This window comes from Dama dama, chromosome X (assembly GCF_033118175.1).
Source record: "Dama dama isolate Ldn47 chromosome X, ASM3311817v1, whole genome shotgun sequence".
NCBI lineage: Eukaryota > Metazoa > Chordata > Mammalia > Artiodactyla > Cervidae > Dama > Dama dama.
This window is the reverse complement of record NC_083714.1, coordinates 104,208,677-104,352,855: the sequence shown is the minus strand read 5'-3', so window position 1 is coordinate 104,352,855 and position 144,179 is coordinate 104,208,677.

Below are 144,179 nucleotides of genomic sequence, written 5' to 3'. Positions count from 1 at the left end.
TTACTCAGCCATAAAAAGTAGCAAATTTGAGACAGTTGTACTGAGGTGCATGAACCCATAGCCTGTTATACAGGGTGAAGTAAGCCAGAGAGAGAAAAGCAAGTATCATATATTAATGCATATATATGAAATCTAGAAACATTGTACTGATGAACCTACTTAGAAGAAATGGAGACCCAAACATGGAGAAGGTGCTTGTGGACACAGTGGAGGAACAGAAAGCTAGGACAAATTGAGAAAGCAGCATTGACATATATACATTCTCAAGTGTAAAATACATGATTGTGGGGAGCTGCTGCGTAACGCAAGGATCCTAGCCTGGTACTCTGTGACGACCTATAGGGGTAGAATGGGGGTGGGCCAGGGAGGCTCAAGATACAGGAGATTTTTTATATATATAAAATTATATATATATATATATATATACATATATATATATAATTATGACTTATTCACTTTGGTATTCAGCAGAGACCAACACAACTTTGTAAAGGAATTATCCTTATCCTTTAATTTTAAAACATATGTCTCCCTTGTTGCACATGCTCACACAACAATCTGGAGAGAGAGAGGACTTTTTCTTATTAATTGATTTTTTATTGAAGGATAATTTCTTTACAGAATTTTTCTGTTTTCTGTCAAACCTCAGCATGAATCAGCAATAGGTATACATATATCCCCTCCCTTTTGAAACTCCTTCCTATCTCCCTCCACATCCCACCCCTCTAGGTTGATACAGAGCCCCTCTTTGAGTTCCCTGAGATATACAGCAAATTCCCATTGGCTATCTATTTTACATATGGTAATGTAAGTTTCCGTGTTACTCTTTCCATATATCTCACCCTCTCCTCCCCTCTCCCCATGTCCATAAGTCTATCCTTTATGTCTGTTTTTCCACTGTTTCTCTGTAAATAAATTATTCAGTACCATTTTTCTAGATTTCATATATGTGTGTGTATGTATATATATATATATGTTAGAATACGGAATTTATCTATCTTTCTCTTTCTGACTCACTTCACTCTGTATAATAGGTTCTAGGTTCATCCACCTCATTAGAACTGACTCAAATGCACTGTTTTTTATGGCTGAGCAATTTTCCTCTTAAATGCAAGAAACTCCCCTACAAAATTTTGCATCTCGTAGAAGTGGTCCAAAAACCAAAAATAGATAGCAGTCCTCCATTGCCACAGGCACCGAGAGGGGACTTTTTAAATCTCCTGAGGAAATGACAAGGCTGATCAGGAAGAAAGAAAGCAGCCCTGATGCCCATGACTGAGTGGCTTTAATTCCATCCCTACCCCTTCTAACATTATACCCGTGTACTCAACTTCTGATGAAAACTGGACACAAGACAGAGAGGGAGCTAAGGGAACAGATGGCTGGTGGCACACAGATCAGAAATCGCTCCTCCATCTTTCTGACCAATGGAAAATTATTAAAGGGCTACATGATACTCTCCATCATGGGAGAGATGCAATGTATGTGATTGTTTTCCAACGATTTGCAAGGAAGTGGCTCCTGGAGACAATTTAAAGATACACTCAACGCCAGGCCCTTTGCAGCACCCGTAGTGCAGGAGGCAATGTCAAACATCCCTCTCTTGTTAGCCCAGTCCAACTACACTGAACTTACCCAGGAGAGGACTGGCAAAAAGATTTCACTCTGATGCCCTCTTTCCAGGATTTCAAATACTCGTCTTTATAGACACCTTTGCTTGATACAGGCCTTCCCTAACAGAAAAGTGAAAGCAACTGAAGCAGCTAAGGCACTCTTAAAGGAAATTATTTCTGGATGTGGATTGCCTCCTCACCTCCAGAGTGACAAACAATGGACTGCCATTTGTAGCAAAGGTCACCCAACAAATTTCTCAGGATTTGGGAGTTAAATACAACCTTCATTCATCCTGGCGATCTCATTCCTCATGGAAAATCAGAACAGGCTAATAATACTCTAAAGAAAACCTTGGACAAACTGTGTCAGGAAATGTCAAGAATTGAGTTATGGCCTGTGGCCAAACCTCTTTAGAGGTCAGTTGTTGTTGTTCAGTCCCTAAGTCATGTCCAACTCTTTGCGACCCCATGGACTGCAGCACACCAGGCTTCTGTGTACTTCACTGTCTCCTGGAGTTTGCTCAGACTCATGTCCAATGCGTCAGTGATGACAGCCAACCATCTCATCCTCTGTTGCCCCTTCTCATCTTGCCCTCAGTCTTTCCCAGAATCAGGGTCTTTTCCAATGAGTCGACTCTTCACACCAGCTGGCCAAAGTATTGGAGCTTCACCTTTAGCACCGGTCCTTCCAATGAATACTCAGGGTTGATTTATTTCAGGATTGACTGCTTTGAGCTCCTTGCTATCCAAGGAACTCTCAAGAGTCTTCTCCAGCACCACAGTTAGAAAGCATCAATTCTTCAGCACTCAGCCTTCTTTATGGTCCAACTCTCACATCCATACATGACTCCTGGCAAAACCATAGGTTTGACTATATGGACATTTGCCAGCAAAGTGATGTCTCTGCTTTTTAATACATTGTCTAGGCTTGTCATATCGTTTCTTCAAAGGAGCGAGCACCTTAATTTCATGGCTGCAGTCACTCTCTGCAGTGATTTTTGGAGCCCAAGGAAAGAAAATCTGTCACTGTTTCAATTTTTCCCCCATCTATTTGCCATGAAGTGATGGGACCGGGTGCAATGATCGTAGTTTTGTGTTTTTGTTTGTTTGTTTGTTTTTAATATATTCATTTTAATTGGAGGCTAATTACCTTAGAATTTTGTGGTGGCTTTTGCCATACATCGGCATGAATCAGCCATAAATGTACATGTGTCCCCTCATCCCAAACCCCCCTCCCAGCTCCCTCCACATCCCATCCCTCTGGGTTGTCCCAGAGCACCATCTTGAGTGCCCTGTTTCATGTACCAAACTTAGACTGGTCATCTATTTCACATATGGTAATATACACGTTTCAATGCTATTCTCTCAAATTATCCCACCCTCGCCTTCTCCAAAAGAGCCCAAAAGTCTATTCTTTGCATCTGTGTCTCTTTTGCTGTCTTCCATATAGGGTCGTTACCATCTTTATAAATTCCATATATATATATATATATATATATATATGTGTGTGTGTGTGTGTGTGTGTGTGTGTTAATACACTGTATTGGTGCTTTTCTTTCTGACTTACTTCACCCTGTGCAATAGGCTCCAGTTTTGTCCACCACATTAGAACCGACTCAAATGCGTTCTTTGTAATAGCTGAGTAATATTCCACTGTGTATATGTACCACAGCCTTCTTATCTATTCGACTGCTGTTGGATACCTAGGTTGCTTCCATGTCCTAGCTATTGTAAATAGTGCTGCAGTGAAGATTGGGGTGCACGTGTCTCTTTCAGTTCTGGTTTCCATGGTGTGTATGCCCATTGGTGGGATTGCTGAGTCATATGGCAGTTCTATTTCCAGTTTTTTTTTAACGAATATTCACACTTTTCTCCATAGTGGCTGTACTAGTTTGCATTCCCACCAACAGTGTAAGAGGGTTCCCTTTCCTCCACACCCTCTCCAGCATTTATTGTGTGCAGACTTTCTGACGACAGTCATTCTGACCAGTGTGAGATGGTACCTCATTGTGGTTTTGATTTGCATTTCTGCAATAATGAGTGATGTTGAGCATCTTTTCATGTGTTTGTTAGTCATCTGTATGTCTTCTTTGGAGAAATGTCTGTTTAGATCTTTGGCCCATTTTTTGATTGGGTTGTTTATTGTTCTGGTTTATTTTCAATAGAGCTGCATGAGCTGCTTGTATACTTTGGAGATTAATTCTTTGTCAGTTGTTTCATTTGCTATTATTTCCTCCCATTCTGAAGGCTGCCTTCTCACCTTGCTTATAGTTACTTTCATTGTCCAAAAGCCTTCAAGTTTAACAAGGTCCCATTTGTTTATTTTTGTTTTTGTATCCATTACTCTGGGAGGTGTGTCATAGAGGATCTTGCTGTGATTTATGTCACAGAGTGTTCTGCCTATGTTTTCCTCTAAGAGTTTTATAGTTTCTGGTCTTACATTTAGATCTTTAATTCATTTTAGTTTATTTTTGTGTATGGTGTTAGAAAGTATTGGAGTTTCATTCTTTTCCAGGTGGTTGACCATTTTTCCCAGCCCCACTTGCTAAAGAGATTGTCTTTTCTCTACTGTGTATTTTTGCCTCCTTTGTCAAAGATAAGGTGCCCATAGGTGTGTGGATTCATTTCTGAGCTTTCTAGTTTGTTCCATTGATCTGTATATCTGTATTTGTGGTAGTGCCACAGTGTCTTCATGACTGCAACTTTTTAGTATAGTCTGAAGTCAGGCATGTTGATTCATCCAGTTCTGTTCTTTCTCAAGATCACTTTGGCTCTTCAAGGTTTTCCTGTGTTTCTGTAGAAATTGTGAAATTACTTGTTCTAAGTCTATGAAAAATACTGTTTGTTGCTTAATAGGGATTGCATTGAATCTATAGATTGCTTTCAGTGGTATACTAATTTTCACTATGTTGATTCTTCTGATACATGAACATGGCATGCTTCTCCATCTACTTGCATCATCTTTTGATTTCTTTCAGCAGTGTTTTATAGTTTTCTATATATAGGTCTTTGTTTCTTTAGGTATATTTATTCCTAAGTATTTTCTTCTTTTTGTTGAAATGGTGAATGTGATTGTTTCCTTAATTTCTCTTTCTGTTTCCTCATTGTTAGTGTATAGTAATGCAAGGGATTTCTGTGTACTGACTTTATTAAAGTATGCAACTTTACTATATCTATTAATTAGCTCTAGCAGTTTTCTGGTGGTGTCTTTAGGGTTTTCTATGTAGAGGATCATGTTATCTGCAAACAAGGAGAGTTTTGCTTCTTCTTTTCCAATCTGGATTCCATTTATTTCTTTTTCTTCTCTGATTGCTGTGGCTAAAACTTTCAAAACTATGTTGAATATTAGTGGTGAAAGTGGGCACACTTGTCTTGTTCCTGACTTTAGAGGAAATGCTTTCAAGTTTTCGCCATTGAGGAAGGATAATGTTAGCTGTGGGTTTGTTTTAGGTGGCTTTTATTATGTTGAGGCCTGTTCCTTCCATGCCTGCTTTCTGGAGAGTTTCTATCATAAATGGGTGTTGAATTTTGTCAAAGGCTTTCTCTGCATCTATTGAGGTCATCATATGGTTTTTATCTTTCAATTTGTTAATGTGGTGTATCACATTGATTGATTTGTGAATATTAAGGAATCCTTGCATCCCTGGGATAAATCCCACTTAGTCATGATGTATGATCTTTTTAGTATGTTGTTGGATTTTAAGCATTAATCTGTCAGCATGTGAAATGAATGCAGTTGTATGACAATTTGAACATTCTTTGGCCTTTCCTTTCTTTGGAATTGGAAAGAAAATGAATCTTTTCCAGTCCTGTGGTCCCTTCTGGGTTTTCCAAATTTGCAGCACTTTAACAACATTGACTTTTAGGATTTGAAATAGCTCAGCTGGAATTCCATCATCTGCACCAGATTTATTCATAGAAATGCTTCCTAAGGCCCACTTGACTTCACTCTCTTGGATGTCTGGCCCTAGGTGAGTGACCACACCGTCATGGTTATCTAGGTCATTAAGACCTTTTTGGTATAGTTCTTCTGTGTATTCTTGTACTTCTTCTTAATCTCTTCTGCTGCTGATAGTTCCTTGCTCTTTCTGTACTTTATTGTGCTCATTTTTGCATGAGATATTCCCTTGGTGTCTCTAGTTTTCTTAAAGAGATCTCTAGTCTTTCCCTTTTTATTGTTTTATTCTATTTCTTTGCATTGTTCACTTAAGAAGAATTTATTGTTTCTCCTTGCTATTCTCTGGAACTCTGCATTCAGTTGGGTATGTCTTTTCCTTTGTCCTTTGTCTTTCATGTCTCTTCTTTTCTCAGCTATTTGTAAGGCCTCCTCAGACAAGCACTTTGTCTTCTTAGATTTCTTTTTCTTGGGGATGGTTTTGGTCATCATCTCTTATACAATGTTATGAAACTCCATCTGAAGGACAGCAGGGTTTCATTATAGAACTTCCAGAGACCTGGGCGAAGCAGACACCCTTGGAGGACACAAACAGTATCTTGTGTGCACCAGAACCCAGGGAAAGGAGAAGTGACCCTACTAGAGACTGAGCCAGACCTACCTGTGAGTGTTTGAGGGTCTCATGCAAAGGCGTGAACTGGAAGTGGCCTGCCGTGTGGACGCGGCACTGGCAACACCAGTCCTGGTAGGCACATGCTGGCACAAGTCCTTTTTGAAGGTCACCAATAGCCCTATCATAGAGCCTGTAGACTCCTGTACTGAGGTGCCTCAGAACAAACAACTAAGAGGGAGAGAGCACTCCAGCAGAAAATTGGATTAAAGAGTTACTGAGCATGGCCCTGCCCACCAGAGCAAGACCTAGTTTTCCCCACAACCGGTCCCTTCCATAAGGAAACTTGCATGAGCCTCTTATCCTCACCCATCAAAGGACAGCCAGAAGAAGGGAGAATCTTGCAGTCTCCAGAACACAAACCAGGATCACGGAAAGCAAACCAAAGTGAGCCCATGAATCACAGCCTTGTGTAACTCACTGAAGCTATGAGCCATGCCATGCAGGGTCATCCAAGATGGATGGGTCATGGTGGAGAGTTCTGACAAAATGTGAACCAATGGGGAAGGAGATGGCAAACCACTTCAGCATTCTTGCCTCAAGAGTCCCATAAACAGCATGAAAAGGCAAAAAGATATGACACTGGAAGATGAGGCCCCAGGTCGGTAGGTGTCTAATATGATACTGGAGAAGAGTGGGAAAATAGCTCCAGAAATAATGAAGAGGCTGGGCCAAAGTGGAAACTACACTCAGTTGTGGATGTGTCTGGTAGTGAAAATAAAGTCCAGTGCTGTAAAGAACTCTACATGGAATCCTGGAATGTTAGATCCATGAGTCAAGGTAAGTTGGATGTGGTCAAGCAGGAGATGTGTGAACACTGACATCTTTGGAATCAGTGAACTAAAGTGAACAGAAGTGGGCTAATTTAATTCAGATGACCATTATAACTACTATTGTGGGCAAGAATCCATTAGAAGAAAGAAGAGTCCAAAGTGCAGTGCTTGGGTGCAATCTCAAATGCAACAGAATGATCTCAGCTTGTTTCCAAGGTAAACCTTTCAACATCACAGTAATCAAAATATGCCCCAATCACTAAATTTGAAGAAACTGAAACTTAATGTTCCTATGAAGACGTCTTTTCAACTGTTGTGTTGAACAAAACTCTTGAGAGTCCTTTGGACTGCAAGGAGATCAAACCAGTCTATCCCAAAAGAAATCAGTCCTGAAGATTCATTGGAAGGACTGATGCTGAAGCTGAACCTCTAAAACTTTGGCCACCTGGTGTGAAGAACTGACTCATTGGAACAGACCCTGCTTCTGGGAAAGATTGAAGGCAGGAGGAGAAGGGGACGGCAGAGGATGAGATGGTTGGATGGCATCACTGACTCAATGGACATGAGTCTGAGCAAGCTCCATGAGTTGATGATGGACAGGGAAGCTTGGTGGGCTGTAATCCATGGGGCCGCAAAGAGTCAGACACGACTGAGCAACTGTACTGATGAAGACATACAAGATCTTTGAGAACTAACATAAAAAAAAAATGTAATTTTCATCATATCAGAGTGGAATACAAATGTAGGAAGTCAAGAGATACCTGGAGTAACAGGCAAGTTTGGCCTTGGAGTACAAAATGAAGCAGGGCAAAGGCTAACAGAGTTTTCACAAGAGAACACACTGGTCATAGCCAACACTCTCCTCCAATAATACAAGGGACGATGCTACACATGGACATCACCAGATGGTCAGTACCAAAGTCAGATTAATTGTATTCTGAGAGGGTAACAGGCAGGAAGGCTAGGGGTCTCCAAACGGAGGAAATAGGCTGCAAGTGTCAGACATTTTTTATGCCTCTCTTAAGCGGCAGGAGGAAACAAACAAGTGTTCGATTTTTATCCCCCTTCTCTATACAAATGTAAAGGAGGTTTCTCTTAAAATTATGTGTTGCCATGACAACACCTGGCTCCACGTGAACTTGACTTTTCTCAAACCTTGAGCTAACCAATGCATTTTTCCTATGGAAATGTTTGTCTTAAGCTATGCTAATCAACTATGTATTTACCCTAGATTCTGTCTTTCTTCAAGGCAGTCCTGCCTAAGATTCAGAACCGACTTGACAAGCCTGTATGTTTTACTCATACATTGTTCTCCTAATCTATGTTAATGAAACTGTATATTTACTTGGAAACCTGCCTTTCTTCAAGATTCATGTCAATCGTTTTATTTTATGGCCTGGGATGACTCACCTTGTGCCAGTGTTATCTAAAAATGCATGTTGTGGGTGAGGGGCCTGGTGCCACTCTGAGTTTTGAGACATCTCTTTTCTATAATTAGCAGACTGCTAGTAGCTATATAACATCTGACTAAAGACTGGTAGAGGGGCACTCTTTCTGCCCCCTTCTGATGTCTATGTCAGAAGCTTTCTCTATCTGTTTTATACTTTAGTAAAATTTTATTACACAAAAGCTCTGAGCGATCAAGCATGTCTCTGGCCCCAGATTTAATTCTTCTCCTCTGGGGGCCAAGAATCCTGGCATCTTTCATGATTTAGCAACAACCTTTCATCTTGGGGGCTCATCCAGAATTCTTCAGGACAAGATAAGGATGCTTGGAGCTCTAGTTCTTTGTTCTCTTAGCAAACACATTTTCTGTTGTACTTTACTAACTCTACGATGTTCTTGTGTGAATGAGTGGAACGCCCTGTGCAAAGCAAGTGAGGAGCCCTGCTCTGCAATTTCGAGGGGCATTGTAATGACTGAAGGCAGCCTCCAAAAGGAAAGCCTTGTTGGGGGTTTATACCAACCTGCCAATGCCAAGAGATACCCAACATGCCTGTGACGGGAGTAGCCAGAAATGGGCAAAGTGTGTGGACCAAACTCTCCTTTCTCAGTCAAGCTTCCTGGTATCTTTGACCATTTCATAACTTCTTGGGAATTAGAGCTACTGACCTAATCTGTTGGATCATAGACTTTCAAGGGACTTGTGATCTATGTTGTTACTATGTACTGTTACTTAGGTCCCAAACTTAGATTGGTAGTCAGCAAGTGCCTAGCCTCGCTAGGAGCTGAAAGTCCAGAAGCTAGATGGACCTCTAGCTCCAAGAGCATCTCTCAGGTTAAAGGTTACTCAGATAGGAAGTACAGTGGGCTTCTTCCTTGGTAATGCTAGCTCTTGATGGACAAGAAGAGGCTCTCCAGTGGCTTTTATCCCAACTCCTTACATAGTCTTTCTGTGGAATCTGTGGGAATGAACTGGAAGGACTGGCCCTAATAACTCGAGGACAAAAATCATTTTTTCGTCACTGGCCAGCCCTTCACCATCTCTTTTGCTATTGCTTATACTGGTGTGGTGAAGCTCGGAAGGAACATATCAGTTTTATGTTTGTACCAGTCTTATTGTTGTCAGGAACATACTCAGGGTTGTGCACAGGCACTCAGGTGATGAATGCTTCCCCTGGTGGTCTTAGCTTGGGAGGCATTCCAGAAGGTTACTCTGATTGCACCCTGGGTGGCATCAGAGGCAAGCAAGGTTTTCATGGTGAGGAACTGGACACTAGTCTGGGATGCCATCAGGTCTATCCTTGGTACATCTCCACCGCACCTCTGTGGTAGAGCTGGGAGGGAGAAATACGGTGCCTGTGTTGGTAAGAGACAGACTAAATCTGACCAGGGAAAGAAAACTTCAGTGGAAAGTCTGTCTACACCCCCATCTAGAGCAGGGAGGGACGCCTCTGGTAGAAAGATGTCTCTGGTCACTTTTTTTTTTCTCTCTTACAGAGGAGAGCTAACAATTCCAGCCTCATTCCTTTGAACAGTATCCTGAAAAACTAGGGTAGATTTGATCCCCAGAGCTTAAAGAAGACACTCCTGATCTTCCTGTGTGATACTGCATAGCCATGATATTCATTGGAGGATGGAGAATGGTGGCCAGTTGGAAGGTCATTTAATTATACTACCATTTTACAATTAGACAAGTTCTGTAGAAAACAAGGGGAATGGGTAGAAGTAGCATATGTGTTGCCCTTTTTGTCTCTGTGATATATGCCAAACTTATGTCCTAAGAGTATAGATTTGGGTATGAAACCTTCATCTCCCCCCATCCTCTGACTTTGCCCCCATACTCGGGGCTCCAAATTGAGCAAACTGAAAGTCAGAGAACCCCCCCCCCCTCAGCCAACCAGGAAGGGTTGCCTTGGTCTCAATAAAAACCCAAACTGAGCTTCAAACTGCCCAAGTGGAGGTCCAAACAACCCTTGTCTCAGTATGACCTCAGACTACTCTGGTTTCAATAGAAACTCAGGCAATAGAAGTCAGAGAAGCTCAGACAGTAAAAACTAAGGGTGACATACAGCATGAGATGGAGGACAGGAGACAAAGAGATAAAGAAAAGCAGGTTTCTCCAATCTATCCCTGGGATCATACGTGCCAAGCAGCCAGAGAGACTGAGGAATAGCTGCACAAGTTGTTGCGTTTTCATGAAGCACCCACCGGGAGAAATAATCAGTCTTTGAGAGTTAATAAGCCCCTTTCTTATCAAGAAATACAAAGAATCAAGGAGGATCTGGGAGACTATTTAGAGGACCCAAAAAAATATATTAGAGCTTTTAAGGGTGTTACTTTGCTTTAGGACCTTACTTGGAAGGATGTGATGTATATTCTTGGGACAAACACTGACTCCTGACTCAAAAACTCAAGTTTTTGGGAAAGTGGTTGCCTATGGAGATGAATGGCTTGGTAATAAATCAGTAGGGAACAGGGAGGACGAGATAACTGCCCTCCCCACTGGGAATCGGGTGGTCCAAATTACAGAACCAGACTGGGACTACAACACAACTAAAGGAAGATGGGATCAGAGACATTTTTTCAGATGTATTCTTGAAGGACTCAGACAAGTGCATGCTAAGACTTTAAACCATGCCAAACTGGCAAACATAGAACAGGAAGAGAAGGAAGGTCCTGGTAAATTCCTAGATAGACTGAAGGAAGCCCTTCGCAGATTCACTGAGATTGATCCCAAAAGTGAAGAAGGAAGAGTGATCTTAAAATATAGATTTCTCATTCAGTCGGCTCCAGATATTCGCCGTAAGCTATTGAAACAGGTGTATCGACCAAATCAGTCTTTAAATAATCTGTTGCAACTGGTTCAGTCTATTATGGCAGGAAATATGAGGAAAAGAAAGAAAGGCAGAGAAAGACAAAGGAACAGGCAGAAGCCCTTCTAATGGCTGTCAGAGCCGTTCTTACATAGCCTGAGAAAAATGCCCAGTGAGACCCAGGTGAAAAGGGATGGGCTTACTGTTACTGTGGAAAGGAGGGGAACCTCAAGCAAAATAGCCCTCAGGCATCTAAGCTGCCCGGGCTCCATATCCTGTCTGCAGGGGACCACACTGGAAGAGACATTGCCCCCAGAGGTGTAGGTTTCAGGGCCCAGACTCTCAAGACAATCAGGACTGAAGATGCCCAGGAGTCCCCACACAAACTCTCGTCCAAATTACACCTGAGGCACCCCAACTATCAATAACTGTGGGGAGTCAATCTGTCGATTTCCTTTTAGACACTGGGACAACTTTCTCTATGCTTACTAAAGTCCCTGACCCACTTTCTTCCCAGTCTGCTTCCATAATGGGACTATCTGGATGAGCCAAACGGTATTACTTCAGTTGTTCTTTAAGCCACAACTGGGACTCTGTGCTATTTTTCACATGAGTTTCTAATTGTGCCAGAGCCTCCCTTATGCCTTTTGGGAAAGGATATACTGAGCAAGGCCCATGCCTCCGTTTCCATGAGTATGGAGCCCTCCCTTTCTCTCCCTTTAATTGAAAAAAAAAAAAATGTAAATCCTAGAGTGTGGACTGATGGAAAATCTGTGGGTCGAGCACAAAATGCTATTCCTGTAGTTGTCAAGCTCAAAGGCTAGCACTTATTTACACATAAGAAGCAGTATCCACTGAAACTTGAGGTTAAGAAAGGGTTAAAACCCATCATTGAGAATTTAAAGGAGCAGGGGCTGTTAATTCCCTGTAACAGTGCATGCAGCACTCCTATTTTGGATATAAAGAAATCAAATGGTAAGTGGAGGCTAGTTCAAGATTTACATATAATAAATGAGGCTGTAGTTCCTTTATACCACATGGTGCCTAATCCTTGTACTCTATTGTCTGAAATTCCTGAATGAGCCAGATATTTTTCAGTTTGCTTTCTAGAATTAAACCTATATTAAATCATCCTCTACCTATGACTTTAAGACAATTGAGAGTTTTTTTTTTTTTGTTTTGTTTTTTTTTTGTATCACAGGCTGCTGCTGCATTTGGATTCTGGGTTATGGGGAACTTGCCTTTATATAAACTTAAAACTGAAACTCAGCAGGCGCAAACCGACAAATTTCTTTGGTCTCCAGATACTCAAAAGGCTTTTAAGGCTCTTCAGACTGCTCTCCTGCATGCTCCCACTTTGATCTTGCCCACAAGGGTCATAATTTAATTTGTTTGTCACTGAAAGAAAAGGTATGGCCTTGGGAGTTTTGACACAACCCCGAGGGCCTCGCCAACAACCTATTGCTTATCTAAGCAGAGAATTAGATGTAATTTCAGATGGGTGGTCACACTGTCTAAGAGTGATTGGGGCAATGGCTTTATTAACACCTGAAGCCCTCAAAAAAATTAATGTACGAAATTTTACTGTACTGACTTCTCATGATGTGAGTGGAATCTAAAATTTTAAGGTTAATACTTGGGTGACAGACAATAGGCTTCTTAAATGTCGGTCATTGTTGTTAGAAAGACCAATAACTAAACTTAAAGTTTGTGGAAATTGAAATCCTGCCACTTTCCTTCCTGAGAAGGAAAATGACGTGCCTGATCATGATTGTTCCCAATTTCTAACTTTAAACCATGCATCTGGGTAATATCTGATGGATACTCCATTAGACAATCCTGACATGGAAATATTTACAGATGGCAGGTCTTTTGTTCGGGATGGGAAGCATAAAGAAGGTTACTCCATGGTGACAGCTGAACAGGTTTTAGAAGCAAAATCTCTCCCCCAGGGAACAAGTGCTCAGCTAGTGGAGCTTGTGGCTCTGACCTGAGCTCTAGAGTTAAGCAAAGGACAGCGAGTAAATATCTATATTTATTCTAAGTATGCTTCTTTGAGTTTACATGCTCATGCTGCAATATGGAAAGAAAGACAGTTTAAAACGGCGAAAGGGGAACCTATTAGGCATTTCAGAGAGATCGAGAGACTTTTAACTGCTGTATATTGTCCTAAAGAAGTAGCTGTTATGCATTGCAAAGGGCACAGCAGGGACAGGAGTAAAGTAGCCGAAGGTAATCAGCTGGCTGGCTGTCAAGCCAGAAAAGCGGCACTTTAGAAAACCCCTTCACTGCAGATGCTTTTGATCTGGACAGGTCCTGTGGAACAGGAAAAACCACAATATACTGAGGAAGAATTAGAAAGATATGAGAAAAAAGGAGCAAAGATAAAGGATGGTTACAGTCCGAGGATGGACAATAATTCCTGAAAACGCTCAATGGAAAAATTTTCCTAAATCCTTGGAATTAACTAATTATGTAACTCAGCTCTCAGCTTCTCAACAGGCATTAACAGATCTCCAGGAGGTGACTCCTGACCCAGTCTCTGAGTCAAGCAAGCCCCTATTTGAGCCAGGAACCGAAGTCCTGATAAAAACATTGGGATCTGTGGGCCAATCACTTGAGCCCATCTGGAAGGTCCCTTACCAGGTTATTCTTTCTTCTCCCACAACTTTCAAAGTGCCAGAAATTGATTCGTGGGTGCATCACACTCGAGTTAAGAGGTGGCACCCTGACCAGAACTAAGTGATGTCATTTTATCCCTTTACTTTCTATGCTCTTACTTTATACTTTTCAGATGGGCCTGATAATCTACATGAGCCTGCTTCTGCTGACTCCAAAAATCCTGAGTCTGCGATTTGATCCTCAAGACAATGCCCTTCTGTCCTGAGTTCACTCCTACTGCATTCCACAATCAGTCTAACTGCTGGGTCTGCAGAGTGCTCCCCTGTGTATCAGTGGAAGGTGTCCCTTGGTGGACATCTCCACTTCAAGGAAAGGATTTTCTCCAAGTCTGTGCATACCTTCAATAACAACAATCATATGTGGTGCCTTTTACTAAACTTCTAACAATCCTAAAATGGACTGGTGCAAAAATTTTTATCTTAACTATGGGCATAATGTGACTTTTAACTTTGCTGATTGTTCTGTTTCTGCTGTTTGCTCCCTGCGTCTGTAACTGTGTAGCTGGATTTGTTTCTAGACACATGAAGGCTTTTAAGTTACAAATGGTTGTAACTGCCTGCAACTGCCACAGCTTCCTCCAACTGCTACTTGGGGCCCCTGGATCAGAGACCCTCAGTATGAGGGTTAGGAGAATATATTGTCTCACTAATTTAGGGATGTCCCTTATCAGCTTGGAAGCAGTTACAGAATGAGAACGATGCCCCTTTCCCTAGGCAACATAATTCTCCTAACAGAAAAAGTGTGTGTGTGTGTGGGGGGGAGAGATTATAGGGTAACAGGCAGGAAGAACAGGGTTCTCCAAACAAAAGAAATAGGCTGCAAGTGTCAGACATTTTTATCTCTCTCTTAAGCAGCAGGAGGAAACGAATGTTAGATTTTTCCCCTTCTCTATACAAATTTAAAAAGAGGTTTCTCTTCAAACTCTTTGTTGCCATACTGACTGTGTTTTTTCTTATGGAAATGTTTGTCTTAAGCTATGTTAATGAACTATGTATTTACCCTAGACTCTCTCTTTCTTAGTCTCTGCCTAAGACTCAGAGCTGACTTGACAAGCCATATGCTTTACTCATGCAAATGTTCTCTTAAGCTATGTTAATGAGACTGTGTTTGCTTGGAATCCTGCCTTTCTTCAAGATTCATGTCAATCATTTTATGGCCTGGGACAGCTCACCTTGTGCCAATGTTATCTCAAAATGCATGTTGTGGGTGAGGGGCCTGGTGCCAGTCTCTGCATTTTGAGACATTTCCTTTCTCTAATTAGCAGACTGCTAGTAGCTATATAACATCTGGCTAAAGACTGGTAAGGGAGCACTCTTTCTGCCCCCTTCTGATGTCTATGTCAGAAGCTTTCTCTATGTCCTTTATATTTTAATAAAAACTTTATTACACAAAAACTCTGAGAGATCAAGCCACATCACTGGCCTCAGATTGAATTCTCCAGAGGCTAAGAATCCCAGCATCTTTTGTGGTTCAGCAACAAGCTTTCAATTCTTTGCAGCCAAAGATGGAGAAGCTGTATACAGTTAGCAAAAACAAGACATGCACTTAATTGTGGCTCAGGACATGAGCTCCTTATTGAAAAGTTCAGGCTTAAATAGAAAAATTTACGGAAACCCACTAGACCACTCCAGTATGATATAAATCAAGTTGCTTATGATTAAAGGTCAGGACACCTTCTAAAGCAACCATTATGTTAATCCCTTTCAAAATTACATGAGGAAGACCATTCCTCACACTAGAAATGCTAACTGACCCGGAAACCCAGGCTCATCTTAAATACATTATAAACCTTGGTCAGGTCCAGAAGACTATGCAAGGCTATGGGAACAGAGTACAGCCCTCTCCAGTTGACAGTCCAAGTTGCCCAGTTGTAAACCTGGAGACTGAGTACTTTTCAAGATTCTGGAAAAATGAGTCTCCTGGCAGCCAGCAACTCCCCAAATGGAGGGGACCTTACCAAGATGCTTTTTCTGAGCACCCCTACAACAGTCAAAATCCAGTGTGTCACCAGCTGGGTTCATCTGTCCAGGATAAAACTAGTCAACCTTGATACACTACAGGAACTTGAAGACCCACATTACAGCCATACCTATGAATCTACTCCTTCTTCAAAATCTCCACAGGATCCAGAGTGTCCAGGACAGTCTGAAAATTCCAGGTGGATGAGTGAGCCACTAAAAGACCTGCAGCTGCTATTTCAAAAGGACAAAACAAAAACAAGGAAAACAAAACAAAAAAAAAAAAAAAAAAAAAAAAACACCTTCTTAGACCCTAGGTTAAGTATCCATGACTACTATCTTTTGCCTCCCAATATTCCAACCCACTTACAGGGTAATTCATACGCTCCGGTAAATTTAGATAGCTATTTTCTTCTTTGCTCTCACCCTTGCTCTTGGAATTCATGAATTTCTGTACCCATGCGGGGTGATTTAAATATGACCCTGACTGGTGGCACTATGAAGCTAATAATTCCCTTAGCTTTTCTATTCCCTCAGCTACACGATGGACAAACAACTCTCTGGTTTGCATTGCACAAACTCTTGCTTTCTCCACTCGATTGACAGAATGCTGAATTTGTTTACCCCAAGATAAGTCCATCATAGGCCATTGTGATGTGAGATTTCCATTTTCTTATAACCTTCCTTTTCTTAGTCATACTAATTTATGTTATGTTTTTCCTAGTGCTTTGTTGTCTTCCATACTGTTGCAATCTTCAACTAAGATCTTTCTGTCTAAGAAGGGTGACTGAGGCCAACAGATTCAGATCCTCCATTTTAGAAATAGTTTGTTTTCTCTAGGGCATCACAGAACAATGGTGATGGAGGGACTCCAGCCACTCCTTACAGCCAAAAGAACAACAGAATCCACTCTGGGGCCCCTTTAATGAGACAGGGTGAGAGCTCTGTGACCCCAGCTATAGGTAGGGTCTATGAACCTTTTATCAGGCTGAAGAAGCTACAGAAGACAGACCTTCACCTTTCATCTTCCAAATAAGGATATTTTTCGGTTTATGTCTTGGGGGATTTGATGCAGGAGGTAGATGCCCCCCTCCAGGGTAAAGAGATTGAAGATCCACTCCCTGTGGACGAAAACTCCAAGATGAGACCAGAAAGACAATTAAGACAGGAGGCTGGGCTGTGCCCAGACCTCATATTTCTCATTCTCAAAATCAGGAGGCCTCTCTAACCATACATGCACAGAAAGGCTCTTTGGAGGTTAATGGGGAGTGATGGCAAAGAGTTGGACACAACTCAGTGACTGAACAAGTCCTGTTTCTCAAATCTGCCATATTGGTTGATAATGCAGAGTTTGATTTGTTAGTGCAGGAGGTTACCCGCCCCCTCCCAGTTGAAAGAGACTGGGAGGGAGCAGTTGAAAGATTTGGGGGCATACCCACTCAGTGGGGCTCAGTTGAAAGATACTGAGCAATACCTGCCCGGCTGGAAGATACTGGAGAGGGCCTGGTTGAAACATACTAGAGGATTACCCACTCAGTGTAAAGGTACTGGATGGGGCTCAGTTGAAAGATACCTAGGAATACCCACCCAGTGGAAAGATACTGGGGTGCAGAGTTTGTTTGAAAGACACCAAGGCAACCCAGGTCTCTGTTGAAAGATACCAAGTTTGTTCAGTTGTAAGAAACTGAGTGGTCTGTGCTGAGTAAGGTAAAAGGCTAATCTGATGATTTCCCTCAATTCAACTGCCTTAATATAATTTGTTGGGATAAAAGTGAAGATATTACATGAGAGTTTTTCTCCAAAGAAAAGGGACAAGGCTCCTCTTGGCCGGTTATGGTTTTCTCAGATCTTCACCCTGATAAATTTACAGACATGGTGGAGGCTGAGACTTCTAACCATGCAGTGGTCCCATAGGGAAACCCACTCATGAATTAAAACACTTGTTTGCCCAAGGGTCACAAATAAGAATTGGCCATTCAGTGATCTGAGCACCCACGGTGGTCTTAGACTGCTGGTGGGAGAAACTGAGATGTGTAAGACCAGCTGAAATGACACTGGGGTGACTCCTGGAGAAGTGAAGCTCACAAGCAACACACTGGCCCACTGCACAATTCCACTTGTGATTTTTACCCAAAATAAATTCAACTTAAAATGGTGAATTTTATCCACAATAAATTCACTTAAAATGGGAAATAGGGCCTCTTAAACACAGAAACAAGAGGCATCATAAAGCAGTCTCTAACACTCCAGTCAGGGTTATGTATATACAAAATTTATACTTGCAAGTACCTACTTAATTGGGGAAATTATACTAAAGGAGATCTCAATGTAAAATGGTTAAATTGGGATTCTTTTCACATTCCAAAATTGATATTTTTGAGCGCACCATTAGAAAAAGCTTGTTGCAGTATCGAACAGACTGAATGGGATGGTTACTTAGATATCTAGAAGCTTCTAAAAAAGGGGAAAAAATAGACCAATTTCTTTGCTAAAAATCAGCAAGAAATTGCTTGAAATCATTTATATCATAACTAAAAAAGGCCACTAGCACTGACTCTGCCTCTCCCTTTGCTCTTCCCATGTATCCTCTCCTATCTGAACTGCCTGATCCAGGCACTTTTTGTCTTCTAACTCTTCCACCTCCTGCTACTCCCCTTTCTCCAGAAAAGGAGGATAAAAAATGAGAAGTAATTATAGCTCCCTTAAGGAGAAACATACTACAGGTAGAAATGAATCATCATCTGTGGTTACCTATACACCCTGGAGCCAAACAGAACTTAGGGCCTTAGCTAAGGAATTTCTCAGTCCAAGCCAGAATACACTGGGATTTTCTAAGGAATTTGAATTAGCCACCCACACCTAGAAACCAAGGTTTACAGATCTATATGAACTAATACAACTGTTATTTTCTGAAAGCAAAGCAAGGGGATGTATAGGGAATGCAAGATGGAAATGCCCCTTAATGGACCTTGAATCACATAGTACAGAGGCTTGCACTGAATGCAAAGAATTATCTCAGAAATTACTCGAACTTATCCCAGAGTTTTCTCCAAAAACTTTAAGTTGGACAATGATTCAACAATGCAAACAAGGACTGGATAAATCAATCTGGACTATTATGTGAGATTGGGGAAAAAAATCTCTTAAGCAATATTCTGGATTAACATCCAATTCATTCTCTAACCACCAAAATGATCCTTTGCTGACTCTGCCTTTAAAGAAAGTTTAGATGGGGATTTAACTACCCTAGTCAGAAAGACAATATAGGTTGGTCCAAGTAACATGTAAAACACCCCTATTATACTGGATGACCATCTTTTCAAAAGCATTCAGAAAAAAGAAAAAGGGGTATCTATGAAAATCATGAACCTTCAATTGCACCTATTAAGTACACAAAGCCAGTAGAATGTTAACTAGAACCCAACCAGTTTACTTCCCAAACAGTAGAGAAAGAGTGAAGGGAAAAAAAAATCTTCAGAATTATTGCCCTGAGAGAATAATTCCTACAAGGAGAACTTGGTTTTCACTCTCTGCGCCTTGAGACCAGATCTCTGTGGATCACTTATCCTATCTAGACCATCTTTAATTCCTGAAACTGAGGCAAAAAAGGGAATGAAGCCTTTTTAAAGTGTTCTTATTCCAACTGTAGTTACAATTAGTGAGTGTGTATGTGTGTGTGATATCTAATTCAAGACTGTATAGAAAATAAAGCTAGCTCTTTCATTATTTCTGTCTGGATATACATTTGTCTCACTATGTGTCTTTGTCTTTGACCTAAAGAAAGGTTGTTGTTCAGTCACTCAGGTGTGTCTGACTCTTTGAGACTAAATGGAGCCCAGCACGCCAGGCTCCCTGTCTTTCACTATCTCCAGGAGTTTGTTTAAACTCATGCCCATTGAGTTGATGATTCCATCCAAATATCTCTTCCTCTGTCGCCCCCTTCTCCTCCTGCCCTCAATCTCTCCCAGCATCAGGGTCTTTTCCAATGAGTCAGGACTTTGCAACAAGTGCCCAAAGTATTGGAACTTCAGTTTCAGCATCAGTCCTTCCAATGAATATTCAGGGTTGATTTCCTTTAGGATTAACTGGTTTGATCTCCTTGCAAACCAAGGGACTCTCAAGAATCTTCTCCAGCTCCACAGTTCAAAAACATCAGTTCTTCAGTGCTCAGCCTATTGTATGGTCCGCCTCTCACATCCATACATGATTACTGGAAAAACCAAAGGTTTGACTATACAGACCTTTGTCAGCAAAGTGTTGCCTCCACTTTTTAATAAACTGTCTAGATTTGTCGTTGCTTTTCTTCCAAGCGGGTATCAAGATGGCGGAGTAGAAAGATGTGCGTTCAACTTCTCCTGTGAAAACTCCAAAACTGCAACTCTCTGCTGATCAGCCATCAACAAGAGAATGTTGGATCCCACCAAAAAAGATACCCCACATCCATGGGCAAAAGAAAAGCCCCATAAAGATGGTAGGAGGGGAAAAGTCACATTTAGAATCAAGACTGAGCCAGACCTGACTTTGAGTATTTTAGTGTCTCCCATGTAGGCACAGGTCAGCAGTGGCCTGCCTCAGGGACAGGGGCTCTGGCTGCAGCAGATCTGGGTCACACAGCGTGTGGAATAAGCTCTCTTGGAGGAGGTCACCCTTGGCCTCACCACAGAGCTGCTGAGCAGATGAATCACAAACAGCAGAACAATTATACCAAAGAAATTATTGCACTATTAAGAAAGTTCTAGGACCTACAACAGATTTCCCAACCTAGGGATCCAGCAAAGGGACTGAGAACCCCCAGGGAATTTGACTTTCATGACCAATGGGATTTGATTACAGAACTTCAGCAGCACAGGGAAAACACTCTTGGAGGGCACAAACAAAACCCTGTGTGTAGAAGGAGCCAGGATAATGGAGCAGTTTCCCCACAAGAGACTGAGCCAGACTTGCCTGTGAGTGTCCAGGAGTCTCCAGCAGAGGCGTGGGTCGACAGTGGTCTGCGGCGGGGTCAGGGTCACTGAATACAACAGTGCCTGCACAAGTCCTTTTGAAGGGGGTCACCAACACCATTATTACACCTGCTATTGGCCTAAGGCCAAACAACAGGGAAGGGAACACAGCCCCGCCCATCCACAGAAAATTGGACTAAAGATGTACTGAGCATGGCCCCACCCATCAGAACAAGACCCAGTTTCCCCCATGGTCACTCTCTCCCATAAGAAGCTTCCATATGCCTCTTAACCTTATCCATCAGAGGGCAGACAGAATGAAAACCACAATCACAGAAAACTAACCAAACTGATCACATGGCTCATGGCCTTGTCCAAGTCAATGAAACTGAGTCATTCCTGGTAGGGCCACCCAGGTTGGACAGGTCATGGTGGAGAGTTCTGACAAAAACGTGGTCCACTGGAGAAGGCAATGGCAAGCCACCTCAGTCTTCTTGCCTTGAGAACCCCATGAACAGTATGAAAAGACAAAAAGATATGACCCTGAAAGATGAACTCCCCAGGTCAGTAGGTGCCGAATATGCTACTGGAGAAGAGTGGAGAAATAACTCCAGAAAGAATGAAGAGATGGAGCCAAACAAATACAGCACCCACTTGTGGATGTGACCGGTGATAGAAGTAAAGTCTGATGTTGTAAAGAACAATATTGCATAGGAACCTGGAATGTTAGGTCCATGAATCAAGGTAAATTGGAAGTGTTCAAACAGGAGATGGCAAGAGTGAATTTTAGGAATTTTAGGAATCACTGAACTAAAGAGGACCGGAATGGGTGAATTTAATCCAGATGACCATTATAGCTACTACTGTGGACAAGAATCCCTTAGAACAAATGGAGTAGCCCACATAGTCAACAACAGAGTCTGAAATGCAGTACTTGGTTGCAATCTCAAAAATGACAGAATGATCTCTGTTTGTTTCCAAGGCAAACCACTCAGTATCACAGTAATCCAAGTCGATGCCCCAACCACTGATGCCAAAGGAGCTGAAGTCAAAAGGTTCTATGATGACCTACGAGAACTTCCAGAACTAACATCATAAAAGATGTCCTTTTCATCATAGCAGACTGGATGCAAGAGGTACCTTGTGGAATGGGCAAGTTTGGTAATGGAGTACAAAACGAGGCAGGACAAAGGATAACAAAATTTTGCCAAGAGAACGAACTGGTCATACCAAATACCCTCTTCCAACAAGACAAGAGACGACTCAACATATGGATATCCCCAGGTGGTCAGTATCAAAATCAGATTGATTATATTCTTTTTAACAGAAGATGCATAAGTTCTATACAGTCAGCAAAAACAAGACTTGGAGCTGACTGTGGCTCAGATCATGAAGGCTTTAAGGCCAAATTCAGACTTACATTAAAGAAAATAGGGAAAACCACCAGGCCATTCAGGTATGACCTAAATCAAATTCCTTACGATTATACAGTGAAAGTGACAAGCAGATTCGAGGGATTAATTCTGATATAGAGACTGCCTGAAGAACTATGGATGGAGGTTCATGACATTGTACAGGAGGTGGGGACCAAGATCATCCCCAAGAAAAAGAAATGCAAAAGGCAAAATGGTTGTCTGAGGAGGCCTTACAAATAGCTGAGAAAATAAGAGAAGCTAAAGGCAAAGGAGAAAAAGAAAAATATACCCATCTGAATGCAGAGTTCCAAAGAATAGCAAGGATAGATAAGAAAGCCTTCCTCAGGGATCAATGCAAAGTAATAGAGGAAAATAATAGAACGAGAAAGACTAGAGATCTCTTCAATAAAATTAGAGATATCAAGGGAACATTTCATGCAGAGATGGGCTCAGTAAAGGACAGAAACAACATGGACCTAACAGCAGCAGAAGAGATTAAGAGGAGGTAGCAAGAATACACAGAAGAACTACACAAAAAAGATCATAATGACCGAGATAACCACGATGGTGTGATCACTCATCTAGAGCCAGACATCCTGGAATGTGAAGTCAAGTGGGTGTTAGAAAGCATCACTACAAACAAAGCTAGTGGAAGTGATGGAATTCCAGCTGAGATATTTCAAATCTTAAAACATGATGCTGTAAAAGTGCTGCACTCAATATGCCAGCAAATTTGGAAAACTCAGCAGTGGTCACAGGACTGGAAAAGGTCAGTTTTCATTCCAATCTCAAAGAAAGGGAAAGCCAAAGAATGTTCAGACTACCACACAATCACACTCGTCTCACACACTTGCAAAGTAATGCTCAAAATTCTCCAAGCGAGGCTTCAACAGTTCGTGAATGGAAAATTTACAGATGGTCAAGATGGCTTTAGAAAAGGCAGAAGAACAAGAGATCAACTTGCCAACATCTGTTGGATCATAGAAAAAGCAAGTGAGTAACAGAAAATCATCTACTTCTGCTTTATTGACTATGCTAAAGCTTTCAACTCTGTGGATCACAACAAATTGGGGAAAATTCTTAAAGAGAGGGGAATAGCAGACCACTTTACCTGTCTCCTGTCTGTATGCAGGTCAAGAAACAACAATTAGAACTGGACATGAAACAACGGACTGGTTCCAAATTGGGAAATGAGTGTATAAAGGTTGTATACTGTCATCCTGCTCATTTAACTTCCATGCAAAGTACATCATGCAAAATGCCAGGCTGGATGAAGCACAAGCTGGAATCAAGATAGCTGGAAGAAATATCAATAACCTCAGATATGCAGATGACACCACCCTTATGGCAGAAAGCAAAGAGGCAATAAAGAGCCTCTTGATGAACGTGAAAGAGGAGAGTGAAAAATCTGGCTTAAAGCTCAACATTCAGAAAACGAAGATCATGGCATTGGGTCCCCTCACTTCATGGCAAATAGATGGGGAAACAGTGGAAACAGTGACAGACTTTATTTTCTTGGGCTCCAAAATCACTGCAGGCAGAGATTGCAGCCATGAAATTGAAAGACACTTGTTCTTTGGAAGAAAAGCTATGACTAACTTAGAGCAGCATATTAAATAGCAGAGACATTACTTGGTTGACAAAGGTCTGTCTAGTCAAAGCTATGGTTTTTCCAGTAGTCATGTATGGATGTGAGAGTTGGCCCATAAAGGAAGTTGAACACTGAAGAATTGATACTTTTGCACCATGGTGCTGGAGAAGACTCTTGAGAGTCCCTTGGACTTCAAGGAGATCAAACCATTCCATCCTAAAGGAAACCAGTCCTGAATATTCTTTGGAAGGATTGATACTGAAGCTGAAGCTCTGATACTTTGGCCACCTGATGTGAAGACTGGACTTATTGGAAAAGACCCTGATGCTGGGAAAGATTGAAGGCAGGAGTATAAGTGAATGACAGAGGATGAAATGGTTGGATGACATCACCAACCTGATGGACATGAGTTTGAGCAAGCTTCAGGAGTTTGTGATGGACAGGGATGTCTGGCATTCTGCTGTCCATGGGGTCACAAAGATTCAGAGACAACTGAGCAACTGAAATGAATTGAACTGAACTTCTTCCAAGGGGAAAGCATCTGTTAATTCCATGGCTGCAGTCACCATCTGCCGTGATTTTGGGGCCCAAGAAAATAAAATCTGTCACTTTTTCCATTATTTCCCCATCTATTTGCCATGAAGCGATGGGACTGGATGCCATGATCTTAGTTTTTTGAATGTAGAATTTTTTAATTAATTTATTTTAATTGGAGTATAATTACTTTACAATATTGTGAATTTTTTTGGCATACATCAAAGTAAGTCAGACATAGGTGTACATATGTCCTTCCCATCCTGAACCCCCCTCCCACCTCCATTTTCCCAGAGCACTGGCCATAGGTGCCCTGCTTTATGCATCAAACTCACACTGCTAATCTATTTTACATATAGTAAAGTATATGTTTCAAAGCTATTCTCTCAAATCATCCCACCCTCGGCTTCTCTCACTGAGTTCAAAGTCTGTTCTTCGTGTCTTTGTATCATTTGCTGCCCTGAATGTAGAATTGAGAGTGTCATCTTTCTAAATTCCTTATATATATGTGTGTGTGTGTGTGTTAATATACAGTACTTGTCTTTCTCTTTCTGACTTACTTCACTCTGTATAATAAGCTCCAGGTTCATCCAACTCATTAGAATTGACTCCAATGCATTCCTTTTTATAGTAGAGTAACATTCCATTGTGTATGACTTCCTTACCCATTCTTCTGCCCATGGACATCTATGCTGTTCCCATGTCCTAACCATTGTAAATAGTGCTGCAGTGAACACTGAGGTACATGTGTCTCTTTCAGTTCTGGTTTCCTCAGGTTATATGCCCAGCAGTAGGATTGCTGGGTCGTATGGCAGTTTTATTCCCAGTTATTTTAGGAATCTCTGCACTGTTTTCCATTGTGGCTGTACCAGCTGGCATTCCCACCAACAGCATAAGATGGTTCGCTTTTCTCCACAGCCCCTCTAACACCCAATGTTTGTAGACTTTTGATGGCATCCATTCTGACTGGTGTGAGATGATACCTCAACACGGTTTTGATTTGCATTTCTCTAATAATGAGTAGTGTTGAGCATCTTTCATGTCCTTGTTAGCCATCTGTGTGTCTTATGTTGAGAAATGTTTGCTTAAGTTTTTGGCTTACATTTTGTTGGGTTGTTCGTTTTTGTTTTTGTTTTTTTCTGGCATTGAACTGCATGAGCTGCTAGTATATTTTGGAGGTGAATTCTTTGTCACTTGTTTAATTTGGCATTATTTACTCCCATTCTGTGGGCTATCTTTACACCTTGCTTATAGTTTCCTTCATTGTGCAAAAGCTTTTAAGCTTTATTAGGTCACATTTGCTTCTTTTTGTTTTTATTTCCATTACTCTTAGAGGTGGGTCATAGAGGATCTTGCTGTGATTTATGTCAGAGTGTTCTGCCTAAGTTTTCCTCTAAGAGTTTTATAGTTTCTGGTCTTACATCTAGATTTTTAATCCATTTTGAGCTTACTTTTGTGTGTGGTGTCAGAAAGTGTTCTGGTTTCATTTTTTTACATGTGGTTGGCCATTTTTCCCAGCCCCACTTGTTAAAGAGATTGTCTTTTCTCTATTGTGTATTTTTTGCCTCCTTTGTCAAAGATAAGGTGCCCATAAGTGTGTGGATTTATCTCTGGGCTTCCTATTTTGTTCCCTTGATCTATGGTTTTGTCTTTATGCCAGTACCACACTGTCTTGATGACTGTAGCTTTGTAGTATAGACTGAAATAAGGAAGGTTGAGTCCTGCAGTTCCATTCTTCTTTCTCAAGATTTGTCTATTCTGGGTCTTTTGTTTGAGTAAACTACCCAAAGCAAACTATAGATTCAACACAATCACTATCAAGCTACCAATGGCATTTTTCACAGAATTAGAAGAAATAATTTCACAAGTTTCATGGAAACACACACACAAAAAACTTGAATAGCCAAAGCAATCATGAGAAAGAAGAAAGAAACTGGAGCAATAAGGTGCCTGACTTCAAACTTCACTACAAAGCTACAGTCATCAAGACAATATGGTACTAGTACAAAGACAGAAATATAGATCAATGGAACTAGATAGGAAGCCCAGAGATAAATCCACACATCTATGGACACCTTAACTTTGATAAAGGAGGCAAAAATACACAGTAGAGAAAAGACAATCTCTTTAACAAGTGGGGCTGGGAAAATGGTCAACCACTTATAAAAGAATGAAACCAGGACACTTTCTAAAACCACACACAAAAATAAATTCAAAATGAATTAAAGATCTAAATGTAAGACCAGAAACTATAAAACTCTTAGAGGAAAACATAGGCAGAACACTCTGTGACATAAATCACAGCAAGATCCTCTATGACACACCTCCCAGAGTAATGGATACAAAAACAAAAATAAACAAATGGGACCTTGTTAAACTTGAAGGCTTTTGGACAATGAAAGTAACTATAAGCAAGGTGAGAAGGCAGCCTTCAGAATGGGAGGAAATAATAGCAAATGAAACAACTGACAAAGAATTAATCTCCAAAGTATACAAGCAGCTCATGCAGCTCTATTGAAAATAAACCAGAACAATAAACAACCCAATCAAAAAATGGGCCAAAGATCTAAACAGACATTTCTCCAAAGAAGACATACAGATGACTAACAAACACATGAAAAGATGCTCAACATCACTCATTATTGCAGAAATGCAAATCAAAACCACAATGAGGTACCATCTCACACTGGTCAGAATGACTGTCGTCAGAAAGTCTGCACACAATAAATGCTGGAGAGGGTGTGGAGGAAAGGGAACCCTCTTACACTGTTGGTGGGAATGCAAACTAGTACAGCCACTATGGAGAAAAGTGTGAATATTCGTTAAAAAAAACTGGAAATAGAACTGCCATATGACTCAGCAATCCCACCAATGGGCATACACACCATGGAAACCAGAACTGAAAGAGACGCGTGCACCCCAATCTTCACTGCAGCACTATTTACAATAGCTAGGACATGGAAGCAACCTAGGTATCCAACAGCAGTCGAATAGATAAGAAGGCTGTGGTACATATACACAGTGGAATATTACTCAGCTATTACAAAGAACGCATTTGAGTCGGTTCTAATGTGGTGGACAAAATTGGAGCCTATTGCACAGGGTGAAGTAAGTCAGAAAGAAAAGCACCAATACAGTGTATTAACACACACACACACACACACACACACACATATATATATATATATATATATATATATGGAATTTATAAAGATGGTAACGACCCTATATGGAAGACAGCAAAAGAGACACAGATGCAAAGAATAGACTTTTGGGCTCTTTTGGAGAAGGCGAGGGTGGGATAATTTGAGAGAATAGCATTGAAACGTGTATATTACCATATGTGAAATAGATGACCAGTCTAAGTTTGGTACATGAAACAGGGCACTCAAGATGGTGCTCTGGGACAACCCAGAGGGATGGGATGTGGAGGGAGCTGGGAGGGGGGTTTGGGATGAGGGGACACATGTACATTTATGGCTGATTCATGCCGATGTATGGCAAAAGCCACCACAAAATTCTAAGGTAATTAGCCTCCAATTAAAATGAATATATTAAAAACAAACAAACAAACAAAAACACAAAACTACGATCATTGCACCCGGTCCCATCACTTCATGGCAAATAGATGGGGGAAAAATTGAAACAGTGACAGATTTTCTTTCCTTGGGCTCCAAAAATCACTGCAGAGAGTGACTGCAGCCATGAAATTAAGGTGCTCGCTCCTTTGAAGAAACGATATGACAAGCCTAGACAATGTATTAAAAAGCAGAGACATCACTTTGCTGGCAAATGTCCATATAGTCAAACCTATGGTTTTGCCAGGAGTCATGTATGGATGTGAGAGTTGGACCATAAAGAAGGCTGAGTGCTGAAGAATTGATGCTTTCTAACTGTGGTGCTGGAGAAGACTCTTGAGAGTTCCTTGGATAGCAAGGAGCTCAAAGCAGTCAATCCTGAAATAAATCAACCCTGAGTATTCATTGGAAGGACCGGTGCTAAAGGTGAAGCTCCAATACTTTGGCCAGCTGGTGTGAAGAGTCGACTCATTGGAAAAGACCCTGATTCTGGGAAAGACTGAGGGCAAGATGAGAAGGGGCAACAGAGGATGAGATGGTTGGCTGTCATCACTGACGCATTGGACATGAGTCTGAGCAAACTCCAGGAGACAGTGAAGTACACAGAAGCCTGGTGTGCTGCAGTCCATGGGGTCGCAAAGAGTTGGACATGACTTAGGGACTGAACAACAACAACTGACCTCTAAAGAGGTTTGGCCACAGGCCATAACTCAATTCTTGACATTTCCTGACACAGTTTGTCCAAGGTTTTCTTTAGAGTATTATTAGCCTGTTCTGATTTTCCATGAGGAATGAGATCGCCAGGATGAATGAAGGTTGTATTTAACTCCCAAATCCTGAGAAATTTGTTGGGTGACCTTTGCTACAAATGGCAGTCCATTGTTTGTCACTCTGGAGGTGAGGAGGCAATCCACATCCAGAAATAATTTCCTTTAAGAGTGCCTTAGCTGCTTCAGTTGCTTTCACTTTTCTGTTAGGGAAGGCCTGTATCAAGCAAAGGTGTCTATAAAGACGAGTATTTGAAATCCTGGAAAGAGGGCATCAGAGTGAAATCTTTTTGCCAGTCCTCTCCTGGGTAAGTTCAGTGTAGTTGGACTGGGCTAACAAGAGAGGGATGTTTGACATTGCCTCCTGCACTACGGGTGCTGCAAAGGGCCTGGCGTTGAGTGTATCTTTAAATTGTCTCCAGGAGCCACTTCCTTGCAAATCGTTGGAAAACAATCACATACATTGCATCTCTCCCATGATGGAGAGTATCATGTAGCCCTTTAATAATTTTCCATTGGTCAGAAAGATGGAGGAGCGATTTCTGATCTGTGTGCCACCAGCCATCTGTTCCCTTAGCTCCCTCTCTGTCTTGTGTCCAGTTTTCATCAGAAGTTGAGTACACGGGTATAATGTTAGAAGGGGTAGGGATGGAATTAAAGCCACTCAGTCATGGGCATCAGGGCTGCTTTCTTTCTTCCTGATCAGCCTTGTCATTTCCTCAGGAGATTTAAAAAGTCCCCTCTCGGTGCCTGTGGCAATGGAGGACTGCTATCTATTTTTGGTTTTTGGACCACTTCTACGAGATGCAAAATTTTGTAGGGGAGTTTCTTGCATTTAAGAGGAAAATTGCTCAGCCATAAAAAACAGTGCATTTGAGTCAGTTCTAATGAGGTGGATGAACCTAGAACCTATTATACAGAGTGAAGTGAGTCAGAAAGAGAAAGATAGATAAATTCCGTATTCTAACATATATATATATATACATACACACACATATATGAAATCTAGAAAAATGGTACTGAATAATTTATTTACAGAGAAACAGTGGAAAAACAGACATAAAGGATAGACTTATGGACATGGGGAGAGGGGAGGAGAGGGTGAGATATATGGAAAGAGTAACACGGAAACTTACATTACCATATGTAAAATAGATAGCCAATGGGAATTTGCTGTATATCTCAGGGAACTCAAAGAGGGGCTCTGTATCAACCTAGAGGGGTGGGATGTGGAGGGAGATAGGAAGGAGTTTCAAAAGGGAGGGGATATATGTATACCTATTGCTGATTCATGCTGAGGTTTGACAGAAAACAGAAAAATTCTGTAAAGAAATTATCCTTCAATAAAAAATCAATTAATAAGAAAAAGTCCTCTCTCTCTCCAGATTGTTGTGTGAGCATGTGCAACAAGGGAGACATATGTTTTAAAATTAAAGGATAAGGATAATTCCTTTACAAAGTTGTGTTGGTCTCTGCTGAATACCAAAGTGAATAAGTCATAATTATATATATATATGTATATATATATATATATATATAATTTTATATATATAAAAAATCTCCTGTATCTTGAGCCTCCCTGGCCCACCCCCATTCTACCCCTATAGGTCGTCACAGAGTACCAGGCTAGGATCCTTGCGTTACGCAGCAGCTCCCCACAATCATGTATTTTACACTTGAGAATGTATATATGTCAATGCTGCTTTCTCAATTTGTCCTAGCTTTCTGTTCCTCCACTGTGTCCACAAGCACCTTCTCCATGTTTGGGTCTCCATTTCTTCTAAGTAGGTTCATCAGTACAATGTTTCTAGATTTCATATATATGCATTAATATATGATACTTGCTTTTCTCTCTCTGGCTTACTTCACCCTGTATAACAGGCTATGGGTTCATGCACCTCAGTACAACTGTCTCAAATTTGCTACTTTTTATGGCTGAGTAATATTTCATTGTATATGTACCACAGCTCTTTTTCCATTCATCTGTCAGTGGACATCTAGATAGCTTTCATGTCCTATCTGTTATACATAATGCTGCAATGAACTTTGGGGTACATGTGTCTTTTTGAATTTGGTTTTTCTCAGGGTATATACCCAGTACTGGGATTGCTGGGTCGTATGGGCTTCCCTGGTGGCTCAGATGGTAAAGAATCCACCTGCAATGTGGGAGACCTGAGTCCGATCCCTGGGTTGGGAAGATCTCCTGGAGGAGGTCATGGCAACCCACTCCAGTATTCTTGCCTGGAGAGTCCCCATTGACAGAGGAGCCTGGCAGGCTACAGTGCATGGGGTCACAAAGAGACAGACGTGACTGGGCGACTAAGCACATGGTAATTTTATTTCTAGTTTGTTAAGGTATCTCCATAATGCTCTGCTTCCATTATGTAAAAATGAACAGTAAAAACATTATGTAAAAACAGTAAAAGTTTGTTACTGTTTTCACTGTATCCCCATCCATTTGCCATGAAGTGATGGGAAGCCAGTTTTTTCACTCTCCTCTTTCACCTTCATCAAGAGGTTCTTTAGTTCCTCTTTGCTTTCTGCCATTAGGGTGGTGTCATCTGCATATCTGAGGTTATTGATATTTTTCCCGCCAATGTTGATTCCAGCTTGTGATTAGCCTGGTCTTCTAAGTTAGACCTGCATACATAGACCTGGTTAAGGGTTTTGAGGCAAGAATGTATTAGCTTTGGGCTTTCAGTGGCATTAAGATACTGGGGTTAAGAGTGTGGTAAGTTTGGAGGGTTAGATCTGGGAAGTCAAGGTGGAAAGCCTGGTCCTTGATTAGGCAGCCTTCGCCTGTTCCCCATTCCAAAGTAATGGTTTTATATCTGGGCCTTTAGTGGTTTTGTATAGGGGCTTTCCAGTAGTTATGTATGGATGCTAGATTTGGACTGTAAAGAAAGCTGAGCACCAAAGAATTAATGCTTTTGAACTGTGGGGTTGGAGAAGACTCTTGCAAGTCCCTTGGACTGCAAGGAGATCAAACCAGTCAATCCAAACGGAAATCAGTCCTGAATATTCATTGGAAAAACTGATACTGAAGCTGAAGCTCCAAAACTTTGGCCATCGGATGAGAAGAACTGACTCATTATAAAAGACCCTGCTGCTGGGAAAGATTGAAGGCAGGAGGAGAATGGGACGACAGAGGTTAAGATGGTTGGATGGCATCACTGACTCGATGGACACGAGTTTGAGCAAGCTCCAGGAGTTGGTGATGGACAGGGAAGCCTGGCGTGCTGCAGTCCATGGGGTAGCAAAGAGTCGGACACGACTGAGTGACTGAACCGAACTGATAGGGGCTTAGCCATAAGCCTGAATCCTGGAATCCAAATTCTACAAAACCTGCCATGCCCAAAAAGGCACAGAGATGTTTGTCTCTGGAGTGCTTAGGTCTAATATAGCTTGTTTTCTATCTGGAGATAACTCTCCTTCCAGGGTTTATACTATGTCCCGGGTACCTAACTTGTTGCTTTGAGGTTTGTGCCTTTTCCTGAGAGACTCTGTAATCATGGGCCCCAGGAAAATTAAGGACTTCAATGGTATTTTTATCTGAAGCCTCCATGGAGGGACTACATATTAAAATATCATCTTCGTAGCACCTGTAGAATAGCACCTTCTTTTAGATGTATGTCCCTTAATTTCTTTCCTAGGTCCTAGGTGAACAGGTGTGGGCAGCCCCCAAACCCCTGAGGCAATACTGTCCAGGTATGTTGTTGCATTTGGCCTGAGTCAGGATTATTTCACTCAAAAGCAAACAGATATTGTGATGAGGAATGAACTGGGATACAAAAGAAGGCATCCTTTGGATCGAGTACAGTAAACCATTCAGCGTCCTCAGGAATTTGGGTTAATGTATTATAAGGGTTGGCCACAAGGAGATGTATAGGCACTACTGCAACTTTTACTGCTCTAAGGTCTTTGTACTATCCTATATTACGCATTTGGCTTAACAACTGGCAGGAGTGTTGCATGGAGACTGGCAGGGCACCAAGGGGCCACAGCTTAAGAATTTACAAGGGGTTGTAAACCCTTCTTCATGTCCAACTTTATTGGATACTGTCTCTTGTTAGGGAAGACAATTTCTGGCCTAAGGGTAATTCTTACAGGTTGAACATTTACAGCCCTTCCAGGGATTCTTTTGCCCCATACTGAATGGTCTACTGCTTATAGGATATGGCTGGGTATAGAATCTTGTTCTACCTGCTGGTCTGTCTCAGTCAGAGTCAAAATAGGAGGCTGCTTGGGGTCTCCTAACTGGAGTATGGCCCTGAGGGAGCTCAGAAGTTCCCTCCCAAGGAGAGGCATAGGACACTGAGGCACAGCTGGAAAGGTATGTGAAATCAACTGCTGGTCATATTGGCAAATGAGAGGTCCAGTAAAATAATGGGCGAGAGGCTTTCCATTGACAGTAGTCACAGTATAGCATTTGGAGGAGAGAGGTCCAACATGAGAAATAAAGACAGAGTAAATGGTTCCCCTATCAATTAAAAAAAATAAAAATCAACTTTCTCTCTTGCCAAGTTAAGGACTACCAGGAACTCCTTGATGAAGATAGACATCTCATTTTGGGGAGCTGCCAGAATCCCCAGGCTGCCTCGGTCATCCAGCATGGCCATCTCAGGAGCAGGAGCCCCCCTTGCTCTTCAGGACTGAGGGCAGTTTCTCATCCGATGATCTGTTTGTCTGAAGGCTGGGCATGGCATGTGGGGGCTCTTGCTGGCAATCTTGGGTCCAGTGGTCATTTGACTTGCATTTCTAGCATCACCTCCAGATGAGTAGTTGGACTTTCTTGGCCCTGTCCCATCTTTCTTCACATTGGGTTCTTTCTTCCTCCTGAGCTTGGTGCCAATTACTAAATATCCCAAAGGCCACATCTAGGAGTTGGGGTGTGGGTGTTTGTGGGCCAAATTGTAACTTTTGGGGCTTTCGCATAATACATGGGGCAGACTGGATGAATGGGAATACTGTCAGGATCAGGAAGAACTAGGTTTTCCCTCTGAGAGATGGGAGAGCTTAGAGGGGGAATCATCTAAAATGTCGGGAGGGTTTTCTGGTTCACCAGGCTTTGAATTACAAAAGCTGTAATTCAAAGGATTTTGGTAAAGGACCATGAGTTCCTGAACATGGGGAACCTCACTCTGCTTTCCCGTCCTGTGGCAATAAAGATGCAATTGCAGACTGGTATTATAATTTAGATACCCATTTTCAGGCACCCCCCCCCCCTCCATCCCCAAACCTATACAAAGGCCAGACACTGCTACAGTAGAATTTAAGTTGCTCCTTTTTTAACCCTTTGGTTTCATCACAATATTGGAAAGTAATTATTCTCCAATTAAAATAAATACTTTTTTTTTATAAAAGAATTTCTAATTCTTATGGATATACTCCAGACTTGACTCTTCTTGCTTGCAAGGAGATCCTCCCATGTTGAGTAACCTGCAAGCAAGAACAAGAGAGCCACTACTATAACGGAATCCAGCATCCCAGAAACATTTACTAGAAGGCTTTAACCTGAAGGGGCTCAGTGTGTGCCCCAAATTCCCTTTTTAACCTGATGGGGTTTCAAGCATCCTCTACTCTCCCATTGATTTCTGACCAGACATCCCTGCCCGTTGTGATGCCCTATGCAGGGCACCCAACTCAGCACAGCCCAAGAAGGACTTTCAACCCAGTGTAGACTGTTTCCTGGGGCTTTCCTTAGGAGGGATTCCTTATCTATAGAGCACACGTCCCATGATAAGTCTTCCTATGCTGGGATGTATTACTTGAGAATGAGCATCTACAAAGTTTGTACTTTGGCTTCTGGGGAGCAGCCAGCCTGGCAGGCTGTCTGTAGCAGTACGTAGGCTGCCAAGTCTTGGAGTGAAGGGGGTCCAATATATGTGAAGAGGAACCTGTGGAGAAATTGAAATTGGGCACTGTGGAAGATGGCACAGGCTTCAAGGCTTCAGGGCTGGCAGACAGAGCAATTCTCATAGTAGATTTCTGGGCATAGAGTGAGGTGAGAGACTAGAGAGCAGAAGAACACAAGATCCTTTGCCCTGTCTTCCTGGCAGCTAAGATAGATTGGGAATCATCTAATGATTTTTTTCTGAAACAGACAGCAGCGAGTTTGACAGTGGCAGGGACAAAGTTTAGGAATGATACCTAGGAAAGCTTTTCCTAGAAGGGCACAGAGATAAAAAGTGAGAGACCTTACTATGTGAGTAAAGCAGGAAAGAAAAGCATAGTGGAGGGTTCCATATGGGAAAGTGAGCAAAGGAGAGTGAGAGCGAGAAAGACAGAGGGAGAGAGACCCCTTGGGCTTCTGCACGGCTGGAAATTGCATTTCCATCATGTCTCAGAGTCGGCTGTCACACAAGCAATATTTGAATCTGCATGGCCCGGGGAATTCCCTTGCCATCCCAAATGTTGGGGGAAACAATACTTCTGTAAGTGGACAGAGGTCATGCCCTGGGTCTTGAAAAGAAAGCAAAGGGTATCTCTTTGCCCAGAGATCGGGCCTGAGATTTCTCACAGATTTCCCACTCTATGCCCAGAAATCTACTATGAGAATTTATCTGTCTGCCAGCCCTCAGGCCTTGAAGCCCATACCCTCTTGTGGAAGAGGGCACTGTGGAGTGCCCAATTCCAATTTCTCCAAGGGTTCCTCTTCACATGTATCAGACCCCCTTCACTCCAAGACTTGGCAGCCTACATACTGCTCCAAGAAAGCAAGGGGAAAAAGACAGGAGTGACAGTCAGGGAACTCAAGCCACAGCTGGGTGAAGCCTGACTTTCCAAATTCCTGGGTTTCTGCACCAGATGTGATCTCAGGTGGCCTCTGTCTGCAGTGGTTTTAAGTGGGGCTTCAGATCCCCGGCCAGAGATTGAGGTGGGGTCATGGCAGTGAGAGCACAAAATCAACACAAAAAGTTACACAACGTGAGAGTTGTGAGTTTTTGTTTGTTTTTTGTTTTTATTGGGAGGAGGGGATGAGGACTGCAGCCCGGGAGACAGCACCCCAGATAGCTCTGAGAAGCTGCTCCAAAGAGGTAGGAAGGGAAGGTGATTTTGGTGAAGGAGGAGTTCACACAATCAAGCACTTATCTTACAAAAGGTGTTCTGCTAGTCGCAAGGAGCTGACGTCACCATGAAGGGATTTAGTGCTTTTCTAGATATGAGGAGATGCAAGAATTGGAATCAGTTCCTGAAAATATCTAAACTATCCAAAGGCCTGTTCTGCCAGTTTCCCTGCTGCACAAAGCGCTTCATTCTCCAATGTGAACTTCCTTCAGGGCATGTCGGAGGTTAACAGCTGCAGCAGCACAAGACTCAATCCCTGCAGAGGCAGATGGCAAATGCCCTTGGCCAGTGCCAATTTGTAGCTGATGGCTGCCTATTTCCTCTTCTTTTATTTGGTCTTGAAGGTTTTTATTATGAGTGGAACTGTGTTCTTCTTTTACTAGTTGTTCAGCCTGAAGTTTCCAGCAATGAAGTTTGCAGGCAGTTGGGTAAAGCTGAGTCTTGGTTTTGAGATATGGACTTCTGGGATACTGCACTCTGATTAATATTCCCTGGGGCCTGATGTTCTCTGTTAGTCCAGCTCTCTGGCCCCTGAACCAGGGTCCCAAAACCCACAGGATAGTGCCAAAAAAAAAAAAAAAAAGAAAAGAAAAAAGAAAGAAAGAAAGGAAAGAAAAAAGAAAGAAAGAAAATAAAACAGTAAAATAACAAAGAATAACAATAAATTCAGAAAACTAACAGATATATTTGAAAACAAGAATGTATATGGAATAACAACTGGAGCGTAAAATCAAACTCCAATAGCAATGAATAATGGCAACAATAAAGGCAGAACAATCATTGAATGTGGGTGTGGGACTTAGGTGTGGAAGGGTTTAGGTAGGGCTATGGTCCTGCTTCAGGACCTCTGACCAAAAGGCCCTGTGTGATGATGAGGGACAGGGCCTGTGTTCAGCCTCAGGCATCGGGGGTACAGAGGGTCAAGCTCAGGGTCCCAAGAGGCTCCCTGGGGCCCAGTGGGCAGGGAAACACTATATATGGGTTCCTTGATCCTCTGAACCCTGAGGGAACCTCCCCCAATCTGCTTAATTCTTCCTCCTTCCCCTACCCTGTCACAACTGCAGGACCTATGTGGGCAAAGGGGTCCTTTAGGGTGGAGGTGGCCTCAGAGGGTGGAACAGTGTGGGGGTGGAGGTCATGGCCTGGGGCCTCAGGAGAATCCCCAGGGCTGAGTGTGCAGAACACCAGGAGCTTCCCCACATTGATCCTCCAACGTGGACACGACTTAGCGACTGAACAACCACCACCACCACCACCACCACCACCTGGCCTGGTCTGAATACTCCTCCTACCGGCTCCATCATGCTTCCAGTACCCACGTGAGTGGAGGGGGCCCTGGACTGTGGAAGACCAGGTCCTGAGCCTCAGCAGGCTCCCTGGGAATGATGGGTAGGTGGGAATACCAATTATGTTCCCCTCAGTCCTCTGACATCCAAGAGTCCTTCTTCTTCTCCGCCAATCTCCTGGAGACAAGCGGCGTACCTCTCCATGTGCCTAAACTGCTACCCTTCCCTCCCCCAGCCACCCCTTAATTGTGCTGGTCCTGTCCAACCTCCACTTCTCCTCCTCCCCCGTGCTCCCTCCCATGTCCTGCCTGGTTGTTGGAAGTCCCCCACCAGTGTCTGGTGAGTTTCCTAGGTGTTGGGAGATTCAGACTTCGTGTTTTGCCTCTCTGCCATCTTAGCTCCACCCCAGTGAGTTTTTCAATACCCCCAAATTTGTAAGTGCATTCCCTTACGCCATAATTTTTGGGGTCACATTTGATTGTTTCAGACCCAGGCAAGTAGGAAGTACATGTGAGAATTTTGTAGGTTAAAACTTTAAAAGAAATGTATTGGGGAGGAAGAAGTTAACATTGTGCTCCCGATTAATTATGTGAATTCTGTTCTCCTCAGTCTCTCCTTTCACAATGTTGACTGACCTCTCCCTCAAAACAAACAAACAAAAAACCAGAATGTAACCAATGCCCATCAGGGCCCTGTGGGGTTTCAAGGCACAGAGGCCTCTTTGTCCCCCACTTATTGTAGGTAAGACTCCAACCTCCATGGTCTTCCCAGAGTTCCAATTAACAGATTTGAACAGTTGCTAATCCAGTGAGGAGCAGCCAGCACCGGAGGCAAGATCAAAGGTACCAGAGAAGTTCATCAGATTAGGAGAGTGGACCACCTAATCCCTGCACACATCCTAATCTTGTCAATAATCCTGCCCTTTTGAAACTTTGCAGAGGGCAGAGGAATGCAAGATTGTAACTGTTTTGATCCTTGTCACATATCCCTGCTTGATATATAACCTCTCCCTATTCACAAGGGCATGCTGGTGCATGCTCAGCCACTCAGTCATTTCCGACTCTTTGTGGCCCCATGGACTGCAGACCCCATAGACTGCCAGACTCCTCTGTCCATGGATTTTTCCAGGCAGGAATACTGGAGAGGGTTACCACTCCCGCCTCCAGAGGATCTTCAAATCTAGGGATTGAACTCACATCTCCTACATCTCCTGGATTGTCAGCAGACTCTTTACCACTGAGCCACCTGGGAAGTCCATTCAATAGGGAGAGGGGCACTGGTCTTAAGACACTAGTCTACTGTGTTCCCTCTTTTCCTAGCACAGAAAAAGCCACTCTTTCTCCTCCATAACTCTGTCTCCCTGTGTCTGTTTGGCATTGGAGCACAGAGAGCCAAGATTTTGGCAACAAATTTAGGGTCTCATCCAGGCTCGGCTCTTGGGCAGGCAGCACTGCAGGGCCCTTCAGCTTGGCCAGACACAGGGACTTCTCTACACAGCAGCCTCCTCTCAGAGAGTGGAGGGTTGGAAGAGTTTTCTGAGACCAGATCACCAGGGTTCTCCTGCTGTAGGGACATTCCCTGATCATACCCAACCCACCCTCTAGGCCATAGAACTCTGAGGCTGCAGTGGACACTAGGCGAGAGGTTGCCGTAGAAGATTTCACAGCTTTCTTTGCCTTGAGGACACTTTTTTGTTTTTTTCCTTTCTTTGCACTGGCCTGAACTTCTACTCTGAGAAGACATTAACTTTTGGAGGATCAGAAAGAGAGTCTATGCTATGTTGTGACACACCCACCAGCAATTTGGTAAGTCTCCTGGAGTGCATACCAGGGCCTCTCTGACCTTGCCTATTTAGGGGAACTTCAGTTCCAATTTGGGGACTTCTCCCAGTGAAGGGCAACTCCATTTGTAAGGCACGCTTTGGACAAAATCACAGGTCTAGGGGGATTGGAAAGTCACGTTTGGGGGCAATTATGCCATTTGGCTTTTGACTTCTGGGCATCTCCTTGCCATCTGCTTCTTTGGGGGGGAGTGTGACTTCTGGTTGGTGAGGTTTTGGTGTGGTTTGGTTGCTTGGTTACTTTGGTTTGAGCCTGCAGATTGGTTTGAGTGTACACAGATCTGGTACAAACTGCTTGAACTAAAATGGGAATCGATCCCTCCAAGGTTCCATCCACCACCTGGGAAACCCTTTGGAAAAATTTTAAATGACCAGTTGATCTATAGCTATGTGCATGCACGCGTGCTAAGTCGCTTCAGTCGTGTTTGGTTCTTTGCAACCCCATGGACAGTAGAACACTAGGCTCCTCTGTCCATGGGATTCTCCAGGCAAGAATACTGGAGTGGGTTGCCATGGCCTCCTCTAGGGGGGTCTTCCCAATTCAGGGGTTGAAGCTGTGTCCCCTGTGTCTCCTGCATTGTGAGCAAATTCTTTACCAGTGAACCACCAGGGAAGCCCTATGGCTATGACGCAAGGCAACAACAACAACAACAACAACAAAACACCTAATAATGAGTCTCTTGCAGTTAGATCTTTATTGCCGCAGGATGAGAAAATAGACTGAAGTTCCTTTATGTCCAGGGCTCTTCACCTACAATCAACAATCTAGGGCTGATCAAACTAGGGCCCCCACCTCCTCAGAGGGACGATCACTAGTTGGGACTAGTCTGCTCTTGTTATAAGGGCCAAGTTGAGGACTAACTGGTCTAAATTTTGTTTATGAAAACATGGCTGCAGAAAAAGATGATGTTTTTTGTTTTACTGTGTGGACACAGTATTCTTTAGACACTAGAGAAACTGAGTTAAAACATTTTTTGACATTGTCATACTAGGAGAAGATGTTTTTCTCTCCTTGTGCCTTGAGACCATGGCTCTCAGAGACATTTATCTAGACCATCTCTAATTCCTGAAACTGAGGGGGAAAATGTAGTACAAGAAGCCTTTTTTTTTTTTTTTTTCATATTCCAACTGTTGTTTATAAACTGTTGTTTTATACTCTGATATCTGAGTCGTGACTAAGTTTGGAAAACAAGGCTATGAGATCTTTTGTCGTGTCTGTTTGGATATAAGTACGTTTCAGTATGTGTCTTTGTCTCTGGATATTGATTCTGAGATTAATTTTTAAATGAGCTCTATTTAGTTGCCTTAAATAAAGGTAAGCACTTAGAAATTGAACAATTCTAAGTGCAAGTGAAATTAGGCTAAATGAAGTTAGGGCTCATGTGAACTAGGAGATATTCAGTATCAAAGTAGTACTTGGTTGGTATTAATGTTTTTTGTTGTTGTATGTGTGTTGTTACTTACAAAATGTCTTTGGTAATTATTAATAACAGGACAGGGCTCACATGTGACAACACCAGGGAAATCCTTCCCTATTGCTTCAGGCTCTGCCTGTGGTGGAAATTGGTTGGGATTTTGCCTTTGGGATTATCCTTGTTATGGGTAAGCTTTGTTCCATCTTGTAGCCAAACCCCACCCCAGGGTATTTCTCTCCCCTGTGTCCAGGCCCTCAAAGAAAAAGTGGGAAGTTGGCCATAGCTTTTTGAACACAAGAGAAAAAATGTGAGATTTCTGGTTTGGCATTTATGTAAAAGTTAACTTGTAAATGAATTATTTTATTTGACTTGAAATTAAGCACTTACAAATTAAATCTGAATATATAGAAAATTGGCCAAGATAAATTTTAGGACCCGTGATCTGGGAAATATTCTGTACTGAGTTGATATCTGCTATTAAACTTGTTGGTTTGATTAATATAGACATGTCCTTAGAGTTATCAATGTTAAGTATAATATTTCTGTTGTACCTAGGTTTACTAGAAGTCAAATTAGACCTTATTCCATCTGTTATAGATTTATCAATAAGAAAAGTAACTCAGTCTTAAAAGAAAATTTAAGGAAAGTAAAATGTGTGCTGTCAAAACTGGCAAATTGGCACTCACCTCTCAACTACAAATTGGCACTTGCCAAGAGCATTTTCCAGAGACTGAACAACAACAGAAAGGGAATTTTCCATCTGCCTCTGCAGAGATTGAACCCTGTGCTGCAGCGGTTGACCTTCAACATTTCCCTCCTGGGGCACTCTGATGGAACAGGTCTTTAGATAGTTAGATATTTTCAGGAACTGATTTCATGATTCCAATTTTTGCATCTCCTCATATCTAGCAAACACTAAATCCCTTCATGGAGACATCGGCTCCTTGACTAGCAGAAAACCTTTTGTAAAGTAAGTTCTTGATTGCATTGGACTCCATCTTCACCAACATCTTATATATTGACTCTTTGGAGCAGTCTCTTAGAGCTTTGTGAGGTCCTGGCTCCCAGGCTGCAGTCCTCATTTTGCCCCCAAATAAAATTTAACTTGCAACTCTCAATTTGTACATCTTTCTAGTCAACAGTTGTGACAACTGACGAAGCAACCCAGGATGGACTTCCTTCCTTCACCTGAACTCCTTGAGTTACCACAGCTTTGGTACCAGCAGCAGCCCATTGCACTCATCTGCCTCCTCGGGGAGTGCAGACGAATTTGGGTCTCTGCTAGTTCTCAAATCTCCCATATTGGCTGAGATTCTCAGTTTTGCTTGCCAGTGGAGCAGGTTACCAGCCCCCTCCCAGTTTGAAAGATACTGGGGTGGGGGGTGAAATATCTGGAGCATACCCACTCATGGTCTAGACACTGAGTGGGGCTCAGTGGAAAGATACTGGGAAATTCCCAACCAATCAAAAGATACTGGGTGAGGGCCTGGCTGAAAGATGCCCAGGGGGATACCCACCCAGTAGCAAGGTTCTTGGGGTGGAGTGGGGGGGGGGGGGAAGTCGGGGACTCGTTTTAAAACTATCGAGGAATACCCAGGGCTCGGCTGAAAGATACTGAGGTTGCTCCATTGTAGGGGCCTAAGTGGTTAGGTAAGATGCTGATTTGACACTTTTCCTCATTTTGATTGCCTTTATAGAATGTCTTGGGACAAAATAAGAAAAATACACAAGAGCTTTGCTCTGAAGAAAAGGGAAAAGATTCCTCCTGGATGGTTACAGTTTTCTCAGGTGACTGAGAAATTGACTGGAGTGGTGGAGCCCTAGTTCTCATGCTATGCACTGATCTCATAGGGAAATCCACTCATTAATTAAAAGACTTACTCCTCTGGGGATTGCATTATGAATTGATCATTCAGTGACCTGAGCAGCCACAGTGGTCTTAGATTGCTGGAAGCAGAATCCAAAACATATAAGAGGAGCTGAAATGACTCTGGGGTGACTCCTGGAGGAGTTGAGCTCACAAGCAGTGAAAGAGGAATCCATATTCATTTGCAGAGCTGAAGAATGAACTTTGCACACACACAAACACTCACGGTAGCAAGCAAACAGGATTTATTTCAGAGAGAAATAATACAAAGCTTTCAACATAGAATCTGAGGTGGGGGGGGGGTGGTGAAGTGACCTGAAGAGTTGGAACTTATGGCAGTTTATATCCTCACTACCATTGATTTGTCCACTTTTGATTGGTTCTTACTTTTAACATATGCCATTTCTAACCAATCAGCTTAAGGGTCACAATATTTAATTTGACATCTTTAAGGCTTCTTTTGATCTTTGGATTGTAAGTTTTCTTAGACGTCAAGTTGCTATCCCATAACCTTTTCTCATGTCTCCCAGCCATTTTACAGTGGGCCAGATGTATGGGCTAAAGATTAATGGTCACCTGTTGTTTTTCCTTCAGGCATATCGAACAGAAGTTAATTACTACCCTTTCCTGGATCTGAGTGCTGATAATTTATCAGACGAAGGACACATTCCACTGATAGCCAGGAATTCAGAACAAAGGGTATAGTTTCAGTTTAATAGAGTGGGATGTTTATGAAACCAGGAGGTCTCAGAGTTCCTACACTCACTAACAATTTCTACCTCAATCCTCCCCCCACCCCCTCTGGAGATGGAGATGCTAACTGCCAATGGGGAAATGGGAGACGACCACTCTGGCTTCTTTGAGCTGGACAGGGGCATCGATAGGGGATGGCAGTTAGGTCTCCACACGTGGGATGTTCTAGTGGACCTTGATATATCATCTTTGGCTCCATTTCCATAACCATTACCATCTGAAGCTTCTATGGGAGACATTGCAGAGCAAGAAAGATGATTTAAAATACAAGGGCCAAAAAGTAATAAGAGTAAAACAAGAGGATCAGAGGTCTCCACCAGGTGGAGGTTGACATCAAATTCAGTAAGGTGGTCCCAAAAGGAAGAGTGGGGCCAGTCATCGCATGGACTTGACTTTATAGATCCTGGACTTTTCTTGAATAATCCTTTCAATCCTTCCAAAGGGGTGCATTGATATTCTGAATACTGTGAACTCTCCTCTGGGGATGCTGGATGACCTTCTTGATTCTCTCCTGAAGGATTCCAAGTTTTTATCCATGTGTGATGAATCTGGGCGCCAATACCTGTAACCTTCACAGTGGTGGGTGAAGAAAGCATAACAGAGTAGGGCCCTTCCCATATGGGAGTTAATGTGGGGCTATTGCTACGAATAGCCTTTACTAACACCGTATCTCCAGGATTATATGGAGACCTTTCACTTTCCTTATACTGTGATATTCCATTATCTAAGGATTGTAGTTGTTTTTGGAAAGAACCTAAACTGTTGTTGTTCAGTCACTCAGGCATGTCTGACTCTTTGCAATCCTGTGGGCTGCAGCATGCCAGGCTTCCCTGTCCTTCACCATCTCCCAGGACTGGCTCAAACTCATGTCCATTGAGTCGGTGGTGCCATCCCATCATCTCATCCTCTTTCGGGCCCTTTGCCTCCTGCCTTCCATCTTTCACAGCATCAGGGTCTTTTCCAAAAAGTCGGCTCTTCACATCAGGGGGCCACGTATTGGAATTTCAGATCAGCATCAGTCCCTCCAACGAAGATTCAGAGTTTATTTCCTTTGGGATTGACTGGTTTGATCTCCTTGCACTCCAAGGGACTCGCAAGAGTCTTCTCCAGCACCACAGTTCAAGCACATCAGTTCTTTGGCACTCAGACTTCTTTATGGTCCAATCCTCACATCCATACATGACTATTGGAAAATCATAGCTTTGACTATACAGACCTTTGTTGGCAAAGTAATGTCCCTGCTTTTTAAAATGCTGTCTAGGTATGTCAGACCTTTTCTTCCAAGCAGCAAGTGGCTTTTAATTTCATGGCCGCATCCCCATCTGCAGTGATTTTGGAGTCCAAGAAAATAAAACCTGTCACTGTTTCCATTTTTTTCCCATCTATTTTCCAACAAGTGATGGGACCACATGCTGTGATCTTCGTTTTTTGAATGTTAAGTTTTAAGCTAGCTTTTTACTCTCCTCTTTCACTTTCATCAAGAGGCTCTTTATTGCCTCTCTGCTTTCTGCCATATGGGTGGTGTCATCTGTATATCTGAGGTTATGGATATTTCTCCTGACAACCTTGATTCCAGCTTGTGCTTTGGCCAGCATGGCATTTTGCCTGACGTACTCTGCATGTAAGTTGAAGAAGCAGGGTGACTTTGACGTACTCCTTTCCCAATGTGGAACCAATCCATTGTTGCATGTCCGGTTCTAACTGCTGCTCCTTGACCTGCACACAGGTTTCACAGGAGGCAGGTAAGCTGGTCTGGTAGTCCCATCTCTTTAAGAGTTTTAAACACAGTCTAAGGCTTTAGCATAGTCAATGGAGCAGAAGTAGATGTTTTCCTGGAATTCTCTTGCTTTAACTCTGATCCAACGGATGTTAGCAATTTGATCTCTGGTTCTCCTGCCTTTTCTAAATGCAGCTTGAGCATCTGGAAGTTCCCAGTTCATGTATTGTAGAAGCCTAGCTTGGAGAATTCTGAACTTTGCTTTGCTAGCATGTGAAATGAGTGCAATTGTGCAGTAGTTTGAACATTCCTTGGCATTGCCCTTCTATGGGATTGGAATGAAAAATGACCTTTTCCAGCCCTGAGGCCACCGCTGAGTTTTCTAAATTTCCTGGCATATTGAGTGCAGCACCTTTCACAGCATCATCTGTTAGGATTTGAAATAGCTTAGCTGGAATTCCATCACCTCCCCTAGCTTTTTTCATAGTACTGCTTCTTAAGTCCCACTTGACTTCACACTCCAAGATATCTGGCTCTAGATGAGTGATCACACCATCGTGGTTATCTGGGTCATTTAGATCATTTTTGTGTAGTTCTTCCGTGTATTCTTGCCACCTCTTCCTAATATATTTCTGCTTCTGTTAGTTCCAAACCATTTATGTCCTTTCTTGTGCCTGTCTTTGCATTAAATTTTCCCTTGGTATCCTTAATTTCTTGAAGAGATCTCTAGTCTTTCCCATTCTATTGTTTTCTTCTGTCTCCTTGCATTGATCACTGAGGAAGGCTTTCTTATCTCTCTTTGCTGTTCTTTGGAACTTTGCATTCAGATGGGTATATCTTTCCTTTTTCTCCTTTGCCTTTCACTTCTTTTCTCAGCTATTTGTAAGGCCTCCCCAGACAACCATTTTGCCTTGTTGCATTTCTTTTTTCTTGCATTTCTTTTTCTTCCTTGATCACTGCCTCATGTACAATGTCATGAAACCTCCGTCCATAGTTCTTCAGGCACTCTGTCTATCAGATCTAATCCCTTGAATATATTTGTCACTTTCGCTGTATCATCAGTAAGGGATTTGATTTAGGTCATACTTGAATGGCCTAGTGGTTTTCACTACTTTCTTCAATTTAAGTCTGAATTTTGCAATAAGGCATTCATGATCTGAGCCAGTCAGCTCATGATCTAAATTAGTGACGTGTTGTGTTGGTTCAGCTGTTTGTTTGTTTGTTTTAACCTAGCAGTAAATAATTTTTGAGATCCTGCTTTAGGTTCTCCTTTCTCTGTAAAGAGCTGCCATCTGTAAACATAGTTGCATCTGGATATTCTAATGGTTTATCTTTTAAGTCCTCACTTGCCGAGCAATTTAAAACTGGGACTTGATGACAGTCCTGCTCTGCTTTTTGTTAATCTAATGATTTAGGAATGAATGTAGCCGGGTTTCAAGTTGAGCAAGTTTTTAGCTGAATTATGGGCCCTTATAAGAGCAGGGATTGGTGTCTGAGAAGCCTATTGTCTGATATCCACAAACCTCCCTTGAAGTTCAAAATTCCAGAAATAGCATGTGAAGTATAGACCACCATATCTCGGCCTATAATTAATTTAGCAGCCTCAGGAATTGATAGGTTTACTGAGGCCACTATCTGTAGACAATGTGGCCATCCTTGAGCTACAGGATCAAGTTCTTCTCTCAAATAATCAACAGGTTGTTGTGAGTTTCCTTTGGGTTGTGTTAGGACTCCCAGTGCTATTCTTGATCTCTCTGTTATAAAAAGATTAAACTGGTCTCCTGTAGGCAGACTGAGAGCAGGGGCCTGACGAAGAGCCTGTTGTAAAGTTTTAAACACATATATTTCTTCAGGTTCCCATTGTAATATCTGTTTTCCTGATTGTCGAGTCTCTTTTAATAAGTTATATAGAGGTCAAGCCAGCTCTCCATATCCAGGAATCCAAATTTTTTGGCAGTAGCCAGTTACACCAAGGAAACCACAGAGTTGTCTAATAGTACTAGGGCAAAGATGTTGTAAGATGGTCTTTATTCTTTCCTTCCCTAAGGCTCAAGTTCCATGTGAAAGTTTGAGTCCTATTTAACTCCCTGTTGGCATATCTGAGCTTTAGATTTTGACATTTTGCAAACACATTGGGCTAGATAATTAAGAGGATTACAGGTAGCTTGGTCACACAGTTCCTTTGTGTCAGAACAAAGGAAAATATCATCTACATATTGGATAGTTCTTATAGGCTCTGGTGCCCTAAAGGTAGTTAGGTCTTAAGCTAAAGCCCGTCCAAACAAGTGGACTGTCGCTGAATCCTTGAAGCAACGTTGTCCAAATTGGGTAGAGGAACCAGATGGCTCCTCAAAAGCAAACAAGAATTGTGAACTTTGGGCTCAGTCAGTCAGTTCAGTCACTCAGTCGTGTCCGACTATTTGCGACCCCATGAATCGCAGCACGCCAGGCCTCCCTGTCCATCACCAACTCCCAGAGTTTACCCAAACTCATGTCCATCGACTCAGTGATGCCATCCAGACATCTCATCCTCTGTCGTCCCCTTCTCCTCCTGACCCCAATCCCTCCCAGCATCAGGGTCTTTTCCAATGAGTCAACTCTTCGCATGAGGTGGCCAAAGTATTGGAGTTTCAGCTTCAGCATCAGTCCTTCCAATGAACACCCAGGACTCATCTCCTTTAGGATGGACTGGTCGGATCTCCTTGCAGTCCAAGGAACTCTCAAGAGTCTTCTCCAACACCACAGTTCAAAAGCATCATTTTTCAGTGCTCAGCTTTCTTCACAGTCCAACTCTCACATCCATACATGACCCCTGGAAAAACCACAGCCTTGACTAGACGGACCTTTGTTGGAAAAGTAATGTCTCTGCTTTTTAATATGCTGTCTAGGTTGGTCATAACTTTCCTTCTAAGGAGTAAGCGTGAGGAATACAAAAGAAGACATCCTTTAAATCTAATACAGTAAACCAGGCTGCCGTTTCTGTGATCTAGGAAAGTAAAGTATAGGGGTTAAGCAGCACAAGATGTAATGGAAATACAGCTTCATTCTCTGTTGGGTGCCATTCTCTGTTGGGTTTTTGTACTCCTAGAAGAGGTGTGTGTGTTACAAGGGCTGTCGCATTTAACTAAGAGCCCCTGTTCTTTGAGATTTTTAATTAAGGGAATGAGTCCCTGTCATGCCTCTGGTTTTAGGGGATATTGTTTTTGATGGGGAAATGTGTTAGGACTTTTAAGAGTTATCTGTGTTGACTGAGCAGAGACAGCTTTTCCTATCTTTCCTCCAGTTGTCCAACCTCGGGGTTAATATTTTTTTTTTTTTTTTCAGGGTACACATAAGTTTTCTGCGGATTCATGTCAACGTATGGCAAACCCACTACAATATTGTAAAGTAATTAGCCTCCAATTAAAATAAATAAATTTATACTAAAAAAATAAATAAAAAAGAAAAAAAAAGTTTTCTGAGGATTCCAATTTCATATGGATTGAAGCTTGCATCTTAGATAGTATATCTCTTCCCAGGATGGGAGTTGGTCTTTCTGGTATCATCAGGAAGGCATGGGAAAATAGAATGGAATCCCATCCACAGCTCAAGAGTTCTGTAGAGAATTTTGTAATAGGCTTTCTAGAAATCCCACGTATAGTGGTTGATTTACTTGAGGGAGGTCCTGGATTAGAGAAGAGTGCCAGAAAGGTGCTCCCATATCAAGAAGAAAGTTAGCAGAGCGGCCTCCTTCAGTCAGAGTTACCCGAGGCTCCTGTGCTGTGATGAAGATGGGAGCCAAAGTGTGAAGCCCTGGGCCCCATCAGTTTTGGTCTTGGGTCTGAGGAACTAACCCCAGAGACCCACGTCTCTGAGGGCAGTCTCCTCCGGTGATCACCTCTACAGAGGGGACATGGCTTAAGTGCTTGTACCTTAGCTTGGGTGCATTTTGCCTTGAAGTGTCCCTCCTTGCCACAGAGAAAACGGGCTCCAGGTATCAGCCTTTGTCCTCCTGCTTTTGAAACTCTATAGTTAACTCCTTGTAGGGCCATAGCGAGAGCTTCAGTCTTTTCCTTATCTCTCCTCTGCTTCTCCTCATGCTCCTCTTGATCTCTGTCTCCTAAAAACGTGGCAGTTTTTAGGAGACTCTCTAGATCTTGTTTGGAGTCAAAAGCCAACTTTTGGAGCTTCCTCCTAATGTCTGGGGCTGATTGAGTAATAAATTTATCCTTAAGAATAATTTGGGGGGCAGTCCTAAGATGGCAGAGGAATAAGAGGGGGAGACCACTTTCTTCCCCACAAATTCATCAAAAGAACATTTGAACACTGAGCAAACTCCACAAAACAACTTCTGAATGCTGTCAGAGGACATCAGGCACCCAGAAAAGCAACCCATTGTCTTTGAAAGGAGGTAGGACAAAATATAAAAGATAAAAAGAGAGATAAAAGAGTTAGGGACGGAGATCTGTGCCCGGAAGGGAGTCTTAAAAGAGGAGAAGTTTCCAAACACCAGGAAACCCTCTCACCAGCGGGTCTGGGGGAAGTTTTGGAATCTCAGAGGGCAACATAACCGGGAGGAAAACTAAATAAATAAAACCCACAGATTACCTGCCTAACGGCAACTCCCAGGAGAGACGTATCCCAGACACTCGCATCTGCCACCAGCAAGCGGGGGCTGAACGGACAGGAGCGGGCTGTATTGCTTAGGGTAAGGACCAGGCCTGAATGCCCTGAGGGCAATCTGAGGGAGCTAACGTGAGAGCAACCTAAACTGTGGGATAGCCGGGGCGGGGGGGGTGAAGAGAGAGAGAGCTTTGCTGCAAAAAGCCCTAACCTAAGGCACTGCCGGCCACTCACAGAACAAAGGACTGAGCGAATACCAGATGAGAGCTAGTCGGCTGCGGACTGGCCCATCCCCCACCAGAGGCAGGGGGCAGGTGGGTGACAGCCAGAGCTGGAAAGGGGCAAATTCAGCCCCAGAGAGGGCATCCCCTACCAAAATGTGAACAGGCTTCCAGTTTCTTACCAAAGACTTCCTGGGATTCTGGACAGTTGACATCCGCCGGAAGGGTCGCCTCCAGAGATCACCTCTCCAGAAGAGACACATGGCACACTGGAGATGGGTATGGCCCTGAAACCAAGCGGCTGGGACCAGGGAGGTGATAAGACCTCCTGGGAGAGTGCACTCGCCAAGCACCTGGTCGCCTGAGCTTCTCGGACCTGGGAAGGGCACAAAACGCAGGCCCAACAGAGTCTGCACCTTTGTGGACTACCCAAGAACCTGAACCTGAGCGGCTTAGACCTAGGAAGTGCACACAACCCAGGGCCCGCTCCCTGCAGAGCAACCTGAAGCCTGAGCAGTGTAGACTAGGAAAACACACACACCGTGAGCCGGGGCAAACCCAGTGTGGCCAACACACTGTGAGCACTCCCCACACACACCAGTGATATTTGTTTGCAGGGCTCCTCCCTCCCCCACAAGACAACTGAACAAATGAGCCTAAACAAGAGGCCACCTTCACTCCCTTGTGTCAGGGCGGAAATTAGACACTGAAGAGATCTGCAAACAGAAGAAGCCAAATAAACAGAGGGAACTGCTTTAGAAGTGACAGGTGCAACAGATTAAAATTCCTGTAGTTAAAACTGACTACATTGGAAGGGGCCTATAGATCTTGAGAACTATAAGCTGGAACAAGGAACTATCTGAAATTGAAATGACCCCACATTGCCCACAACAGTTCCAGAGAAATTTCTAGATATGTTTTTACTATTATCATTTTTAATTTTTTTCCTTTTTTAAAAGTCCTCTATTAATCCTTTAATTTTCATTTTTATAACCTACTATTACCTTGCAAAAAAAAAAAGAAAAAGAAAGAAAGACCCTATTTTTAAGGCAAACCTCATACATATTTCTTATACCCTTTGTGATTTTGTTTGGATTTTATTTATTTCTTTTAATATCATATTTTTGAGAGTCTAACCTCTACTTTACTTTATGGTATTTTTTATCAATTTTGTACATTTAACAATCCAATCTTCAGTACCCATTTTTGCCTAGGAGTGTGATTACTGGCTTGATTACTCTCTCCCCCTTTTGATCCTCCTTTTTCTCCCCCAGATCACCTCTATCTCCTCCCTCCCCCTTCTCTTCTCAGCCCAACTCTGTGAATCTCTGTGTGTGTTCTGGGCTGTGGAGAACACTTAGGGAACAGAGTACTGTCTAGATCTATCTCTCTCCTTTTGATTCCCCCTTTTCTCCTCCTGCCCACCTCTATCTCCTTCCTCCCTCTTCTCTTCTCTGTGTTACTACGTGAACCTCTCTGAGGGTTCCAGACTGTGGAGAGCACATAGGGAATTGTTTACTGGCTAGATTGCTCTCTCCCCTTTTGATTCCCCCTCTTCTCCACCTGGTCATCTCTATCTCCCTCCTCCCTCTTCTCTTCTCCATGTAACTCTGTGAACCTCCCTGGGTGTCCCTCACTGTGGAGAATCTTTTCACCATTAACCTAGAAGTTTTATCATCAGTGCTGTATGGATGGAGAAGTCTTGAGGCTACTGTAAAAATAAGACTGAAAACCAGAGGCAGGAGGCTTAAGCCCCAAACCTGAGAACACCAGAGAACTCCTGAATCCAGGGAACATTAATTGATAAGAGATCATTCAAAAGCCTCCATACCTGCACAGAAACCAAGCATCACCCAAGAGCCAATAAGTTCCAGAGCAAGACATACCATGCAAATTCTCCAGCAACGCAGGAACATAGCCCTGAGCTTCAATATACAGGCTGACCAAAGCCACACCAAACCCACAGACATCTCAAAACTCACTACTGGACACTTCATTGCACTCCAGAGAAAAGAAACCCAGCACCACCCACCAGAACACTGACGCAAGCTTCCCTCACCTGGAAACCTTGACAAGGCACTCATCCAACCCCACCCACAGGGAGGAACCTCCACAATAAAGAGGAACCACAAACTGCCAGAATACAGAAAGGCCACCCCAAACACAGCAATTTAACAAATGAAAAGGCAGAGAAATACTCAGCAGGTAAAGGAACATGATAAATGCCCACCAAACCAAACAAAAGAGGAGGAGATAGGGAGTCTTCGTGAAAATGAATTCAGAATAATGATAGTACAAATGATCCCAAATCTTGAAAACAAAATGGAGTTACAGATAAACAGCCTGGAGACAAGGATTGAGAAGATGCAAGAAATGTTTATCAAGGACCTAGGAGAAATAAGAGTCAGCCAATAATGAACAATGCATTAAATGAGACGAAAAACACTCTGGAGGGAACCAATGGTAGAATAACGGAGGCAGAAGATAGGATAAGTGAGGTAGAAGATAGAATGGTAGAAATAAATGAAGCAGAGAGGAAAAAAGATAAAAGAATTAAAAGAAATGAGGAGAACCTCAGCGACCTCTGGGACAATGTGAAACACGCCAGCATTCGAATCACAGGAGTCCCAGAAGATGAAGACAAAAAGAAAGGCCATGAGAAAATACGCGAGGAGATAATAGTTGAAAACTTCCCTAAAATGGGGAAGGAAATAGTCACCCAAGTCCAAGAAACCCACAGAGTCCCACACAGGATAAACCCAAGGCAAAACACTCCAAGACACATATTAATCAAATTAACAAAGATCAAACACAAAGAACAAATACTAAAAGCAGCAAGGGAAAAACACCAAATAACATAGAAGGGGATTCCCATAAGGATAACAGCTGACCTTTCAATAGAAACTCTTCAGGCAAGAAGGGATGGCAGGACATACTTAAAGTGATGAAAAAGAAAAACCTACAACCCAGATTACTATACCCATCAAGGATCTCATTCACATATGAAAAAGAATTCACAAGCTTTACAGACAAGCAAAAGCTGAGATAATTCAGCACGACCAAACCAGCTCTTCAACAAATGCTAAAGGATATTCTCTAGACAAGAAAAAGAGAAAGGTTGTATGAACCCAAACACAAAACAACAAAGTAAATGGCAATGGGATCATACATATAAATAATTACCTTAAGTGTAAATGGGTTGAATGCCCCAACCAAAAGATAAAGACTGGCTGAACGGATACAAAAATAAGACCCCTATGTATGCTGTCTACAAGAGACACACCTCAAAACAAGGGACAGATACAGATAGAAAGTGAAGGGCTAGCAAAAGATATTTCACCCAAATGGAGACCAAAAAAAAAGCAGGAGTAGCAATACTCATATCAGATAAAATAGACTTTAAAATAAAGGCTGTGAAAAGAGACAAAGAAGGGCAATACATAATAATCAAAGGATCAATCCAAGAAGAAGATATAACATTTATAAATATAAGTGCAACCAATATAGGCGCACCATAATATGTAAGGCAAATGCTAACAAGTATGAAAGGGGAAATTAACAATAACACAATAATAGTGGGACACTTTAATACCCCACTCACTCCTATGGATAGATCAACTAAAGAGAAAATTAACAAAGAAAGACAAACTTTAAATGACACAATGGACCAGTTAGACCTGATTTTATATCTATAGCACATTTCACCCCAAAACAAAGAATTTCACCTTTTTCTCAAGTGCACAAGGAACCTTTCCCAGGATAGATCACATCTGGGTCATAAATCTAGCCTTGATAAATTAAAAAAAAATTTGAAATCATTTCAATCATCATTTCTGACCACAATGAAGTAAGATTAGATGTCAATTACAGGGAAAAAAAACTATTAAAATTGCAACATATGGAGGCTGAACAACACGCTGCTGAATAACCCACAAATCACAGAAGAAATCAGAAAAAGAAATAAAAATATGCATAAAAATGAATGAAACTGAAAACACAGCAACCCAAAACCTGAGGGACACTGTAAAAGCAGTGCTAAGGGGAAGGTTCATAGCAATACAGGCTTACCTGAAGAAACAAGAAAAAAGTCAAATAAACAACCTAATTCTACACCTGAAGCAACTAGAAAAGGAAGAAATGAAGAACTCCAGGGTTAGCAGAAGGAAAGAAATCTTAAAAATTAGGGCAGAAATAAAGGCAAAAGAAACAAAAGAGACCATAGCAAAAATCAACAAAGCTAAAAGCTGATTCTTTGAGAAGATAAATAAAATTGACAAACCACTAACCAGACACATCAAGAAACAAAGGGAGAAGAATCAACTCAACAAAATTAGAAATGAAAATGGGGAAATCACAACAGGCAACACAGAAATACAAAGGATCGTAAGAGACTACTATCAGCAACTATATGCCAATAAAATGGACAACTTTGAAGAAATGGACAAATTCTTAGAAAAGTGTAACTTTCCAAAACTGAACCAGGAAGAAATAGAAAATCGTAACAGACCTACCACAAGCAAGGAAATAAAAACTATAATCAGAAATCGTCCAGCAAACAAAAGCCCCAGATCAGACGGCTTCACAGCTGAATTCTAACAAAAATTTAGAGAAAAGCTAACACCTATCTTACTCAAACTCTTCCAGAAAATTGCAAAGGAAGGTATACTTCCAAACTCATTCTATAGTCCACCATCACCCTAATACCAAAACCAGACAAAGATGCCACAAACAAAGAAAGCTACAGGCCAATATCACTGATGAACATAGATGAAAAAATTTGTAATAAAATTCTAGCAAACAGAATCCAAAAACATATTAAAAAGATCATACATCATGACCAAGTGGGATCCCAGGGATGCAAGGATTCTTCAATATAAGCAAATCAATCAGTGTAATGCACCACATGAACAAATTGAAAGATACAAACCATATGATTATCTCAATAGATGCAGAGGAAGCCTGTGACAAAATTCAACATTCATTTATGATAAAAACCCTTCAGAAAGCAGGAATAGAAAGAACATACCTCAACATAATGACAGCTGCATATGACAAACCCACAGCAAACATTTTACTCATTAGTGAAAAAATTGAAAGCATTTCCCCTAAAGCCAGGAACCAGACAAGGGTGCCCACTCTCACCACTACCATTCAACATAGTTTTGGAAGTTTTGGCCACAGCAATCAGAGCAGAAAAAGAAATAAAAGAATCCAGATTGGAAAAGAAGTAGTAAAACTCTCACTGTTTGCAGTGAGATGCAAACAGTGATCCTCTACATAGAAAACGCTAAAGCCTCCACCAGAAAATTACTAGAGCTAATCAATGAATAAAGTAAATTTGCAGGATATAAAAATAACACACGGAAATCCCTTGCAATCCTATACACTATCAATGAGAAAACAGAAAGAGAAATTAAGGAAACAATTCCATTCATCATTGCAACGAAAAGAATAAAATATTTAGGCATATATCTACCTAAAGAGACAAAAGACCTATATATAGAAAACTATAAAACACTGATGAAAGAAATCAAAGAGGACACAAATAGATGGAGAAATATACCATGTCCATGGATTGGAAGAAGCAATATAGTGAAAGTGAGTGTACTACCCAAAGCAATCTGTAGATTCAATGCAATCCCTATCAAGCTACCAATAGTATTTTTCACAGAACTAGAAGAAATAATTTCACAATTTGTGTGGAAATACAAAAAAACCTCGAATAGCCAAAGCAAACTTGAGAAAGAAGAATGGAACTGGAGGAATCAACCTTCCTGACTTCAGGCTCTACTACAAAGCTACAGTCATCAAGAGACTATGGTACTGGCACAAAGCCAGAAACATAGATCAATGGAACAACATAGAAAGCCCAGAGATAAATCCATGCACCTATGGACAACTTATATTTGACAAAGAAGGCAAGAATAGACAATGGAGGAAAGACAGCCTCTTTAACAAGTGGGGCTGGGAAAACTGCTCAACCATTTGTAAAAGAATGAAACTAGAACACGTTCTAAACACCATGCACAAAAATGAACTCAAAATGCATTAAAGATCCAAATGTAAGACCAGAATCTATAAAACTCCTAGAGGAAAACATAGGCAAAACACTCTCTGACATAAATCACAGCAGGATCCTCTATGACCCCGCTCCCAGGGTAATGGAAGTCAAAGCAAAAATAAACAAATGGGACCTAATTAAACTTAAAAGTTTTTGCCCAATGAAGGAAACTATAAACAAAGTGAAAAGACAGCCTTCAGAATGGGAGGAAATAATAGCAAATGAAGCAACTGACAAATAATTAATCCCAAAAATACAGAAGCAACTCCTGCAGCTCAATTCCAGAAAAATAATGACCCAATCAAAAAATGGGCCAAAGAACTAAACAGACATTTCTCCAAAGAAGACATACAGATGGCTAACAAACACAAGAAAAGATGCTCAACATCACTCATTATTGCAGAAATGCAAATCAAAACTACAATAAGGTACCATATCACGCCGGACAGAATGGTTGCTATCCAAAAATCTACAGACAATAAATGCTGGAGAGGGTGTGGAGTAAAGGGAACACTTTAACACTGTTGGTGGGAATGCAAACTAGTACAGCCACTATGTGTGTAGATTCCTTAAAAACCTGTAAATAGACCTGTTGTATCACCCAGCAATCCCAGTGCTGGGCATACACATCAAGGAAACCAGAACTGAAAGAGACACATTACCCCAGTGTTCATTGCAGCACTATTTACAATAGCTAGGACATGGAAGCTCATCAGCAGATGAATGGATAAGAAAGCTTTGGTACATATACACAACGGAATATCACTCAGCCATTAAATAGAATACATTTGAATCAGTTCTAATGAGGTGGGTGAAACTGGAGCCTATTATACAGGGTGAAGTAAGCCAGAAAGAAAAGCACCAATACAGTATACTAACACATATATATGGAATTTAGAAAGATGGTAACGATAACCCTATATGTGAGACAGCAAAAGATACACGGATGTATAGAACAGTCTGTTGGACTCTGTGGGAGAAGGCGAGGGTGGGATGATCTGAGAGAATAGCATTGAAATATGTATATTAGCATATGTGAAACAGATCGCCAGTCCAGGTTCCATGCATGAGACAGGGTGTTCAGGGCTGGTGCACTGGGATGACCCAGAGGGATAGGATGGGGAGGGAGATGGGAGGGGTTTCAGGATGGGGAACCTGTGGCTGATTCATGTCAATGTATAGCAAAAACCACTACAATATTGTAAAGTAATTAGCCACTGAATAAAATAAATAAATTTTTAAAAATAGAAATAAAAAAGGGAAGAAGTTATGAAAAATCAGTTCATAAAAAATGAGATTAAAATCACCAATAATCATGATATATTCCTCAAACACTCATGAAATGAAAATTAAATTTTCATGAAAATGAAATTTAAATAAAAATTTTAAAAAAAGAAAAAAAAAGAAGAAGAAGAATTTGGCTCTCCATAGACCATTGGAGTATGGTCCATTGGAGTATGTTTTCTGAATGTCTCACTGAGTATTTCCATAAAAGCCAAAGGACTTACATTTTCTTCCTGATTTAGTTTGGATAACTTTGAGTAGTTTAAAGGCTCAGTTCATTCCCTTTTTAACCCTTCAGTAATGCAGGTAATAAAATCCTTTCTATCACAACCACCCCTATCATCCTTATCTGGAGCCCAATTAGGGTCATTGACAGGCACTGCTTGGCAGCCAATGGGAAACTGGGCTAATTGCTCACTTGACTTTCCCAATGCATTAATAGCATACCATTCATCTCTCCATTCTTCAGCACTTTTAATAACTTTTTCTCTATCTCCTCCAGTGAGGGTTTGGTTTAGTAGCAACATAATGTCTTTCCAGGCTAGGTCAAAGCATTGTGTAAGACCCTGGCAATTTTCTGTATATTTATCCAGCTTATTGGTGAAATTTCCCAGGTCTATTTTAATTTGCTGTAGGTCCTGGAGAAGGAAAGAAACGTGGACCCATACTGGTCCCCATTCCCCATTTGCTACTTCTTGTAATGGAAGGAAAGAAGGATATAGTTTTGGAGTAGGAATGACTGGTGGTATTGACAGGGACTGGTGAGGTTCTGGGGTATTTGATTTAGTCAGCCCTGGATAAGGATAACAGTTTGCACTTAGAGATTCAGAAGAAACTACAGGCAGTACAGATTGAGAGAAACCACAATTCTTATGTAAGGTGGAGTCTTCTCTTAAAGCAAAGAAAGCCTGTACATAAGGGACTTCTGACCATTTCCCATCCCATTTACAAGAAAGATCTAACAGTAAGATGGTGTTGTAATGAAGTGTGCCCTCAGTGGGTCATCTTTCACCATCTGATAAGTTATATTGGGGCCATGTCTTGGTGCAGAGAAAGATCAAATGTTTCTTCTTTAGGGTTTGAGGGTCCTGTTGTTCCCAGTCCTTCGGTATACATGCCAGAGGTGTCTGCTTTGAGCTGGCTGATGGGCTCGATGAAGTTGCTCCCATCTGAAAAAGAGATAAGACCAGCATTTGCACTGTTTGTCTTTTGTCTAGTTTTTCCTGTCAAGAGGGCAACCCCTCTTTTTGGACCAAGAGCAAAGAAGCATTAGTGGTACATGCCTCCCTCAACATTCTTTTAGGCTGACTAGACTTAACTGCTCATTACCAGCATAGCCTGAACTTTCATCCCTGTCTTTTCCCCACCTTAAGACAGAGGTGCAAGAGCTTAGGGTGTGAGCTTTCCAAATTTTTTGAGTGACTGGCATTCATAAACAGAATTTCCCTTTCTCTTACGTTTCACTGAAACATTGTGAGAGAAAAACAGCAGATGTTCTGTGATTCTTGCTGATTTAGTGTCCTTGAAGAGCATTCACTCAGTACCGTCAAGTCAGCTGGTCAGTGCCAAAACTTGGGGCCACTGTCTACTGACTCTGTCTACCATCGAAACCCAAGCAGGCTATGGAAAACTAAAATAGCTTAAGAGACTATACAGTTAGGCTGTGAGAGACAAGCAATAGGATCGAGAGTGTTTGCCCTTACCTTGTGTAGGCATTGAAGGATCCCGGACAAGCCCCTGAAAAATGAAATGGGAATCAGAGTTCTTGTTCCTGAAGCCAAAGTATGAACTTTGCAAACACACAAACACTCACAGTAGCAAGCAAACAGGATTTATTTCAGAGAGAAAGCAAGCACAAAGCTCTCAGCATAGACCCTGAGAGGGGGTGAAGTGCCTGAAAAGGCGGGACTTACAGCAGTTTATAACCTTACTAGTATTGATTTGTACACTTTTGTTTGGTTCTTACTTTTAACATATGTCATTTCTAACCAATCAGTTTAAACGTCATAATGTTTATCTTGACATCTTTATGGTTTCTTTTGATCCTTGGATTCTTAGTTTTCGTAGAAATTAAGTCAGCATTCTGCAACCTTTTCTCATGACCCCTGGCCATTTTACAATGGACCAAATGTATGGGCTAAAGATTAATGATCACCTGTTGTTTTTCCTTCAGGCATATAGAACAGAAGTTAAAGATTACCCTTTCCTGAGTCTGAGTGCTGATAAATTATTAGACCAAGGACACATTCCTCTGAGAGCTAGGAATTCAGGACAAAGGGGATAGTTTTAGGTTAATGAAGTGGGGTATTTATTGAAACAGGCTGAGGTCTCAGAGTTCCTACACTTAACTGCCTAAGAATTTCTACCTCAGAAGCACATATGCCCACCACACAATTTCACTAGTGGTTTTTATCATTGAAAAATTCAACTTAAAATGGGAAACAGAATCTCAAAAACAGAAAGAGGAGTGTCATAAATCCAGCTTTTCATGTACTCCAGCCAGATTCATGTACAATACATACGGAACTCATACCTGCAAGTTCCTAGTTCTTTGGGAAAACTATACTAAAGGAGATCTCAATGAAATGGCCAAAACTGAAGTTCTTTTGATATTCCAAAATTGATATTTTTGCATGTACAGAAAAAGCCAGCCATAAGATCAAATATACTGAAAGGGATATTTACTTTGGTATCTAGAAAGTTCTAAAAGAGAAAATGTCAGAATGACCTCTTTGCAGGAAACCAGGGATAAATTGTTTGAAAATATATCAGAACTAAAAAAGACTGTTAGCAATGACTCTGTCGGGCTGCAGGTCTAGCAGGGCTGGGAAGTCACATTTGACATTTATGCCATTTGGCTTTTGATTTCTGGGCATCATTTTGACATCTTTCTCAGGGGCTCCTGCCACTTGCCTTTTGATTTATGGGCATCTCTTTGCGTTTTCTTTTATTTGGAATGTGACTCCTGGCTGGTGGGGTTCTGGTTTGGTTGCTTTGCTTTAGTGTGCAGACACCTGGTACAAACTGCTTGAGCTAAAATTAGAAGTGCGTCATCTAAGGTTTTGCACACCAGCTAGGAACCCCTTGGAGAAAAATAATAATAATAATAATAATTCAAATGACTGGGCAACCTATAGCTATGATCCAATGACAAAGAAAATTTACCTAAAAATATCAGATCTTTATTGACACAAGATGGGAAAATGGACTGAAGTTCCCTCATGCCCAGGACTTTTTCTCTATAATCAACAGCCTGGGGCTGATCAAACTAATACCTCTACTTCCCCAGAGGGACAATCCACAAAGGGAGCAGTGGTCCATTTTTATCAGGGCCAATTTGAGCACTATCTGGTCTACATTTTGTCTATAAAACTACGACCACAGAAAAATAAAGATGGTATTTGACAGTGTGGTCCCAATATTCTTCAGAATCCAGAGAAACATTGAAGACAAAAAAATCTTTATAATTCTTGCCCTGAGGAAATAGCTGCTCCTATGCCTTGAGACCAGAGCTCTCTGGATCACTTAATACATCATCTCTAAGTCCTGAAACTGAGGATGCAAACAAACAAACAAACAAAAAAATGTGAACAAAACATTTTGAAAATTTTCTTATTCTAAGTGTTTACATTGAGTGAGATTTATATTGCAATATCTGTTTCATAACTAAGTTTGTGATACTTGATTCATAAACAAAGCTATGAGACCTCTTGCTGTGCTTATTTGTATTTATGCATGTCTCGGTATGTATCCTTGATTTTGGATAATATTGCTGATTGCTGAGATTAGTTTGTAATCTAATTGGCCTCAAGAAACGTAAACCCTTAAGAAATCAAACAATTCTAAATACAAGAGAAATTAACCTAAATGAATTTTAGGTTCATATGAACTGGGGAATTTTCAGCATTAAATTAATACCTAGTATTTATTTTTGTTTGTTGATCTTACAAGAATCATTAAAATTAAGCAGAATAATTTTGTTGAGCCTAGGTTTAATATAAGTTAATATGTCCATTACAAGTTTCTCAGAAAAGAAAGTAACTTGAGTAAAGAAACCTCTAGGGAAAGAAGAATGTAAAGTTAGGAGCTATTGGATAAACTCTATTAAGAATAATTATGCTTTAGGAATGTCTGTCTAAAATAATCCCTCTAGATTTTGGTAACCCGAATTCCCGGGCTTGTGGTCAACTAAGTGATGAAAGTTTATTGAATACCTAAGTCATTTCCAAATAAAATAAGATTCTAAACACTGATTTCTGAAAACTAACTTCCTCTTACAGAGAGTCAAGTGGGCCTTAGGAAGCATCACTGCAAAGAAAGCTAGTGGAGATGATGGAATTCCAGTTGAACTATTCAAATCCTCAAAGATGATGCTGAGAAAGTGCTGAACTCACTATGCCAGCAAAGTTGGAAAACTCAGCAGTGGCCACAGGACTGGAAAAGGTCAGTTTCCATTTCAATCCCAAAGAAAGGCAAGGCTAAAGAAGGCTCAAACTACCACACAATTGCCCTCATCTCACACACTGGTAAAGTAATGCTCAAAATTCTCCAAGCCAGGTGAGAGGGTAACAGACAGGAAGGCCAGGGGTCTCCAAATGGAAAGAGGCTGCAAGTGTCAGACATTTTTCTCTCTCTTAAGCAGCAGGAGGAAACAAACCAGCGATATTTTTTTCTTCTCTATACAAATTTAAAAGGAGGTTTCTCTTAAAATGCTGTGTTGCCATGACACCTGGTTTCACCTGAAGCTAACTACTGTCAAACCTTGAGTTAACCAATACATTTCTTTTTCTTATGGAAATGTTGTCTTAAGCTATGACTCTATCTTCAAGTTGGTTCTGCCAAATGGCCCAACCTACTTACTCAGGTATTGTTCCCCTAATCTATGTAAATGAAATTATTTGTTGGTAATCTGCCCTTCTACAAGATTCAAGTCAGTCGTTTTATGGCCAGGGATGAATTATCTGGTGCCATTCTAAGTTTTATGACATTCCTTTCTTTTCATTAACAGACTGTGAGTGACTATATAACAATAATGTATCCTGCCCGAGGACAGTCTTTGGATTAAACCCTCTGGCTAATTCTGTTATCTTAAAATGTAAATTATGGGAATAGGTCTGGTGAGGTCTTTACAACCTCCAGACACTCTTTGGATTCATTGGAGAGTATATAACTCCATTGCTAATACTAGCAAAGGGGTACTCTTTTGCCTCTTTATGATGCCTATGTCAGAAGCTTTCTCTATCTCCTTCATACTTTAATAAAACTTTATTACACAAAGGCGCTGAGCAATCCAGCCTCCTCTCTGGCCCCGGATTGAATTCATCTCCTCCTGAGGCCAAGAATCCCACGTCTTATCATTCAGCAACAACCTTTCACAGGCTTCAGCAATATGTGAACTGAGAACTTCCAGATGTTAAAGCTGTTTTTAGAAAAGGCAGAGGAACCAGAGATCAAATTGCCAACATACATTGGATCATCAAATGAGCAAGAGAGTTCCAGAAACACATCTATTTCTGCTGTATTGACTATGACAAAGCCTTTGACTGTGTGGATCACAATAAACTGTGCAAAATTATGAAAGAGATGGCATACCAGACCACCTGACCTGCCTTTTGAGGAACCTATATGCAGGTCAGGAAACAATAGTTAGAACTGGACATGGAACGACAGACTGGTTCCAAATAGGAAAAGGAGTACATCAAGGCTGTATATTGTCACCCTGCTTATTTAACTTATATGCGGAGTACATCATGAGAAACACTGGCCTGGAGGAAGCACAAGCTGGAATCCAGATTGCTGGGAGAAATATCAATAACCTCAGATATGCAGATGACACCACTCTTATGGCAGAAAGTGGAGAGGACCTAAAAAGCCTCGTGATGAAAGTGAAAGAGGAGAGTGAAAAAGTTGGCTTATAGCTCAACATTCAGAAAATTAAGATCATGGCATCCGGTCCCATCACTTCTTGCCAAATAGATGGGGAAATAATGGAAATAGTGGCTGACTTTATTTTTTGGGGTTCCAAAATCACTGCCGATGGTGACTGAAGCCATGAAATTAAAAGATGTTTGCTCCTTGGAAAAAAAGTTATGACCAAACTAGACAGCATACTAAAAAGCAGAGACATTACTTTGTCAACAAAGGTCCATCTAGTCAAGACTATGGTTTTGGCAGTAGTCATGTATGGATGTGAGAGTTGGACTTTAAGGAAAGCTGAGCACTAAAGAATTGATGCTTTTGAACTGTGGTGTTGGAGAAGACACTTGAGAGTCCCTTGGACTGCAAGGAGATCCAACTAGTCCATCCTAAAGGAGATCAGTCCTGGGTGATCACTGGAAGGACTGATGCTGAAGCTGAAACTCCAATACTTTGGCCACCTCATGCGAAGAGCTGACTCATTTGAAGAGTCCCTGATGCTGGGAATGATTGAGGGCAGGAGGAGAAGGGGACAACAGAGGATGATATTCTTGGATGGCATCACTGACTCAATGGACATGGGTTTGGGTGGACTCTGGGAGTTGGTGATGGACAGGGAGGCTTGGCGTGCTGCAGTTCATGGGGTCTCAAAGTGTCAGACACGACTGAGCGACAGAATTAAACTTGCAGAGAAAGTAAACTGCTTTTGGAGTATTAATGAATATGTTTGTTGCCATGCTGTGCCATTCTCTATAAGAAAGGAAAAGTTTTAGAAGTCATCACTGGTATTTATGCTCAGCAATCGATATACTGATAAAATAAAGGTAAATTCTCGGTTGCGTAAGCAAAGTAGGATGTATATTTTCAGTAAAAAAGTTATGAGGAATAGAGTTGCATTTTATGAAGGGAAAAGGAAGTAAGTCTGTCTTACAGTTGGCTATTTCAGGGTGGGAAAACAAAGTAATGGGTACAGAAATTTACAAGAAGCTTTGTGGAAAATGCGCCCTGAGAAAAGAATTTTGTGCACTGTGAGGACTACGTTTAAAATGAATTTAAATGTACTTTAAATGAATTTAAAAGAAAGCTGGCAAAAAACTTGAATTTGGATTTTCTCTCTGTTAAGAGGACATACTTTCTTCAGATGTTGAATTGCTTTTGATAACATATTTCAATTGTTTACCTCTTAAATGATCTGTTCTATATATTTATTAGCCTTTGAAATAATTTTTAATTTTTGCTAAGTGCATACCTATTGTTTCAGAGTGACCTATGATCCTATTTGACTCAGTGTTCTAAACACTTTTGATATTTATTGAAAAAACATCCTATGTTATAAAAATGAAGCAATTTTTACTTCTAGCTAACGTTGGGATGCATCAGAGGGACCCTGCAACATCTTGAAAAGAGATATTAAAGTAAATAGGTTCATGAGGGTTTAACGACTTCTGTTGGTTTCAAGTATCTATGGCTCATTTTCCCCACCTGCAAACCCAACTCCTGCCTCCCATCCATCAACCCCACCACATGTTCAAGTGAAGACCAGGATAGGAATGACACTCCCAATCAGAGCTTCTCTGTTTCAAGGGATTGAGGTGGGCTGTACTGCACCTGCTCAGCCTTCCAGGAATCTTCCACAGGCCCCCTGGAAGAACTCAATTAGGAAGCACAGATGAAGACTATGGACTACATGCTTCTCTTCAGCTCCAGGGATGCTTCCTTGCTCACAACAAAAATTACACTTGCTTCCTTTCTTTCTGTCCTTTCAGGTTCACCCCAACAGATTTATTAAGATATCATCTAAGTTTAAGATGTACACTGTGATAATTTTCATACAGGTGTATGTTGTAAAACCTTTCCCACAATAAGATTATGGAACACATTCTTCCCCTCACATAATTAGCATTTTCTTGTTGTCATGGTGAGAACATTAATAATCTACTCTCCTAGCAACTTTCAAGTATACAAGAGAGTATTGTGAACCACAGTCTCCATGCTGTACCTTAGGTCCTCGTAACTTACTCATCTAACAACTCAAAGTTTGTAACCTTGGATGAGCATCTCCTCATTGCCCACCACTCTCAGCCCCCTCATGCCCATTTTCGTTTTTATAGTCCAATGGTATTAGACCTAGTCCCTTAAGGGAAAAAAAAATCAAAAGAAGCAAATTCTGCTTCCAGAGAGCCACAGTTTTACTGGTCACGGTGTTTTGCTCAGTTAAAACACAGTACTAGCGAAGGAGTAAGTGTAGGTAGTTGGGCCCCTCCCTCCTGACTTATTGCTCTAATTCCAGGGCAGGGGAAGAAGATGGAAATGAAAGAGATCAGGATACATCTTTCTTTATGCATTGTTCCCGTTTAGAACACCCTGAGACGTTCAACCTTTTAAGTCCAGAATTAGTCTTAAATTCATGACTTGTGAAGTGATCAGTTTGTATGACCTTTGCTAATGCTCATTCTAAAAGTAAATAAATAAATAAAGATTGTAGGGACTGTCAATACAATTTTGGGCTAGTAGGCTTTAAAAAACTTCGGACAACAGTGATGAGAGATAAAGGCAACGTGAAATGTTTTATTGCAAAAATACCCGCCAGGTGAGCAATGTGACATCATCTCTAGTTCTAGATAATCTTCATTTTTTTTTTTTTTTTGGTTAAACAAAACACAGTTTTTTTTTTAACGTTACTTCACCTAATTCACCTGGGGATGCAGAATAATAGGTGTGGTCCTGTTCAGAGCATTAAATTTATAGGCTCAGAAGTCTGTGTTTCCGGCCAGGCACAGGGTGTCTGAGGCCCTGGGGCATAGTGAAGCCTTCACCGCTGCCCTCGCGTTCATCAGCCTCCCCCTCCACGCTCTTGGGCCCTCCTTGTGGCGGCGTATGGCAGTGGATGCTGAAGCCCTCGTGATCACTGTTGCAGTGGGCCATGTAGCGTCTTCCCTTCAGTGGCACGTGCTGACCAGGTCATGTTACCAGCCTCAGTGCCCCCCTCGCCCTGCACCATGTCCAACTCCACTGTCTCGCCATCATCCACACTGCCTTGGTACTTGTGGGGGTTCTTCCAGGTGATGGCCATATAATGAACAAACACATCTTCCTGGGTATTGTGCCTGTTGATGAAGCCGTACCCTTTCCTCACGCTAAACCACACGACAGAACCTAGGACCCTCTTAGCAATGACCTTCTTAGGCTCCTTTCCCTTGGCGCCCCTGGTGCTGGCCTTGGGGCTTGCATCTCCTCTGAGGTTGCTGTCTTCTTGGACTAGGGTCGGATCTCTGCCTCCCAAGGATGCCAGGGATTTCAGTGCTTCTTGAGGGGAGAAGGCTTGAGTGTCACCTCTCCTGTCTCACTCATCACGTCGTTCTAGCTCACCTTTCTCTGAGAATCTGAGGGAAATTCCTAAAACATTTCCTAACACCATATAAAATGATAAACTCAAAATGGATTAGAGACCTAAATGTAAAACCAGAAACTATAAAACTATTAAAGGAAAACATCGGCAGAACACTAGATGACATAAATCAAAGCAAGATCCACCATGACTCAGGTCCTAGAGTAATGGAAATAAAAACAAAAGTGAACAAGTGGAACCCGATTAAAGTTAAAATCGTTTACTCAGCACAGAAAATGATAAACAAAGTGAAAAGGCAACCTTGAGAATGAGAGAAAATAATAGCAACTGAAGCAACTAACAAAGGATTAATTTCCAAATATGCAAGCAGTTCGTGCAACTCAATGCCAGAAAAACAAACAACCCAATAAAAAAGTGGGGAAAAGACCTAAACGGACATTTCTCCAAAGAAGCCATACAGATAGATGGCTAACCACCACATGAAAAGATTTTCAGTAGTTCTCTTTATTAGAGAAATGCAAATCAAAACTACAATGAGACATCACTGCACACCAATCAGAACTGCCATCATCAAAAGTCTACAAATGATATATGCTGGAGAATATGTGATGAAAATGTAACCCTCTTGCACTGTTGGTGACAATGTAAATTAATACAGCCACTATGGAAGATGATATGGAGAGTCCTAAAAAAATCTAGGAATAAAATAACTGTATGACTCAGCTATCCCACTCCTAGGATATACCCTGAGGAAACCAAATGAAAAAGACACATGTACCCTAATATTCATTGCAGCACTATTTACAATGGCTTGATTATGGAAGCAACCTAGATATCTATTGACAGATGAATGGATAAAGAAGTTTTAGTACATATACACAATGGAATATGACTCAGCCATAAAAGGGAATGCATTTAAATCAGTTCCAATGAGAGAGATGAACCTAGAACCTACTACAGAGTGAAGTAAGTCAGAAGGAGAAAGATAAATACCATATACTAACATATATATACAGAGTCTAGAAAGATGGTATTGAAGAACGTATCTGCAAGGCAGCAATGGAGAAACAGACATAGAGAACAAGACTTATGGACACAGGGAGAGGGGAGGAGAGGGTGAGATGTATGGAGAGAGTAACATGGAAACTTACAGTACCATATATAAAATGGATAGTCAATGGGAATCTGCTGTATGTCTCAGGGAATTCAAACAGGGGCTCTGTATCAACCTAGAGGGGTGAGATGGGGAAGGAAATGGAGGAGGGAAGTTCAAGAGGGAGGGGATATATACCTATGGCTGATTCATATTGATGTTTGATAGAAAACAACAAAATTCTGTAAAATAATTATCCTTCAGTCAACAAATAAATCTTCAATAAAGAATCTCTACTGTTTCTTTGTGAATGGATTTAGATATATAGCCATAATGAATGATTGAATAATCCCTCTCCAAATACATTAGGCTAGCTTTTAATGTGGTATAAAATGCCTCACCGTTTAAATGAGAAAAGCATTTGGATCTTGCTACCTATAATACAATTTCTTCAATCTGTAAAATGAGGTTTTAGAGACCTTTGTTGGTTTCAAGTGTCTATGGCTTATTTCCCCCACCTCCAAACCCAACTCCTGCCTCCCATCCATCAGCTCCACCACAGGTTCAAAAAAAGACCAGGATAGAGATGGCATTCCCAATCAGATCTTCTACGTTTATTGGGATTGAGGTGGGCTGAACTGCACCTGCTCAGCCTTCCAGGAATCCTCCACAGGCCCCACTGGTTGAACTCAACCAGGAAGCATGGATGAAGACTATGGACTACATATTTATCTTCAGCTCCAGAGGTATACACAACAACAATTGGTTTGCTTCCTTGCTCAGTTTCTTTTTGTCCTTCAGTTTCTCCCTCCCCACATATTTATTGAGATATCGTGTAAGTTGAAGATGACAATGTAATAATTTTCATACAGGTATACAGTATAAAACTTCTCCCACAATAAGATTAATTAGCACATCCTTCACCTCACATAGTTAGCATTTTCTTGTTGTTGTCATGGTGAGAGCATTAATGCTCTACTCTCATAGCAACTTTCAAGTATACAATACAATATTGTTAACTATAGTATCCATGCTGTACATTAGGTCCTTGGAACCTACTCATTTTACAACTCAAAATTTTTACCCTTTGATGAGCATCTCTCCCTTGTCCACCAGCCTCAGTCCCTCATGCCCATTTTTTTTTAATATGCTTAAATGGTATTTGACTGAGTCTTTGAAAAGGAAAAAAAAATACAAAAGAGGTGAATTCTGCTTCCAGATAGACAAGTTTTTTACTTGTCGTGATATTTTGCTCATCTTTTTTTCTCATGGAATACTGCCTATGCAGTAAGTCAGTAAGTGTGGATAGTTGGGGCCACCCTCCTGATTTATTGCTCCAAATCTAGAGTGGGATAAAAGGATGAAAATGAAAGAGATCAGGGTACTGTTTTCTTCATGCACAATATTGATTCTTTCAGTCCAGGAATATGGTGTGTCTCTCCATCTTTCTGTGTCATCTTTAATTTCCTTCATCAGTTTGTTATAGTTTTCTGCATACAGGACTTTTGACTCTTTAAGTAGTTTTATTCCTCGGTATTTTATTCTTTCTGTTGCAGTGGTGAATGGGACATATTCCTTAATTTCTCTTTCAGATATTTCATTAGTAGTGTGTAAGTGTGCAAGAATTTTGTGTATAATTTTATATCCTATGGCTTCACTATTCATTGATTAGCTCTAGTAATTTTTGGTAGGTTTTTAGGGTTTTCTATATTTCATATCATGTCATGTACCAACAGTGGGAGTTTTGCTTCTTCTTTTCCAATCTAGATTCCTTTTACTTCTTTTTCTTCTCTGATTGCTGTGGATAGTACTTCCAAAACTATGTTGCATAATAATGGTGAGAGTGGGCACCCTTGTCTTGTTCCTGATCTTAGAGGAAGTGATTTCAATTTTTCAGCATTGAGATTAATGTCTGTCATGGATTTGTTGTATATGGGCTTTTTTATATTGAGATAGGTTCCTTCTATGCCTACTTTCTGGAGAGTTTTTGTCATAAATGGATGTTGAATTTTGTCAAAGTCTTTTTTGGCATCTCCTGAGATGATCATATAATCTTTATCTTTCAGTTTGTTAGTATGGTGCATCACACTGATTAATTTGCATTTATTGATACCTTGCATCCCGGGATAAAGCCCACTTGATCATGATGTATGATCCTTTTAATGTTTTGTTGGACTCTGCTTGCTAGAATTGTGTTGATGTTTTTACATTTATATTAATCAGTGATATTGGCTGCAATTTTTCTTCTTTTGTGGCATCTTTGTCTGGTTTTGGTATCAGGGTGATAGTGATCTCAAAGAATGACTTTGGGTGTTCAACTTCCTCTGCAATTTTCTGGAAGAAATTGAGCAGGATAAGTGTTAACTCTTCTCAGTTTTGGATAAATTCACCTGTGAAAACCTCTGGATCGGGGCTTTTGTCTAGATTTTTGACTACAGTTTCGATATTTCTGCTTGTGATTGGCCTGTTCGTATTTTCTATTTCTTCCTGATTCAGTTTTGGAAGGTTTTATTTCTATAAGAATTTTCCATTTCTTCTTCCAGGTTTTCCATTTTACTGGAATATAATTGCTCATAGTAGGCTTCTATGTGCTGTGCTTAGTTGGTCAGTTGTGTCCAATTCTTTGTGATCCCATGGACAATAGCCCACCAGGCTCCTCTGCTCAGGGGGATTCTCCCAGCAAGAATACTGGAGTGGGTTGCCATGCCTTCCTCAAGGGATCTTCCTAACCCAGGGATCAAACGCAGGTCTCCCACATTTCAGGCAGATTCTTTATTATCTGAGCTACCAGGGAAGTCTCTTGTGACCCTTCATATTTTTGTGTTGTCTGTTTTAACTTCTCCTTTTTTGTTTCTAATTTGATTGATTTGGGTCTTTGCCCTTTTTTTCTTGTTGAGTCTGGTTAATTGTTAAATTTGTTTATCTTCTCAAAAAACCTTGTAGCTTTATTGAGTTTTGCTATTGTCTCCTTTATTTCCTTTTCATTTATTTCTACTTTGACCTTTATGATTGCTTTCCCTCTACTAACTGTGAAGGATTATGTTCTTTTTCTAGTGGCTTTATGTATAAGGTTAGGCTGTTTATTTGATGTTTCTCTTGTCTCTTGAAGTAGACTTGCATTGCTATAAACTTCCTTCTTAGGTCTGCTTTTACTGCATCCCATAGACTTTGACTTGTCATGTTTTCATTGCCATTTGTTTCTGCTGCTAAGTCGCTTCAGTCGTATCCAACTCTGTGCAACCCCATAGATGGCAGCCTACCAAGCTCCTCTGTCCCTGGGATTCTCCAGGCAAGAACACTGGAGTGGGTTGCCATTTCCTTCTCCAATGCATGAAAGTGAAAAGTGAAAGTGAAGTCACTCAGTGATGTCCGACTCTTTGCAACCCCATGGACTGCAGCCTACCAAGCTCCTATGTCCATGGGATTTTCCAGGCAAGAGTACTGGAGTGGATTGCCATTGTCTTCTCCTATCATTTGTTTCTAGGTATGTTTTGATTGCCTTTTTAATTTCTTCAGTGATCTGATTATTATTCAGAAGTATATTGCTTAACCTCCATGTGTTTATATTTTTAATAGGTATTTTTTAATGTGATTGATATCTAATTTTATGCCATATGGTCAGAAAAAAATGCTTGAGATGATTTCAATTTTTAAAAAATTTACCAAGGCTTGATGTGGGATCCAAGATATGATCTACCCTGGAGAATGTTCCATTTGCACTTGATAAAAAGTGAAATTGAATGTTTTTTTGGGTGAAATGCCCTATAGATATCAATTAGGTCCAACTGGTCCAATGCATCATTTAAAACTTGTGTTTCTTTATTAATTTACTCTCTGGGTGATATATACACTAGTGTGAGTGTGTTATTAAAGCCCCCCGGTATTATTGTGTTACTCTCAATTTCCCCTTAATAGTTTTTAGCATTTGCCTTATGTAATGAGGAGCCCCTTTGTTGGGTGTATATATATTTATAATTACTATATCTTTTATATATATATATATATATATATATATATCTTGGAATGATCCCTTGATGGTGATATAGTGTCCTTCTTTGTCTCCTGCAATGCTATTTATTTTAAAGTATATTTTATCTGTTATGAGTATTGCTATTCCCACATTATTTTGATTTCCATTTACATGGAATGTCTTTAACCAGCCCCTCGCTTTTAGTCTGCATGTGTCCCTAGGTCTGAGGTGGGTGTCTTGTGAACAGCATATATAGGGATCTCGCTTTTGTCTCCGCTCAGCCAATCTCTGTCTTTTGGTTGGAGTGTTTAATCCATTTACATTTAAGGTAATTATTGATATGTACTATGCTATTACCATTTACTTTAATGCTTTAGATTTGATTTTGTAGACGTTTCCTTTCTCTCGTGATTCCTGTCTGGAGAATTTCCTTTAGCATTTGTTGTAAAGCTGGGTTAGTGGCCCTGAATACTCTTAACTTTTGCTTATCTGTAAAGTTTTTGATTTCTCCCTCAAATCATGATGAGATCATTGCTGGACAGAATAGTCTTGGTTGTGGGTTTTTTTTTTTTTTTTTTTTTTTTTTTCATTTCATCACTTTAAGTATATCCTGATATTCCTTTCTGGTATGCAGTTTCTGTTGAAAGATCAACTGTTAGTCTTATGGGGATCTCCTTGTATGTTATTTATTGCCTTTCCCTTGCGCTTTTAATATTTGTTCTTTGTGTGTTTAATTTTTGTTGTGTCTTGGTGTGTTTCTCTTTGAGTTTATCCTATATGGGACTCTCTGCACTTCCAGGATTTAGGTGGCTACTTCCTTTCCCATGTTTGGGAAGATTTCGACTATAATCTCCTCAAGTTATTTTCTCATATCCTTTCCTATTTTTCTTCTTATTCTTGTACCCCTATAATTCAAATGTTGTTGAGCTTAATGTTTTCCCAGAGATCTCTGAGACTGTACTCATTTCTTTTTTATTATTTTTTTCCCTATTCTGTTCTGCTTCAGTTATTTCCAACACTGTATTTTCCAGCTCAATTATCCATTCTTCTGCTTCAATTATTCTGCCACTGTTTTCCTCTGATATATTTTTAAATTTCAGTTATTGTGTTGTTCATTGTTGACTGTCAATTCTTTAATTCTTTTTGTTTCTTGTTAAACATTTCTTTTGGGATTCCCTGGTGTCTCAGACAGTAAAGAGTCTGCCTGTAATGCAGGAGACCTGGGTTTGTTCCCTGGGTCAGGAAGATCCCCTGGAGGAGGAAAAGGCAACCCAGTCCAGTAATCTTGCCTGGAAAATCCCATGGATGGAGGGGTCTGGCCAACTACAGTCCATGGGTCACAAAAAGTGTTGGACACAACTGAGTGACTTCACTTTCACTTTTCAAACATTTCTTGTATCTTCTTGATCCAAGCATCCAGTCTATTTCTCTGTGCCTCCATTTTACTTCCAAGATTTTGAGTCATCTTTACCGTCATTGCTCTGAATTATCTTTCAGGTAGACTGCTTATTTCCTCTTCATTTTTTGATCTTGTGGGGTTTTGCCATGTTCCTTCATCTACTGCCTATTTCTCTGATTTTTCATTTGGTTTAATTTATTGTGTCTGGTGTCTCCTTTCTGCAGGCTTGAAGGCTGTTCACTTCAGTTCAGTTCAGTCATTCAGTTGTGTCTGACTTTTTGTGACCTCATGGACTGCAGTGTGCCAGGCCTCCCTGTCCATCACCAAATCCTGGAGTATACTCAAACTCATACCCATTGAGTTGGTGATGCCATCCAATCATCTCATCCTCTGTCATCCACTTCTCCTGCCTTCAATCCTTCCCAGCATCAGGGTCTCTTCCAATGAGTCAGCTCTTTGCATTGGGTGGCCAAAGTATTGGAGTTTCAGCTTCAGCATCAATCCTTCCAATTAATATTCAGGACTGATTTCCTTTAGGATGGACTGGTTGGATCTCCTTGTAGTCCAAGGGAGTCTCAACAGTCTTCTTCAACACCACGGTTCAAAAGCATCAATTCTTCAGTGTTCAGCTTTCTTTATAGTCCAACTCTCACATCCATAGGTGACTACTGGAAAAACCATAGCTTTGACTAGATGGACCTTTGTTGGCAAAGTGATGGCTCTGCTTCTTAATACGCTGTGTAGGTTGGTCACAACTTTTCCTCCAAGAAGTAACTGTCCTTTAATTTCATGGCTGCAGTCAACATCTGCAGTGATTTTGGAGACCAAAATAATAATAATAACACTAATAATAATACTAATAATAAGGTCTGCCACTGTTTCCACTGTTTCTCCATCTATTTGTCATGAAGTAATGGGATGAGATGCTATATCTTTGTTTTCTGAATGTTTACCTTTAAGCCACTTTTTCACTCTTCTCTTTCGCTTACATCAAGAGGCTCTTTAGTTCTTCTTAACTTTCTGCCATAAAGGTGGTGTCTTCTGCATATCTGAGGTTATTGATATTTCTCCCAGCAATCTTTATTCCAGCTTGTTCTTCCTCCAGCCCAGTGTTTCTCATGATGTACTTTGCATATAAGTTGAATAAGCAGAGTGACAATATACAACCTTGACATACTCCATTTCCTCTTTGGAACCAGTCTGTCCATGTCCAGTTCTAACTATTGCTTCCTGACCTGCATACAGCTTTCTCAGGAGGCAGGTCAGGTGGTCTGGTATTCCCATCTCTCAGAATTTTCCACAGTGTATTGTGATCCACATAGTCAATGGCTTTAGCATAGTAAATAAAGCAGAAATAGATTTTTTTTTCTGGAACTCTGTTGCTTTTTTGATGATCCAGCAGATGCTGCCAATTTGATTTCTGGTTCCTCTGCCTTTTCTAAAACCAGCTTGATCATCTGGAAGTTTACGGTTCATGTATTGTTGAAGCCTGACTTGGAGAATTTTGAGCATTACTTTACTAGTGTGTGAGATGAGTGCAATTGTGCAGTTGTTTGAGCATTCTTTGGCATTGCCTTTCTTAGGGATTGGAATGAAAACTGACCTTTTCCAGTCCTGTGGCCACTGCTGAGTTTTCCAAATTTGTTGGCATATTGAGTGCATCATTTTCAGAGCATCATCTTTGAGGATTTGAAATAGCTCAACTGGAATTCCGTCACCTCCACCAGCTTTGTTTATAGTGATGCTTTCTAAGGCCCACTTGACTTCACATTCCAGGATGTCTGGCTCTAGGTGAGTGATCACACCATCGTGATTATCTGGGTCATGAAGATCTTTTTTTGTACAGTTCTTCTGTGTATTCTTGCCACCTCTTCTTAATATCTTCTGCTTCTGTTAGGTCCATACCTTTTCTGTCTTTTATTGAGCCCATCTTTACCTGAATTATTCCCTTGGTATCTCTAATTTTCTTGAAGAGATCTCTACTATTTCCCATTCATTAAACAAAATTATTATTTTTTAAATCCTGCTCTTTCTTGCTTTATCCAGTGTAGGCCTTATCTGCTGACTTCCTGACTGTCCTCTCAATATAAAAGCAACTCTGGTTTAAGTTAATTCAACTTTACTTAAAGAGCCTTCTGCTTCTCCACCAACAGAGACATTTCTAAAGTTTTTATTTTCTTCCCACCTTTACTTTGATTTTGTTTGCATATGTGTATAGTTTTCTGTTAAACCAAAGACTCACTTATCCAGTAAGTTATGCATTTTTCTTGGAGATCACTGTCTCAAAACCCTCAATACTTCAATGAGAACTATACACTCTCCTTTCTGACTGTCCCACTGTCAACACAGTAATGTTTCCTTTTGTTGATCTCCTGGGTTGAAGCTGTTGTTCTTGGATCTCATTCTTTTCCTTTCTTGGTTTATAGCCATGTTTTGCTAAGGCACATCCCTGATAACTTAAAAAGAATTAGTGTATGGGATATGATTTTTGCATCTTTGTATTTCAGCATTTAGCTGATAGTCTACCCTAATCTAGCTTGTAAAACTCAAAAAATGTTACTCTTGAACTCAATTTTGTTAAGAAGCCCAGCGTCATTCTAATTTTTGTTCTTTCACACATGACCTGATTTTCTTTCAGAGTCCTTTTGTTTCATTTTGTATTTTTTTTAGAATATTATAAATGGAAAATGATGTGCCCTTATGTGCATGGATATTCTTTTCTTAATTTATTTTTCAGATACTACTTATAGAAACCAACTGAGTTTTGTATGTTGATTTTGTATCCTGGTACTTTACTAAATGTGTGCATTAGTTCTAACAGTGTTTTGAATTATTTATGGTTTTCTACATATAAGATCATATCATCTGCAAACAGATAATTTTTTACTTGTCTTTCTGAATTGATTGCCTTTTTTTTTTTTTTTGGCCTAAATGCTATTATTAGGGCTTTGTAATACTATCTTGAACAGAAGTGGTGAGAGTGGACATTCTAGTCTTGTTTCTATCTTAGAGGGAAATTTTTTAACCATTAAATAGAATATGGGCTGTAGGCTTATTGTGTATGGCCTTTATTATATTTGAGGTGCAACTTTTTTATATCTAATTTTTATCATGTTTGGGTTCTGAATTTTGATAAATGTTTCTCCTGTATCTTTGACATAATCATGTGATTTTCATCCTTCATGCTGTTAATGTGATGTATCACATGAACTGATTTGCAGAAGATAAAACATCCTTGCATTCCAGGAATAAATCTCATTTACCTGTGCTGTATGATCCTTTTAATGCATTGTTGGATTTGATTTGATATTTTATTGAGAATTTTTGCATCTTTGCTCATCGGGGATAATAACCTGTAGTTTTCTTTTCTTGTAGTGTCTTTTTCTGTCTTTTGTATCAGAGTAATGTTGGCCTCTAAAAAACATGACCACATGACTTTTGAGCACAACTTGGTGCTTTGTGCCAATCTAAAGATGTGAAATGGGGGGGGGGAAGGAGGTTCAAGAGGGAAAGGACATATGTATACTTATGGTTGATTCACATTGCTGTGCATCAGAAACCAACACAACACTGACAAGCAATTATCTTCTGATTAAAAACAAAGTTAAAAAGTAGAAAAAAAACTAAAGCAATTCTTTAAACAAAGAGTGAGTCTCAACATTATTCAGCTCAGTTAAAGCTTTAATGAATGAAATGAAGATACATAAAACATCAGAAAAACCCTTAAGTTTCCATATAAAGAGAAATACGATCATGACTTGGTATACACATATACAGTCTGATAGTTTGGTGATACATGGAACAGAGAGAAATTTAATAATTATTTAACAATTGCAGAGTTGATGAAAAAGATACATGGACTGGAGAGCCCAACATTTTTCACAGATGTCAAACAAGTAAAAACACTAGGAAGCACATGGAGGTTTGTATAGCTGAAGCAGACACATATATTAGGGTTTAATAAGCATGTGTAAAAGTTGGGAAGTGAAATTTCACATACACAAAATGAGCACCTTGGGTTGCAATGTGATCTAGCTTGTGATCTTAGGTAAATGAGGAAGGAGTTAGGAGGAGGAGATGCATGACTTTGGACAAAATCATTATTTCCATCTTCAAATAATCTTTATTTTGTGCTATCTTGTAGATCTGGAAGTGAGAGCAAATGTGTAGTATGAGACAAGTTGGGGGAGTACTGTAAAAAAAGATTGGCATTAAAACTCATGTTCAACAACACAGATATTGGTATGGTTTCATAACCATACTCAGTGAATGAAATGATTATATATATATATATATATATATATATATATAGCATTCAAACAATATATCAAGCTGTGTTATAGTTGCTAATATTACAACACTCATATATCACACTGGCTTGTTTGTCTACTCTAAACTTGCTTCTGATGTCAGCATGACTGTGACCCACTTATAGAAAATCACAGAGCCTCAGGTTTCTCAGCCATGGTGATAACACAATATTAGGGTCATTGCAGTCATAATATTAGATACTGAACACAGACACCTAAATTCATGGTCAGGACATTGTAGTCCCTCAGTAAATAATAACATTTGCCAACATTATCTGCCAAACTTCTCAGAAAGAGTATAATCTATGGTAAATTGCACTTATTTTTATGAAAAAAAAATGAGTTTTGTAGTGGTCCCCTTATATCCAGTTTTGGAAGAGATTAACTAATCAATGGTCACAGGACTGGAAAAGGTCAGTTTTCATTCCCATCCCAGAAAAAGGCAATGCCAAAGAATGTTCAAACTACTGTACAATTGCACTCACTTCACATGCTAGCAAGGTAATGCTCAAAATCCTTCAAGCTAGGCTTCAACAGTACACGGACTGAGAAATTCCAGATGAAAAAGTGAGATTTAGCAAGGGCAAAAGAAGCAGAGATCAAATTGCCAACATCTGTTGGATCATATAAAAAACAATGGGATTCCAGAAAACTATCTGTTTCTGCTTCATTGATTACACAAAAACCTTTCACTGAGTGGATCACAACAAACTGTGAAAAATTCTTAAAGAGATGGGAATACTACACCACATTACCTGCCTCTTGAGAAACCTGTATGCAAGTCAAAAAGCAACAATTAGAACCAGACATGGAAGAATGAACTGGGTCAAAATTGGCAAAGGAGTATGTCAAGGCTGTATATTATTACGCTACTTGTTGAACTTCTATGCAGAGTACATCATGTGAAATGATGAGCTGGATGAATCACAAGCTGAAGAAATATTAACAGTCTCAGATATGCAGATGATACCACTCTAGTGGCAGAAAGTGAGGAGGAACTAAAAAGCCTCTTGTTGAGATTGAAGGAAGAGAGTGAAATAACTGACTTAAACTCAACACTCAAAAGATCATGACATTTGATGCCATAATTTCATGGCAAATAGATGGGGAAAAGTGGAACATTTTGTTTTTCTGGGCTCCAAAATCACTGTGGATGGTGACTGCAGCCATGAAATTAAAAGACGCTTGCTCCTTGGAAGAAAAACTAAGACAGCGTATTAAAAAGCAGAGACATCATTTTGCCAAGGTCTGTATAGTCAAAGTTATGATTTTTCCAGTAGTCACGTATGAATGTGAGAGTTGAACCATAATGAAGGCAGAGCACTAAAATATTGATGCTTTTGAAATGTATTGCTGGAGAAGACTATTGAGAGTCCCTTGGACAGCAAAGAGATAAATCCAGTCAATAGTAAAGGAAATCAACCCTAAATATTCATCGGAGGAACTGAGGCTGAGCTGAAGTTCCAATATTTTGGCCACCTGATGAGAAGAGATAAATCATCGGAAAAGACCCTGATGCTGGGAAATATTGAAGGATGGAGGAGAAGGGGGCAACAGATGGTGAGATGGTTGGATGGCATCACCGATTCAATGGACATGACTGTGAGCAAACTCCAGGGAATGGGGAAGGACAGAGGAGCCTGGCATACTGCAACTCAGAGTCAGACACGACTTAGTGACTGAACAACAAGAGAGATAGAGGACACCTACCAGGTGCTGCTGGGGGACCTCCTGTGGACAGGCTGACCAGAGGAGCCCTGGGGTTGATCAGGTAAAGGTAGAGGGGAGTGGAGGATGCTCAGTGCATGGAGACAATTAACTGAAGGGATGCTGGGGGAGGCAGAGCAGTTCTGTCACTGGAAGCATTTTGGGCACCAGGGGTGATTTTGGTGCCTTTGGGGGCTGGGAGTAGCTTGAATGCTCACCAGAGAGAGGTGGGGTTTATCATGGCTCAGAAGATCCACTGGGGAAACCGCTGGAGTTCCATTTTAACTAGACTTTCTGTACCTTTGATACTGTTCATGGGGTTCTCAAGGCAAGAATACAGAAATGGTTGGTCACTGCCTTCTCCAGTGGATCATGTTTTGCCATTGCATTCCCCAGTGTCATGTTTTGACTGTGGCTCAGATCGTAAACTCCTTATTGCAAAATTCAAACTTAAATTGAAGAAAGTAGGGAAAACCACTAGACCTTTCAGGTATGACATAAATCAAATCACTTATGATTATACAGTGGAAGTGACAAATAGATTCAAGGGATTAGATCTCATAGACATAGTGCCAGAAGAACTATGGATTGTACAGAACTGTGACATTGTACAGGATGTGGTGATTAAGACCATCCCCGCAAAAAAGAAAGGCAAAATGGTTGTCTGAGGAGGCCTTACAAATAGCTGAGAAAAGAAGAGAAACTAACAGCAAAGGAGAAAAGGAAAGTTATACCGATCTGAATGCAGAGTTCTAAAGAATAGCAAAGAGAGAAAAGAAAGTTTTCCTCAGTGATCAATGCAAAGAAATAGAGGAAAATAATAGAATGGGAAAGACTAGAGATACCTGCAAGAAAATTAGAGATACCTAGGGAATACTTCATGCAAAAATGGGCACAGTAAAGTACAGAAATGGTGTGAACCTAACAGAAGCAGAAGATATTAAGAAGAGGTGGCAAGAATATACATAAGAACTATACAAAATAGATTTTCATGACCCAGATAACCACGATGGTGGAATCATCCACCTACAGCCAGACATGCTGGAATGCAAAGTCAAGTGAGCTTTTAGGAAGCATCACTATGAACAAAGTTAGTGGAGGTGATGGAATTCCAGTTGAGCTATTTCAAATCCTAAAAGATGATGCTGTTAAAATGCTGCACTCAATATGCCAACAAATTTGGAAAACTCAGCAGTGGCCACAGGACTGGAAAAGGTCAGTTTTCATTCCATTACCAAAGAAAGGCAATGCCTAAGAATGTTCAAACAACTGCACAATCGCACTCATCTCACATGTTAGCAAAGTGATGCTCAAAACTCTCCAAGTCAGACTTCAACAGTATGTGAACTGTGAATTTCCTGATATTCAAGTTGGATTTTGAAAAGGCAGAGGAACCAGAAATCAAATTGTCAACATCCGTTGGATCATAGAAAAAGCAAGAGAATTCCAGAGAGACACCTATTTCTGCTTTATTGACTATGCCAAATCCTTTGACTGTGTGTATTACAATGAACTGTGGAAGATTCTTAAAGAGATGGGAATATCAGACCACCTTATCTGCCTCCTGAAAATCTGTATGCAAGTCAGGAAGCAACAGTTAGAACTGGACATGGAACAACAGACAGCCTCCAAATCGTGAAAAGAGTATGACGAGGCTCTATATTGTCACCCTACTTACTTAACTTCTATGCAGAGTACATCATGTTGGACTGGATGAAACACAAGCTGGAATCAAGATTTCTGGGAGAAATATCAGTAACCGCAAATATTCAAAAAGAATGTCCTTTATGGCAGAAAGCAAAGAAGAACTAATGGGTCTCTTGATGACAGTGAAAGGGGAGAGTGAAAAAGTTGGCTTAAAAGTCAGCATTAAGAAAACTAAGATCATGTCATCCAGTCCCACGACTTCATGGCAAACAGATGGGGAAAAAATGGAAACGGTAAGAGACTTATTTTTTTTGGGGGGGGGGAGGGGGAGGCGCTCCAAAATCACTGCAGATGGTGACTGCAGCCATGAAATTAAAAGATGCTTGCCTCTTGGAAGAAAAGCTATGACCAACATAGCATATTAAAAAGCAGAGACATTGCCAAAAAAATTCTGTCTAGTCAAAGCTATGATTTTTCCAGTAGTCATGTATAGATGTGAGAGTTAGACTATAAAGAAAGCTGAGCACTGAAGAATTGATGCTTTTGAACTGTAGTGTTGGAGACAATTCTTGAGAGTCACTTGGACTGCAAGGAGATCCAACCAATCAATCCTAAGGGAAGTCAGTCCTGAATATTCATTGGAAGGACTGACGCTGAAGCTGAAACTCCAATGCTTTGGCCACTGGGTGTGAAGAACTGACTCATTGGAACAGACCCTGAAGCTGGGAAAGATTGAAGGCAAGAGGAGAAGGGGATGACAGAAGATGAGATGATTGAATGGCATCACTGACTCAATGGATATGAGTTTAAGTAAGCTCTGGGAGTTGGTGATGCACAGGGAAGCCTGGCATGCTGCAGTCCATGGGGTTGCAAAAAGATGGATATGACTTAGTGACCGAACTTACTGAACTGTGTAGCTTTCTGCGGCCCAGGGTCTGGTCTTCTGCCATCTGTGGCCTCCTGTGCCTTCTGGAGAACCCTTTGCTCTTAAGGGGCCCCTTTGCCTGGGTGGCTTCTTTGGATATGAGAGGGAGGGAGAAGGCTCCTGTGTGGAGGAAAAAAAAAAAAAAAAGACTAGCCAGCTTTGAGTGGCACCTGAAGGATTCCAGGAGCAGGGCACCCTCTAGTGTTGCCCTGCCCATTTGGCCCTGGGGGGTTAAGGCCCCCATACTGAGCCCTCCACTTTTGTGGAACACCTCTATCCTCCAGTGCTCTCTCCATACTCCCGGGCACTCTCCAGGTCCCTCTCCACCTTCAAGAGCTCCCTTCTCACTCCAAGCTGTGCTCTCTGCCATCCAGAAACCCCTTACCTCCAGGGTCTCACTCTACTCTATAGTTTATTCCTCCTTCCAGAGTCCCCAACCTCTGTGGGCCCCCACCCCTCCAGGGGCCCTGATTGTACTCTGACCTTGGATCTTCACCATTTTGGACCTCTCTCTACCTTTGGGTTCTCTCCTCCTTTTAAGAAACTCCTCTATTCTCCAGGACCCCCCTCCCTCTGTGCCCCTTTCTGCCCTCCAAAGGCACCCTCTGCCCATGTAGACCCTGTGGATGCTGGAGGGAGGAGAGATGGTGCAGGGCCATCCAGGGGAAAGTTCCTTTGTGTGTGGCAGAGGGGAGTATCCATCTGGCACTCCCTCACCCACATAACCCTTGGGAGCCTTCTGGGAACAAAGGACTTATCCTCTGCTCCCCAATGCTGAAGGTACTACAGATGCCCCCTCATTTGGATAGAGCCTGGACTGCCCCCCACCCCCAACTCTGAGCACTACAGAGGCCCACTTGGTTGGATGGAGCTCAGGCCGACCCCACTGCCACCTAGGGACTTTTTTGGAAACGGGTCCTGAGTAAGAATGCCACTTCCACCTAAATCCCACCTCCACTTGAGCAACACCACCACCACCTAAGTCATTCCCAACCTAAGCCCTGCCCTTTACAGCCAAGGTATTTTCTGCCATTTTCTTTTTTGTTTGTTTGTTTTGCTTTTTGCAGTTTTCCAGTGGAGTTTGGTTTTAATCTACAGTGGTTGTTTCATACATATTCTTATTTCTATCTACCATTTCTGTTAGCTTTTTAAACTTATTTTATTATTTTTATTCTTTGCCATTATTCTGTCTCCTCTTATTTTTTTAATTTTTATATAAATATATATTTTTTTCTTCTTCTTCTCTCTCTTTGCTTGTGGAGTCTGATTTTACCATTAAGGGATGGTTATTTTTTTCTTCTTTGTTATTGTTGTCCTTTTGTTTTTTTCTCTTTTTCTTATTTTTCTTTTTCTGCACTGTGTAATAAGTGGGATCCCAGTGAACAGGCCAGAAATCAGGCCAGAGGCACTGAGGTAGTAGTGCTGAGTCCAAACTCCTGGAGTAACAGAGAAGACAGGTGCCAGGGAATATTAATCAGAGTGAGGATTCCCAAAATCCACATATAAGCACCAAGACCCAACTCTACATGGAAACCTCAGCCCAAAAAACCAGTGAAACGGGAACATAGTACCACTCATCAAAAAAAAAAAAAAAAAAAAAAAGACAAAAATTTTTACAGTTGAAGATGCGAGGTAAAAAACTACGACACAAAATAAATGAAGAGGAAACAGGCAATATATCTGGAAAAAAATTACAGCAATGATTATAAATAAATTTCAAGATATTGTAAGTAAAATGGAGAAAATACAATAAACTTTTAACACATTTAACAGAGGCCAAGAAGAAATAAAAATTAAAAGAGAAGAACAACACAACCACTGAAATTAAAAATACTCTAGAAGGAATTGATAGCAGAATTACAGAGGCAGAAAAACAGATAATGAGCTGGAAGATAGAGTGATAGAAATGATTGCTGAGGAGCACAATAAAGAAAAAAGAATGCAAAGAGTAGAGGGCAGTCTTGGAGACCACTGGGGCAATGTAAAATGCACCAACATTTGAATTATAGGGCTCCCAGAAGAAAGAGAGAAAAAGAACGGTTATGAGAGAAGGCTTGAGGAGATCATAGTTGAAAAACATCCCTAACAAGGGGAAGGAAATAACTGCCCAAGTCCAAGGAAACCTAGAGAGTCCCACACAGGATAAACCCAAACAGAAATACACCAAGATACATATTAATAAAACTAAGTAAAATTAAACACAAAAATATTAAACACAGCAAGAAAAAAGCAAAAACTAATGTACAAAGAAATCTCCATAAGGCTAACAACTGGTTGATTTTTCAGCAGAAACTGCAGACCAGAAGGAAGTGGCAGGATATACTTAAAGTGATTAAAAAGAAAAACCTACAACAAAGATTAAACTACCTAGCAAGAGTCTCATTCTGGTTAGATAGTGAAATCAAAAGCTTTACATACAAATGAAAGTTAAAAGAATTCAGCACCACCCAACTAAGATCATGGCATCTAGTCCCATCACTTCATGGGAAATAGATGGGGAGATAGTGGAAACAGTGTCAGACTTTATTTTGGGGGGCTCCAAAATCACTGCAGATGGTGATTGCAGCCATGAAATTAAAAGACGCTTACCCCTTGGAAGGAAAGTTATGACTAACCTAGACAGCATATTAAAAAGCAGAGACATTACTTTGCCAGGAAAGGTCCATCTAGTCAAGGCTATAGTTTTTCCAGTGGTCATGTATGGATGTGAGAGTTGGACTGTGAAGAGAGCTGAGCGCTAAAAAATTGATGCTTTTGAACTGTGGTGTTGGAGAAGACTCTCGAGAGTCCCTTGGACTGCAAGAAGATCCAACCAGCCCATTCTAAAGGAGATCAGTCCTGGGTGTTCATTGTCAGGACTGATGCTGAAGCTGAAACTCCAATACTTTGGCCACCTCATACGAAGAGTTGACTCACTGGAAAAGACCCTGATGCTGGGACAGATTGAAGGTGGGAAGAGAAGGGGATGACAGAGGATGAGATGGCTGGATGGCATCACCGACTCGATGGACATGAGTTTGAGTAAACTCCAGGAGTTGGTGATGGACATGGAGGCCTGGTTTGCTGCGGTTCATGAGGTCACAAAGAGTCAGACACGACTGAGTGACTGAACTGAAGCAAGCTTTAGATCAAATGCTAATGGAACTTCTCTAGCAGAAAACACAAGAGAAGAAACAAACCCATAAAAATAAACCTTAGACAGTTAAGAAAATGGCAACAGTAGTGTGCATATTAATACGTACCTTAAATGTAAATGGATTAAATGCTTGAACTAATATACACAGACTGGTGAAATGGATGCAGAAGAAAGACCCATGTATACACTGCCTATAAGAGACCCACTTCAGACCTAATGACACATACAGACTGAAGACTCTTGAGAATCCCTTGGACTGAAAGGAGATCAAACCAGTCAATCCTAAAGGAAATTAGCCCTGAATATTCATTAGAAGGACTGTTGGTGAAGCTGAAGTCCCAATACTTTTGTCACCTGATACGAAGAGCTAAATCACAAGAAAAGTGCCTGAGCTGGGAAATATTGAAGGCAGGAGGACAAGGGGACAGCATAGGACAAGATGGTTGGATGGCATCACTGCCTCAATGGACATGAGTTTTTGCAAGTTCCAGGAGATGGAAAAGGACAGGAAAGCCTGACATGTGTCCATGGGGTTGCAAAGATTTGTACACAACTGAGAGATTGAATAACAACAGCAGACTGAAGACTGTTATTCCAGGCAAATGACAATCAAAAGCAAGCGGATGTGAAGTGGGGGTTCCCAAAATGGTGGAGGAATAGGACGGTGAGGCCACTTTGTCCCCCACAAATATATCAAAGATCATCTGCATGTGGAGCAACTGCCACAAAACAATTTCTGAACACTGGCAGAGGACCCCAGATGCCCAGAAAGGCAAACCAATCTCTTTGAAATGAGTCTTGATATTACTGTAAGAGGAGGACTGAACCCCAAAGGAAGGAGGCTCAACTTCAGAACTTTGGATCATCATAGAACTCCTGACCCCAGGGAACATGAGTAGATGAGAGTCCATCCAAAATCCTCCATACCTACACAGTGCCTAAGCTTTACCCAAGAACAAACAAGTTCCAGTTTAGACACCCCACACCATTCCTCCAGCAAAACAGTAACACAAACCTAATCATTAAAAGACAGGCTTCCCAAAGCCATACCAAAAGTCATAGGCACCCAAAAACTCACTACTGGACACTGCATTGCTCTCCGGAGAGATGAGATCCAGTTCCATCCACCAGAACACAGACACAAGTTCCCCAAAGCAGGAAACCTTCACAAGCCACTGGTCCAACCCCACACACAGGGAGCAGACTCCACAATTAAGAGGAACTATGACACGCAAGCCTGCAGAAAAGAGACCCAAAACACAACAAAATAAACAAAATGAGAGCCCAGAGAAATACCCAGCAGGTGAAGGAATATGGTAAAATCCACGAAATCAAACAAAAGAGTAGGAGATGGGGAATCTACATGAAAAGAATTTAGAATAATAATAATAAAGATGATCTAAAATCTTGAAAACAAAATAGAGTTACAGATAAATATACTAGAGACACGGATTGAGAAGATGTAAGAAATGCTTAAAAAGGACCTAAAATAAATAAAAAACTAATCAGTAATGAACAATGCAATAACTGAGATTAAAAACATTCTGGAAGGATCCAACAGTAGGGTAACTGAGGCAGAAGAAAGGATAATTGAGTTGGAAGATATAATGGTAGAAATGAATGAACCAAAGTGGAAAAATAAAAAAGGATAAAACGAAAAGAAGACAGCCTCAGAGACCTCTGAGACAATGGTAAGCACCTCAACATTCAAATCATAGGTGTCCCAGAAGAAGAAGACGAAAAGAAAAGGCATGAGAAAATACTTGAGGAGATAATAGTCGAAAACTTCCCTCCAATGGGAAAGGAAATAGCCAACCAATTACCAGAAGCCCAGAAAGTCCCATCAGGATTGTACTGATCAATAATTACCTTAAATATAAATGTGTTAATGCTCCAAATAAAAAACAAACACTGGCTGAATGGATTAAAAAAAAAAAAAAAACAAGATCCATATTTTTGCCATCTGCAAAAGACTGACCTCAAATCTAGGGACACATCAAAACTAAAAGTGAGGGGCTGGAAAAATATTTCCTACAAATAGAGACCAAAAGAAAGTGGGAGTACCAATATTCATATCAGAAAAAAATAAACTTTAAGACAAAGACCCTTATAAGAGAAAAAGGATACAAAATGATCAAGGGATCAGTTCAAGAAGACATAACAATTATAAATGTATGTGCACCCAAAATGAGGAGGATATGGCAACTCACTCCAGTATTCTTGCCTAGAGAATACCCATGGTCAGAGGACCCTGGCAGACCACAGTCCATCAGGTCACAAAGACTCAGACATGACTGAGCAACTAAGCCCAGCACAGCACGTGAACCCAATATAGGAGTAACACAATACATGAGGCAAATGCTAACAACTATGAAAGGGCAAATTGACAGTAACACACTATCAGTTCAGTTCAGTTCAGTCATTCCAACTCTTTGTGACCCGATTGACTGTAGTCTGCCAGGCTCTTCTGTCCATGGGGATTCTCTAGGCAAGAATACTGGAGTGGGTTGCCATACCTGCCCTGTCCATCACCAACTCCTGGAGTCTACTCAAACTCATGTCCATCAGGGTTTGGACAGGTTGGATGATGCCATCCAACCACCTCATGCTCTGTTGTCCTCTTCTCCTCCTGCCTTCAAACTTTCCCAGCATCAGGGTCTTTTCAAATGAGTCATTCCTTCACATCAGGTGGCCAAAATATTGGAGTTTCAGCTTTAACATCAATTCTTCCAATGAACACCCAGGACTGATCTCCTTTAGGATGGACTGGTTGGATCTCCTTGCAGTCCAAGGGACTCTCAGGAGTCTTCTCCAACACGACAGTTCAAAAGCATCAATTCTTCGGTACTAAGCTTTCTTTATAGTCCAACTCTCACATCCATACATGACTAAGGGAAAAAACATGGCCGTGACTAGACAGATCTTTGTTGGAAAAGTAATGCTCTGCTTTTTAATATGTTGTCTTTCATAACTTTCCTTCCGAGGAGCAAGTGTCTTTTAACTTCATGGCTGCAGTCACCAACTGCAGTGATTTTGAACCCAAAATAATGAAGTTTGTCACTGTTTCCCATCTACTTCCCATGAAGTGATGGGACCAGATGCCATGATCTTAGTTTTCTGAATGTTGAGCTTTAAGACAATTTTTTCACTTTCCTCTTTTACTTTCATCAAGAGGTTCTTTAGTTCTTCACTTTCTGCCATAAGGGTGGTGTCATCTGCATATCTGAGGTTGTTGATATTTCTCCCGGCAATCTTGATTCCAGCTTGTGCTTCATCCAGCCCAGCATTTCTCATGATGTGCTCTGCATACAAGTTAAATAAGCAGGGTGGCAATATATAGCCTTGACATACTCCTTTCCCTATTTGGAAGTAGTCTGTTGTTCCATGTCCAGTTCTAAGTGTTGCTTCCTGACCTGTATACAGATTTCTCAAGAGGCAGGTCAGGTGGTTTGGCATTTCCATCTCTTTCAGAATTTTCCACAGTTTGTGGTGATCCACACAGTCAAAGGCTTTAGCATAGTCAATAAAGCACAACAACACAATAATAGTGGCATCTTTGATACCCCACTCACACCAATGGACAGATCATCTGGATGGAAAATTAACAAGAAAACACAAGCTTTAAATGATACATTGGACAAGCTAGACCTAATTGATATCTACTGGGCCTTTCACCCGAAAGCAATAAATTTCACCTTTTTCTCAAGTGCTCTAATGGACCGGAACCTAGTGATATGGAGTCAACGATAAGAAAGTAAAAGAGAGAAAGAGAGAGAGAGAGAGACACGAAAAAGACCCAGGGACCTAAGCTCTGATGGAGCAAAGGTGCTTTAATGATTTTTCTATGAGTATATATAGGCTGTTGTACAAGAAACTTCTTTCGGGAATGATAGAGATCAGGAAACCAAACGTACAGGAACTGTTACCAAGGGAACAAGGGGTAATGTTAGTCACAAGGTCAGGAGACAATCCATATCTCAAGAAAGGCGAAGGAGACTAAGCAGTTTTGTCCTAAAGATAATGTTTACTAAAGGAGACCCAAGCCTGCCTCACACAATGACCTCAGTCCCTGGGAGCAGCGTGCTGTTCCGCTTGAAGAGGGACAAAGGACTCATGAGAGACAGCACGTAGGAATCCTCCCATCAAACATTCCCTGGCAATTCCCCCTTATTTATTTATAATATTTGTAAGAAGAGTTCTGACCATCAGAGTTTGTTCAGTTTTCACAATCTTTGCATGAAGGCAATGGTAGACAACAAATATAATTGTTAAGACAATCACCAAAATTATAGTTCTAGACCCAATGCTATGAGTAAGGCTTTGAAACCATCCATGTGGGTCTAGCCCAGATAATTAATCAGCTAATTGTTTAGCTAAAGTTCCCATACTAGTGGAAGAGGGCAGATTATTAGAAAAGGTTTCACATATTTCTTTTTTGTAATAACTGTACATTCAAAAAGGCATTATCATATATGTTTTGTAAATGAAACTTGATTTCTTTCCAGTTGTAGCCACTATTATAGAAATGAACAGGAGTAACATGAAATTGAGTAGAATTTCAATCACATTTTAGCATCATCTGTTTTTGTACATCTGTTAATTGATCTCCAACCCATTTTGATGGCTGTTCTCAGTTCCTGTATTTGTTTTTGAATATCCTCATCTATTTGAGCCTGAGTGGCCCACATAGTATGAGCATCTTTAGTCCAATTTTGGATAAAATTATGTGTTTGAATTGAGGTTTGTAAAGTAACGCTAGTGATGGCAGCAATGGTGCAAATAGTTATTAATCCTATAATGCCAAAAATCAGCCATCCAATGAATCATTTAGATCACTAGAGCAATTTAGTAAATAACTGAGAAGCAAGTCTAGCCTTGGGACCTTCTTCCCAGGGCCACTGGAGATTTATTGGTAACCATAGATTATATTGAGATCGAAGAATCAAAAGGGAGTCATTTTTTAAGGAAATAGAGGAGTTAAGACAAGTATATAATTTACAATTTATGCAAGTTACAGAATGTAAAGTCTTATTGAATTGTAAATTTCCTATAGCTACAACAAAAGGAAGTGGAACATAGGCTTGTATAAAATATGATTGATTATAGTGAAAGAAATAATTGCTATAGCTATGATTGGTCCCTGTGAAATGTCTGGTCCAAGTCCCAAGTTCTTCGGTGTTTGCAGCAAGTTTTCAGATGTCCCATTGTTTAGGCCCAATCTGTTTATCAAGGATGATTTGAGGACGAGGTGGGGGCCATTCCATTGTCAAGCTAGCCAAGAAGTCCTCTGTCATGGTAATGTTCCATTGTAGTATTAGTAACCTTCTATGTTACTTGAGTAATATAATCATACATAGTATTGTTAATATCATCTGAGCAGTTCAATAACCACATACTATGGGGTCCCCAATTGACAATTGTATGATTAGCTGTAAAAATTAATTTTCCTGATTTGGCCTGACATTTGTCCCAGTGAACAGGAATATATTTAAAGTTCTTATTAGTAAACCCTTTGCATAGTGTTCTTTGTTTTTTCTTTAATTCTTTTCCTAAAGTTCTAGTAGTATAAACATGATTCATGGACAAAGAAAAGGCAGTAAGTAATCCAAGAAGCATCAGAAAGTCCTCTTTTGGAGGCAGGGGAAGGCCTGAGTTTGTCAGCTAACGCTTATGCATAATTCTGTTGTGCCCATACACAAAGGAAGGATTTCATAACCTAGAAAGATATTAATTAGTTTTTCTTTTTCTTCAGGATGAGAGGGTCCCTCCAAGTTCCAAGGAGGGGGCATATGTGTTGACTCATTAGTGGATATGATTGGTCCTATATCTGTCCATTTTACAACTTACAATAAAAAAGGGGTGTTAGGTATATAAGCCCAGTAAGTGTGATCAATCAAGTCAGCCTGAGTGGGGGAAGCAAAAGCAAGCAAAGCAAGCATAGCAAAGAAAAATATTTTCAGGATTCCGAGGCATTCCCTGTTGAGAAATCAGATTTTCAGTTTGATTAGTAAGGGTTTTTATCTGTCCCCAAGTAGGGAGATCATAAGGTCGATGACGTCGAGTGTGGCGTTTTTTGGAAATTTTTAACGTCGCCATGGCTTGTATTGGAATTCTTTCTTCCTGGGTTTTTTGCTGTTTCATCTCTAGTCTGAGTGCTGGGGGCTCCCTTTAGATTGAATCTTCTGAAGAGGAAGTCATGTGAGCTTGTTGGATCCATCTGGAGAAATAGAAGCATACCCTTTCCCTGTAAGATTAGTTTCTTAGATTTCCATTGATTAGTTAACCCGTCTTGATATCAAATGGGCAAAGGAAAGGAGGTGTCCTTTAATGTTTCAAAACTTCTTTTTTGTTTGTTTGTTTTTTGCTTTTGTCAAAACATCTCTTTGTGGTAAGTTTAAAAAGTTTAAAACAAATAAGGCTATATTAACAATAGTTATAAAAAGAAAGGAAAGCAATAATGATGAAAACATTCTTAGGAAATATTTCAGTCCAAAAGAAAAAAATCTTCAGAAATCTGTTTGGGACTGGTATTTGGCTGTGGTTTGTGTTATTTGGGGCAAAGGATTAGGAGTAACCATTCAAATATTTTTTCCTAAGTGAAATTATTGAAAAGGTGATGCAGAACAACTTGACAAATGAAATCTTGCTCACATCCAAATATATTTGACCTTGTCCTTGAAAAAGAAATGCAGCTTAGCAACTGTTGAATCTCACTGTTCAGTGTGTTAAAGAAGATGACTACATTTCCAAGACAGACCTGAAAAGAAGGCGAACATTCCACATTTCTGATATTCTTAGGAACAAATAATCCATTCAGGAAATGGCGTCTTTTTTTTTTTTTTTTTTTAATACCGTTCTCGCCCTGCTTTAAGAATCCTACAGATTGGGAACAGAAATAAAGTCACACCAACAATAGTTATAGGCTTAAAGACTACACTACACCAGAATCTAGTAAAGTTTGCTCTGGACAAGGAAGACAAAAGTGTTCTTGTGTATTTCCTCTTATTTAATTTTTTATTTGCAGTTACAGCGTGTAATGTGTTCATTTAATTATGTCTTGTGTTTGTGGATTATAAGGAATGTCTGTAATCTGTTTAATAGAGAATGAATGTAAAAATTGTTTGAACTGCTTAGAAATATAGGCAGAGTCATTGTCTGTTTTTATAGAATTAGGTGTTCTCATTATCGTGAAGTAAGTTGATAGGTGGGTTATAACATGTTGTGTAGTCTTACCTTAGGGAGGTGTTGCCCCTAGAAAAGAAGAATTTGTATTGATCGAGACATGTAAGAAGGAAGAGGAAGAAAGTTCAGGACAATGAGTTACATCTATTTGCCATAAAATTTTCCTTCATTTGTCATAAGCCCTTCTAAAATTCCAGCACTAAACATCCCTAAAAGTTAAAAGGCCAAGACAAAATATGATAGCACAATAAACAAATGCAATGTTTATTTCAAATAAACACATCATACTTCATGGTTTTCATTGTGATCCACCCAAGCATTTCAACTGCATTTTCCAATATATTTGCAGTCTGAATGTATCTGCTGACCAAAGTTAATTCTGTTAAATGTTGTTTTCCCAGAATTTTTCTTTTGTTTCTAATTTGGCCTAATTTGGAGAAAGAACATTTGCTGTAGCTAGAACGACAATGAAAAACTAGCCTAGCAAAGCCTATTCAAATACTACTTTATTCTATAATAAATGTTTCAACAATTAAAAAAATATTTTTGTATTCATCATTTTATTTGCCATTTCTTTTATCTTTCTACTAAAAACATATATTTTACTTTTCTATAGCAACCATGAAATGTCTTGTATGTTAGCATTTTATAGACCATTGAACATATTTATCAAATCATATTATATTATATATATATATCCATTCCTATACAAATATATATTTATATTCATTAACAGCTCAAAATCTCTTCAGCTCTTCTGCAAGAAAAACCCCTTGTAAGAGTAAGCCAATGTTCAGCAATTAACGCTTCAAAATCCTACTTCATTTGGAAATCACCCAGCCATTCAACAAACTTCCACTACTTAGTTCAGCACAACTCTAGAAACCCAAGTCACTCTAATCCTAAGAAACTGTTCCAGATTATAGACAATAGATTATTTTATTAAAAATATAATTATTTCCAATAGAGCCCATCCAAAAGCTTCCATCTCATTTATATATCTGTATATATATACATAAAGAGTTACCCCTTTGCCGACAAACTCAGCCTACCTTAAACCAAGGCATAACAAAAGTACTATACAATGTTGATGACTTAAGACATGTCCCAATTAGACCAACAAATATTTAAATTATAGTTATATTTAAATAAACATTACATTTAATATTGAACATTTTTCAGTTCATGTGAAGCTGAATTTAAATAGAGCTCATTAACTCCACACTATCCAAAAACATACATTGAGACATAGATAATTTTAGATACATAGGCATAGTTCTCCATTTGAAATTTAAAATATCTTTTTGTTTTATTTGTTTATTTTGAGCTCCACCAATTTGTTAATGGCTTGAGTCCTAGATAGAGTGGGCTGTGTATCCCAAGGACATGATAAGAGTTAACTTAAGGTTTTTTCTTAGGCCTATTGTTGTTTCCCAGGCAGAACTGGAGCTCCAAAAAAATATTTTAACAAGTTAACCTTTTCCTAACTGCAGGTGCAAGAAGAACCAGTTTTGCAATTTTAAAAAAAGATTTTATTTTAATCAGTTTTCTCCAGAGTCTAAAGAATATCACAGCCATTCAGTGTCAAAAATATCATTTCTCCTTTTTGTAGCTATAGTATATTATTAATGATATATTCATGAGGGAATTGCTGTCACATAGGAAGTAAAGCCTTGGCTACAAAATTTTGACAAATACTAGGACTGTTATGGAGAAGGCAATGGCACCCTATTTCAGTACTCTTGTCTGGAGAATCCCAGAGATGGGGGAGCCTGGTGGGCTGACATCTATGGGGTCGCATAGAGTAGGACACGACTGAAGTGACTTAGCAGCAGCAGTAGCAGGACTTTTAAGCATACCTTGAGGTAACATAGTCTACTGAAATCTTTTATGAGGTCCGATATGATTAGGATAAGGGAGAGAGAAAGTGAATTTCTCCCGGTCTAAAGGGTGTAAAGGTATATTAAAAAAGCAATCTTGTGAATCAGTAATAATAATGTTCCAATTTTGAGGAATAGTAATAGGTGATGGGATCTCTGGTTGCAATGCACCCATAGGTTTCATAAAAGAATTAACTTTTCTAAACTCTGTTAAGAGACACCATTTGTTATATTTCCTTTTTATAACAAAAATAGGAGAGTTCCAAAAAGAGCAAGATTCCTCAATATGTTTCAATTTTAATTGTGTGTTTATAAGTTCTTTAGTAGCTTGTAATTTTTTTTTTTTTTCGTAAGGGGCCATTGCTTTGTCCAAATAGGCTCATAATTTTTCTCAGTTATTTTAATAATTGTTTTGTTTGTTAAATGAGCAGTGGCCCCTAGGAAAAGTGTGGAATGTATATCTGAGTTTGCCATTGCATAAGTAAGTCCCTTCCTATTAGATTAAGGGGTGCATCTATTACATAAGGTCTCAATGTTGTAGGTTGGCCTTTTGATCTATCATACGGGTAGATTTGAATATTTTGATAAATTTCTTGTACTTTGGTTTGAGAAATTCCTGCAATTTGGCAAGAGAACTTTTGTATAGGTCAGGATTTGGGCCACAAGTGTTTGGAAATAATCATAATATTAGATCCAGTGCTGAGGAGACCAGAAAATCTTTTACCATTAATTTTGATGTTTATATTTGGTCGGGCATATTTAAATACCAATGATGTCCATAAGGATCGTTTTTGATCTGTATTGCCAAATCTGCCTGTCCGTACATTATTAGAGGAGTTAATAGAAATGTAAGGCAAAAGAAGTAATTGAGCAATTTTGTCCCCCCCTTTTGAATTGCCAAAGAATCTGAGCTGACATCATAATTTGAATTTCTCCTTTATAATTTGAATCAATTATTCCAGGGTGAACAGTAATTCCTTTAGAAGCCAAATTAGATCAGCCAAGTAAAAGACTGAAGGTTTGTGGGGGCATGGGTCCAAAAATTCCAGTAGGTATTCTAGAAGGGACTGCTTAAGGGTAAAGGAAAAAATCATTTAGGGCTGGTATACTAATGGCAGAACTGCTGGACGTTGAGGGTTTGAGGGAAAAGATAGAATTTGCCCCTGGTTTTTGTTGTAAGGGACCTGGGAAGTCCCCTGTTTGGAGTTTCCTGGAATAGGTTTGCCTTCAATATCAAATTTAAATTTACTGTCTTTGGCCCAGTGCATTCTTCTATGGCAGCAAGGGCAAATTTTTGAAGGTTTTTTAAAAGTTCTTAGGGCAGTCCCTTTTTAAACAGTTTTTATCTCTACATGTAAAGCATCCTTCATTTCCCTTTTTAAAAGGTAGTAGCCATTGTTTCAGCTAGTATTTGCATCTTTTAAGTTTTTGATCCTAGATTGTGACAAGCCTTCAAATAATCAATAATAGTCCTAGTCTCACAAATTGCAGCTATAGCTCTTTGACATTTCTGATTTGCATTCTCATAAGCAAGTAATTTCTCTAGCTGTTTTTTGGTTTCTTCTCCAATTACAGTACGGGAAATAGCAGCTTCTAACCTAGCTTAAAAATTAGCATAACTTTTCATTAGGTTCCAACAAAGGAGAGACTTTTGGAGTTGCAACTGTTGGCAGAGGAGAAGCATTTGGAGCAGCCGGGGCAGGGCTAGTAAGAAAATTTTGAGATATTTTGTATTGTTTTAATTGGGCCTTTTGTAAAGTTCAATCATTTAATTTATATTTATGTAATAAGTGTTCTGTTGCTGAATATTGGAAGGGCTAGAATGTACCTTGAAATGGCAGAATTACAGCTTTAATAAGAGCCCATGGGGGCTAGAGATCAATTGGAATGTTTTTTTTCCTTGTTTGGCTGCTCATTTAACATTTTCTTTGACCTGGAGCCAAATTTCTAAATCAAAACTGCATTTATCAGGAAACTAAGGATTATATTCAACTACTGTTTGAAGGCAAGCCTCTATTCATTGCCGTGAAGCCAGAAGTCCCTGAAATTTAAACAAATGGTGAAGTAAAGTAGAAAAATAATGGGGCTGGCCAGCTGTTTGAACCCATGCCTTAGTACTTACCGACCTCAATAGGTCCCTGAGTCGTTCCGCCCGATATGCCACGTATACCAGTGTCCCTGTTCCTTGGCGCCATTTGCTGGGGTCCTTTAATGGACTGGAACCTGATGGTATGGAGTCAAGGATAAGAAAGTAAAAGAGAGAAAGAGAGAGAGAGACAAAATAGACCCAGGGACCTAAGCTCTGATGGAGCAAAGGTGCTTTAATGATTTTTCTATGAGTATATATAGGCTGTTGTACAAGAAACTTCTTTCGGGAATGATAGAGATCAGGAAACCAAACGTACAGGAACTGTTACCAAGGGAACAAGGGGTAATGTTAGTCACAAGGTCAGGAGACAATCCATATCTCAAGAAAGGCGAAGGAGACTAAGCAGTTTTGTCCTAAAGATAATGTTTACTAAAGGAGACCCAAGCCTGCCTCACACAATGACCTCAGTCCCTGGGAGCAGCGTGCTGTTCCGCTTGAAGAGGGACAAAGGACTCATGAGAGACAGCACGTAGGAATCCTCCCGTCAAACATTCCCTGACACTCATGGAACATTATCCACGAAAGAGCACATCATGGCCTGCAAATCTAGCCTCAGTAAATATAAAAAAAAAAAAAAATTAAAAATCACGTCAAGCATTTTTTCTGATCACAACACTCTAAGATTAGATATCAACTAGAGGGGGAAAAAAGCTATAAAAACACAAACATATGGAATCTACTTTACATCCTTGTGAATAACCCACAGAACACTGGAGAAATCAAAAAGGACATCAAGGTATGCATAGAAATGAATGATAATGAAAACACAACTCAAAAGCTATGGGATTCAGTAAAATCAGTGCTCAGAGGGATGTTAATAGCAATACAAGCCCACCTTAAGAAACAAGAGAAACATCAAATAAACAACCTAACTTTACACCTAAAGCAACTAGAAAAAGAACAAAAAATCCCCAAAGTTTGTAGAAGGAAAGAGATCATAAAAATTAGAGTAGAAATAAAAGGAAAAATGAAGCAGACTATAGCATTTGTCTATAAAACTAAAAGGCGGTTCTTTGAGAAGCTAAACAAAATAGGCAAACCATAAGCCAGACTCATCAAGAAAAAAGGGAGAAGGCTCAAATCAATAAAATTAGAAATGAAAATGTAGAAATTACAACAGATAACACAGAAGTACAAATGATCATAAGAGACTACTATGAGCAAATGTATACCAATAAAATGGACACCTTGGAAGAAATGGACAAACTCTTAGAAAAGTATAACTTCCCAAAACTGAACCAGGAAGAAATAGAAAATTTGAACAGACCTGTCACAAGCACAGAAATTGAAACTATAATAAAAAATTCTTCCAACAAGCAGAATTCCAGGACTAGCTGGCTTCACAGATGCACTCTACCAAAAATTTAGAGAAGAGATGGCACCTATCCTACTCAAACTCTTCCAGAAAATGGCAGAGGAAGGAAAACTGCAAAACTCATTATATAAGGCTACCATAACCCTGATACCAAAACCAGACAAAGATGCTGCAACAAAGCAAAACTATAGACCAATATCACTTATGAACATAGATGCAAAAATCTTAAAAAATTAGCATACAGAATTCAATAACATATTCAAAAGATCAAACATCATAGAAGAAACATACTTCAACATAGTAAAAGCCAAATTTCCATACAGGTTTCCACAGTGGTTATACCAATTTACATCCCTACCAACAGTGCATAAGTGTTTCCTTTTCTGCACATCCTTGCCAACATTTTTTATTTGTTGTCCTTTTGGTGATAGTCATTCTAACAGGCATAAGGTGGTATCTCATAGTGTTTTTTAAATATTTATTTTTAATTGATTGATGATTGCTTTACAATATTGGTTTGATTTCTGCCATACATCACCAAGAATTAACTATAGGTATATATATTTCCCCTCCATCCTGAATCTCCCTCCCACCTCCCACAGTTTTCAACCCCTCTAGGTTATTGTAGAACCCCAGTTTGAGTTCCCTTAGTCACACAGCAATTCCCCATTGTCTGTCTATTTTACACATGTTAGTGTATATGCTTCCTTGCTACTTTCTCCATTCATTTCACCCTCTCCCTCTTCTCCCCCAACTTTGTCTATTTTCTATGTCTGTTTTCCAAGTCTGTTCTCTATGTCTGCCTTTCCATTGCTGCTCTGGGAACAGATTCATCAGTACCATCCTTCTAGATTCCATATATACACATTAATATATGATATCCATTTTTCACTTTCTGGCTTACTTCACTCTGTATAATATGCTCTAGGGTCATCTACCTCATTAGAACTGACTCAAATGTGTTCCATTTTTATGGCTGATTAGTATTGTATTGTATATAATTACCACAAATTCATTATCCATTCATCTGTTGATGGACATATAAGTTGCTTCTGTGTCTTGGCTATTGTAAATAGTGCTGCAATGAACATTGGGATACATGTGTCTTTTTTCAGTTTTAGTTTCTTTAGGGTATATGCCTATAAATGGTATTGCTGAGTCATATGGTAGTTTTATTCCTGATTTTTTTTAAGGAATCTCCATACTATCTTCCATAGCAGCTGCATCAGTTTACATTCCTACCAGCAGTGTAGGAGGGTTCCCTTTTCTCTACACCCTCTCTAGCACTTATTGTTTGTGGATATTTTGATGATGGCCATTCTGTCTGGTGTGAGGTGATATCTCATTATAATTTCTTGATTTGCATTTCTCTAATAATGAATGATGTTCAGCATCTCTTCATGTATTTATTAGCCATCTGTATGTCTTCTTGGAGAAATGTCTGTTTAGGTCTTTTCCCCACTTTTTGATTTTTTTCTTTTTTTTACTGTTATTGACTTGTATATTTTGAAAATTAATCTTTTGTCCTTTGTTTCACTTGCTATTATTTTCTCCCATTCTGAGTTTGGCTTTTCACCTTGTTTATAGAATCCTTTGCTGTGCAAAATTTTTAAGTTTAATTAGGTCCCATTTATTTATTTTTTGTTATTTCCATTGTTCTAGGACGTGGTTCATAAAGGATCTTGCTATGATTTATGTCATACTGTGTTCTGCCTATGTTTTCTTCTAAGAGTTTTAGAGTTTCTGATCTTACATGTTGGTCTTTAATCCATTTCGATTTTATCTTTGTGTATGGTGTTATGAAATGTTCTAATTTTATTCTTTTGCATGTAGTTGTCCAGTTTTTCAAGCACCACTTATTGAAGAAACTATCTTTTTCCCGTTGTATGTTCTTGCCTCCTTCATCAAAGATAAGGTGCTCATAGGTGTGTGGGTTTATATCTGGGCTTTCCGTCTTGTTCCATTGGTCTATATGTCTGTTTTTGTGCCAGCGCCATACTGTCTTGTTGAATGTAGCTGTATAGTAGTCTGAAATCAGATAAGTTGATTCCTCAAGCTCCATTCTTCTTTCTCAAGATTTCTTTGGCTATTCGGTGTCTTTTGTGTTTCTGCATGAATTGTGAAATTTTTTGTTCTGTGAAAAATGCCATTGATAATTTGATAGGGATTGCAATGAATCTGTAGATTACTTTTGGTAGTTCAGTCATTTTCACAATATTGATTTCTCCAACCAAGGATCATGGAATACCCCTCCATCTGTTTATGTTATCTCTGAGTTTTTAAATCATTGTCTTATAGTTTCTGTATATAGCTCTTCTGACTCCTTAGATAGGTTTATTCCTCAGTATTTTATTCTTTTGGTTGCAATGGTAAATTCAATTGGCTCCTTAGTTTCTATTTCAGATTTTTCATTGTTAGTGTATAGGAATGTGTGGTTTCTGTGCATTGACCTTGTATCCTGCTACTTTACTAAATTCACTGATTAGTTCTAGTAATTTTCTGATAGTATCTATAGGGTTTTATATTTGCAGTACCATGTCATCTGCAAATAGTGAGAGTTTTACTTCTTCCTTTCAAATCTGAATTTCTTTTATTTCTTTCTCTTCTCTGATTGCCATAGCTAGGACTTCAAAAAACTATGTTGAATAATAATATCTAGTAATAATAGTAATAGTAACTCTTGTATTGCTTTTGATCATAGAGGGAATGCTTTCAGTTTTTCACCATTGAGAGTAAAGTTTGCTGTGGGTTGGTTTTATATGGCCCTTATTATGTTAAAGTAAGTTCTTTCTATGCCCATTTTCAAAGAGTTTTTAACATAACTGTGTGCTGAATTTTGTCAAAAGCTTTTTCTGCATCTATTGAAATTGTCATGCGGTTTTTATCTTTCAATTTATTAATATGGTGTATCATATTGATTATTTGCATATAGTGAAGAATCCTTGTATCCCTGGAATAAACCCGACTTGATGATGGTGAATGATCTTTTTACTATGTAGTTGAATTCTGCTTTCCAGAATTGTATTGAGGATTTTTTGCATCTATGTTCGTCAGTGATATTGGTCTGTGATTTTTTGTTGTTGTTGTTGTTGTTACATCTTTGTCTGGTTTTTGTATTGGGGTGATTGTGGCCTGGTAGAATGAGTTTGAAAGTGTACCTTCTTCTGCAAATTTTTGGAAGAGTTTCAGAATGATAGGCATTACCTCTTCTCTAAATGTTTGATAGAATTCACCTGTGAAACTCTCCAATCCTGGGCTTATGCTTTATGGGAGATTTTTATCACAGTTTTGATTTCAGTGTTTGTAAATTGCTTGTTCATAATTTCTATTTCTTCCTGGTTCATTCTTGGAAGTTTGAACTTTTCTAATAATTTGTCCATTTCCTCTAGGTTGTCCACTTTATTAGCATATATACGCTTGTAGTAGTCTCTTATGAGAGTTTGTATTTCTGCATTGTCACTTGTAACCTTTTTTCATTCCTAATTTTGTTAATTTGATTTTTCTTCCTTTTTTTCTTGATGAGTCTGGCTAATGGTTTGTCAGTTTTGTTTATCTTCTCAAAGAATCAGCTTTACACTTTATTAATCTTTGCTACTGTCTCCTTTATTTCTTTTCCATTTATTTCTGCTCTGATCTTTGTAATTTCTTTCGTTCTATTAACTTTGGGTTTTTATTTCTTCTTTTTTCAGCTGCTTGAGCTGTAGAGTTAGGTTGTCTATTTGATGTTTTTCTTGCTTGTTGAGGTAGAATTGTATTGATACAATCTTCCCTCTTAGAACTGATTCTGGTGCATCCCATAGGCTTTGGGTTGTTATGTTTTCATTGTCATTTGTTTCTAGGAATCTTTTGATTTCCCTTCTTATTTCTACAGTAGCCTCTTCATTATTTAGAAATTTATTGTTTAATCTTTATGTGTTTGTGATTTTGCATTTTTTTTCTTGTAATTGATATCTAGTCTCATAGTGTTGTCATTGAGAAGATGCTTGATATGATTTCAATTTTCTTAAATTTAAAGAGGCTTGATTTGTGACCCAAGATGTAGTCTATCCTGGAGAACGTTCCATGTGCACTTGAGCAGAAAGTGTATTCTCCTTCATTTGGATGGAAATTCCTGAAGATATCAATTATATCGATCTGGTCCAATATTTCATTTAAGGTTTGTGGCTCCTTATTGATCTCATGTTTTGATGATCTGTCCATTGGTGTAAGATGGGTGTTAAAGTCCTCTCATGTTATTGTGTTACTGTCAATTTCACATTTTATGTCTGTTAGTGTCTGCCTTACGTATTGATGTGCTTATATGTTGGGTACATAAGCATTTACAACTGTCATATCTTCTTGGATTGGTCCTTTAATCATTATGTAGTGTCCTTCCTTATCTCTTGTAATGTCTTTTACTTTGAAGACTATTTTTTTTTTCTGAAATGAGAATTGCCACTCCAAGTTTCTTTTATTTTCCATTTGCATGGAATATCTTTTTCATCCTTTTACTTTCAGTCTGTATGTGTCTCTAGGCCTGAAGTGGATCTCTTGTTGACAGCATATATATGGGTCTTGTTTTTGTATCCATTTGGCCAGTCTGTGTCTTTTCGTTGGAGAGTTTAATCCATTTACATTTAGAGTAAATGCTGATACACTAGCATGTTCCTATTTGTATTTTCTTAATTGTTTTGGGTTTGTATTTATAGGTCTTTCCTTTCTCTTGTGTTTATTGCCTGTATAATTCCCATTAGTATTTGTTGTAAAGCTGGTTTTGTGATGCTAAATTCTCTTAACTTTTGCTTGTCTGTAAAGCTTGTGATTTTCCCCTCAATTTTGAATGTGGTCCTTGCTGGGTAGAGTGATCTTTGTTGTAGATGATTTTCTTTCAGTACTTTAAGTGTATCCTGCCATTCCCTTCTGGCTTGCAGAGTTCCTGCTGAATGATCCACTGTTGATCATATGAGTTTCCTCTTATATGTTACTTGTTGCTTTTTCTTTTCTGCTTTTAATATTATTTCTTTGTGTTTAATCTCCATTATCTTGATTAATATGTATCTCAACATGTTTCTCTTTGGGTTTATCCTGAATGGGACTCTCTGTGCTTCATGGATTTGTTTGACTATCTCCTTTTCAGTGTTGGGAAAGTTTTGCAGTATAATCTCTTCAAAAGTTTTCTCAGTGCCTTTCTTTTTCACTTCTTCCTCTAGGACATCTATAACTCGAATGTTGGTTTGTTTAAAATTGTCCCAGAAGTCTCTGAGTCTATCCTCAATCTGTTTTTTCCCTAAATTTCTTGTTCCTTTATTCTGCTCTTCAGCACTTATTTCCAACATTTTGTCTTTCAGCTCACTTATTCATTCTTCTGCTCTTGGTTCCTTCTACAGTATTTTTAATTTCAGTAATTGAATTATTCATCACTGTTTATTTAGTCTATGTCCTTCATAATTGTATTAATTGTGTTAATTTTTTCGTGCATTTTCTCCATTCTATTTTCTATTTAAAGGCTTTGGGACATCTTTACTATCATTATTCTGTATTATTTTTTGGGTTTGCTTGCTTATTTCCTCTTTATTTATTTGGTCTTGTGAGTTTCTACCTTGTTCCTTCTTTTGTGCTATATTTCTGTTTTTTGTTTTGTTTTGTTTTGTCTGTTTGTTTGTTTTTTTGCTAACTTACTCCATTTGAGGTCGCCTTCTCCCAGGATTCATGGTTGTATTCATTCTTCCTTTTGGTTTTTGCCCTTGATGGGAAAGGCTCATTCAGTTGTGTGTGTTGATTTCTTGTTAGGCTTGACTTGTGCCTGTATTCTACTGGGAGGAGTTGAGGTTATTTTTCTTCTGATTGGCACGGCTGTGTGAGGTGGTATATTTTGTGGTGTCTGTGTAAATCCTATTGCTGATGATTGTTTTGTGTTTTTGTCTTGCTTGTTGTTTGGGTAAAGTGTCCTGCAGTGGATGCCATCAGCAGGGTGATACCGGGCTTTGTGTACAGGTGTAGGAATTTCTGGAAATTCATGGAAATCCTCAGTAATTAGTGTCTTCTGAGAATAGGAGTACTCTAGCAGTCTGAGATCCTCAACTCAATGCTCCCACCTCAATGGTTCAGGCCCAGTCCTTGGATGGGGATAAGAACTCCATAAATCATTTGTTATGGGATTAAAGAGGGTTAAAGCAAACATACCAAGACAAAAAGCAAAACATGACATGAAATAAAAGACGAACTCAGATAAATTGTAAATACAAGATTAGCCAGGTAATTAGAAAAATAACAGGACATATACACACTCTTACACACACACACAGATATATCCAAAGTATTCAAAAGAAAAGATAGTAGTGGAGATTGACTTGGTAAGCAAAGGAAATCAAAAATTATATTGGCCAATTAAAAACAGAATTAGTGCTCAATCTAGAAAATTGGGCCTGAACAGCAGAGTGCCAACTGGATAATATAGCAAGGAAAACAACAATTTAACATACATGGTGGAAAAGAGTTAAGGGGGAAAAAATAAGAAAGAAGAGAAAAGAGAAAAGGAAGGGGTGTAACAGCAGGTAAAAGAAAGAAAAGAGAAAAACTAGAAAAACAAATATTAATAGACATATGTGAAAAAGATATATATAGCTCTACATCAGGGAAAGAAGATATGAAATACAGTCAAACAGCACAAAAACAAAATAAAAAAAAAATCACAGAAAAAGGAAGAAAAAAGTCTTAAATTTTTATTTTTTAACAAGAATAAAAAGAGGAAGAACCCACAGCACTGCAAAAGGCTAATATAAAGGTAGAAGTATGTAGGGGGAATAAACAATGTGATTTAAAATAAAAGAATAAAGGAAAAAGTTCTCAAGGTCATAGTTTTCCTTAGTTGTGGAGTCTGCCTCCATGCATGAGGTTGGATTTGTGTGCCATGATTGTTTCCTGGTTGGGAGTACCTATGCCTGTGTTCTGGTTGATGGAGCTGGATCTCATCTCTCTGGGCACCACAGTGTCTAGTGATAGGTTTTGGGATGTCTATGCATTCCATATGATGTTGGGCAGCCTTCTCAGCTTTGGCAGTGTTAGACATGTCTATTTTTGCAGCCATGTTCAGGTGGCTCTCTCAGCACATGTTTACTGCTGCCCGCCCCCTACTTGTCCCTGTAATCTTCATCAGAGTTTCCACACCTCGGTGCTGACCTGTGGTACAGGCTGAAGCTTCCTAGGTGAGGGCATGTACGATACTTTTTTCAGCTCACTGATACTGCCCTCTGCTTCACTGAGGCTTGTGTGGTCTTCTTTCCACACCCTCGCCTGCCCTTTGCACTGTGAAGACTTGTGTGTGCTTCTTTTGGCTCCCCAAGCCTGCCTTTTGGTCAGGGCCAAGGTGCATGAACTTTTTATGGGCTGAGAAGTGCATCTTTCTCTATATTCTTCCCTATAGGTCCCCACTTTGCCTGGCTCTCCAAGATTCCTCAAGTTCCCCTTGGTTCCACCTGTGAGGGAGCTTCCCAGTACAATGGAAACTCTTCTTCCTTCACGACTCCCTCCCTCCCTTGGAGCACAAGCACCCATCCTGAAGTTCTCTCCTTCCCTCTTCTTTTCCCTTTTTTATGTCTTTATCTATTGTCTTACCTCATTCCAGGGAGCTTAGCTTGCCCCCTGGAGCTTGGGATCTTCTGCTGTTGCCTAGAGGTTACTTTGTAAGAGTTTTTCCATCTCTTGAAGAGATTTTCATGTGTTCATGGCAGGGGGAGGGCTGGAGATCTCCCCATCTTCTTCTGACTCCACAGCCGAAATAGCTCTGCAAATAGGTTCATCAGTACCATCTTTCTAGATTCCATATGTATGCATTAGTACATGATCATTGTTTTCCTCTTTCTGACTTACTTCACTCTGTATAATAGGTTCTAGGATGATTCACTTCATTAGGACTGACTCAAATGTGTTCTTTTTTATGACTGAATAATATTCCATTGGGCTTTCTATCTTGTTACATTGGTCTATACTTCTGTTCTTGTGCCAGTACTATACTGCCTTGATGACTATACCTTTGTAGTATAGTCTTAAGTCAGGAAGGTTGATTCCTTCAGCTCCATTCTTCTTTCTCAAGATTGCTTTGGCTATTGGGGTCTTTTGTGTTTCCATATGAATTTTGACATTTTTTTGTTCTATGAAAAATGCCATTGGTAATTTGATAGAGATTGCATTTAATCTATAGATTGCTTTTGATAGTACAGTTATTTTCACAATATTGATTCTTCAAATCCAGGAACATGGAATATCCTTCCATCTGTTTATGTTGTCTTTGATTTCTTTCATTAGTGTTTTATAGTTTTCTGTATACAATTCTTTTGTCTCCTTACATAGGTTTATTCCTAGGTATCTTATCGTTTTTGTTGCAATAGTAAATGGGGTTGATTCTTTAATTTCTCTTTCTGATTTTTCATTGTTAGTGTATACAAATGCAAGTGATTTCTCTGTATTGATTCTGTATTCTGTCACTTTGCTAAATTCACTCATTAGCTCTAGTAATTTTCTGATGGTATCTTTGGGTTTTCTACATATAGTATCATGTCCTTTGCATATAGTGATAGTTTTACTTCTTCTTTCTAATCTGGCTTCCTTTCATTACTTTTTCTTCCCTGATTGCTATAGCTAGGATTTCCAAAACTATGTTGAATAATAGAGATGACAGTGAGCACCCTTATCTTCTTCCTGATCTTAGAGGGAATGCTTTCAGTTTCTCACCATTGAGAATGATGTTTGCTGCGGGTTTATCATATATGGCCTTTATTATATCAAGATAGGTTCCTTCTATGCTGATTTTTGATGAGTTTTTATAATAAATGTATACTGAATTTTGTTGAATTTTTCCTGCATCTATTGAGATAATCATACAGGCTTTATCTTTCAATTTGTTTTTATGGTATATCATATTGATTGATTTGTGTATATTGAAGAATCCTTGCATCCTTGTGATAAACCTGAATTTATCATGGTGTATGATCTTTATAATATGTTGTTGAATTTTAGAATTTTATTGCTAGATTTTTGTTGAGAATATTTACCACTATGTTCATCAGAAATATAGCCTGTGATTTTTTGTGCGTGTTGTCTTTGTCTGGTTTTGGTATGAGGGTGATGGTGGCCTCCTAGAGTGAGGTTAGAAGTGTTTCTTCCTCTAAAATTTTTGGAAGAGTCTTAGAAGGGTAGGGGTTAATTCTTCTCTAAATGTTTGTGAGAATTCACCTGTGAAATCATTTGGCCCTTGGTTTTTGCTTTGGGGGAGATTTTTTAATCACAGTTTCCATTTTAGTGCTTGTACTTGGATTGTTCATACTTTCTATTTCTTCCTGTTTCAGTCTTAGAAGACTGAAATTTTCTAAGAATTTGTCCATTTCTTTCAGGTTGTCCATTTTATTCACATATAATTGTCCATAAGAGTCTCATGATCCTTTGTATTTCTGCATTGTCTCTTGTAAACTCTTTTTCATTTCTAATATTGTTGATTTGATTCTTCTCCCTTTGTTTCTTGATGAATCTGGCTAGTGGTTTGTCAGTTTTGTTTATCTTCTCAAAGAACCAGTTTTTAGTTTTATTAATCTTTACCTTGTTTCCTTCCTTTTTTTTTTTTTTTCTGCTCTGATCTTCACAATTTCTTTCCTTCTACTAACCTTGGGTTTTTTTTCTGGTTGTTGTTCTTTTTCCCATTGTTTTAGGTGTAAAGTTAGTTTGTCTGCTCAATGTTTTTCTTGTTTTTTTTTTTTTTTTTTGAGGTAGGATTGTATTGTTACAAACTTCCTCTTAGAACTGCTTTTGCTACATCCCATATGTTTTGGGTCATGGTGTTTTCATTGTCATTTGTTTCTGGGATTTTTTTTTAATTTTGCTTTTGATTTCTTCAATAACCTATTCATTATTTAGGAACATATTGTTTAATCTCCACGTGTTTTCATTTTTATAGCTTTTTTCCTGTAATTGATATCTAGTCTCGTAGCATTATGGTCAGGAAAGATGGTTGATATGATTTCAATCTTTTTGAATTTACTGAGTTTTATCTGTGACCCAAGATGTGGTCTTCCTCTTGGATTGATCCCTTGATCATTATGTAGTGTCCTTCTTTATCTATTGTAATATTCTTTATATTAAGGTCTATTTTTTTTTCTGAAATAAGAATCTGTCCCAGCTTTCTTTTGATTTTCGTTTGTATTGAATATCTTTCCACTCTTTTACTTTTAGTCTGTATGTGTCTCTAGGGCTGAAGTGGGTCTCTTGTAGACAGCATATGTAAGAGTCTTGTTTTTATATTTGTTCAGCCAGTTTGTGTCTTTTGGTTGGAGCATTTAATGCATTTACATTTAGTATAATTGGTGATATACTTTTTCCTATTGGCATTTTCTTAATTGTTTTGGGTTTGTTTTTGTAAGCCTTTCCTTTCTGTTTATTGCCTATATAAGTCTCTTTAGTATTTGTTCTAAAGCTGATTTGGTGATGCTAAATTATCTTAACTGTTGCTGTCTGTAAAGCTTTTGATTTTTCCATCAATTTTGAATTGAGATCTTTGCCAGGTAGGGTTATCCTGGCTGCAGATTTTTTTTTTTCTTTCAGTACTTTTAATATATCCTGCCATTCCCTTCTGGTCTGCATTGTTTCTGCTGGAAGATCTGGTGTTAATTGTATTGGTTTTCCCTTGTATGTTACTTTTTGCTTTACCCTTGCTGCTTTTCATATTCTTTCTTTGTGTTTAATCTGTGTTCTTCTGTTTCCATTAGTCTATTATTGGTTCCTTCCAGAATATTTTTAATTTCAGAAATTGAGTTATTCATCTCTGTTCATTCTTTATTTCTTCTATGTACTTGATAATTGTATTAATTGGTTGATTGCTTCTTACGTTTTCTCCATTCTATTTTTGAGGTTTTAGAACATCTTTATTATCATTATTCTGAATTCTTTTTCAGGTAGTTTTCCCATTTCTTCTTCATTTAGTTGGTCTTATGTGTTTCTAGTTTGTTCCTTCATTTGCACAACACTTCTCTGCCTTTTCATTTTTTAAAAAAATTATTATGTTTGAGATTGCCTTTTTCAGGCTTTTAAGTTGAATTTCTTTTTCCTTTTGGTTTCTGCCCTTGGTTGGCATGGCATTGGTTTGTTTAGGCTTCTGTTCAGTATGACGTGTGCTTGTGCTCTGGTAGGAGGAGATAAGTTTTTTTTCTTTTTTTTCCCCTCTCTTAGGCAGAGCTGTATGTGGTGGTAATCCTGTTTGCTGATGATATGGTTTGTGTTTTCTTTGTTTCTTGTTTGCTTTTTCGGTAAGATGTCCTGCATTAGGTGATACTGTCTCTTGAATACACATGTAGACCTTTGTGGGAGTTTTCACCAATTAATACTTCTTCAGTTAGGAGTTTTCTGGCAATCTAGAGTCTTGTTGTTGGCACTCCCACTCCAAAGGCTCGGGGCCCAATCTCTGGCCAGGGAACTGAGATTCCACAGGCAGTTTGTTATGGCAATAAAGGGAGTTAAAAGAAATGCACTAAAACAAGGAACAAAAGACAAACCCCAGACAAATGGTAAACACAAAATCAGGCAAATACTAACAAAAGTGATAGAATGGACACATGGACAAAATCAAAACAGTCCAAAAATAAAATAAAGAAAGTAGAAGAGATTCCCATCAAAAAAGGGAAAGCAAAAATTATATCAACCAGTTAAAACTAACTAAAACATAAAACATAAACTGGAAAAAAATCAAAGCAATATGCCAACTGGGGAATAAAGCAACAAAAGCAAGAACAGACTAAGAAACATCATTTGAAGAAGAGAACAAACGAAGATAGGGAAGAAAGAATAGAAAAACAAAGTTAAATAAAGTAAATTTATATATATTAAAGAACAATTACAACAAGAAAAGAATAAGAAAAGCAAACAAAAAAATATATGTAGAAAAATAAGAATAAATTGAAAAAAAATAGAAGTTAAAAATGGAAAACCAGGGGTGGGGGGAACCCTCAAAACCACAAAAGTCCAATGTAGAGGCAGACATATTTAAAGGAAATAGAAAGTGTGATTAACAACAAAAATTCTCAAAAGCATAAATAGATTAATAGTACTAATAAAATCAACCACTACAGCAACAGAGGCAAAAAAAAAAAAAAAAGGAAAAGAAATTCCAGAAGCAACTACTAAACAAGTTAAAATATAAGAGTAATAATTTTTTTTTCTTGGATCTCAGCTGTCAGCATCTTTCCCCTCACTGTGAGTCACAGTCCTCCTCACCTGCCTAGGATGACCTCCAGTACTGGGCTAGTTTCTGGACATGTTGTTGGGGCAGCTCAGACTTTAATATGGTCCTACTCCTGCTTGTTCTTGTGATGTCCACATCTGCCTGTGTTAGTGTGTTTTCTTTTTCAGGAACTCTCATTGTCCTTTTATATATTCCATAGACACAAAGTTTGTCTAGTTGATTATGTGGATTTAATCTGCAGTTTATACCACTGCTGGGAAGGTTTTGGGTTCTCTTCCTTAGCCACACTGTCCCTGGTTTTCAGTTGTGGTTTTATCTCCACCTCTGCATGTGAATCATCCACACGGGTTTGCTCCTGAGTCTGCACTGGAGGACTTGTGTCTACCCGAGGGAGGACGAGGTGTGGAGGTGGTGCAGCTTCTTGGATTGTAGGGGCCTGGCAGCACCAGGTATTCAGGGGAGCCATTGGATAGGGCAGCAGGAAATATGGTGTTCTTATGGTTTTCTCTAGCCTCTGGCTACTCTGTCCCTGTGGGGATTGTTCAAGGGGGTGGCAAAAGAGCTTGGATCACAGGTACCTTGGCAAAGCTGGATATGCAAGAGTGCCAGCAGCAATTGTCACAGGAGATATGGCACTATTAGGGTTCTTTATAGATTCTGGCAACTCTGTCTCAGGGAAGACTGAGCATGGAGGTGGCACACCTCCTTGGATCATGGGAACACTGGCAGTGCCGATTGTGCAGGGACACCAACTGCCTCAGCCACAAGATCTGTGGTCCCATTAGAGCCTTTCCCTAGCCTGTCAGCTGGCAATCAGAGGGGCTATTTGGCTGGTCCTTCTCTGTTGCTTGGCACATTCAGGCACTTCCAGGACCCATCAGTTGGTGTCATTCTCTGTTTCTTTCCAAGTTAGGCACTTCCAGGACCCCCTGGTTGGGGTCCTTTCCTGTTTCTTAGCACTCTGGGCACTTAAAGGGCCACCCTGGCTAGGGTTCTTCTCTGTTTTTCACCACATCAGGCACTTAAAGGGCCACACTGGTGGGGGTCCTTCTCTATTGCTCAGCACATCAGGTGCTTAAAAGGCCACCCTCTCTGGGGTGTTTCAGCTGTCCAATGCTGACATGTGGGGAGAGAAAGGCTATAGAGATGGCTCCACTCCCTGTGTAACTCAGCAGTTTCACCCTGCCTCCATGTTTACCTGGCTTTCTTTCACAAGCATTTCCCACTGATATCGTCTCCCTCAGGCTCCCTCAGGCCATCTTCCTGCAGCCAACAGCGTACCCTGACCTGGGATTGCTCTTGAATCTCCATGCTCCATTTCCCAGTCACTGTGATTTCTACAGGACTTATGTTCCTGTCTAAGGTATGTATGGCTGCTGCAAGGATTGTCTGTGTGATCCTTATTTTATTCAGTCTGTCACAAATCAGATGCTTCAGTCTCCAGCACCCTCAAATGCTTCACTTCAGTTCCAAACAGTTGCCCTGATGTGGAGATCTGACCCCTGCTTAGTTCTCCCACCTCCAGGTGGAGATCCAGCCCTACTCACTCTCCATTTTTGCATGCATCTTCCTTTGTTCTACCATGTTTTGAATGGTTCTATATATTATTTTCTGGTGGTCATGTACCCCTGCCTTCTCTCGGCTGGTGTTCTCCAAGATCTTCTCTGTCTGAAGATATATTTCTGATGTATTCATGGAGAGAGATGTACTTCACATCCACATAATCCCCCACCATCTTGGATCTCTAGACAGAAAGTTAAAAGGAATCAAGTCTTAAATTACACATTAGATCAAATGGACCTAACTGATACCTTCAAGTCTTTCCATGCCAAAACAGTAGAATATACGCTTTTTCTCATGTGCACATGGAACATTGTCCAGAATAGATGGTATGTAGGGTCAGAAATCAAGCATCAGTTAATTCAAGAAAGTTGAAATCATATCAAGTATTTTTTTCTGACTACAACACTATGAGACTTGGTATCAATTACAGGGGGAAAAAAACTTAAAAAAGCACAAACACATGGAGGCTGAACAACACACTTCTAAATAGCCAACAGGTCACTGAAGAAATCAAAAAGGAAATCAAAGAATACCCAGAAACAAGTGCCAATGAAAATACAGCAACTCAAAACCTATGGAATGCATCAAAAACAGTTATGAGAGGGAAGTATATAAAAATACAGGCTTACCTCAAGAAACAACAACAATAAACATCAAATAAACAACCGGAATTTACACCTAAAGCAACTATATAAAGAAAAAGAAAAACCCCCAAGTTTGTAGAAGGAAAGAAATAGTAAAGATTAGAGCAGAAATAAATACAAAAGAATTGAAGGAAACAATAGCAAAGATCAGTAAATCTGAGAGCTGGCTCTTTGAGAAGATAAACAAAATTGGCAAACCACTAGCCAGACTAGTCGGGGCAAAAAAAAAAAAAAGGACTCTAATCAATAACACTAGGAATGAAAAAGAAGTTGCACCAGAAACCACAGAAATGCAAAGGATCATAAGAGATTATGAGCAACAATGTATGAATAAAAGGACAACCTGGAAGAAGTGGATAAGTTTCCCTAAAAATACAACCTTCCAAAACTGAACCAGGAAGAAATGGAAATCATGAAGGGACCAATCACAAACACTGAAATTGAAACTGTGACCAAAAATCTTCCAACAAACCAAAACCCAGCTCAAGATGGCTTCACAGGTGAATTCTACCAAACGTTTATATAAGAGCTAACACCTATACTGCTCAAATTCTTCCATAAAATTTCAGAGGAAGGAAAGCTGCCAGACTCATTATAGAGCCACCATTACCCTATTACCAATAACAGACAAAGATATGAAGGAAAAAGAAAACTACAGACTAATGTCACTGATGAACACAGATGGAAAAAATCCTCAATGAAGTTCTGACAAACAGAATCCAAAACAAATTAAAAGGATTATACACCATGATCAAGTGGGATTTACTTAAGGATGCAAAGATTCTTCAATATATGCAAATTAGTTAATGTGATACACCATATCAACAATCTGAAAGATAAAAACCATATGATTATCTCAATAGATGCAGAGAAGGCTTTTGAAAAAAAATAATTACCCATTTATGATATAAAAATCCTCCGGGAAGTAGGCACAGAAGACTTACCTCAACATAATAAAGGCCATATACAACAGTTCAGTTCAGTGGCTCATTTCTGTCCGACTCTTCATAACCCCACTCTGTGTAATAGGCTCCAGTTTCATCAACCTCAATAGAACTGATTCAAATACATTCTTTATAATATCTGAGTACTATTCCATTCTGCATATGTACCATACCTTTCTTATACATTCATCTGCTGATGGACATCTAGGTTGCCTCCATGTCCTGGCTGTTGTACACAGTGCTGCAATGAACATTGGCGTACACGTGTCTCTTGCAATTCTGGTTTCCTCGGTGTGTATGCCCAGCAGTGGGATTGCTGGGTTGTATGGCAGTTCTATTTCCAGTTTTTTTTTTTTTTTAAGGAATAGCCACACTGTTCTCCATAGTGGCTGTACTAGTTTGCATTCCCACCAACAGTGTAAGAGGGTTCCTTTTTCTCCGCACCCTCTCCAGCATTTATTGCTTGTAGAATTTTGATAACAGCCATTCTGACCGGCCATGAGATGGTAGCTCATTGTGGTTTTGATTTGATTTTTTTCTCTGATAATGAATGATATTGGACATCTTTTCATGTGTTTGTTAGTCCTCTGTATGTCTTCTTTGGAGAAATGTCCGTTTAATTCTCTGGCCCATTGTTTTTGATTGGGTTGTTTACTTTTCTGTAATTGAGCTGCATGTATTGCTTGTATATTTTTGAGATTAATTCTTTGTCAGTTGTTTCTTTTGCTATTCTTTTCTCCCATTCTGAAGGCTGTCTTTTCACCTTGCTTATAGTTTCCTTCACTGTGCAAAAGCTTTTAAGTTTAATTAGAACCCATTTGTTTATTTTTGCTTTTATTTCCATTACTCTGGGAGGTGGGTCATAAAGGATCCTGCTGTGATTTATGTCAGAGAGTGTTCTGCCTATGTTTTCCTCTAGGACTTTTATAGTTTCTGGTCTTAGGTTTAGATCTTTAATCCATTTTGAGTTTATTTTTGTGTATGGTGTTAGAAAGTGTTCTCATTTCATTCTTTTACAAGTGGTTGACCAGTTTTCCCAGCACCACTTGTTAAAGAGATTGTCTTTTCTCCATTATATAGTCTTGCCTCCTTTGTGAAAAATAAGGTGTCCATAGGTGTGTGGATTTGTCTCTGGGCTTTCTATTTTGTTTCATTGATCTATAGTTCTGTCTTTATGCTAGTACCACACTGTCGTGATGACTGTAGCTTTGTAGTATTGTCGGAAGTCAGGCACGTTGATTCCTCCAGTTCCATTATTCTTTCTCAAGATTGCTTTGGCTATTCGAGGTTTTTTGTATTTCCATACAAATTGTGAAATTACTTGTTCTAGTTCTGTGAAAAATAATGTTGGTAGCTTGATAGGGATTGCATTGAATCTATAGATCGTTTTGGGTAGCTTACTCATTTTCAGTATATTGATTCTTCCAATCCATGAACATGGTATATTTCTCCATCTATTTGTGTCATCTTTGATTTCTTTCTTCAGTGTTTTATAGTTTTCTATATATAGGTCTTTTGTTTCCTTAGGAATGTTTATTCCTAAGTATTTTATTCTTTTTGTTGCAATGGTGAAGGGAATTGTTTCCTTAATTTTTCCTTCTGTTTTCTCAGTGTATAGGAATGCTCTATTTTTAAAGGAACTGCCATACTTTTCTCTATAATGGCTGTACCAATTTTATTCCCACCAACAATGTAGAAGTGTTCCCTCTTCTCCACACCCTTTCCAACATTTACTGGTTATAGATTTTTTTTTTGATGGCCATTCTGATTGCTGTGAAGTGATGCCTCGTTGTAGTTTTGATTTGCATTTTCCCCTATTTCTCTCTTTCTCTCTTTTTCACCATTTCCATGAAATATCTTTTTACATCTTTAAATTTTCAGCACCTGTGTGTCCATAAATCTAAACTGAATCTCTTGTATATAGAATATGGTTGAGTCTTGTAGCAGGTTTCCTTATTTGCTCATTTCATTTTATTCATTCTGTAACTCCATGTGTTTTGTTTGGGGAGTTTCATTTAGGATTAAATTAATTATTGACAGTACTATTGCAACTTTGCTGGGGTTTTTTTTTCTGTCAAACTTGTTCATTTGTCTCTCTCTTCCTCTCTTACTATAGTCCTTGATCTATTGATTCTTTGCAGTGATACACTTTGATTCATCTCTATTTATCTTTCATGCATATTGTATACTTACATTCTTTGAGATTACCATGAGGCTTACATAGTATATCTTACAGTTATAATAATTTATTTTAAGTTCATAACTTCAACTGCATAAAAAATTATACACTTTTACCACCTGAATTTTGTGTAACAGATGTGATAATTTACATATTTTTATTATTTATCTTTTTAATTAATTATTTTTGAAGTATAATTGCTTTACAGAATTTTGCTGTTTTCTGTCAAATCTCAGCATGAATCAGCCATAGGTATACATATATCCCCTCCCTTTTGAACCTCCCTCCCTTCTCCCTTCCCATCCCACCCCTCTAAGTTGATACAGAGCCCTGTTTGAGTTTCCTGAGGCATACAGCAAATTTCATTGGCTATCTATTTTACATATTGTAATGTAAGTTTCCATGTTACTCTTTCCATATATCTCACCCTTTATTTATCTTTTAATAAAATGTGTAGATGTTATTACTAATATTTCTGTATTTTAAGTTTTTATTTAAATGACATGTGATTAACAAACTGTTATTAAACTACTACAGCTTTCTGAATATGTCTATATATTTATTTTTACCAATGAGTTTTATACTTTCCAATATTTTCTTGATGATAGCTTAACATCCATTCAACTTAAACTTCCACTAGCATTTCTTGTAAGTCAGATCCACTGGTGGATAACTCCTTTCACTTCTGTTTTTCTCAGAATGTCTTTATTCCTGCTTCACTTCAGAAGGAGAGTTCGGACGTGTACTTGGTTAAAAACTTTCTTTTGCTGTTTTTGTTTGTTGGTTTCTTTTCCCCTAGCTCTTTGAACATGTCATTCCACTCCTTCTGGCCTACAAGGTTTCTTCCAAGAAATCCACCAAAAGTCTTATGGAGGCTCTTTTGTACTTGCTGAATCACTTTTTCATTTGATGTTTTCAAAATCGCTTTGTCTTTGACTTTGGACAATTGAATTACAACTGTGTAGCGTTCTTGAAGGAGGGCCGAGAGGAGCTACTCCACATTCAAGGTCAGGAGGGGCGGCTGTAAGAGATACCACTTGTCCAAGGTAAGAAGCAGCGGCTGTGCTTTGCTGGAGCATCTTTGAAGAGATACCCCACGTCCAAGGTAAGAGAAACCCAAGTAAGATTGTAGGTGTTGCGAGAGGGCATCAGAGGGCAGACACACTAAAACCATAATCACAGAAAACTAGCCAATCTGATCACAGGACCATAGTCTTGTCTAACTCAATGAAACTAAGCCATGCTGTGCGGGGCCACCCAAGATGGTTGGGTCTTGGTGCAGAGGTCTGACAGAATGTGGTCCACTGGAGAAGCGAATGGCAAACCACCTCAGTATTCTTGCCTTGAGAACCCCATGAACAGTATGAGAAGGCAAAATGATAGGGTACTGAAGGAGGAATTCCCCAGGTCGGTAGGTGCCCAATATGCTACTGGAGATCAGTGGAGAAATAACTCCAGAAAGAATGAAGGGATGGAGCCAGAGCAAAAATAATACCCAATTGTGGATGGGACTGGTGATAGAAGCAAGGTCCAATGCTGTAAAGAGCAATATTGCATAGTAACCTGGAATGTAAAGTCCATGAATCAAGGCAAATTGGAAGTGGTTAAACAGGAGATGGCAAGAGTGAATGTCAACATTCTAGGAATCAGCAAACTAAAATGGACTGGAATGGGTGAATTTAACTCAGATGACCAGTATATCTACTACAGTGGGCAGGAATCTCTTAGAAGAAATGGAGCAGCCATCATAGTCAACAAAAGATTCTGAAATGCAGTACTTGGATGCAATCTCAAAAATGACAGAATAATCTCTGTTCATTTCCAAGGCAAACCATTCAATATCATGGTAATCCAAGCCTATCCCCCAACCAGTAACACTGAAGAAGCTGAAGTTGAACGGTTCTATGAAGACCTACAAGAAGTTCTAGAACTAACACACAAAAAAGATGTCCTTTTCATTATAGGGGACTGGAATGCAAAAGTAGGAAGACAAAAAACACCTGGAGTAACAGGCAAATTTGGCCTTGGATTACGGAATGAAGCAGGGCAAAGGCTAATAGAGTTTTGCCAAGAGAACTCACTGGTCATAGCAAACACCCTCTTCCAACAACACAAGAGAAGACTCCACACATGGACATCATCAGATGTTCAACACCAAAATCAGATTGATTATATTCTTTGCAGTCAAAAATGGAGAAGCTGTATACAGTCAGCAAAAACAAGACCAGGAGTTGACTGTGGCTCAGATCATGAACTCCTTATTGCCAAATTCAGACTTAAATTGAAGAAAGTAGGGATAACCACTACACCATTCAGGTATGACATAAATCAAATCCCTTATGACTATACAGTGGAAATGAGAAATAGATTTAAGGGACTAGATCTGATAGAAAGCCTGATGAACTATGGACAGATGTTCATGACATTGTACAGGTGACAGGGATAAAGACCATCCCCATGGAAAAGAAATGCAAAAAGGCAAAATGGTTGTCTGAGGAGGCCTTACAAATAGCTGTGAAATGAAGAGAAGCAAAAAGCAAAGGAGAAAAGGAAAGATATTCCCATTTAAATGCAGAGTGAAATTTCCCATTTCACGCAAAAATGGGTTCAATAAAGGACAGAAATTGCATGGACCTAACAGAAGCAGAAGATATTAAGAAGAGGTGGCAAAAATGTACAGAAAATATCTTCACGACCTAGATAATCATAATGGTGTGATCACTCACCTAGAGCCAGACATCCTGGAATGTGAAGTCAAGTGGGCCTTAGGAAGTATCACTATCAACAAAGCTAGTGGAGGTGATGGAATTCCAGCTGAGCTATTTCAAATCCTGAAAGATGATGCTGTGAAAGTGCTGCACTCAATATGCCAGCAAATTTGGAAAACTCAGCAGTGGCTACAAGACAGGAAAAGGTCCGTTTTCATTCCAATCTCTAAGAAAGGCAATCCCAAAGAATGTTCAAACTACCGCACAATTGCACTCATCTCACACGCTAGTAAAGTAATGCTCAAAATTCTCCAAGGCAGGCTTCAGCAATACGTGAACCGAGAACTTCCAGATGTTCAAGCTGGTTTTAGAAAAGGCAGAGGAACCGAGGAACCAGAGATCAAATTGCCAATATCCACTGGATCATCAAAAAAGCAAGAGAGTTCCAGAAAAAAAAATCTATTTCTGCTTTATTGACTACACTAAAGCCTTCTACTGTATGGATCATAATAAACTGGAAAATTCTGAAAGAGATGGGAATACCAGACCACCTGACCTGCCTCTTGAGAAACTTGTATGCAGGTCAGAAAGCAACAGTTAGAACTGGACATGTAAGAACAGACTGGTTCCAAATAGGAAAAGGAGTACGTCAAGGCTGTATATTGTCCCCCTGCTTATTCAACTTATATGCAGAGTACATCATGAGAAATGTTGGGCTGGAGGAAGCACTAGCTGGAATCAAAATTGTCGGGAGAAATATCAATAACCTCAGATATACAGATGACACCACCCTTATGGCAGAAAGTGAAGAGGAGCTAAAAAGCCTCTTGATGAAAGTGAAAGAGGAGAGTGAAGAAGTTGGCTTAAAGCTTAACATTCAGAAAACTAAGATCATGGCATCTGGTCCCATCACCTCATGGGAAATAGATGAGGAGACAGTGGAAACAGTGTCAGACCTTATTTTTTGGGCTCCAAAATCACATCAGATGGTGATTGCAGCCATGAAATTAAAAGACGCTTACTCCTTGGAAGGAAAGTTATGACCAACCTAGATAGCATATTAAAAAGGAGAGACATTACTTTGCCAACAAAGGTCCATCTGGTCAAGGCTATGGTTTTTCCAGTGGTCATGTATGGATGTGAGAGTTGAAATGTGAGGAAAGCTGAGCGCCAAAAAATTGATGCTTTTGAACTGTGGTGTTGGAGAAGACTCTTGAGAGTCCCTTGGACTGCAAGGAGATCCAACCAGTCCATCCTAAAGGAGATCAGTCCTGGGTGTTCATTGTCAGGACTGATGCTGAAGCTGAAACTCCAGTACTTTGGCCACCTCATGTGAAGTGTTGACTCATTGGACAAGACCCTGATGCTGGGAGGGCTTGGGGGCAGAAGGAGAAGGGGGCGACAGAGGATGAGATGGCTGGATGGCATCACCGACTCAATGAGCATGAGTTTGAGTAAACTCTGGGAGTTGTTGATGGACAGTGATGCCTGGCGTGCTGCGATTCATGGGGTCGCAAAGAGTCGGACACGTCTGAGCAACTGAACTGAACTGACTGAGCATTCTTTAAGCTCATCCTGTTTCAGATTTTTTGGGCTTTATATGAGTCTGAATGTCCATTTTCCTCCACTGATCTGGGAAATTTCTAGTCTTTCTTTGCTTATGAAAGTTTTCTTCCTCTCTTCTCTCCTACTTGGACCTCTATAATGTGTATCTTAATTCTTTTCATGGTATTTCAGAGACTTTGCTATAGGCTTTGTTCCTTCCTTTAGATTCTTGCTTTTTTCCATCCCTATGACTGGATAATTTCAAATGTCCTGTCTTCAGTTTGCTGACTTTTTTTTCTCTTCAGAGTGATTATTGAAGATTTCTCAAAAAATTTTCAGTTCACTTTTTTTTAAATTCTTCAGCTCCAGAGTGTTTTTGTTCTCTTAGTTAATATTCTTGTGTGTGTATGTGTATCTTTTACTTAATAATTTCACTTAATTTTCTATCAGTGTTCTTTTTGTAACTTACTGAGATTCTTTAAGACAAATATGTTAAGTTTTTGCCAGATAAATTTATTTAACGTCAGTTACTGGGGAGTTATTTTGTTTTCTTTGATTGCATCATGTTCTGCTGCTCTTTGTAGTCATCATAACTTAACACTGAGGTCTGCACTTTTGACTAAACAGATACATGTCACAGTTGTTATGGACTTACTTTAACACAGACAGACCTTCATTCATTAGTTCAGCTTGACATTCTGAGAGTCTCTTTAGCATTTTATATGGATGTTTCTGTTCTGATGTCTATGTGGGGATTCCTAATTAGGGAATTTACTGGCTTCTTTCTTTTCTTTCATAAACCCATATTCTCTGGCTCTCTCTGGTGTCTGCCTTCTGTAGTGGGGACCAGAATATTGGATGCACACTCTATTCCTTTTCTTTTCTTGTGGAGAAACCTTGAGTTCTAAGCTTTCTTCCCATGTCACAGAGCTGTGCTAGGTACAAGACATAGCCCAAGTCGTTTGCTTTCTACTTGGCAGCCCCTGCCAATCTATGCCAATTCTGTCAACACTCCAAGTGAGATGTGATAGAAACTGAACACTCAGTCTGCACCCTGAAATTTCAGGATGCTTGAGACATGCTCCACTTGCAGCCAGCTTCCCTTGGAGACTAGCCACAGGTTCTAAACCTTCTCAGTCTCACAAAAACCATGTCAGACGAAGCAAACCATCGTCTTCTTTTCCTTTTTTCTTCCTAACCCACAGGTACATGAACTGATCAAGTCCAATCAATACATCACTTGTGGTGAGATTGAAACAACCCTGTCATAGCACATTGAAGGTACATGTCACTCTTTCTGTCCTTGTGAGAAGGCACAGGTCCGGACAATTACTTGACAGTAAACAGTGCCTACTTCAGTGAGAGACAGATAAAAGTAAAGTGAAATTTCTCCTCTTACCCCATTCAGTGATGTTTTTCTGTTTTGCAGTCATCTGGAATACTACACATTATTTTTTCCTCATTTAAAAAAAAAATCTTCCCCATTTTTATTAGTGTATGATTGACATAATTCATTGTATAAGATATAGTGTATAGCAAAACAATTTGACATGCATATTCTGTGAAATGGTTACCACAGTATGTTTAGCTTGTTGTTGTTGCTGTTGCTATTTAGTTATTAAGTCATGTCCAACTCTTTGCAACCCAATGGAACCGCAGCATGCAAGGCTCCCCTGTACATCACTATCTCCTGGAGTTTGCTCAAACTCATGTTTCAGCTATATGTGAAAGAATGAAACTATGACACTTCCTAACACCATGCACAAACTTAAACTCAAAATGGATTAAAAGCTTAAATATAAAGCCAGAACCTATGTAGCTCTTAGAGGAAAACCTAGGCAGTACCCTCATTGACATAAATCACAGCAAGATCCTCTATGACTCACCTCCTAGAGTAATGGAAATAAAAATGAAAATTAACAAATGGGACCTAATTAAACTTAAAAGATTTTGCACAGCAATAAATAAACAAGATTATAAAACAACCTCAGAATACGAGAAAATAATTTCAAATGAAGCAACTGATAAGTGATTCTTCTCCAAAATGTATATGCAGTTCATATAGTTCAATATCTGATAAACAAACATCCCAATCAGAAAATGGGCAGAAGAACTAAATGGACATTTCTCCAAGGAAGAAATACAGATGGTCAGTAAACACAGGAAAATATGCTCAACATCACTAATAATTAGAGAAATACTACAAATGAGGTATCAAAATTACAATGAGGTATCATCTCACACCAGTCAGAGTGATCATCATCAAAAAATCTACAAACATGAGGGGAAGAAGTTGGTGGAGGAGTAAGATGAGGAGATCACCAGCCTCCCCACAAATATATAAAAAACTCATTAAGATATGGAACAACCACAAAGCAACCTCTAGGCAACAGCAGAAAACTGCAGGCCCCTGGGGGGACAGGCGAAGCTCCCTGATATGAAGTAGGAGAAAGGATGGAGACATAAAAAGAGAAAAGACAGAGAACTTCTGGGCAGGAGCTTGTGCCTCAAGGGAGGGAGGGAGCCCTGAAACAGGAGTGTGGAGCTGTGGAGTTTTTCAGGAAACCAGGCAAAGCAGGGACTTAGAGGTCAGTAAACAGAGAAAGCTGCACTTCTCAGCCCGTTAACAGCTCACTGTGGCCCCAGACAGCAGGTTTGGGGAACTGAGAGTGACATGGTATACAAACCCAGCCTGCACACACAACACTCACACATCACAGAGGGTGGGCCCAGGTAGCCAAGTGTGGCACAGGCTACAAACACAGCCAGGACACAGAACCCTCATGGTGCATAGGGAGGAGCCAGGGTACCAATAGAGGAGAGACATATAAATCTGGGCAGTGCACACAACCCTCTTGGCACAGCCAAAAGAAGAACACATAACCCCTGCTACAAAGAGGGCAGGCAGTGAGACGAAACAAGTACATATAAACCCTGTGATGCAGAGGACGGGCATGGGGAGCTGAAACAAGTTCACACTAGCCCTGTGACACAGAGGCCAGCCCAGGGAGCTGAGTCAAGTGCACAGGAGCCCCTTGATGAAGAGTGTGCACCCGGGAAGCTGAGACAAATGCATACAAGCCCCACGACACAGAGGGTGAGCTCAGGGGCCTGAAGGAAGCCCACACAAGTCTCCACTATGCAGAAGGCACAAGGAAAGATCCATACAGACCGCTACCTAGCAAGCTTTGGCCAGAAGCCCAGAGCATGACAGTGGAACAGAAGCACTGGCCCATGATCCCAGGGATAAATAGGGGGCTGGCAGCACTGCAGATATGCTGAGAGGGCCAATTTGAAGTGACTGTGGAAATATACACACCTAACACTGCCCAAGACAGAACTACTGCCCAAAAGCATACTGAACCCATAGACACCCCAAAACCTACAACTGGACACTTCACTGTCCTTCAGAGAGACAAGATCTAGCTCCATCAACCAGAACACAGGCACAAGCTTCCCCAACCAGGAAAACATTATAGGACACTAACCCAACCCCATTAACTACAATCTTGAAAACCTTTTTAAATTTTTTTTATTTTTAATTTTTTTCTCTTATTTTTTTTTTTTCATTTATTTTTATTAGTTGGAGGCTAATTACTTTACAATATTGTAGTGGTTTTTGTCATACATTTACTTGAATCAGCCATGGATTTACAAGTATTCCCCATCCCGATCCCCCCTCCCAACTCCCTCTCCACCCGAATCCTCTGGGTCTTCACAGTGCACCAGGCCAGAGCACTTGTCTCATGCATCCAACCTGGGCTGGTGATCTATTTCATATGAATCAAACTGTTTATCCCCCCAACATATCTCCACTTTCAACTTTGCCTTTAGCAGTGCTGTGGAGTTTTCCTGTTCGTTTTTCTAGTTATAAATTTTTTAAAAAATTCATTTTAAGATTACTTCTTCTTATAAATCATACTGCTTATTCCCAAACACATTAGCCTTTTGTGGTGCTGTGGAGTTTTCCTTGTTTAAAAAAAATAATTTTAAGTTTTTTTCTTCTTTTTTTTCTGGTAAATTACACGATTTATTCCCCCTACATATTTCCACCTCGATATTAGACTTTTGTGGTGCTGTGGAGTTTTCCTCTTTGTGTTTCTTGTAAGAAAGAAAAAGAAAAAAAAATCATTTTAAGAACTTTTTTCTCCTTTTCACTTTTTTCTTTTTTCCTGATGAGTTTTTTTTTTTTTAATTTTGTTTTTGATATATTCAACTGCTTTTCCTATAGTTCTACTCCTGAACATATATATAATTTTTTCACATACATCTGTTCATCTTTGCTTTTTATTTTTTTCTGTCTTCTTTTTTTTTTTAAATCCTCTTTTCCAAATCCCTCATTCTCTCTCTTCTCTTTTTCCCCCCCTCTTTCATTTTTTATTCTCAATTTTCCCCTTCATTCTTTCTTCTTTCACCAGTTAAGTGGAATTGTTGAGATCTCTGTGCTATATTCCCCAGTTGGCCCTCTGTTCATGTTCAGATTTCCAGACTGAGCATTAGTGAACTCTTCTTTTAATTGGTTGATATCATTTCTTCTTTCCCTTGCTCACCAAGTCAATCTCCTGTACTCTTTTCTTTAGAACACTGGTTATAACTGTATGTGTGGAAGTGTGTGTGTATATGTCCCGGTATTCCTGGAATTACTTGCTTGATCTCCTCCCACTAGAACACAGGCACAAGTCACCCCTATCAAGAAATAAACACAAACCACTTAACCAACATTTCCCTCCAAGGGCAAAAGTAAAAAAGTAGAAGTAATACAACCCTAAAGCCTGGGAAAAGGAGATCTCAAGTAGAGCAAATTAGGAAAAAAAAATCATAAGACAGAGAAATACAACACAAATGAAAGAACAAGGTAGAAACTCACAAGACCAAATAAATGAAGAGGAAATAAGTAATCTCCCTGGAAAAGAATTCAGAATAATGATAGTAAAGATGCTCTGAAGACTTGAAAAAAGAATGGAGAAAATGGAAGAAGCATTTAACACAGTTAATACAATTACCAAGGACATGGAAGAAATGAAGAATAAGCAAACAGAGATGAATAACATAATTACTGAAATAAAAATACTTTAGAAGGAAACAATAGCAGAATAACTGAGGCAGAGGAACGAATAAATGAGCTGGAGGATAGAATGGTGGAAATAACTTCTGAAGAGCAGAATAAAGGGAAAGGAATTAAAAGAATTGAGGATAGCCTCAGAGACCTTTGGGACAATATTAAATACACCAATATTGGAGTTTTAGGGGTCCCAAAGAGGAAAAAGAAAAAAAAAAAAAAAGCACTGAGAAAATTTTTGAAGAAATTATAATTGTAAATTTCCCCCACACCGGAAAGGAAATAGTCAATCAAGTCCAAGAAGCTCAGAGAGTCCCTTACAGGTTAAACCCAAAGAGAAATACATCAAGAAACATATTAATCAAGCTTACAGAGATTAAGCACAAAGAAAGGATATTAAAAGCAGCAAGAGAAAAGCAACAAGTAACATAAAACAGAAAACCCATAGATTAACAGCATATCTTTCAGCAGAAACTCTGCAGGCCAGAAGTGAATGGCAGGATACATTTAAAGTACTGAAAGAGAAAAATCTACAACCAAGATTACTATACCTGGCGAAAATTCAAAATTGATGGAGAAATCAAATTTTTACAGGCAAGTGGAAGTTAAGAGACTTCAGCAGCATCAAACCAGTCTTGCAACAAATACTGAAGGGACTTACATAGCCAGTAAACACAAGAGAAAGGAAAGACCTACAAAACAAATCCAGAGCAATCAAGAAAATGCCAATAGGCCAAAATGTATCAATAATTACCTTAAATGTAAACAGATTAAGTGCACCAACCAAAAGATACAGACTGACTGAATGGATACATATATATGCTGCCTATGGGAGACACACTTCAGACCTAAAGACACATAAAGATGAAAAGTAAAAGGATGGAAAAAGATATTCCATGTGAATGGAAACGAAAAGAAACCTGCAGTGGCAATACTTATTTCAGAAAAAAAAAAAAATAGACTATAAAATAAAGAATATTATAAGAGACAAAGAAGGACACAAAATGACAATCAAGGGATCAATCCAAGAAGATGACATACAATTGTAAATGTCTATGTACCCAACCTAGACAGCATATTAAAAGACAGAGACATTAGTTTGCCAACAAAGGTCTGTCTAACCAAGGCTATGGTTTTTCCAGTAGTCATGTACAGATGTGAGAGCTGGACTATAAAGAAAACTGAGTGCTGAAGAATTGATGCTTTTGAACTGTGGTGTTGGAGAAGACTCTTGAGAGTCCCTTGGACTTCAAGGAGATCCAATCAGTCCATCCTCAAGGAAATCAGTCCTGAATATTCATTAGAAGGATTGATGTTGAAGCTGAAACTCCAATACTTTGACTACCAGAGGCAAAGAGCTGACTCATTGGAAAAGACTCTGATGCTGGGAAAGATTGAAGGTGGGAAGAGAAGGGGATGACAGAGGATGAGATGGTTGGACGGCATCACCCAACTTAATGGAAATGAGTGTGAGCAAGTTCCTGTAGTTGGTGATGAACAGGGAGGCCTGGTGTGCTGCAGTCCATGGGGTTGCAAAGAGTTGGACACGACTGAGCAACTGAACTGAATTGAACTGATGTACCCAACATAGGAACACCCCAATACCTAAGACAAACATTAACAGGCATAAGAGGAGAAATCAACAGCAACACAATAATAGTAGGGGACTTTACCACCCCACTTACACCAATGGACAGATCATCAAAACAGAATATCAGTAAAAAAAAACACAAACCTTAAATGAAACATTAGACCAAATGTACCTAACTGATTACATATACACCATGGAATATTACTCAGCCATGAAAAAGAATTCATTTGAACCAGTCCTAATGAGGACTTTCCATTCAAATGCAGAAAAATCCACTTGCTTCTCAAGTGTATATGGAACATTCTTCAGGATAGATGACATCTTGGGCCACATATGAAGCCTCAGTAAATTTAAGAAAATTGAAATAGTTATCAAGTATTTTCTCTGACTACAATGTTATAAGACTAGATAGCAACTACAGGGGAGAAAAAACAGCAAAAAACACAACCTTATTGAGATGAAACAATACATTATTAAATAACAAAGAGGTTAGTGAGGAAATAAGAAAGGAAATTAAAAAATTCCTAGAAACAAATAACAGTGAAAACACAACGAATCAAAACCTATGGGATTCAGCAAAAGCAGTTCTTAGAGGGAGGTTTATAGCAATACAATCATACCTCAAGAAACAAGAAAAAAATTGAATAGACAGCCTACAGGCTTCCACAGTACATGACCCGTGAAATTCCAGATGTTCAAGCTGGATTTAGAAAAGGCAGAGGAACCGGAGATCAAATTGTCAATATCTGTTGGATCATTGAAAAAACAAGGGAATTCCAGAAAAAAAATCTACTTCTGCTTTATTGACTACGCCAAAGCCTTTGACGGTGTGGATCACAACAAACTGTGGGAAATTCTTAAAGAGATGGGAATACCAGACCATCTGACCTGCCTCCTGAAAAATCTGTATGCAGGTCAAGAACTGGACCTGGAATAGTTGGAACTGGATATGGAACAACAGACTGGTTCCAAATCAGGAAAGGAGTACATCAAGGCTGTATACTGTCACCCTGTTTATTTAACTTATATTCAGAGTACATCATGCAAAATGCCAGGCTGGATGAAACACAAACTGGAATGATGACTGCAGGGAGAAATATCAATAGTTTCAGATATGCATATGACACCACCTTTATGGCAGAAATTGAAGAAGAACTAAGGAGCCTCTTGATGAAAGTGAAAGAGGAGAGTGAAAAAGTTGGCTTAAAACTCAACATTCAGAAAACTAAGATCATGGCATATAGTCTCATCAACTTCATGGCAAATAGATGGGGAAAGAATGGAAATAGTGACAGATTTTATTTTTTGTGGGCTCCAAAATCAGTGCAGATGGTGACTGTAGCCATTAAATTAAAAGACACTTGTTCCTTGGAAGAAAAGCTATGACCAACTTAGACAGCATATTAAAAAGCAGAGACATTACTTTGCCCACAAATGTCCATCTGGTCAAAGCTGAGGTTTTTCCAGTAGTCATGTATGGATGTGAGAGTTGGACTATAAAGAAAGCTGAGCACTGAAGAACTGATGTTTTTTTGTTTGTTTGTTTTTAACTGAGGTGTTGAAGAAGACTCTTGAGAACTCCTTGGACTGCAAGGAAATCCAACCAGCCCACCCTAAAGGAAATCAGTCCTGAATATTCATTGGAAGGGGTGATGCTAAGGCTGAAACTCCAATACTTTGGCCACCTGATGAGAAGAATTGACTCACTGGAAAAGACCCTGATTCTGGGACAGATTGAAGGTGGGAAGAGAAGGGGACAACAGAGGTTGAGATGGATGGATGGCATCACTCACTTGATGGACATGAGTTTGAATAAGCTCTGGGAGTTGGTGAAGGACAGGTAGCCTGGCATGCTGCAGTCCATGAGGTCACAGAGAGTCAGACACGACTGAGTGATTGAACTGAACTGAGACAACCTAACTCTACATTGAAAGCACCTGGGAAAAGATGAATAAAAAACCCCCAAAGTTAGCAGAAGGAAGGGGATCATAAAGATCAGAGCAGAAATAATTGAAAAAGAAATGAAGGAAACAATAGCAAAGATTAATAAAATGAAAAGCTGACTCTTTGAGAAGATAAAAAAAAAAAAGTGGAGAAATCACTAGCCAGACTCATCAAGAAAAAAGGGAGAAAAATCAAATCAACAAAATCATAAACAAGAAAGATGTTACAACAGGCAACATAGAAATATGAAGGATCATAAGAGAATATTATAAGCAAGTATATGCTAATAAAATGGACAACCTAGAGGAAATGAACAGATACTTAGAAAATATCAGTTTTCCATGATGGAACCAAGAAGAAATAGAAATTGTGAACAGCCCAATTACAAACACTGAAATTGAAACAGTGATAAAAAATCTCCCTAAAAACAAAAGCCCAGGGTCAGATGGCTTCACAGGGGAATTCTATCAAAGATTCAGAGAAGGGAAAATGCCTATTTTTCTAAAACTCTTCCAAAAGCTTGCAGAGAAAGAAACACTTCCAAACTCATTCCACAAGGCAACAATCACCCTGACACCAAAACCAGGCAAAAACAACACAGAAAAAAAAATTACAGGCCAATATCACTGTTGAACATAGTTGCAAAAATTCTCAACAAAATTCTAGCAAACTGAATTCAACAATTCATTAAAAAGTTCATACACCACGATCAAGTTGTGTTTATTCCAGGGATGCAAGGATTCTTCAATATATGCAAATTAATCAACATGATATACCATATCAACAAGTTGAAAGATAAAAACCATATTATCATCTCAAAAGATGCAGAAAACGCCTTCGACAAAATTCAGCATCTGTTTATGATAAAAATGCTTCAAAGATGGGCATAGAAGGAACATACCTCAACATAAAGGCCATATATGAAAAGCCCAGAGCAAACATTATTCTCAATCATGAAGAACTAAAAGGATTCCCTCTGTGATTGGGAACAAGACAAGGGTGTCCACTCTCATCGCTATTCAACATAATTTTGGAAGTCCTAGCTATGGCAATTAGAGAAGAAAAAGAAATAAAAGGAATCCAGATTGGAAAGGAAGAAGTAAAACTCACTGTTTGCAGATGACATGATACCATACATAGAAAACCCTAAAGGAACTATCAGAAAATTACTAGAGCTAATCAGCGAATTCAGAAAAGTTGCAGGACATAAGGTCAATACCCAGAACTCACTTCCGGACAATGAAAAAATCAAAAGGAGAAATTAAAGAATCAATCCCATTCACCATTGCAACAAAATACAATAAAATATCTAGGAATAAACCTGCCTAAGGAGACCAAAGATCTGTATATGTAAAACTATAAGACACTGATGAAAGAAATAAAAAATGACATAAACAGATGGAGAATTATTCCATGTTCCTGGGTGGGTAGGAAGAATCTATATTTTGAAAATTACTATACTACCAAATGCATTCTACAGATCCAATTGTGATCCCCATCAAATTACCAATGGCATTTTTCACAGCACTAGAACAAAAAACTTCACAATTCATAAGGAAATATAGAAGACCCTGTATAGCCAAAGCAGTCTTGAGAAAGAAGAATGCAACTGGAAGAATCAACTTTCCTGACTTCAGACTATACTACAATGCTACAGTCATCAAGACAATATGGAACTGGCATAAGAACAGTAACATAGATCAACATACCAAGATAGAGAACCCAGAGATAAACCCACACACCTATGGGTACCTTATTTTTGACAAGGGAGGCAAGGATATACAATGGGGGCAAAGACAGACTCTTCAATAAGTGATATTGGGAAAACTGGACAGCTACGCGCAAAAGAATGAAATTAGATCACTACCTAATGCCATACATAAAGGTAAATTAAAAAAAGATTAAAGACCTAAATGTAAGACCAGAAACCATTAAACACTTAGAGGAGGACAGAAGCAGAACACTCAATGACATAAATCAAAACAAGATCTTCTAGGATCCACCTCCTAGAGTAATGGAAGAATAAATATAAACAAGTGGGACATAATTAAGCTTAAAAGCTTTTGCACAGCAAAGGGAACTACAAACTCCATGAAAAGACAACCCTCTTTTCACCTAGTTTCACCTATTTCAACCCTATTTTCTGGGAGAAAATAATAGCAAAGAAAACAACTGGCAAAGTATTAATTTCCAAAATATACAAGCTGCTTATACAACTCAATACCAGAAAAGCAAACAACCAAATTGAGAAAGTGGGAAAGGGACATGAAAAGACATTTCTCCAAAGAAGACATACAGATGGCTAACAAGCACATGAAAAGATACAGAACATCCCTAATTATTAGAGAAATGCAAATCAAAACTGCAATGAGATACTACCTCACACCAGTCAGAATGGCCATCATCAAAAAGTCTACAAACAATAAAGGCTGGAGAGGGTGTGGAGAAAAGGGGACACTCTTGCATTGCTGGTGGAAATGTAAAGTGGTACAGCCACTATGGAAGGTGGTATGGAGACTCCTTAAAAAGCTAGGAATAAAGCCACCATATGAACCAACAATCCCATTCCTAGGCATATACCCTGAGGAAACCAAAACTGAAAAAGACACATGTACCCCGATGTTCATTGTAGCACTATTTACAGTAGCTAGAACCTGGAAGCAACCTAGATGTCCATTGACAGATGAGTGGATAAGGAATCTGTAGGACATATGCAATGGAATACTACACAGCCATAAAAAGGAATGCATTTGAATCTGTCCTAATTAGGTGGCCAAAACTGGAGCCTATTATATAGAGTGAAATAAGTCAGAAATAGAAATAGAAATATATATATATATATATATATATATATATATATATATATACTGACACATATATATGAAATCTAAAGAGATGGCACTGATGAATCCATTTTTAGGGTAGCAATAGAGAAACAGGCATAGAGAACAGACATATGGACATGGTGGGAGGAGAGGAGAGAGAAGGGAGATATATGGAGAGAGCAACATAAAAATTTGCAATACCATGTGTAAATTAGATACCAATGGGAATTTGCCCTATGACTCAGGAAACTCAAACAGGGGCTCTGCGACAAGCTGAAGGATGGGATGGGAAGGGAGATGGGAGGGAGGTCTGGGAGAGAGGGGACATGGGTATACCTATGACTGATTCTTGCTGATGTATGACAGAAAACCACAAAATTCTGTAAAGCAATTATCCTTCAAGTAAAAAATATATATATTTTTTAATCTACAAACAATAAATGTTGGGGAGGATGTGGAGAAAAGGTTATCCTACTGCAGTGTTGGTGGGGATGTAAACTGATACAGCCATTATGAAGAACAGTATGGAGATTCCTTAAGGAACTAGGAATAAATCTACCATACAACCTAGTAATCTTATTACTGGGCATAGGTGTGAGTGAGGTATTAAAATCTCCCACTATTACTATGCTATTGTTAATTTCCCTGTTCATACTTGCTAGCACTTGCCTTATGTATTGAGGTGTTCCTATGTTGGGTGCATATATATTTATAATTGCTATATCTTCTTGGATTGATCTCTTGATCATTTTGTAGTGTCCTTCTTTGTCTTATCATGATACTCATTTCAAAATCTATTTTATCTGATATGAGCATTGCTAGTTCCACTTTCTTTTGGTCTCCATTTGCATGAAATATTTTTTTCCAGCCACTACTCACTTTCAGTCTGTGTGTGTCCCTAGGTTTTAGGTGTGTCTCTTGTAGACAGTATATATAGGGATTTTGGTTTTGTATCCATTCGGCCAGGTTTTGTCTTTCTGTTGGAGCATTTAACCTATTGACATTTAAGGTAATTATTGATAAATATGATCCCATTATAATTTACTTTGCTGTTTTGGGCTCCTTTTTATAAACTTTTTCTGTGTTTAATGTCTAGAGAAGATCATTCAGCATTTGCTGAAGAGCTGATTTGCTGGTGTTGAATTATCTCAGCTTTTGCTTGTCTGGAAAGCTTTCAACTACTCCTTCAAATATGAATGAAATCCTTGCTGGGTAGAGTAATCGTGGTTGTAGGCTTTTCTCTTTCATCACCTTAAGTATGTCCTGCCATTCCCTTCTGGCCTGAAGAGATTCTACTGAAAGATCATCTGTAATCTTTATGGGGATCCCCATGAATGTTATTTGTTACTTTTCCCATGCTGACATTAGTATTTGCTCTTTGTGTTTAAATTTTGTTAGTTTGGGAGGGGGCGGTCCTAAGATGGTGGGGGAATAGGACGGGGAGACCATTTTCTCCCCCACAAATTCAAAAAAAGAACATTTGAAAGCTGAGAAGATTCCACAAAACAACTTTTAAATGCTGGCAGTGGACATCAGGCACCCAGAAAGGCAACCCATTGTCTTCGAAAGGAGGTAGGACAAAATATAAAAGATAAAAAACTAGACAAAAGAGGTAGGGATGGAGATAGGTCCCAGGAAGGGAGTCCTAGAAGAGAAGTTTCCAAACACTAGGAAACACTCTCACCAGCGGGTCTGTGGGTAATCTTGGAATCTCAGAGGGCAACATAACCGGGAGGAAAAAATAAATAAATAAATAATTAAAACCCACAGAACACATGCCTAACAGCAACTCCCAGTACTCACAGCCACCACCAGCATGTGAGGGCTGAACAGGGAGGCATGGGCTGCATTGCTTAGGGTAAGAACCAGGCCAGAGTTCCCTGAGGGCAATCTGAGCAAACTAATGAGAGATAGCAACCCAAACTGTGGGATAACCAGAGAAAGAGAAAAAAAAAAAAAAAAAAAAAAAAAAAAAAAAAAAAAACCAAACATAGAGATAGAGAGAACTCTCCTGTGAAAAGCCCTAACCTAAGGCACTGCCAGTCCCGCTCACAGAACAAGACCGAGACAATACCAGAGGAGAGCTAGCAGGTTGTGGCCCAGCCCATCCCCCGCCAGAGACAGGCAGGCGGGAGCAGCCAGGGTCGAAAGAGTGCAGTCGAGGCCCCAGAGAGGCATCCTCTACCAAACTGCAAGCAGGCTTCGTTGCTAACCAAGATTTCTTGACATTCTGGGCAGTTGACATCCTCCAGGAGGGTCACAGCCAGAGATCAGCTCCCCAGAGGAGACACACAGCACACCTGAGAAGGTGCTCCCATTGTACACCCAGAAAACCGAGCCACTGGGACAGGGGAGGCAATAAGACGCACTGCCCACGTGGGGGTGACTGTGCTCGCCAAGCACCTGGTCACCTGAGCTACTTGGACCTGGGAAGGGCACAAAACGTAGGTCCAACCGAATCTGTGCCTTTGGGGAGTACTCAAGAACCTGAATCTGAGCAGCTTAGGCCTGGGAAGTGCTCACAACCCAGGGCCTGCCTCAGTTCCTGGCAGAGCAACCTGGAGCCTGAGGAGTGTAGACCAGGAAAGCACACATACCATGAGTGAGGGCAAACCCAGTGTGGCTGAAACACTGCAAGGACTCCCCACACATGCCAGTGATATTTGTTTGCAGTGATCCTCCTTTCCCACAGCACGACCGAACAACTGGGCTAAATAAGTGACCACCTTTGCCCCCTTGTGTCAGGGCAGAAATTAAACACTGAAGAGGCCAGCAACAGAAGAAGCTAAAATAAACAGAGGGAACCTCTTTGGAAGTGACAGGTGCAACAGATTAAAATCCTGTAGTTAGCACCAACTACATTGGAAGGGGCCTATAGATCTTGAGAAATATAAGTCAGATCAAGGAACTATCTGAAACTGAACTGACCTCACACTCTCCACAACAGCTCCAGAGAAATTCCTAGATATATTTTTATTATTATTAGTTTTTAATTTTTTTTAATTTTTAAGTCCTCTATTACCCCTTTAATTTTCATTTTTATAATCTACTATTACCTTGCAAAAAAAAAGACCCATTTTTAAAACAAACTTCATATATATATTTTATAATGTTTGTGACTTTTTTTTTTTTATATTGTATTTTTGAGAGTCTTACCTCTATTCTAGATTTTTAATCTTTGCTTTTTGGTATTTGTTATCAATTATGTACCTTTAAGAACCCAATCTCCAGTACCCATTTTACTTGGAAGTGTGATTACTGGCTTGATTGCTCTCTCCCCCTTTTGACTTTCCTTTTTCTCCACCAGGTCGCCTCTATCTCATCCCTCCCCCTTCTCTTCTCTACCCAACTCTGGGAATCTCTTTGTGTGTTCCAGGCTGTGGAGAAAACTTAGGGAAATGATTACTGGCTGGATCTGTCTCTCTCCTTTTGATTCCCCCTTCTCTCCTCTTCATCACCTCTATCTCCTTCCTCCCTCTTCTCTTCTCTGCGTAACTCCATGAACATCTGTGAGGGGTCCAGACTGAAGAGAGCACATAGGGAATTGATTACTGGCTAGCTTTCTCTCCAGAGAAGGCAATGGCACCCCACTCCAGTACTCTTGCCTGAAAAATCCCATGGACGGAGGAGCCTGGTCGGCTGCAGTCCATGGGGTCGCTAAGAGTCAGACACGACTGAGCGACTTTCACTTTTCACTGTCATGCATTGGAGAAGGAAATAGCAACCCACTTCAGTGTTCTTGCCTGGAGAATCTCAGGGACAGGGGAGCCTGGTGGACTGCTGTCTATGGGGTCACACAGAGTCAGACACGACTGAAGTGACTTAGCAGCAGCTGCAGCTTTCTCTCTCCCCTTTTGATTCCCCCTCTTCTGCTCCTGGTCACCTCTGTCTTCCTCCTCCCTCTTCTCTTCTCCATGTAACTCTATGAACCTCTCCGGGTGTCCCTCACTGTGGAGAAACTTTTCATCATTAACCTAGATGTTTTGTCCTTGGTGCTGTATAGAAGGAGAAGTCTTGAGGCTACTGTAAGAATAAGATTGGAGTTGGAGGCAGGAGGCTTAAGTTAAAAACCTGAGAACACCAGAGAACTCCTGACTCCAGGGAACATTAATTGATAAGAACTCATCCAAAATCCTCCATACCTACACTGAAACCAAGAGCCAACAAATTCCAGAGCAAGACATACCATGCAAATTCTCCAGCAACACAGGAACATAGCCCTGGGCGTCAATATACATGCTGGCCAAATTCACACCAAACCCACAAACATCTCAAAACTCACTACTGGACACTTCATTGCACTCCAGAGAGAAGAATCCAGCCCCACCTACCAGAACACCAACACAAGCTTCCCAAACCATGAAATCTTGAAAAGTCACACGTTCAACTCCACCCACAGTGAGGAACCACCACTATAAAGAAGAACCACAAACTGCCAGAATACAGAAAGGCCACTCCAAGTGCAGCAATCTAAACAGGATGAAAAGGTAGAGAAATACTCAGCAGGTAAAGGAACAAAATAAATGCACACCAAACCGAACAAAAGAGGAAGAGATAGGGAATCTACCTGAAAAAGAAATCAGAATAATGATAGTGAAAATGATCCAAAATCTTGAAAACAAAATGGAGTTAAAGATAAATAGCCTGGAGACAGGGACTGAGAACATGCAAGAAATGTTTAACAAGGACCTAGAAGAAATAAAAAAGAGTCAATATATAATGAATAATGCAATAAATGAGATAAAAAACACTCTGGAGGGGACCATCAGCAGAATAACAAAGGCAGAAGATAAGATAAGTGAGGTAGAAGATAGAATGGTACAAATAAATGAAGCAGAGAGGAAAAAAGAAAAAAAGAATTAAAAGAAATGAGGACAACCTCAGAAACCTCTGGGACAATGTTAAACGTCCCAACATTCGAATCATAGGAGTCCCAGAAGAAGAAGACAAAAAGAAAGACCATGGGAAAATACTTGAGGAGATAATAGTTGAAAATTTCCCTAAAATGGGGAAGGAAATAGTCACCCAAGTCCAAGAAACCCAGAGGGTCCCACACAGGATAAACCCAAGGCTAAACACCCCAAGACACCTATTAATCAAATTAACAAAGATCAAACACAAAGAATAAATATTAAAGCAGCAAGGGAAAAACAACAAATAACACACAAGGGGATTGCCATAAGTATAACAGCTGATCTTTCAATAGAAACTCTTCAGACCAGAAGGGAAAGGCAGGATATACTTTAAGTGATGGAAGAGAAAAACCTACAAACTAGATTACTGTACCCAGCAAGGACCTCATTCAAATATGAAGGAGAAATCAAAAACTTCACAAACAAGCAAAAGCTGAGAGAATTTAGCACCACCAAACCAGCTCTCCAACAAATGCTAAAGGATCTTCTCTAGACAGGAAAGAGAAAAGGTCTATAAACTCGAACCCAAAACAACAAAGCAAATGGCAATGGGATCATACTTATCAGTAATTACCTAAAATGTAAATGGGTTGAATGCCCCAAGCAAAATACAAAACTGCCTGAATGGATACAAAAACAAGATCCCCCTATATATTGTCTACAAGAGACACACCTCAAAACAAGAGACACATATAGACTGAAAGTGAATAGCTGGAAAAAGATATTCCATGCAAACAGAGACCAAAAGAAGGCAGGAGTTTCAATACTCATATCAGATAAAATGCACTTTAAAATAAAGACTGTGAAAAGAGACAAAGGAGGACACTACATAATGATCAAAGGATCAATCCAAGAAGAATATATAACAATTATAAATATATATGCACCCAACATAGGAGCACCACAATATGTAAGGCAAATGCTAACAAGTATGAAAGGGGAAATTAACAATAACACAATAATAGTGGGAGACCTTAATACCCCACTCATACCTATGGATAGATCAACTAAACGGAAAATTAACAAGGAAACACAAACTTTAGGTGATACAATGGACCAGTTAGACCTAATTGATATCTATAGGACATTTCACCCAAAAACAATGAATTTCACCTTTTTCTCAAGTGCACATGGAATCTTCTCCAGGATAGATCACATCCTGGGCCATTTACCATAGCCTGAGTAAATTCAAAAAAATTGAAACCATGCCAAACATCTTTTCTGACCACAATGCAGTAAGATTAGATGTCAATTACAGGAGAAAAACTATTAAAAATTCCAACATATGGAGGCTGAAAAACACTCTGCTGAATAATCAACAAATCACAGAAGAAAGCAGACAAGAAATCAAATATGCATAGAAATGATTGAAAATGAAAACACAACAACCCAAAACCTATGGGACCCTGTAAAAGCAGTGCTAAGGGGAAGGTTCATAGCAATGCAGGCTTACCTCAAGAAACAAGAAAAAAGTCAAATAAATAGCCTAACTCTACACCTAAAGCAATTAGAAAAGGAAGAAATGAAGAACCCCAGGATTAGTAGAAGGAAAGAAATCTTAAAAATTAGGGCAGAAATAAATGCAAAAGAAACAAAAGAGACCATAGCAAAAATCACCAACGCTAAAAGCTGATTCTTTGAGAAGGTAGATAAACTTGACAAACTATTAGCCAGACTCATCAAGAAACAAAGGGAGATGAATCAAATCAACAAAATTATAAATGAAAATGGAGAAATCACAACAGACAACACAGAAATACAAAGGATCATAACAGACTACTATCATCAACTATATGCCAATAAAATGGACAACTTACATGAAATGGACAAATTCTTAGAAAAGTACAATGTTCCAAAATTGAACCTGGAAGAAATTGAAAATCTTGATAGACCCATCACAATCACAGAAACCAAAACTGTAATCAGAAATCTTCCAGCAAACAAAAACCCAGGACTAGACGGTTTCACAGCTGAATTCTACCAAAAATTTAGAGAAGAGCTAACAACTATCCTACTCAAACTCTTCCAGAAAATTGCAGAGGAAGGTAAACTCATTCTGTGAGACCACCATCACCCTGATACCAAAACCAGACAAAGATGCCACAAACAAAGAAAACTACAGGCCAATATCACTGATGTGAAAATCCTTAACAAAAGTCTAGCAAACACATTCCAACAATATATTAAAAATTCATACATCATGACCAGGTGAGCTTTATCCCAGGGATGCAAGGATTCTTCAATATCTGCAAATCAAACAATGTATTACACCACATTAACAAATTGAAAGATAAAAACTATATGATTATCTCAATAGATGCAGAGAAAGCCTTTGACACAATTCAACATCCATTTATGAAAAAAGCCCTCCAGAAAGCAGGAATAGAATGAACATACCTCAACATAATAAAAGCTATATATGACAAACCCACAGCAAACATTATTCTCAATGGTGAAAAAATGAAAGCATTTCCCCTAAAGTGAGGAATATGACAAGGGTGTCCACTCTCACCACTACTATTCCACATAGTTTTGGAAGTTTTGGCTACAGCAATAAGAGCAGAAAAAGAAATAAAAGTAATCCAGATTGGAAAAGAAGTAAAATTCTCATTGTTTTCAGATGACATAATCATCTACATAAGAAACCATAAAGACTCCACCAGAAAATTACTAGAGCTAATCAATGAATACAGTAAAGTTGCAAGATATAAAGTTAACACACAGAAATATCTTGCATTCCTATACACTAACAATGAGAAAACGGAAAGAGAAATTAAGGAAACAATTCCATTCACCATTGCAACGAAAAGAATAAAATACTCAGGGATATATCTACCCACAGAAATGTAAGAGCTATATTTACAAAACTATTAAACACTGATGAAAGATATCAAAGAGGACACAAATAGATGGAGAAATATACCATGTTCATGGACTGGAAGAATCAATATACTGAAAATGAGTATACTGCCCAAAGCAATCTATAGATTCAATGCAATCCCTATCAAGCTACCAATGGTATTTCCCACAGAACTAGAAAAAATAATTTCACAATTTGCATGGAAATACAAAAAAAAAAAAGAAAAAAAACCTCCAATAGCAACAGCAATCTTGAGAAAGAAGAATGGAACTGGAGGAATCAACCTGCCTGACTTCAGACTATACTACAAAGCTACAGTCATCAAGACAATTATGGTACTGGCACAAAGACTGAAATATATATCAATGGAACAAAGTAGAAAGCCCAGAGATAAATCCACACACCTATGGACACTTTATCTTTGACAAAGGAGGCAATAATATACAATGGAAAAAAGACAATCTCTTCAACAATTGTTGCTGGGAAAACTGGTCAACCACTTGTAAAAGAATGAAACTAGAACACTTTCTAACACCTAAACAAAAATAAATTCAAAATGGAGTAAAGATCTGAATGTAAGACCAGAAACTATAAAACTCCTAGAGGAAAACATAGGCAAAACACTATCCAACACACATCACAGCAGGATCCTTTATGACCCACCTCCCAGAGTAATGCAAATGAAAGCAAAAATAAATAGGACCTAGTTAAACTTAAAAGCTTTTGAAAAATGAAGGAAACTATAAGCAAGGTGAAAAGACAGCCTTCAGAATGGGAGAAAATAATAGCAAAAGAAATAACTGACAAATGATCTCAAAAATATACAAGCAACTCCTGCAGCTCAATTCCTGAAAAATAAATGACCCAATCAAAATATGGGCCAAAGAACTAAACAGACATTTCTACAAAGAAGACATACAGATGGCTAAGAAACACAGAAAAAGATGCTCAACATCACTCATTATCAAGAAATGCAAATCAAAACCACAATGAGGTACCATGTCACGCCATTCAGAATAGCTGCTATTCAAGTCTACAAACGATAAATGCTGGAGAGAGTGTGGAGAAAAGGACACCCTCTTACACTGTTGGTGCGAATGCAAACTAGTACAGCCACTATGGAGAACAGTGTGGAGTTTCCTTGAAAAACTGAAAATAGAACTGCCATATGACCCAGCAATCCCACTGCTGGGCATACACACTGAGGAAACCAGAATTGAAAGAGACACGTGTACCCCAATGTTCATCACAACACTGTTTAGAATAGCCAGGGCATGGACGCAACCTAGATGTCCATCAGCAGACAAATGGATAAGAAAGCTGTGGTACATATACACAATGAAATATTATTCAGCCATGAAAAATATACATTTGAATCAGTTCTAATGAGATGGATGAAACTGGAGCCTATTATACAGAGTGAAGTAAGCCAGAAAGAAAATCATTAATACAGTATACTAACACATATATATGGAATTTAGAAAGATAGTAATGATAACCTTATATTCGAGACAGCAAAAGAGAAACAGATGTATCAAACGGTCTTTTGGACACTGTGGGAGAGGGCGAGGGTGGGATGATTTGGGAGAATGGCATTGAACCATGTATATTATTATATGTGAAACGGATCACCAGTCCAGGTTCGATGCATGGGACAGGGTGCTCGGGGCTTGTACACTTGAATAATCCAGAGGGATGGGAAGGGGAGGGAGGTGGGAGGGGTGTTCAGGATGGGGAACACATGTACACCCATAGCTGATTCTTGGCAATGTATGGCAAACCACTGCAATGTTTAAAGTAATTAGCCTCCAATTAAAATGAATAAATTTATTTTAAAAAATAATTTTTTTAGTTTGATTTTATCTTGGCATGTTTTGCTTTGGGTTTATCCTTTTTGGGACTCACTGTGTTTCTTGGACTTGTGTGGCTATTTCATTCCATATTAGGGAGGTTTTCAACTATTATCTCCTCAAGTATTTTCTCATGCCCTTTCTTTTTGTCTTCTACTTCTCAGACACCTGTAATTCTAATGTTTCAGCATTGAACACTGTTCCAGAAACCTCTGAGGTTGTTATAATTTCTTTCTTTTATTTAATTTCCATTTTTTTATTATTGAGATTTTTACTGGTCTTGTCTCTTATATTATTTTTTTAATTATTTATTTTTTTAATTGAAGGAAAATTGCTTTACATAATTTTACTCTTTTCTGTCAAACATTGGCATGACTCAGGCATAGGTGCACATATATCCCCTCCCTTTTGAAATTCCCTCCCATCTCCCTCCCCATCCCACAACTTTACGTTGATACAGAGCCCCTGTTTGAGTTCCCTGAGACATACAGCAAATTCCCATTGGCTATCTATTTTATATATTGTAGTGTAAGTTTTCATGATGGTCTCTCCATACATCTCACCCTCTCCTCGTCCCTCCCCACATCCATAAGTCTGTTCTTTGTCTGTTTCTCCATTGCTGCCTTGCAATTAAATTCATCAGTACCACCTTTCTACAATCCATATATATATGGGTTAGTACACAATATTTATCTTTTTCTTTCTGACTTACTTCACGCTGTATAATAGGCTCTAGGTTCATTCACCTCATTAGAAAGGACTCAAATGCACTCCTTTTAATAGTGAAGTAGAAACTACTGCACAATTGCATTCATCTCACACACTAGCAAAGTAATGCTCAAAATTCTCCAAGCCAGGCTTCACCAATATGTGAACCCTGAACTTCCAGATGTTCAAGCTGGTTTTAGAAAAGGCAGAGGAACCAGAGGTCAAATTGCCAACATCTGCTGGATCATCAAAAAAGCAAGGAAGTTCCAGAAAAACATCTATTTCTGCTTCATTGACTATGGCAAAGCTTTTGACTGTGTGGATCACAATAAACTGTGGAAAATTCTGAAAGAGATGGGAATACCAGACCACCTGACCTGCCTCTTGAGAAACCTATATGCAGATCAGGAAGCAACAGTTAGAACTGGACATGGAACAACAGACTGGTTCCAAATAGGAAACAGAGTATGTCAAGGCTGTATATTGTCACCCTGTTTATTTAACTTATATGCAGAGAACATCATGAGAAATGCTGGGCTGGAGGAAGCACAAGCTGGAATCAAGATTGCCGGGAGAAATATCAATAACAACAGATATGCAGATGACACCACTCTTATGGCAGAAAGTGAAGAGGAAATAAAAAGCCTCTTGATGAAAATGAAAGAGGAAAGTGGAAGAAGTTGGCTTAAAGCTTAACATTCAGAAAACTAAGATCATAGCATCTGGTCCCCTCACCTCATGGGAAATAGATGGGGAGACAGTGGAAACAGTGTCAGACTTTATTTGTTTGGGCTCCAGAATCATTGCAGATGGTGATTGCAGCCATGAAATTAAAAGACACTTACTCCTTGGAAGGAAAGTTATGACCAACCTAGATAGTATATTAAAAAGCATATGGCAAAGCATATTACTTTGCTAACAAAGGTCCGTCTGGTCAAGGCTATGGTTTTTCCAGTGGTCATGTATGGATGTGAAAGTTGGACTGTGAAGATGGCTGAGTGCTGAAGACTTGATGCTTTTGAACTGTGGTGTTGGAGAAGACTCTTGAGAGCCCCGTGGATTGCAAGGAGTTCCAACCAGTCCATCCTAAAGGAGATCAGTCCTGGGTGTTCATTGGAAGGACTGATGGTGAAGTTGAAACTCCAATACTTTGGCCACCTGATGTGAAGAGTTGACTCATTGGAAAAGACCCTGATGCTGGGAGGGATTGGGGGAAGGAGGAGAATGGGATGACAGAGGATGAGATGGCTGGATGGCATCACCGACTCGATGGACATAAGTTTGAGTAAACTCCGGGAGTTGGTGATGGACAGGGAGGCTTGGCATGCTGTGATTCATGGGGTTGCAAAGAATCAGACATGACTGAGTGACTGAACTGAAGAGTCCACTATGTACCTCAACTTCTTTATCCATTTATCGGTTGATAGACATCTAGGTGGCTTCCCTGTTCTAGCTATTGTAAATATTGCTGCAATGAACATTGGAGTACATGTGTTTTTTTCTGTTTTTATTTCCTCAGGGTATATGCCTAGGAATGGGATTGCTGTGTCATATAATGGTTTTATTCTTAGGTTTTCAAGGAGTCTCCATACCATCTTCCATACTGGCTGTATCAATTTACATTCCCAGCAACAGTGTAAGAGTGTTCCCTTTTGTGGAATAAAGCATTTATTGCTTGTAGACTTTTTTCTGACCAGTGTGAGTTGATATCTCACTGTAGTTTTGATTTGCATTTCTCTGATAATGGCTGATTGGTTGATGTTGAGCATCTTTTCATGTGTTTGTTAGCCATTTGTATGTCTTTGGAGAAATGTCTGTTTATGCATTTTTCCCACTTTTTCAATTTGGTTGTTTTTCTGGTATTGAGTTGCATGAGCTGCTTGTATATTTTGGAAATTAACCCTTTGCCAGTTGTTTCATTTGCTATTATTTTCTCCCATTCTAAGGGTTGTCTTTTCACCTTGCTTATAGTTTCCTTTTCTGTGCAAAAGTTATTAAGTTTAACTAGGCCCCCACTTGTTTCCTTTTGTTTATGTTTCCATTACTCTAGGAGGTGCGTCATAGAGGATCTTGTTTGATTTATGTCATTGAGTGTTCTGCGTATACTTTCCTCTAAGAGTTTTATAATTTCTTGTCTTACATTAGGTCTTTAATCCATTTTGAGTTTATCTTTGTGTATGGTGTTAGAAAGTGTTCTAATTTCATTCTTTTACATGTACCTGTCCATTTTTCCCAGCAGCACATAATGAAGAGTCTATCTTTGCCCCACTGTATCTTTTTGACTCCTTTGCCAAAAATAAGGTACCCATAAGTGCTTTGATTTTTTTTCTGGGCTTTCTATCTTGTTCCATTTGTTCTGTTTTTGTACCAATAACATACTGTCTTGGTGGCTGTAGCTTTGTAGTATAATCTGAAGTGAAGAAGGTTGATTCCTCCAGCTCCATTCTTCTTTCTCAAGGCTATTCGGAGTCTTTTGTGTTTCCATATAAATTGTGAACTTTTTGCTCTAGTTCTGTGAAGAATGGCATTAGTAATTTGACAGGGATTACGTTGAAACTGTAGATTGCATTTGGTAGTATAGTCATTTTCACAATATCGATTCTTCCAATCCAGGGACATTGAATATCTCTCCATCTGTTTATATCATCTTTGATATATTTTTTTAGTATCTCATAATTTTCTGTATACAATTCTTTTGTCTCCTTAGGTAGGTTTATTCCTAGATATTTTATCCTTTTTGTTGCAATGGTGAATGGGGTTGAATCCTTAATTTCTCTTTCTTAATTTTTCATTGTTATTATATAGGAATGCAAGTGATTTCTGTGTATTGATTTTCTATCCTGCAACTTTGCTGAATTCACTGATTAGCTCTAGTAGTTTTCTGATTGTATCTTTAGGGTTTTCTATATATAGTATAATGCCATCTGCAAACAAGTGAGAGCTTTACTTCTTTTCTGATCTTGAATGCTTTTATTTATTTTTCTTCTCTATTGCTGTAGCTAAAACTTCCAAAATTATGTTGAATAATAGTGGTGAGATTGGACACCCTTGTCTTGCTCCTGATCTTAAGGGAAATGCCTTCAGTTTTTCACCACTGAGAATAATGTTTGCCATGGGCTTATCATATATGGCCTTTACTAAGTTGAGGTAGCTTCCTTCTATTTCCATTTTTTGAAATGTTTTAACCACATTTTTTGAAGAGTTTTAATGCTGAGTTTTGCCAAAGGCTTTTTCTGCATCTATTGAGATAACCATAAGGTTTTTATCTTTCAATTTGTTAATATGGTATATCAATTAGATTGGCTTACTTATATTGAAAAATCCTTGCAACCCTGGAATAAACCGAACGTGATCATGGTGTATGAGCTTTTTAATGTTTTGTTGAATTCTGTTTGCTAGAATTTTGTTGAGGATTTTTGCATCCATGTTCATCAGGGTTATTGGACTGTAGGTTTATTTTTTGTGTGTTGTCTTTGGCTGGTTTTGGTATCAGGGTGATGGTTGCCTTGTAGAATGAGTTTGGAAGTGTTCCCTACTCTGCAAATTTTTTTAAAAAGAGTTTCAGAGGATCAGTTTTAGCTCTTCTCTAAATGTTTGACAGAATCCACCTGTGAAGCCATCTGTTCCTGAGCTTTTGTTTTCTGGGAGATTTTTTATCACAGTTTCAATTTCAGTGCTTATCATTGGGTTGTTCATAATTTCTATTTCTTCCTAGTTCAGTCTTAGATGATTGAACTTTTTCTAAGAATCCATTTCTTCCAGGTTGTCCATTTTATTGCCATAGAGGTGCTCATAATAGTCTCTTATAATCCATTGTTTTTCTGCATTGTCTGTTGTTACTGCTCATTTTTCATTTCTAATTTTGTTGATTTTATTC